Source organism: Artibeus jamaicensis, unplaced genomic scaffold (genome assembly GCF_021234435.1).
Source record: "Artibeus jamaicensis isolate MK-2021 breed Jamaican fruit bat unplaced genomic scaffold, CSHL_Jam_final contig_387, whole genome shotgun sequence".
Lineage (NCBI taxonomy): Eukaryota > Metazoa > Chordata > Mammalia > Chiroptera > Phyllostomidae > Artibeus > Artibeus jamaicensis.
In genome coordinates this window covers 12,111,265-12,255,443 of record NW_026521812.1, presented here as the reverse complement: position 1 = coordinate 12,255,443, position 144,179 = coordinate 12,111,265, and the positions used below count along the sequence as shown (strand labels likewise).

Sequence of the window (144,179 nt, the reverse complement as noted above, 5' to 3'; positions counted from 1 at the left end):
ACATTAAAACAATACTCTTCCAAGGATTTTTATCCAGTGCTCCATGTATTACAAGTGGTGGAAATATGAAGTATGCCCAACTCTGCAAGTCCTTCTTTATTAGAATTGTTTTGCTTTTGCTTTTGGAAGGTTCTTTCTTTAGTCTCAGGTAGTTTCTTTTCACCTGTGCTTGAACCACTCCTCAAACAAGAACTCAAGTCTCTCTGTGAGGCCCTCTTCTCTCTGGGATCTGCCTCACACATTCTAGCCACCTTGGACTCCCTGGACTCAGATCCCTGTCTCCCCAATTCAGCGAGATGCTGAGCTCTGTTTAGGTGCCTTCTCATGGCTCTATAGCCTGGAAACTCTCTTCAGGCAGCAGACTAGAGCCCATGGGGGACTCATCCTGTTCCTTTATCTTTCTTGAGGTTCACTGTCCACACCCTCTGCTGTGCAGTGTCCGAAAACTGTAGTTTCATTTGTTTTGTCTGGTTTGCTGGCTGTGTAACGTTGGGCTGCTGCTGGTGGTGGTTCCATCCAGCCTCTGTTATTTCTTCTGGACTGGAAGAATTCCCCAGGGTGTTTCAATTTTTGAGACGTGTCTGTTGAATATGCAAGTGAAGATATCAAATAGGCAATTAGATGTATGAGTTCGAAGTTTAGGAAAGAGATTCTGATAGAGGATAGATGTTTATAATATAAATTTATCACATATTGCCTTGCATAATTTCTCCCCACTGTTGGCTTTATTTTATCAGAACTAAATTGTTCCACATTCTATCCTATCAGATTTCTACTAAGGAAGAAACGAACTAAATAAAATGATAAGAGAGTCATTGGGCTATTCATTCCAGCTACATATTTATTATAGGTTAACAAGGCCCAGGGTCAATATCTTTACCAAGAAAGGTCAAGGAGATTTTTTACCCGAAGTGTCCCTTCCTGCTAAGAGTGGGCTCCTGGAGTGTTATGTACAAAAGGACCCCGAGGCCACACCCAGGCTTGGGGCTGGGGGTGCGGGGGAGAGTGTGCGGTTCGACTGCTGGGCTCTGTTGTGGAGTCAGGAAAAAGAACAAAGGCCTCTGCACTGTGTGTTCACTCCGCCCGTCTTAGCGTAATGGGTGGATACACTTGGGGCAAGTACGACCCAAATGACGCAATATATAGACTACTATTCTTCTTTCACTGAGGTAGATATCACTTTTTTATTTCTGATAAATAATGTATAAGCATATATCTCCAAACCCAAATCAGCCAAGCACGCAAACGCTTGCCCTATTTTCCCTAGCACCCTATAGTTGGAAATAGAACTTTGACTTATTCAAAGCTGTAGGTGGTTTCATCTGACATCATGGAGGGTGCTGTCAGGAGGTGAAGGAAATCTTTTCTCTCTCCTTTCTATCTTGTAGGGCTTCTTGCTGGGACCTCACTTCTTTCTTGCTTAAGGGGCAATGCATAAGAGCAATCTCACTCTCTAACCTAAAAGCTAAGAAAAGATTTATCTGTAACATCAGCGCTAAACCTTCTTTCAGTTGGGTTGTACCTACCTGCTGGGTTTGAACAGTGTTGGGAATGTAGTCTGCTGTCAGTGCGTATTTCATGAGTGCCTTCGTGTGACTTTTGAAGAATGTTTTTAAAACAAAAATTACATTGGGTTCTCACCTTGATTAGATACCTCCGATTATTTCTGAGTATTTTCTTTGGAGCAGTATGTTGACCCAGTGGGCTCATAAAGCATCTCAGGGAAGTTGGGAATCCTCAGCCACATACCAGTTACTCATGGGAGCAGATCGGACCTTTCTCCAAAGGTGAACTTACACAAGATATCAGAGCCCAACGTGGGATGGAGATTCCGTCATTCCACACAGATCACCTGTCAAAGGTCATAGTCAACCTCTTCAGTTGACTCAGCACTTAGTCACACTAGGGAATTGTATTTGCAGTTTAGGCCTAGTTCAATATGGCAAATATTTACTGAGAGCTTCATCTGTGGCAGGGTTTCTCAACCCTAGCATTATTGACATCTTGAGTTATCTAATTCTCTGTTGTGCAGGGCTGCCTGGTGCACTGTAGGATATTAAGCAATATTAAGCAACATCCCTGGCCTCTCCCTACCATATGCCAGTAGTATTTTCCAGCCTCCCTTCCCCCTGTCTTCATAATGTTTACAAACTTTGTCCAGTGTCGCCAGGAGTAAAATTGCTGCTATTTGAGAATCATAGTTCCAGGTCCTCACCTTTATAAACAAATCCTCCTTGAATTATCCTACTTGGAGTATGATGTCTGTGTCCTGTTGGAATTATGACTGATACACAGTGCATGCAAAGCTAACTGAGCTTGACGTTCATTTTGTAAGCTTCAAGGAGAGATAATGATTATTTGGACTTAGAGCATTTGGTGAACTTACAATGTAAAAAATCACTTTGGCAAGTAGAAAGTGTGTTTGAAGGGCTAAATCTCAAATTCAGTAGAATGCCTGAAAAATATTTTAAAATATTCAAGATATGTTTTTGAGGGTCTGAAATAAGGCTTCCCCACTGAATGAATGGGAAGAGCTGTGCTGGGAGATGAGGCCTTCATTCCCAGAGATGGTTGGAGAAGTCCCCAGGCCTACTGTCCTCGGCAACCTACAATTATACCCGCTTACTTCTGTAGCCTTGTGAATTTTGCTATTTTTTATATGTAAAATATGTAAAAAGTATGTGGACAATGGTGTAAACTAATTCATCGACAATGTGGATAGTAAAGAGGGCCTAGATTTTCAAAATATGGAGGGGCAAACTTGATTAGACTTGGCAGACAGTTCATGGGAGGGAGAGAGCTAAGGAGAAGTGAGAATGACCCATGGCTCTGCTTCGGAGCCTAGCTGTGTAAAGTGATAATTTTGCCAACTAAGATTGGAAACACAAAAGGAAGAGCCTGGTTTGGAGCAGTGGTTCTTAACCTGTGGTTCCTGTACCAGCGTCATCAGCATCACCTGGACACTTGTGAGAGCTGGGACTTCTCAGACAGCCCTCAGTCAGGGGCTCCGGGCTGGGACCTAGGAATCTGCTTTAAGAAGACCTCCAGGTATTCTGATGATTGATGCAATTAGGAGCCTTTGCTTTGGAGAGAAGAGAGTCATTTTCACCTGAGACTTATTGGATGGTCCAGTAAGACACACTTGCAGAGACTGTTATCAATCCCATTCTGGTCAGTCCTAGGCAGGTATTTTTTGAGTGAATGAGGATGTCAGCCTCCTTTTTCATTTTTTTTGTTTCCTAAGGATATCAAATCAGGTCATAGGGTGCATTTCTGTTAGAAAAGTGACACAAAACTTTGGATAAATGATGGTTATGGAGTTTATACTTTAGTCTTAAGGCTACCCTTTCTTTCTTAGCCCTGGAATTTGATTGACTAACTGGTGTCTTTGTGTTCATCCTTTCTAGTGCTTCCTTTCTGTGCCTTAACGGTAATAACTAAGCGGCTTGAGTACTTCCTGTGCACTGTTCTCAAGTGGAGGCACATTGACAGGAACTTTGGTGCCATCTGCACTTATCACTAGGTGCCAGGACCTAAAGGTGAGCAGGGAGAAGTAGTGAGCAAAACTGCTGCTCCCTCATCCCACCAGTTTTCTATACAGCACTCAGCAATGGCCCTTGGGCTAACTCCAGCCCACTACAAGTTTCTGCAAACGCAAGTTTTGGAAAAACCATCATGCCCATTAATTCACATATTGACTATTGCTGCATTTGGAGTAGTTATAATAGGGATAGTATGGACTCTCAGATCTAAAACACTTAATTTCTAGCTTTTTACAGAAATTGTTTGCTGACCTCTGCTTTAGACCAGTGGTTCTCAAAGTTTAGCTTGCATCAGAATGCTAGGTTGTACTTCCCGAATTTCTAATTTGGTAATTTTAGGGTACAAACTGAAAATTTGCATTTTTAACAAGTTTCCAGGTCATGCTGATGCTGCAGGTCTGGGGACCATGAGTTGAGAACTAATGCTTTCCGGTATTAAATACAAACCCTCAGGATACCATGTCTGGATCAAAGCAAAAACTGCCTTAGCTACATGTTCAAGGGATTGTTTCAGCTCGGACTATACCTCAGCTTGGACTATAACCACTCTTATGAAACTTCATTTTTATCCTATGGGCTTTCTCTTTGTGTTCTTCCTCTCTGCCAAGGACTCTCAGATAGAAAATTTGTTTTAAAAGTAAGCCTGCCAATTATTTTATTTTCCTGTTAAAATATTAAAATTTTGGCATCTCAATTTTTTTAATAATTAGCAACAACTCTAATCAATAATACCTTTTCCTTTTGCTTACAATTCTATTGACCCTATTTCTGTATCATATAAATAAGCAGTTTGAAGACACAACTTTTGTTGTCCTTACTTGAGTGAAAACTTTGAAGGAAGGGGAAACTATGCTTTTTATGAGTCAAAGAAGGGACCACTTAAATCAGCTTGAAGTAGGATTTAGGGAGAATTGAGATTGGAGCTGCTAGAAGTGGTGGTTACTTTCTCCATCTTGATGATTTAGTCTTTTTGAGATTGTTTTATTATTTTGTTAGAGGTGCTGTGATATAATTATTGTAACAACAGATTAAACCACATGTAAACATAAGAGAAAGAAAGTAGGTTAGATGATAAAAGCTTTGGTAATATGCACCATTCAGAACTATCAGTGTGGCTGTTCCCTTCCATTCTTTCACAAATGTTAATGTGACTGCCTATGAATTTCCCCTAGAAGAGAAGGTTGATAAAGTTTTAAACTTTAAGTTCATAGGAGGCAGGACTATATTTATTTTACTAAATGACAATATAAATAAAGTACCATATCCACCCAGTTGCTTAGTAAATATGTGCAATAATATTTACTTTAAAATTTATTTATTTATTTATTCTCAGAGAGAGGGGAAGAGAGGGAGAAAGGGAGGGAGGGAAACATCAGCGTGTGGTTGCCCCTCCCATGCCCCCAACCAAGGACTTGGCCTGCAACGCAGGCATGTGCCCAGACTGGGAATGGAACTGGCGACCCTTTGCTTTGCAGTCAGGCACTCAGTCCACCAAACCACACCAGCCAGGGCCAACGATATTTTTTTTCTCCTTTTCTCATACTATGCTTCTCATGGCCCATGATTCATAGAAGAAACTATCAAGGAATAATGATGGTTTATAATTCAGGGAATAGTAGATTTATAAATCAGTTTATTTCTCCCATTTACTGCTTTGGGAAAAAGAAAGAAAAATTGGTAATAGGGAAATATGATTGATTCATCATCCAAGTTTTAAAGAAAGTGAAACTCAACCTCTGATGAACTCATCATCCAATTTTTTAAAAACATAAAAAGTGATGGACTATTTAAATGAAGAGTAAGGAAAACATTCCCAAATCTATGCATTGCTCAGCCAGAATGAAGTATTACCAGGCACTCTTTAAATATAAAATACACTGCTTCTCCCCATTTATTATAGATTTTATGCCTCAAATGTATTTATAATATATTTCAATGCTAAGGTTTATTCCTCATCTGTTTGTAAACTTAATATTCCTCTCTCAGGATATTTGAACACGAATAAAGGCAAAGTTGTATTTCTTCTTGGTAGTAATAAAATGACAAAGTGTTACAAATAAATAGAGTGCACTCTGAATTTACGGTGAAGCCATGCTCTGCCTCATGTTGCAGGGACAGTGCAATGCTCTCGCCCACCTGGCAGAGTGCCTTCTTTCAGCATCACCACTTTTCCATCTTAGGACCTTGTGATGAAAGGTCATCTGTTAAAATCTGGTTCTTTCAGATCTTGATAATTCAAAATGAAGTACTTGCAGAAAAACAGATTCCCTGGAGCATACTTTATGGAAACCAAATATCTCTCATCATTGTGTATTTGATTTGATGCCAAATGGGTAATAACATGACTAATATAAAGTGGCAGAGTTCTTATTTAAAGGTGCATTAGCCAAGCTATTCTACAGTATTAAAAGACAGAATGGTGGCACCAATTATACCTGGAAGGTAGTTAGTCCCTTGAAAGGGCATGAGAAGTCTTTTGAGTTGCTAGGAGTAATGTTCCTTGATCTCAGTTTTTTTTTGTCAGGTTTTATTTATTTACATTTAGAGAAAGGAGAAGGGAGGGAATAAAGAGAGGGAGAGAAACATCGATGTGAGAAACACCCATCATCTGCCTTTCATACGTCCTTCAGTCAGAGCAGAACCAAACCTGCAGCCCAGGCACATGCCCTGACCTTTCGCTTTGAGGAGGACACCCAACCAACTGAGCCACACTAGTCAGGGTTTGATCTCAGCGTTTTTTTCCAGGAATGTGTTCATTTCATAAAAATTCACTGAACTATAGACTTATAACTGGGGTTTTTGTTGTACTTTAAACATTAATAAAATGTTTATTAAGTAAGAAAAAGTACAACAGGGTGACTTAGAAAATAAATTCTTCTTTTCTATAGTTGTAATTTTCATGTGTCCAAGTATTATGTACATTTTTTTAAATTCCAGAATTTAAGATAATTAAAAAGTAACCTAGGGGACTTCTGGTCAAGATGGCAGCATAGGTAAAATGGGTCACCTTCTCACACGACCTCATCAAAATTACAACTACAGAATGACCCTCTCAGAAATGTCAGAAATCTAGCTGCGTGGAAGTCCTGCAACTGTGCAATTAAAGAAGAAAGCACACTGAAACTGGTAGGAGGGGTTGCAGAAGAACATGATCCCACACCCATGTGCGGCAGATAAAAACCAGGAAGAGTATCTCAGGAATAAGGGGTCCTAGCCCCACACCAGGACCCCCAACCCAGGGTTCCAGTCCCAGAAAGACAAATCTCCATAAATTCTGGTTTAAAAACTAGCAGGGATTGAGGCTGTGGAAGATAGACACAGCTGGAGTCTCAGGCAGTTCCTCTTAAAGGGCCAGCACACACACTTACTCGGACTTGCTCCCTCTGAACTCCAGCATGGGAGCAGCAGATTGGAAGTCATCAGAGACATATGGGGAGAAATGGAAACATCTGGTATCAGGACAAGAACTGGGGGACAGCTTTCTCTCATGCAGAAGTACTGTCAGGGGCCATTGTTCCTTTTCTAAATGCTCCCTGCCCTCTGCCCCCCCCCCCAGAATCACAGAGCTGGCAGGCAGTTGCCAGGCTCACATGTTTGCCCCACTTTGGTGATTTCCTGAGGCCCTGAACCACCCAACTTTGGGGACCACCCAAGCTGTGTTCTGTATCTTTTCTATACATATGTTTTTTCTTGGCTTATGATTCAGATTTTCCTAAATTCTCTAAAACCAGTAGCTGTGGCTTCAGTAAATCCCATACATCTTGTTAATTAGTTGCATACCTGGCACTAGCAGCAGTCAGCCTTGGTTCATAGCTTGGCCTCACCTGGGCACCTCTAAACCTAGCACAAGTAATAGCTATCTGCTGATCACATTGTAGCTTATGCTAGTGGCCCTAGACAGAACACAGGTGATGGCTAACCTTAGATGTGTAGATTGCAATCAAGACTCAACTACAACAGGAGAGAGGTCATAGTCCACACAGAGAGCACATCTTCAATACCCAGCTTGGATAATAGGGAGGCTGTGCCTTTGGACCCTATATGACACCTACTACATTAGGCTACACTACCGAGCCTAAGAAATGTAGCAGCTCTATGTAACACATAGAAACAAACACAAAGAGGCTGCTAAAATGAGGAGAAAATGAAATATGGCCCAAAGGAAAGAACAGGACAAATCTCCAGAAAAAGACCTAAAGAAAATGAAGACAAGCAATTTTCTAGATACAGAGTTCAAAACACTGGTTATAAGGATGCTCAGTGGGCTTAGTGAGACCTCAACAGCATAAAAAAGATTCTGTCAGAAACGAAGGGTATACCAATTGAAATAAGGAATAATTTATAGGGAATCGACAATAGAGTAGATGAATCTGAGAATCAAGTAAGTGATTTGAATATATGAGGAAGCAAAAAACAACCAGTCAGAAAAGCAAGAAGAAAAAAGAATCCAAAAAGCTAGTGTAAGGAGCCACTGGGATAAATCCAGGTGTTCCAACATTAGATCATGGGGGTACTGGAAGGAGAAGAGAAAGCAAGGAATTGGAAACCTATTTGAAAAGAAATTAATGACAGAAAACTTATCTAACTTAGTGAAGGAAATAGCCATACAAGTTCAGGAATCATAGAGAAACCCAAACAAAATGAACCCAAAGAGGCCCACACAAAAACACATAATAATTAAAATGCCAAAGGTTAAAGACAAGAAAAGAATCTTAAAAAACAAGAAGAAAAAAGCTGTCAGTTACCTACAAGGTAGCTCGCATAAGACTATCTCCTAATTTCTTACAAGAAACTTTGCAGGCTAGGAGGAATTGACAAGAAATATTTAAAGTGATGAAAAGCAAAGGACCTACAACCAAGATTGCTCTACCTAGCAAAGCTGTCATTTAGAATCAAAGGGCAGCTAAAGAGCTTCCCAGAAAAGAAAAAGCTAAAAGGGTTCATCACCACCAAAGCCAGTATTATATAAAATGTTGAAGGGTCCTTTTTAAGAAGAAGAAAAAGAAGATAAAAACGTGAACAATAAAATGACAATAAATACCTATCTGTCAACAATGGAGTCTAAAAAAAACAAAATAAGCAAGCAGAAGAGAAACAGAATCATAGATACAGAGAATATTTTGATGGTTGCCAGGTGGGACGGGTATTGGGGGATGGGTAAAAAAGGTGAAGGGATTAAAAAATACAAATTGGTAGTTACAAAATAGTCATGGGAATGTAAAGTACAGCATAGGGATATAGAGTAGCCAAAGAACATATGAGCTCTGTCCAGAGAGTATCCAGCCATATACTATGAAAAATAGAGATATTTATTGAAAATACAAGCTACAAGACACATCCTACATAGAACAATGATGCCTCAGTCCCCTTCAAACTAGGTACTTTGGGACCTACTTTGGGTTTATCAGTAATAGTCTGAATCAAGTCATTAGCAACTGCAGCACAATGTTTTTTCTGCTCTAGTAGCAGGTGTCATGGATCAAATTTTGCCATGACGTGTTTCATGTCAAGATCCTGCACCAAAGTATTGGACACAGTAGCTTTTGGAACCCCCAAATCAGCTTCTATTTCTTGCATTGTCAGTTGCTGATCTTTGTTGATTGCAGCCCATACATTTTCAACATTCCTAGGTATTCTGTTTGTTGCAGGCCTTCCAGAACATGGATCATTTTCAAAAGTTGCTTGACCATCTTTGAAGCATTTGTATTACACTTTTTTGGTGCTGCACTCATTGCATTGTCCCCAAAAGCCTTCTGAATCATCCAAACTGTGTCTGTGGAGGAATGTTCAAGCTTAATGCAAAATTTGATGCAGATTCATTGTTCTATTTGCTCAGTCATTTTGAATGCAACAGCCACAAAGTACACATGCTCACTCAATGGCATCTACCACCCCCATTGACTGGAACAGTGAAGTCACCATGGTTCACACATGTGCATTCCAGTTCACTCTCCTTGGCTGCCAGATTGCATTGATGTTGCACAACATGTTCTTACTATATTAACAATGGCTGGACTTTTTCTGGATAGACCTTATATATGCAGGACACGTGGATGTGGACAACGGTGTGGGGATCACCTGAGGGAGTGAAGTGGGTTGGATTGAGGGGGTCATATGTGGAAAAACTGTGATAACTGTAACAGCATAAACAATAAAATATAATGAGAAGAAACACCAGGCGATCAATGCATCCTGCAGTCTGTTGCTGAATTGTGCGGAGGTTGTACCAGATATCTCTTTACAAAGAATGCTTCTTGTTTGTCAACCAGCAGTGTACTTTGCAAACAGAAAAAGAAGCTCAGAATATCCTAATTTAACCTATAGAAACAATAGCTCACCTGGGCCTCAGAGATAACATTGTGATGGTAAATCTGGACCAAATCTTTGGTGTTGTTTAAAATCTTGGTCCTTAATTTCATTTCAAATAAAGCAAAGACCAGGAGTTTTCGTACATAAAAAAATACCTTAATTATATCAGGAAAAAGGAAAAAGATTAGGGAGCAGATTGTTCGAGTCCAGACTCTGCCATGTACTAGTTCTATAACTAAGCTCATAACCAGTCTGAACATCAGCTTTTCCATCTTTAACATTAGCATAAAGCTGCTCTTCTGGTATAAGACATGTGAATGCAGTAAAAATGGTAATACCCTTAGAGGCTGCAATTGTGACTGCTACAGAAATACCGAGCACTGATATGCTTTGTGCCCTTGGACTGCCCCTAGAAGTGGCTGGGAGGACAGCGCGTGAGCAGTTGGCCAGATGACAGATCCTGCATTTGAGAGTGCATGGACTTGACAAACTGCTTTTAAGGAGACACACCCAGCAGGCTGGGCCCACGCTGTACGTTTCAACAAGGGTAGGGAAGGGAAGAATGAGGCATTTAGCCCTTCCATCTGGTTCTGCACTTTGCTTGCCAATTAGTCTCTATCAGACAGTAGTGGATGTCTGTTGCTCAGTGCCCCAAATGAGAAGGGAAAAGGATAACTAGATGTCATCTTATGTTGTTCATCTTGGATATAAATGAAAAAAAGTAATTAAATCTCTACAGGGAGGAGAAGCAGAGAAAAGTAACTTGATTTTGGTGGTGGTGGTGAGGGCCGGGCTTTCCCACTGGTGCTGAGCCTTCGAAAGGGGTCAGGGGAGAGGTTTCCCCAGCAGGGGTGGGGGAGCAAGTCTGGGGGATTCTGATCATCACCTAATGTCCCCTGGATTAAAAAATATATAAATGGATATTGTTGGAAAACTCTTCAGACTAGATCTGTCTCTTGGTGTTCTCAACCTTTTTTTGTTCCTTGTGTATAAGTGCATTAATTTGGGTCTTGGCAGGGACAAGATGATTTTTTTCCTGATCTTTCAAAAAATTCTCCTAAAATGCCATTTCCTGCATGTAACAAGGGACATTTTTGGTTTCTCAATCCCATCGCATCTCCCTCTTCCTTACCCTATTTCAAATAGGTTGCTAAATCCTGTGTTTTTTTTGTGCAGGAATTGCTACTTATCCACTATTTTCCTTTTTCTGCAATCATGGTCATGACTATGAACCAAATGCTGCAGAACCAGTTTGTTGTTTCTTCTCTCTTTCTTGTTCTCTCGTTCTCTCTTCCTCCTACCACATCTTATAAAACAGCTGCATTTTTCTAAAACATTTCTAAGAAACGTACCTGCAAACATACTCCTCAATCCCTCATTCACAACCCACCCCATTTTAATCCCAACCGACCTCAGTTTCAATTCACACTCTTCTCATGCATTTGTCAGACTACTTTCTGTCACGACACATGTCCCATGTTCCTTCATTCAGGCCTTGATCCACCAGGTAATGTCTCTTTGCCGGACGTGATCCTCACTTTCCCTTGACCATGGGCCGATCGGGTGTAAATTTCTGTTAGTACAGCATTTTTAGAGAAAGGAAGGAACCCAGGGATTGCTGCAAACCTGCTTCCAGGGTGAAGTGAGAAAGGGAGGAAGAAGTATTAACTGAGAGAAGAAAATGAGGCAGCCCTGGAACAATGAAAGCCAAAGAGGGTTTTGTCCTGAGAGTCTGAGCCTGACAGCAATGCTTCATCCCACCCCATGTTCCATTTGTCCCCGTGTCTGTCCTACTCTCCACCTAAATGGGACAACTCACAGTTCCCTCTCATCATTGCCATTATTATCTCATTTTATTCTGAAATTATTATGTAAAAATTGGCTTCTTTGGTAAACAGTTTCAGGGATTGTAACACAGAGATAGATGTATAAAATCACACCAGAATCAAAATGCAAAGAAGTTTTATCTCCCCCCAAAATGCCTTAATGGCATCCCCATGAAGTCACACCCTAACCTTATCTATGACCTCTGGCAACCTCTAATATATTCTTCTTCAGAATGGTTTTGTCATTTTGATAATATCACATAACTGGACTCATGTGCACATTACCTTTGAGTCTGGCCTTTGTTTTTTACACTCAGTGTAATGCCTTTGAGATTCACATGAGTTGCTATTTGATCGTTTATTTCTTATTATTGCAGAGTAATATTCAATGCTTGATGCACCACCATCTGTTTATTTATTCACCCAATGAAGGACATTTAGCTTATTTTTAGTTTTTGGTGATTATGAATAAAACCACTATAAACATTCACATGAAGGTTTTTAAGAGAATATACATGTTTATTTCTCTAAGATTTCTCTTTGTTCAGGCTGCTCTAATCAAACACCATAGAATGGGTGGCTTATAAACAGTAGACATTTACTCCTCTCAGTTCTGGCAGTCTGAGAGCAGAGTGTGCCAGCATGGCTGGGATCTGGTGAAGACCCTTCCACATGGCATGCAGACTGATGACTTCCACTGTATCCTTCTGCTGCAGAAGGAGAGGCATGGAGCTCTTTTTTGTGAGAGTATTAACCTCATGCATCAGAGCTCTGCTATCAAGACCTAGTTATTTCCTGAAGTCACCAACTCCTACTGTCATCGCATTGGTAGTGAGAATTTAACATGAATTTTGAGGGGACGCATTCAGTTCATAACAACCCATAAACTGGATCGCTGGGTATTTGGGTAAGTGAGTGGTTAACATTATGAGAGCTGACAAAGCTCTTTTCCAGGGTGGCTATATCATTCTGCGTTCCCATCAGCAATGTATTTCTTTACTCTGTGTTCCTTGTGATGTGTTTCTCTTGCTCCACATCCTCACTAGCACTTGGTATTGTCAGTATTTTTAATTTCAGCCACTTTGAAAGGTGTTTAGTAATGTCTCAATATGGCTTTAATTTGCATTTCCCTAATGGCTAATAATTTGTATATATACTCATATGCTTTTTTTTACCATCTATAGATCCTTTTGGGTGGACTATCCATTCAATTCTTGTTTCCACTTTCTAATTGAGTTGATTCTAGTCCATTACTGAGTTTAGAGAGTTTGTTATATTCTGAATACATGTCCTTTGTTGAATATCTGATTTGCACATATTTTTCTTAGTCTGAAGCTTGTGTCTTTCATTTTTTGACAGTGTCTTTAAAGACTAAACTTTTTTTATTCAGATGAACTCCAATTTATCAAGGTTTTTTTTTCTTTTATGGATCTTGTTTTTGGTGTCATGTCTTAAGAATTCTTTGCCCAATCCCAGGCTATAGAGATTTTTTTGTTTTGGTTTGAAAATGTTACATTTTACATTTATATACGATACATTTTGAGTTAATTTTTGTATAAGATTGAGTTTTAGTTCATTTTTTTAGTATAGATGTTCAATTGTTCCATCACTACAGAAAAGAATATCCTTCCTTTCATCAAATTGCTTCTGCACACTTGTCGCAAATGTATTGGCCATGTCTGTAGGGGTCAGTTTCTGTGTTCTGTGTCCTGTTCCACTGACCTGTGTGTCTTCCTCTCTATGAGTGCTACCGCACTATCCAGTTCCTGTAAGTGTGTAGAAAGTCTTAAATTCCAGTTGAGTAATTTCTGAAAATTTATTATTCTTTTAAAAAATTACGTTAGATATTCTAGTTCCTTAGCCTTTTCATATAAATTTTAGAATTATCTTGTCTCTACACAAAAAGTCCTAGTGGGATTTTTATTAGAGTGCATTAAATCTAGAGATTAATTTCAGGAAAATTGTCATCTTTACTATATTGACTCTTCAGATCCTTGAACATGTCATGTCTCTTCATTTAGTTAGCTCTTCTTTGATTTATTTTATTAGAATGTTGCAGTTTTCAGCATACAGACCTGGAAAATATTCTGTTAGGTTTATATCTATTTTGATTTTAGAGGAGCTATTGTGAATGGTATTGTTTTAAAACTTTTCTCAAACATTCACATATACATTGATGGTATATAGAAATGCCATTGATATTTGTGTGTTTATTTTGTGGCCATTCTAAAGTCACTTGTTTGTCCTAAGATTGTTTTTGCAGACCAGTTTCACATTTCTCCAGATGGGCTTGTTAAAAATTCCTTCTCCAAGTACTTTATTAAATATAGTCATTTTTTGAAGTCTTTCCAGTTCCTATTACCAGAGGAAATTTCTACCTCTCTTAAATACTCAAATCATTTTGTCATTTCATGTCACTCTATTGTGGTGACATGAGTTGTGGTGAATTGAGTACTTCTCCTATTCTTCCAGTTCAGTATAGTAGAAATTACTATGGTGTTAAATATTTTAAATCATATTTGAAATATTGAGCAAATTTTCTAATCTTTTTGACCTTCTGAGATTTCTTATTTTTAAAATGGGAGTGATAATATTTATTTTGTAGGTTTAGTGTGAGGATAATGTGTTAGGATCTCAATAAATATTAGTTTCTTGCCCATTCCCTGGAGTTACACATTCTTGAGAACCTACCGCTACGTACTTGCTTGAGTCCTCTGCAGTATCTGGGGTGGTGTAAGCCTTCTATAGATGTATGTTTAATCTTATTGACAGAACTTAGCGCAGAGCAAGGCACACGATCTCTGATAAGGTAACTCTTACAACTCTTCACTGTATGACAAATTTTAATATTAAATGATGGTGAGGATCTTTAGGGACTTAGCCAACCTGCAGCAGGAACATATGGAGAAAATAAATTATTCCAGATTCTCTGAGCAGCTATTCAATAAATAAAGGAAACTCACCATGAACTGGGTTGGGGGTTAAAAATAGGGGAGGCAGGAGAAACGAGAAAGAGGTATCAAAAGAGCAAATTTAATAGCAACCGAAGAGTGGTTGGAGTATGATAAAGACTATCATCTTCAGAGATTTCTCTGGGGTCTCAGGTGAAAGGGGCTAGCAGGGGGCACCACACTCATCTAACACCTCCTCTGGAGGAGTTACAGTAATATGTCACCCTCACCGGTCACTGCAGAGTTCATTAGTGGGGTTACAATTCCTGTTATTGCTATTACAGTGTCACAGGCATAATGTAGACACACCCGTTTGTGCACTACAAGATGAACAAGAATGACTTCGACATTCAGAAATTGCTCTCAATCCCTTGAGACCCATTTAAATAAACTAGTGTCTTAATTCAGGCTGCTATAGAAGAATTGCCATAGACTGGGTGGCTAAAACCACAAGCATTTATTTCTCATGGCTCTGGAGCTGGAAGTCCAGGGTTCAAGTGCCCGCAGATCTGCTCTCTGGTAAAGATCTGCGTCTTGATATGTAAATAGACAGCTTCTCTCTGTGTGCTCACAAGGCTAAGAGAGAGATAGACTTTTCCTCTCTTTTCTTATAGGTGTCCATTCACAACGACTCCATTCGACTTTTCAAAGGCTCCACTTGTAAACACAATCACACTAGGAATTAGCCTTCAAAATTTGAATTTGGCGGGTGGCACAAACATTCAGACTATTGCACTGAGAAAGAGAAAGCTTTCACAGAAAATGTTGATGTCTAAATTGGTATGAGCTGGATCAGGCTGTGAACCAAGGAAAAGGAGGAACATATTTTGGAGATCCTAGCAGTGGATGCTGTGTCTCCTCCGGAAGTGTATGCAAGAAGCTTGTCTGAGAGCAGGTCGCATTCCCGAGGGAGTCCAGCAGGGTGCACCAGGCAGCCAGGAAAAGGGCAGGCATGTGGAAGTGGGGCAACCTCACATGCACTGAATAAAAGGTATTCATAACAACTTTATTGTGACATTTAATGCAGAACAACATAAGCAAAAGCAGGGGAATATTGGGATGGAAAACGGTAAGAGTTGGCAGGTCAAGCACCAAACATTCAAGAATTTCTGGAAAATTAATAAATGATTCCATTTAAACTTTAATCTTTGCACCAAGATAGAAGGAAACCCTGCCAAAATTCACAGGCTTTGTCCCTAAAACAAGCGACAGTAATTTTATTCTTTATAATATTGGGCCAGGTGCATACAAGACGAGATATTTTCCAGATCTCTTGGAAATAGCTATGCTTTTGTTTTATTTTGTCATGTATTTGAATGGATAGGACTATTTCAAAAGTGATGTAATTAATCTTTCTTCCTCGGATCAGTTATGACCCAAAGGGACATCAATAGTGTGGTCTTTGGCAATGCATAGATGTAGTCATTTTCTAAATGCAATGCAGTAGCCTCGAGAGTTACTAATAAACGTACTAGTGTATTAACTGGACTTATCTCCTCCTCCCCCATCATACCCACAGCTGAGAAATGTATAGGCTCCTTTTGTCTTGGGGCAAATGCCCTCAGGGCACCACTAATCCTGCTTAAGTGAATGCCTGTGGCTCCAGAAACCGAGGGTGGGGGGCAGTTTCAACTGCTCAGTTAACAGCTTAATCTGCCCTCACCCTAGGAAAAGCCAGGCTGTGTAAGAAAGAGTGCTTATTGCTCACACTACTAGTACACGTCAACTTTAAACAGACTATAAACATTTACGCCAGGGATATATCACATAGAACTATATGACTTAATCTTACTTGTGTCTAAGGCACTTTTCCTATTCTAAGGATAGAGTTAAAGGTACAATACAAGACAATACAAGGGAAAGAGCTGAAGTCTTTAATCAAGTTGAAATTTGTAGTTTTGGGGCTTAGAAGTCACAATCCGTACATCGAGTTATACATTCCTATAAATTATTTAGCTAAATCAATGCTTGAGGAAAAGAAAAAGTGAGGTCAATGTCAGCTCAATGTCTTCTTTTCAGAACTTCAGTTAACCAAGGAATGGGAAGAAAAATCAGAAGGGAGATGCTGTGCTTGTTTATTTTTTATTTAATAAACATTTATGTAACAATGCCATGTCTCAAACATTATGTTTAGTCATCTGTAACTATTTAATCATTTCTTCTTCAAAAAACCAATGAAGTGGGTCCCATTATTGAATCCATTTTACAGACTAGAAACAGACTCACTAAGCGGAGTGACATAAATTCTAGGGATCCATCAAGCCATAGTCAGTGAAAATGAAAACGACCCCCTCAAAAATTTCCAGGAATGTATCTTCATGGTAGCTTTTTGGTTCAATTTTATGTTCCTTGAAAAAATCTTAATTTCAATAGCACTTCCATTCACAGAGCTATTTACTGCTTTCTGACTTGTGCTTACTAAAATGAGGAAAACCCCCATTAAAAAATGCCTTATTGTTTATACTGCTACAAATGTCCTCTTTTCCCCCTTAGCCCCCATTCCCCCGGCCCGCTCCCCACTTCCATAGTCAATTCCCAACTGGTCATCCATGCCCATGGGTCCTTCATCGATGTTCTTTGACCAAATCCCTTTACCTTCGTTCAAACAGTCCCTGCCTTCCCCCTGCCCTCTTACCACTGTCAGTCTGTTCCAGGACTCCATGCCTCTCAGTTTGCTCATTAATTTATTTTATTCATTAGATTCCTCTTATAAGTGAGATCATATGATATTTGTTTTTCACCGACTGGCGTATTTCACTTAGTGTAATAGTACCAGTTCCATCCATGTCGTTACAAAACACCATTGTGTAAATATACCACAGTCGTTGTTGTAGTTGTTTATTCAGTCACTTACTGACGGGCACGTAGGCTGCTTCCAGCACTTGGCTATTGAAAATAGCACTGCTATGAACACAGGGGTGCATAGGTTCTTTTGAACTGGTGTTTGGGATTCTTAGAGTATATTCCCAGCAGTGGAACGACTGGGTCAAAAAGCAGTTACTTTTAAGTTTTGAGGAAATTTCATGTTGTTTTCGACAGTGGCTGCCCCATTCTGCATTCCCTTCATTTTTCCTCAATTTCCATAAACCACTCCTCTTCCCACAAGACTTCGTTTCACCTGAGTGTATATTTATTGATTTTAGAGAGGGAGGAAGGGAGAGAAAGAGATAGAAAAAAAACATTGACATGAGAAACATTGATTGATTGCCTCCTGTGTGTGCCCTGACTGGGAATCAAACTTGCAGCTTTTCAATGTATGGGGCAATACTCCAAACACGTGAGCCCCTTGGTCAGGGCCCACATGGCTTTTTATGTGATAGTCAAATTTATAGAGGGTTTGAGAAAATGAACAGCTATTATTACACCTTAGCATTGTAATGTCCTTCAGTTCACTATCAGGGATATGTCATTGCCTATTTCTGTACTTGCCAGTCTCTCTGTCTATTTTTAAATACATACATACATTTCCTACCGTTCGTTCCCTTTCTTCTTCCCCTACCCCATCCCCACTACACTAATACATAGTTACCTTTTCTCCCATTTGTTATATCTTCTACCGTCCTCAAAGTCATATACACAGAAGATTAACATTTATTTCTGACATACCCTATTAAGATGGTTGCTAAAATAATAAAATGGCTGTATCCTCTGGACTGAAATGATGCCAGCTCACTTAAATACAGACAGCTGTAGTAAATTGTAGTCCTAACTGATCCCTTTCTTTTCAGCATCATTAGAATATTGCTTGTTAATTTATATTTCTGTTTACTAAACATAAATTCATAGACTGTGAGAACTAAAAGAAGCTTTTAAAGTCATATAACCTGAGTTCTCTTTTATAGATCAGTCATTCCCGACCTAGTTGCACACTGAAATCACTCGGACATTTTTAAATTTACTAATGCTTGTGCCCCCTGTATTCTGATTAAATATGTTTGGGTGTTGCTTGGCAATTGGAGCTTTTTTTTAAGTTTTCAGATGACTCTACTGTGTAGCCAAGTTGAAAATCACTGTTGTAGATCCAGAAAAATAAATCTATACAAGGCCAAATGATTATTTAGGAAGACAGTTGGATTTAAATTTAGTTTGGTAGTTAAGCCCAAGTTCTTTTGTTTCCTGAGTTACTCTGGGTAAGTTTTTAAAGATTCGGAATCATACGCACACGGCTTGTGTTCTCTCTGGGTCTGAAGTTGGGAAGTGGTGGGAGCCGGCCTGGTGGGACCGTGGAGGTGTGTGTCCATTTATGGAAGTCCTGTTGCCTTTTTAGGGTCACTCTTGGCATCTTGAAAATAAATTTACTAACAAAAAAAATTATGTACTTTCAATTAATATGACAAAAACAAGGCCTCTCTGAGCCTGTGCACAGAGAAAAGAGAAGGGATTTAAGAAAAGAACAGTAGAGAACAGAAGAGCACCTTGTATTAGTTTTCTATCACTGTGTAATGAATTCCCGAACTCAGCGGCTTAAAGCAGCACCCATATTAGCTCATGGACGGGTGGGGCAGAAGTCTGGCTTGGCATGGCTGACTCCCTACGCGGGGTAGCACAGGCTGAGACCAAGCTGTTGACTAGATGGACCTCTCATCTGCAGACCCTGGGGAAAAATCTTTTTCTAAACTTATTTTTAACCATTATCAAAATTTGGTCCCTTTTATCTCAACAGGATTGAGATCCATATTTCCACACTGCCTGTCAGCCCCAGGCTGCTCTGAGCTCCTGAATGTCACCCGCGTTCCTTGCTATGTGGTCCCCTCCGTCTTCAAGCTGGTGATGGTATGCTGGTTGATTCCTTCTGTGTTCAAATTTTGACTTCTTCCTCTGCCACTTGCCAAAGAAAATGTTCTGTTTTTTCAGGGCTCATGTGATTAGATCATCTTAATTACATCTATAAAATCCTTTCATAGCAGTACTTAGATTAATGTTCACTTGAATAACTGGGAGAAGTATACACCAGGGGCTTGGAATCTTAGGGCCAATTGCTTGAAATATTGTCTACCACATTCTACTCAAGATTCATATTTGGTTTGAAAGCTTTTTATTTCATATTCCACTCTTAATTCTGAGGGCAGCATTATAGTGTTTCATGATATGCTGAATAAAGAATAAATCTGTTTAATAAAATAAACTAACCAAACAGCCAATTGACTTAATTTTTCACATACAACAAGTAATCAATCTTGGTCCTTCACAAATTTTAAAGTAAGGAACAGTTTTCTCCCACTCGCCATATATCAACTGTATGCAGTTCCAGCTTAGTATTACCCTGTCTGGGAGGACAATCCCCTGGTGGCTCTGTGTGGCAGCCTGCTCTCATTTGGAGCAGTCAGTGAAAAAGGCTTCTGCCTTTTATCCCTCGAGTACCTTTATGTTCTGTCCTGCTATGCTAAGAACCTGTAACAATACCTAATATCATACAACAGTTTTCATCCTTGACTGCTCATAGGAAACCCAGGGGGCTTTACAAACTACTGATGTCTGAGTCCCATCTCAGAAATTCCAGTTTAATTGGCAGGAGGGCTGGGGAATTAAAAGTTTCCTGGATGATTCTTTCTATAACCAACGAAGACACTCTGCTGTTGATGTAAACACTGTGGGTGTGGAGAAGTACAGGACTGAGCAGATCTCTAGAAAGTCCACTATTTCCAAAACCACTCAGACCAAGTGTTCTCTCTTTGGCTCCACCATGTGCAAAAGCTAATAATTTAAAAAGTCTGAGCATAGAAACAATGAGAAAGTACTAAAAATCATTGAGTAACAGATTTGTGTTCAGAAGTCTTCTGCATCAATAATGATTATAGCTAATATTTCCTGCTTATTGTCATGTACTTTGGACTACATCTGATGTATAAGGACTACATCTATTTTATCTTGTTTTACCCTCAAAGCAAAGCCATGAAGGAGTTATTATTATTACCCTGATTTTACAAGTAAAAAAATGAGTCACAGCCATTAAAATACAAAGTCAGGATTCAAGACTTGAATATTGGTCAATCTGATTACAAAGCCAATGCTCTTAGTCTCTGAAAGGTACCTACTGATAACTTTGACACCTACAATACACCATTATCAAGATAAGAAGTCAGCTTGTTATTATCAGCTATTAAAGGACATAAGCTACACACTTGTGCACACTACACTGAAGCATGCACACACACAATAATCAGACCTAGTAATCATAAGGCCTTATTTACTAGATTTCTGAATTTTACAAGTTGTTATATCTTCTGAAAGCTCTGTTTAACATAGTTCACCTATAGTCTAAGAATTACACATGGATTTCGTGTAATAAGGTAGAAATGGACTAGAAATTTGGGGATCTGAGTCAGTGACCTCTTCCAATCTGCCTCCATAATTCAGACCAGATCCAGGGCTCTGGGGTCAGCGACTGCTCCTGCTGGATCTGGTTTCTGCAGCTCTCCAGCCAATGCACCATTCACACTGAATGGTCTCTAAGGCCCTTTCTAGTTGCGAAGGCAACAATTTTGTTTTTAATTATTTAAAGCAATTGCGTATCTATTTCTTTTCCTCTAGCATTTATTTAACTTTTTGCTATTCATTTTATTGTTGAAATCTGATTTTATACCAAACAGTTCGATAATAGTGAAATAATGATCATATAATAATAATAGCTAGCATTTATGAAACACTAAATTCTAGGTATTTATGAATATATATTAAATCACTTACTCATCATAAGTATCTAAAGAAATAGAATCTATTATTAGCCCTATTTTAGAGATGGGGAAACTGAGTCACAGCAGAGCTAGTAAGCAACCTGCCCAAGGTTGCACAACTAGTACGTGGCAGAAGATAGAGGAAAGCTGATCCCTGAATTTATTCTTTAAATTATCGCATTCCATTCTTTCAATATTTTTAGGTGCTATGCATGAAGGACTTACATGCTAATTAGTGTAGTTTATTTAATGGCACATTAAAGAATATAGAAAACTAAACAATAAAGCTAATTTCTACATTTCGATGGTATTTGATTTAATAAAATTCTAGCTTTTTACCATAGTCCCCCAACACAGGCGCACACCACCTCCTGAAGCCTATTCCTTATTTTATTTATAGCCCACGAGACAGATGATCTCTGGGATACTCCTTTATGAGAAAAACATAAATGTCATATTCAGGAAAAAGAAGAGCATCTGCTTTTATGTTCAGGACATTACATCTCCTCATTTTTCTCTGCCTTCTGGGAATTTAATTAAAATAATAAAATAGAGAGAGCTACCAAAATTTGTCACATAATGATGCTAGCAAAACGGAACAGCATAAAGTTAATCCCCTCTCTCCAAAATGTTTCCTTATGTGCACATTTATCTGGAAACTAATGATGCCAGTCATATCAACAAAGGGCCAGGAGCTCACTGCAGACTGTGTGGGATCGGCTGATTGTACAGCAGTGATTCAAGTCTCAGCTATAAAGACCGGGAAAATACACAGTGGCACAGGAAGTTGTCTCCAATGTGGTGGTTGGTTACCATGGTTTCTGAAACTGAAAGTAGAGCTCAGGTAGACTTAGAGGGTTCTGAGTCCAAACCCTTACTCCCAAGGTAAAACAATGAAATGGAGCAATAATTCAGATAATTCTTATAATGTGGAGCAAAGGTGGCTCCCTCGCTTCCCCAGGAAGTATCTGGCTGGGTAATATTTTTAATCATTTCCCATTGTTTGGATAATATGCTGTTTTTACCCCCATGGAATGTGTGGATTAGAAGGGGGTAGATAGTGCTATGCTTTTATGTTAAAATGCAGTCTTAAAGAAATTTTTGAGAATTTTGTCTTTCTAATAGTACTTACAGGATTGTACATGTTATTTAGTATACATAAATTATATGTGCTATATAATAGATGCATACATATATTAGTTATTAAGACAGCTAAGACATAAAAAGATGAAAGTGAAAAATTGTAGGTAGTCTCCAATCACTAATATAATACTTTCTACACGTTTATGTGTAAATTAATTGTTTAGGCACCTGTAAGCATTTTTCTATAGAAAATCACAGTCTGGATACTTTCTTTTTTCACTTTTGTGTTATGAAAACATTTAGCATTTAAGTATGTCATGATTATTTTATTTTCTTTCTTTTTTCCTTTTCTTTCTTTTTTTGGCTGTTCTAGTTAGTAGTTTATTTAATCTTTAATTTAAATTGTATTTTATTATTTATGCTATTACAGTTGTCCCAACTTTTCCCCCTTGTCCCCTGTACTCACTCCTCTCCCTCAGGCAGTCACCTCACCTCTGTCCATGCTTGTGGGTCATGCATATATTCTTTGAGACCATATTTCCTATGGTGTACCTTTTAAAATATATTTTTTTGATTATGCTCTTACAGTTGTCCCACTTTCCCCCCTTTATTCCCCTCCACCCTTCACACCCTCTCCCACCCACATTCCTCCCCGTTTGTTTATGTCCATGTGTCTCAAGTTCTTTAGATTCTACATTTCCCGTACTATTCTTGCCCTCCCCCTATCTATTTTCTACCTACTATCCATGCTACTTATTCTTTCCAACTTTGCTCCATCTCTCTTTCTCCCACTCCCCTGTTGCTAATCCTCCAAGTGATCTCCATTTCTGTGGTTCTGTTCCTGTTCTAGTTGTTTGCTTTTGTTTTTGTTTTAGGTGTGATTGCTAATAATTGTGAGTTTGCTGTCATTTTACTGTACATGTTTTTTATCTTCTTTTTCTTAGATAAGTCCCTTTAACATTTCATAAAATAAGGGCTTGGTGATGATGAACTCCTTGAATTTGACCTTATCTGAGAAGCACTTTATCTGTCCTTCCATTCTAAATGAAAGCTTTGCTGGATAGAGCAATCTTGGATGTAGGTCTTTGGATTTCATGACTTGGAATACTTCTTTCCAGCCCCTTCTTGACTGTAAGGTCTCTTTTGAGAAATCAGCTGACATTCTGATGGAAACTCCTTTGTAGGTGACTATCCCCTTATCTCTTGCTGCTTCTAGAATTCTCTCCTTCATTTTAATCTTGGGTAATTTAATTATGATGTGCCTTGGTGTGTTCCTCCTTGAGTCCACCTTCTTTGGGACTCTCTGAGCTTCCTGGATTTCCTGGAAGTCTATTGCCTTTGCCAGATTGGGAAAGTTCTCCTTTATTATTTGTTCAAATAAGTTTTCCACTTGTGGCTGTTCCTCTTCCCCTTCTGGTACCCCTATAATTCAGGTGTTGGCACATTTAAAGATGTCCTGGATGTTCCTAAGCCCCTCCTCATTTTTTCGAATTATTTTTTCTTCATTATTTTCTGTTTAGTTGTTTCTTTTTTCTTTCTGGTCCACTCCATTGATTTGAGTCCCAGTTTTCTTCCCATCATTATTGATTCCCCATGCATTTTCCTTCATTTCACTTAGTACAACCTTCATTTTTTTTTTTTTATGTCTAATTTGCTACCATAATCAACCAACTCTGTGAGCATCCTGATCACCAGTGCTTTGAACTGTGCATCTGATAGGTTGGCTATCTCTTGGTCACTTATTTCTGGAGCTTTGATCTGTTCTTCCATTTGGGCCATTTGTTTTTTGTCTTGACCTGCCTGTTATGTATGAGGGGCAGAGCCTTAAGTGTTCACCAGGGTGGGGCAACCCACATGGCTGGGTTGTGATGCTGTATGTGGGGGCAGGGTCAGAGAGGGAACAATGGCACTTACTCTGCTCTCTGCTTGATTTCAGTCACTTCTGCAGCTTCCATCAGGCAAACTGGGCCCTTCTGGTGCTGGATGGGCTTGTGTATGTTCTAGGACCCTGTGAGTCTCTCCAATGAACTCTCCGGTGAATCTGTGAGCCTCTCCCTACACCTCAGCCCCCACCGGTGTTTTCAATCATGTTTTGAGGCTTTATTTCCCGGGGCTGGGACCCTGGGTTTCAATGTCTGTCCTGCTCCCCAGTTTAACCTGGTTTATATGCACACGAATGTGGGACCACTGCCCGGTCAGCCAGCCACCTTGCATGCCATGACAGGCTACACCATTGCTGCCTTGCTGGGTCTGCCTGTTGCCACCCCATACCTGGGGTCTGCCAGTCACCATCTGGGAGCCTGGGGTTCACCTACTGCCACCTTGCACGCCCAGGGTTTGTCAGCCGCTGCCTATCGTGCCCTGGACCACTGCTTTTTGTGCCATGACCCCTCTCTGCCTGGCCTCCTGGCTCTGCCCCTCCTACTGGTCTGGATGAATGTGTCTATTTTAACTCCTTGGTTGTCGGACTTCCATACAGTTCAATTTTCTGTCATTTCTGGTTGTTATTTTGTTTCTAAATTGTTGTCCTTATTTTGGTTGTGTGACGAGGCACAGTGTGTCTACCTAATACCTCCATCTTGGCCGGAAGCTCCCTATGCTGTACTTTATATCCCCATGAATATTTTGTAACAACCAACTTGTACTTCTTAATCCCTGTACCTCTTTCCCCGATCCCTATGACCTCGCCTCCCATCTGGCACTCCTCAAAACATTTTCTGTTCCTATGATTGTTTCTGTTCTGGGTGTTTGTTTATTTTATCTTTTAGATTCAGTTACTGATAGATATGTATTTATTACTATTTTATTGTTCATAGTTTTAATCTTCTTCTTAAAGAAAACCCTTTAATATTTCATATAATAATGGTTTGGTGATGATGAACTCTGATTTTTTTCCATGTATTAGGTAGAGCTGCTATTACTCCCTGGCTTGGTAGAGTGGTCCAATGTAGTGTTTCATAGGGTCCAGTGGAACAGCCTCCCATGGGAGGGATTTGCCCAGGCTGATCAGCTGCAAGTCCTGGCAGACACCACTGACCATAACCTCTGACCCTGTGGAGGATCAGCTGTGCAGGGGCCACTCCACAGAGCAGAACTTACTTCACCAGGGCTCTAGTGCCTGCTCAGCCCACCTGTTGAGTTTGTTGCTTGTAGATCTGGTTGGGCAGTGGTGCTCTGATGTGGTCTGTGGCTCTCAGCTGAGTGCACAGACTCTGGGGCCTCCTGGGAGGTGCAGGCCAAGTTACCCACCCCATTGTTCTGTCTGGGACCAGCCAAATAAGCTACAATGCAATCTGCCTTTGGCTGTTACTTGTGCTGGGCTTGAAAGTGCCCAAACAAGTCCTGGCTGTGAACCTAGGTCACCTGCTTTGCTGCTAGTGCTGAGCCTGGGGCCACTTAGGAATAGGCAAGTGGCATGCCAAAGCGAGATCCTGTTTGAGAGAATTTAGAAAAATCTGAAGCATGAGCCATGACAAGACATGTGTATGGAAAAGGCACTGGAATCAGCCTGGGTGGACCCTAAAGTTGGATGAGATGGAGCCTTGGGCAATCACTAGGGTGGGGCAAACAGTGTGACACAGGTTGATTGGAGTCTCAGATATCTGGCGCCTGCCTGCTGGCTCTGTCAGGGGAAAACTCAGAAAAGGGAAATGTCCTCTGCCAGCACTTTAGTTTAAGAGAAAGCTGTCCCACAGTTCTTGCCCGGGAGCTGGACAGTTCAGTTCCTCCCCATATGTCTCTGATGCCTTTAAAGCTGCTGCCTCCGTGCTGGAGCTCAGAGGGGGTAAGACTGGGTATAGGCCCTTTAAGAGGAACTGCCTAATGCTTTAGCAGTTTCTGTTTTCCATGGTCTCAATCCCCACTGTTTTTTAATATATATATATATATATATTTTTTGATTATGCAGTTACAAGTTGTCCCAATTTTCCCCTTTTGTGCCCCTCCACCTGGTATTCCCCTTCCCTCTAGAAACTCCCCTTTAGTTCATGTCCATGGGTCATGCATACAATTTCTTTGGCTTCTCCATTTCCTATACTATTCTTAACATCCCCCTGTCTATTTTGTACCTACCAAGTATGCTTCTTAATCGTCACACCGTTTTCCCCACTCTCCCCCTTCTCCCTCCCAGCTGATAATCCTCCAAATAATCTCTATATCTATGATTCTGTCCCTGTACTGGTTGTTTGTTTAGTTTGTTGTTTTAGATTCCGTTTTTTATAGTTGTGAATTTGGTGCCATTTTAATGTTCATAGTTTGGTCTTCTTTTTCTTAAATAAGTCCCTTTAACATTTCATGCAGTAATGGCTTGGTGATGATGAACTCCTTCAGCTTTACATTGTCTGGGAAGCACTTTATCTGTTTTTCATTCTAAATGATGGCTTTGTTGCACAGTGTAATGTAGGTTTAGGTCCTGGGTTTTTGTTTTGTTTTGTTTTGTTTTTTGTCATTTTGAATACTTCTTGCCAGTCCCTTCTAGCCTGCAAAGTTTCTTTTGAGAAATCAGCTGACAGTCTTATGGAAACTCCTTTGTAGGTAACTGTCTTCTTTTCTCTTGTTGCTTTTAAGATTTTGTCTTTATCTTTAAATTTGACATTTTAATTATGATGTGTCTTGGTGTGGTCCTCTTTGGGTCCAACTTGTTTGGGATTCTCTGTACTTCCTGGACTTGTAAGTCTACTTCTTTTTCCAAATTAAAGAACTTATCTTTCATTAATTTTTCAAATAAGTTTTCAATTTCTTGCTCTTTCTCTTCTCTTTCTGGCATCCCTATGGTTCAGATGTTGGTACATTTGGAGATATACCAGAGGCTTCTTATATTATCTTGTTTTTTTTTAAAATTATTTTTTCTTCTTGCTGTTCTGGATGAATGCTTATTTGCTTCTTATGTTCCAAATTATTGACTTGAATCTCTGCTTCCTCCAACTCACTTTTGGTTCCCTGTAGAATTTTCCTTTATTTCACTTAGCGTACCCTTTATTTTTTCCTTTGTGTTGTTGCCATACTCAGTGTGTTCTTTGAGCATCCTGATCACTTGTGTTTTGAGCTCTGCATTTAATAGGTTGATTATCTCTGTTTTGTTTAGTTCTTTTTCTGGGATTTTGTTATATTCTTTCATTTGGGCCATGTTTCTTTGTTTTCTCAATTTGGCAGACTTCTTGTATGTGTTTCTGTGTATTAGAAAGAACTGTTTCGACTCCCTGTCTTAGTAGTGTGGCTTATCGTAGAAAAGGCACCTGTAAATTGTTTAGGGTAGAGCCTTAGGCCATTTCCAGGGTCAGAGAACATGCTTCACTGCTCTGTGGTTCTATGTGGGTGGAGGGAAGGCTCTGAGAGGGGACAATGCCACTGCCTGGCTTCTGGAGGTTTGCCTGGCACTTGTTCCATTTCCAGTCACTTCACCCACAGTTTGTATACAACTGGCATCCTTCCAGCTGTTGCCCTGGTATTGAACCCCAGAGTAGGTGGGTTTGCAGGCATCCTAAGACCCTATGGCCCCTTTCAGTGGAGACTCCTGAAAATTCTGCAATTTCATCCACCACCCCAAGCCCCACTGGTTTTAACAGCCAGAATTCATAGGGATATATCTTCCTGGTGCTGAAACCCTGGGCCATGAGGTCTGGCCTGGCACTGGGATCGCTCACTCCCAGGGTATTCCTCCTGACTTTTATCTACCACATCTGAATGTGGAACTGCCCATTCCACCACAACTGCCTCTCTGCCTGTCTTTGCATCTCTGCCTCTCCTGCCCATCTGGATGAATGTGGTCTCTTTAAATCCTTGATTGTTAGACTGCTATATAGTTCAATTTTTTGACAGTTCTGGATGTTATTTGTTTTGAGGTTTAGTTGTAATTCTCTCTGTAGTTGTGTAAGGAGGAAAAGTGTATCTACCTATGCCACCATCTTGACCAGAAGTCCCAACCTGGTTTTTACAGCCAGAAGTTATGGTGACTTCTCCTTCTGGTTCAGAGTCCTGGGCTCTGGGGCCTGGTGTGGGGCTTGGACTTTTTGTTCCTGAGATATCCCTCCCAATTTGTATCCTCTACATGTTAGTGTGGGACCAACCCATTCTGTGGCTCTACCACTCCTACGGGTCTGGATATAGTTTCTTCTTTAATTCTGTAGTTGTAAACTTCCATTCATATTGATTTCTGGTGGTTCTGAATGATGGCTGTACTCTACTTTAGTTGTAATTTTGATGTAGTTGTGTGAGGAGGCCAATCATTACCCACACTGCCATCTTGAACAGAAGCCTGCTATTATTTTTTCTGGTTCCTGGAGTCAGTAGTCTTTTGTTGTTATAAGAAGAGGAAATAGAAGAAACCAGAAAGATATGGGATAGGATCTATGGGTAATTCCATGTTTTCTTAAACTTTCTTCTCCCTCCTAATCATTTAACTGGGACCCTGGGCTCCTCTGCTTAGGGCTGTGAACTGGTCAGAATCTCTCTCCAGGGCAGCACGCTCAGATGAGCCTTAAGTTCTCATAAGTACTCTGTTCCCTAAAAATATTCTCTTGGTTTTCTTTAACTAGCAATCAAAATTGAGCTGATGTGTATAATTAATTACAACCACAAATCCAGATTTCTCATACATAAGAAATGCATACATTAAAAAAATAGATTTCCTCCATGTTTCCTTTATAATCTTTATCAAAATATTACTTAAAATATATAAACATATTACTAGGTATGCATTTCTTATACTTATTGATTTTAACACAACTATAAACTAAAATGTTTATAAATCAAATACAAAGCCAGAAAATTCAAATAACCTTAATATTGTATAGTAAATAATATTTGACCAAAACTAAATTATTGATGTTGGGTTTAATAGTAGAAAAGTACTATTGGTATATTTTACATTTCACTTCTTCTTAGCTTGGTTCTTAAGGTTTTTAAGTATGAGAGATCATTAATTGGTTATAAATTATTAAAAGTCATAACTAAGTCATAAGTTGAGTATTTGAATGACTATCATTAATTTAAAAATTTATGTAAGGTAGAGAAGTGTATAGAGGGGATAAATAGTGATGGAAGGAGAATTGACTTGGGTGGAACACAAAACAGATGATTTATGGAGGAATTGTGTACCTAAAACTTGTATAATTTTGTTAACCAGTGTCACCCAAATAAATTCAATAAAAATAACTAAATAAATAGTGAATGGAATAGGAAGCAAAAATTGGCAGTTACTGAATAATTATGGTAATAACTAGTAATAGTAAAATACTAGGAAATAGAGTATCCAGAGAACACATGATAATATTGTAATAACTTTGTACAGTGACAAAGAGTTACTAGACTTCTCATGGTGAGCACTTCATAAGGTATATAAGTGACAAATTGTTGTATACCTGAAACTAGCACAATATTGTATGCGATTATACTTTAATTAAAAAGATTTACATTCCAAATTTTTTTTAAAGAACAGAGAAAAGTTATTGTTAGGTCTCTGGAGAATGGGGTGGTTTACTCTGATCTAACTTGAGGAATGCAGAGAGCTCTCTCTGTTTTGGTGAGGCACCTAGATGATAGCCCTATTCTGCAGAAAATCTATCATTTTCAGGAACATTCTATTTTTGGAACTCTATACGTATTTAAAATGTGTTATTTTCTAATTTTTTTCTTATTTCCTAGGTAACTTTTTATGATTTCATTTTTAATTGTATTTTATTGATTATGCTATTAGAGTTGTCACCATTGTTACCGCTTTGCCCCTCTCCACCCAGATCACCCACTCCCTCAGGCAATCCCCATATCATTGTTCATGTCCATGGGTCACATGTAGGTTTTTTGGCTACTCCATTTCCTATATTGTACTTTACATCCCCATGGCTACTCTGTAACTACCTATTTGTACTTCTTAATCCCCTCACTTCTTCACCCATTCCCCTACACCGCCCTTCCATCTGGCAGTCATCAAAATGCTCTCCATATCCATGATTCTGTATCTGTTCTGTTTGTTTGCTTAGTTTGTTTTCTAGATTAAATTACTGATAGATATGTATTTATTGCCATTTCATTGTTCATAGTTTTGATCTTTTTCTTAAGTAAGTCCCTTTAACATTTCATATAATAGTGGTTTGGTGGTGATGTACTCCATTAGTTTTTTCTTGTCTGAGAAGCTCTTTATCTGCCCTTTGATTCTAAATTATATGTTTGCTGGGTAGATCAGTTTGGCTATGTGTCCTTGCTTTTCATGATTTTGAATATTTCTTGCCAATTTATTGTAGCCTGCAAAATTTCTTTTGAGAAATCAGCTGACAGTCTATGAAAATTTCCCTGTAGGTAACTACTTGCTTTTCTTTTGCTTCTTTTAATATTCTATCTTTGTCTTTGACCTTTGGCATTTTAATTATGATGTGTCTTGGAGTGGGCCTCTTTATATCCATCTTGTTTGGGACTTTCTATGTGTTCTGGATTTGCATGCCTATTTCCTTTACCAGATAGGGAAGTTTTCTTTCATCATTTTTGGAAATAGATTTCCAATTTCTTGCTCTTTCACTTCTTCTGGTACCATGTAATGTAAATGTTGTACCCACTGAATTTGTTCCAGAGGCTGCTTACACCACCTCATTTCTTTGGATTCTTTTTTTCTTCTTGTGGTTCTAATTGGTTGTTTTTTGCTTCCTTATGTACCAAATCACTGATTTGACTCTCAGTTTCATCAGCTCTACTACTGTTCCCTGTAAATTGTTCTTTATTTCAGTCAGTGTATCCTTTGTTTCTGACTGGATCTTTATTATGCTGTTGAGGTCCTCACTAAGTTTCCTGAGCATCCTTACAACCAGTATTTTCAATTCTGCACCTGATATAGTGTTTATTTCTATTTTGTTTAGTTCTTTTTATGAAATTTTGATCTCTTCTTTCATTTGGGCCATGTTTGTCTCCTCATTTTGGCAGCCTCCTTCTGTTTGTTTCTATATATTAGGTAGAGCTGCTATGACTCCCTGTCTTGTTAGACTTGCCCAATGTAGTAGGTTTCCTGTAGGGTCCAGTGGTACAGCCTTGCCTATCACTCAGGCTGGGTACTTGATGTATACACTTCATGGGGGCTGACTGCATCCTCCTCTTGTAGTTGAGACTTGAATGATATTTGCAGGCCAGTGGGAGGGATTTACCCAAGCCAGTCAACTTCAAAGACTGGCTATGACCACTGTCTATGAACCTTCACTCTTCATGGAGAATCAGCTATGTGGTAGCAAGATGGTAGTGCTTCAATATGGTCAGTAGCTGTCCACTGGGTGCACAGGCTCTGGGTTTCCCAGATGGCTCAGGCCAAGGTCAGCCCCCACTTGCAATTTGCCCGGGGCTGCCCTGCCTGATCTATGAAGCAATCTGAGATGGCTGCTACTTGTGTTGGGTTTGGAGATTCCTAGATGAAACCAAACTGTGAAACTAGGCTGGTTACTGTTATTGCCAGATCTGGGGCCACTTAACAAGTAGTACAGGGATTGGAGCTTCTGAGGCTGGCTATTGCTTGTTTGAAAGGATTTAAGAAGTTGTGAAGCATGTGTGGAGACCAGCAATTCATAGGGAAATGTAGCATGGGTGTGCCTATAAGTTGTGTTGGAGGAAGTCTCTGGGGATCTCCAGGGTGGGGCAAACAGTATTAGCCCAGTTGATGGAATCTCAGATATGGCAACAGCCTGCTAGCTTTTTGAGGGGGAATGGTTCAGAAAAGGGACAATAGCCTCAGCCTGATTTCTGTCTAGAAGAAAGGTTTCTCCACCTTTTGCATTGATGCCAGACACTTCAGTTTCTCCCTGTATGCCAATGTTATAGGAAAATGAAGGGACCAGACACCGAGGGATTCTGGAGTATGAGGTTTATTATTTAACGTGCACGGGCCCAGAGGAGTAAGTCTCCAAATTCTGAGCCCTGAACAAAGGATTCTTGGGGAATATATAGATTAGGGGTCTTCCTGTGTACGTGACAAACGTGGGGTACAGAAACAGAATGTGATAATCGTTGTATCAGCGGGGGTGCTAGTTCCAGTCCTCACTATCCGGCCACCCGCCCTCCATCATTCTCTCTAGGGCGCCTGGGGCCTGGGCAAACAAAGGTTAAACAGAGGTTTTTCAAAGCTTCCCATATCACCACCAGTGCCTTTCAAGGTGCTGTCCCTATGCTGAGACTCAGATTGAGTGAGTCTTAGAAAGTTGATGTGTGGGTTTTTTAAGAGGAACTACTTGGGACTCCAGAAGTTTTTTCCACCAACTCAACCCCCACTTGCACCCAGAAGTTATGGGGACTTATCTTCCTGGAACTGGAACCCTGGACTGGGGGCCTGTTGTGGGGCTAGGACTCCTTGCTCCCAAGATATCCCTCCTGAATATTTATCCACAACATGTAGATGGGGGATCAGCCCTTTCCATGTCTTCTTTCTTCCCATCGGTCTTGATGGATGTGCTTTCTTTAATTCCATAGTACTCAGACTCCCATTAACCTTGATTTCTGCCAGTTCTTAGTGATGGTGGTTCTATATTTTAGTTCTAATTTTCATGTGGTTGTGTGAGGAAGTGAGGCGTGTTTACCTATGACACTGTCTTGACCAGAAATCTCCTGGCTGATGAATATATCTTTTTAAATTACTATCTCATTTCCATTGGATAAGAATCTAGATGTGGTATTGCTGTGTCCTTTCTTTTGTTATAGCTTTTGTTTTAAAGTCCATTTAGTGTGTAAGTATCACTATCCTAGCTTTTTTCCCTCTGTTTTAATGAAATATCTTCTTACATCCCTTTAGTTTCAGTGTGTTTTTTGACCTGAAGTGAGTCTCATGTAGACAACATATGTAAAATCTCTCTTTTTTTGCCATTCAGCACCCTATGTGACCCATGCACTGACAAGCAGTGCCTGTGGTGTCATGGATGAGACATGAGACAAATTCACGTGGACTCCTGAGTCCTGTGGAGGAAAAGGGCCAGCAAGGCTATTCCCTCAAGGGGGAAGAGCCTCAGAATCACCTTGCCACCCTCCCAAGGGGAGAGTGGCCTGCAGCTGTTGGGCAACTCTTTCACTAGGGAAGAGAGAGCACCCCGACCCTTGCCTAGTCAGGCTTTTATTGGGATTTTTGCACAAGAGTTCAGGTACAGGTTATTAATCATTGTCAGGCAGTAAACGATAGATGGTATACAAAGAACCATTAGGGTTTCCTCTCAATCAGGGCCTGTCAGCTAAAAGGCTACAGAACTTTGGGAACATAAACTCTTTTTCTGCACAGGCCCTTATCATCTAACTAAAAGCATTTTTAGAAATATATTTTATTGATTATGCCATTACAGTTGTTCTATTCCCCCTCTTCATTCCCCTCCACTCTGCACACCCCCTCCCCCACCATCCCCCCTTTAGTTTATGACCACGTGTCTCAAGTTCTTTAGATTCTATATCTCCCCTACTACTCTTGCCCTCCCCCTATCTATTTTCTACCTACCATCTATGCTACTTATTTTCTGTACCATAGAAATGAATATCACATGGAGGGTTAGCAATAGGGGAGTGGAAGAAGGAGAAGGGGGGAGAAGGTACAGAAAATAACTAAAAGCATTTTTAAACAAAGCAGGTCTCACAGGGTTTCACATATTCCTTCTCAAGCCTAATTACCCAGGGACCCCCATTCCCAGCACAAGGCTTGCACCGCCTTCCCCATCAGAGGTTTTTAGGCTTAAGTGGATTAGAGCCAGGAAGCGCTTCTCCCAGAGGACATGGGGACTCAAGCTTCATCACAGCCAGGGAGAGAGGGCCATCACTCCCTCTCTGTTGCAGCCCCCCAAGTCCTTCCATGATGGATTCCCAAGTGATCCTGTCTGGCCTAGGTTGCCCCTCCTCTGAGGGGTCTCACCTGTCTCTGACCATCCAACCATACTTTGGGGGCAGGGGGATGAAGCAGGGGCAGCATCTGCTGCCAGAGACAAGCCTTGTCTCCTCAGTGGCTCACATTCCAGAGGTCGCTCACAGTCTTAGACACCGGAGATGGTTTACAATTCCTGAAACCAGGCAGGGCTGTCCCCAATACCTATGTCCCCATGTATTTTGGTATTTTATTTTTCATTACCATGTATCCCCCCTTATACCATTTTCACCCTCATCCATGCCCCTCCCTCCACAATTGATAGGTATGTACTTACTGCTGTTTTAATATTTTCATATTACCTTCATAATGGTTGGTTTCTACCTTTACTATGTTTGCCTTTATTAATGCAAGTTTTTCTTTCATATATTTTCTTACTTCCAGTTTTGGTCTTTTTCACTTAAAGAACTTCCTTTAACATTTCTTGTAACACTAATTTAGGGATGATGAATTCCTTTAGTTTTTGCTTGTCTGGAAAACTCTTGATTATTTATTCAATTCTGAATGATAATTTTGCCAGGTAGAATATTCTTGGCTGTGGGGTTTTCCCTTTCATCATGTTGAATACATCATGTCACTTACTTCTGGTCTGAAGAATTTTTGTTGTAAAATCAGCTGTTAGTCTTATGGGCATTGTCTTTTATGTAAGCAATTTTCTCTTGCTGTTTTTAAGATCCTCTCATTATATTTAACCTTTAATATTTTAATTATGATGTGTCTTAATGTGGTTCCCTTAGGGTTCACCTTGTTTGGAACTCTCTGTTCTTCCTGGACTTGGATGTGTGTTTTCTTCTCCAAGTTAAGCAACATTTTAGCCATTATTTCTTTAAATAGGTTTACTGCACCTTTCTCTTTCTTCTCATTCTGGTACTCCTATTATGCAAATATTAGTATACTTGATGTTGTTCCATAGGTTTCTTTTGCTATCTTCATTCTTTTTTATTCTTTTTTCTTTTTGGTCTTCCAATTAGGTAATTTTCAAAATGCTGTATTTCTGATTGCTGCTTCAATCTTCTGTGTTATTTAATCTGTTTTTGATACCCTCTAATACATATTTTTTATGTTAATTGCTATATTCTTCAGTTCTGATGGATACTTTTTATTTTTTATAATTTTTATCTCTTTGTTGAAGTTCTCACTGAGTGTAGTACCCACTTGACTGCAAAGATTTATGAGCATTTTTATGATTATTATTTTGAATACTTTATTTACTAGATAGTTTAACACCATTTCATTTAGATCTTTTTCTGAAGTGTGATTTTTTTTTTGTTTTTGAACATATTCTTTAGTCTTTTCCTTTTGCCTGTTTGTTTTTATGTATTAAGTAGATCAGCTACATCTCCTGGTCTTGAAAAATTGGCCTTAATTAGAAGGTACCCTGTGACTGGCCAGTGGTGGAATTCGCCCTTTTCACCAGAGCCAGGTGCTCCAAAGGTGTTCCCTGTGTGGCCTGGAGTGGCCTCCTATTGTGGTTGATCCACAACTGCCACAAACTCACTGCCAGGTGAGGCCGATCCCTGGCCCATATGACTGTGTGGCCTGGCTGCAACTATTGTGGGATGCTTGTGTGAAGGGCAGGCTAGGTGATCATCCAGCAAAAAGAGTGTTATAAATGGAGAAAATTCTATTACTAAATAACTGATTGGGTCAGATGATCCTCTAGGATTCTTTCATTTCTAAAATCTATGATTTCAAGCCATACAATATATATATTAAAGTATTTTTTTGCTTGTATTCAATACATACTTCAAATTTACCATACCTCTTTCTGGTTGGTAGTAGCCCTTAATCTGATGTAAAAGTAAATTTAAGTATGAAAATAAAAGTGTATGTTCAATGGAAGTAAAATGATAAGAAGAAGACAGAAAAGAAAGCATAGTCATTTATACTCAGTGTGAGGTTTTCCATGAGGATGCCTGCAAAAAGAGTTGTTTAGTGAAAGGATCTTGTGCATATAACTAATGTGTATTATGATTTTAAATGACCAATTATCTTGTGACAATACTGTACTGCCAGGAACCTGAATAGAATATGTGGTACTTGGGTATTATTAGCAAGTTGAAACCTTGGCACAAAGAGTCAGGGGCAGCTAGGGAATCGGAGAGTGAAGGATCCAAGAGAACAGACTGGAAGGAGAGGCAGTGAGGTTCAGGGCAATTTCTGTGCTGGTGAGGCTTTGGCAAGTGATGCCAGTTCTTAGTGTAGGCTTTCCAGTGGAGCTTAGCTTCTAGACACCCTGAATCCTTTTTAATGCCTACTACAAAGGACTATTTCTCCGCCTTATACAATGCCATATAGAACATATATGCACCCTGGGAAATTGAATAATTCAGTCAGTAAGACATTTCTTTGATTATTGTACATGGTTTAAAAAGTTTCCTAATCTTAACTTTCTTAAGTTAAAGTCAGGCATCTAGAATAGCATTCAAAGTAAAATGAAAGATGGTAAAGCTAGATTTTTTTAATGGTATTGTGATGTAACACCAAGAATTAACTTTAGTAAACATTAATAACCTGCCTTTTTGGGTGGCAAGCATTAATGGTGGCATCACTTGCAGAAGCCTCACTATCACAGAAATTGATGCGAACCTCATTGCCTCTCCTGCCCATCTGTTCTCTTGGCTCTTCCGTTCTCCAGCTCCCTCGCTGCAGTTGGCTCTTTGTGCCAAGGTTTCAGCTTGGTGTCCTCACATTTTCTTTGGGGCAGACTAGCTAGTACCCCAGTATCACATGTAGTTTACTCAGGCTCTTGGTAGTAGAGTACTATCAAAAGATAATTGATAATTTAACATCTTAACGTACGTTAGTTATATATGCATAATGCTTTCCACAGATGAAAATCTAACTTCATTGTTATCCTCATGGAAAATCTCACACTGAATTTAAATGACAGTGCTTTCTTTCCTTTCTTCTTATCCTTTTACTTCCATTGAACATATATACTTTTATTTTTCATACTTATATTTACTTTTACACATTAGAAGAGTGACTACCTACCTAAAAGAAGTATTTAAATTTGAAGTAAGAATCTAATACAAGCAAAAAATACATTTTATTACATATACCACATGACTTGGAATCATAGATTTTAGAGATATCCTAGGGGATAATTTGACCCAATCATTTATTTAGTGATAGAATTTCCTCTGTGTATAAGGTTATTCCTGATGGATGACCATCTGGCCTTTGCATAAATACTTCTAATAAATTATCCTCTTGTAAAGCAGCTTATTTCACTATAAAGAGCACTGTTTGAAAATCTTTCTTATCATAAACTTAGATCTATTTCACCACAATTTCTGATGATTAGTTCCTGCAATTCTTCCCCTAGAGCTACCTGAAGTAATTTGAGTTTCTTAATTACATGATCACCCTTTAAATATATTTTTTAACATTTTATTTTATGTTTGATTTTATAGAGAGGAGGATGTAAGGAAAAAGAGAGGAAAAAAAAACATTGATGTGAAAGACAAACATTAATTGGTTGCCTTTCATGCACACTCTGGCTGGTCACCGAACCCACAACCTACTCAGGTGCCCCTGCCATGAATCAAACTGGCAACCTCTCAGTTTGTAAGAAGATACCCAACCAGCTGATCCACACAAGCTGGGGCAATGCACAATTTCTAGATAAAGCAAAGGAAATATAATAACATAAAACAAGGAGGTACTGTATATTGATGGTTGGAAGAAAACAAAGGCATAAATTGACCAACTGAAAGAAAGAAAAGGAATCAAACTCAGAGCAAAAATAAAGGTAGATACACCCTGATGCATTGGAACCAAAGAATATATAGGAGTTTTTAAATTCACAGAATGACACTTGACCTTCAGGAAGAGAGAAGCTCTGTAGAGCTCTGCAGAGCTAATTTGGCATGTTGCAGAGAAAGCAAAAGCAATCAGGAGGTTAACAAGTAGAGCAGAGTGACCATGGGGAGGTCGGGCTGTTGCCTTGGCAATTCAAGGTAGTTTTGTTCAACAGGAAGAGATGTATTTTAGGTCAATGACAACTACATGATCACACAGTGTTACCATCAGGAAGTGTTCCTTCTTCCTCTTAAAGCATGTGTTATATCAGATGAGACTATATTCTCATATGTGAAATACAGGTAATGAATTTCTATGATGACTATGTTGTCGTATCGATATTCATGGTTGTCAAATATTGTATATCCTGGCTGACAGAATATTGATTAGAATCTTCCCCCTTGCTTGGGACATGAGGGCAAGCATACTTTGGTAATGTACATTCTTTGAATCATGACTGAGCTAGGCAGGCAATGGGGCAAGACTACACCACTCTACATGTCTATATGTATGACTTTTTTTTCTTCCTACGGTATTTTCTCAAGCATACCTTTTCTGTTTCCTTAAATTTGGCAGCCAGTAACTTTATACAGCTTGAGTCTTCTTAATAACTGGAAGCAGGCTGAGAGCTGGAAGAAACTAAGGATTTCTTCTAACATAAAAGAGATCAGAGGTCCTCACATGATCTACGATTACTTAAACTAGGGTGTGCTTAATAATAGGTGGTCTGGGTACTTACAGCAAAATGAATAATGGCCCTTGAGGGATGCCCACATCTTCATCCCTGAAACCCGTAAATGTTACCTTATATGGCAAAAGGGACTGGCAAATGTGATTATGAATGTTGAGATGGGAGATAATTCTGGGTTATCCTGGTGGGCCCAAACATAGTCAAAAGGGTCTTTACAAAAAGGAAGCAAAAGATCGGAGTCAGTAGTAGAAAATGTGAGGAAGGAAGCAAGAGATCCAAGTGAGTGGTGTAGCTATGAAACAAAGAAAGCAGATAGGTCCTGGGAATTGGAAGAGGCAAAGAACCGCTTCTTCCCTGGAGCCTCCAGAAGAAATAAACCCTCTGACACCTTGATTTTAGCCCTGTAAGTATCATTTTGGATTTTGGACCCCCAGACTGTAAGAGAAAAAAATTGTGTTTTAAATCACTAAGTTAATGGTAATTTGTTACAGCAGCAATAGGAAACCAACAGTCTTTTGAATGTTGCCTATTAGTTTAACTTCTTCCTGTACATATGGAATAAGAGCACATGCTTCTCTCTATTCACAAGGTGCTGTGAGAGGAAGGCAGATTGGGGGAGTGTATATTCAACCGGGCAACAGTACATGAAATTAAATTGTATTGGTCAAGGTTTGTTAGTTGGAGGGTTCGGAAAACAATTCTGACATATTTAAGCAGGAAATTCATTTCCTGAGAGGCTTTTGGAAACATTACTACTGACTGTAGGATTTGCAACATCAGAGCAAGGGAGCTAGGCATCAGCTAGGACAAGGCTAAGAGCATGCCCGAATGAGTCCTGCTGAGACACGGCTGCTACTGGGGCTGACACTGACTTGCAGTAGTTTATCAAGGCACCAGACCCCAGACACCAGCCTGCTTGGCTGTCCCTGTCGTCTCAGGAAACCCAACGGTTTTCCTGCTGTTGCCATTCCCTGCCACCAGAATGGAGTTTGCATGGCTCCCACATCTTTGAATCACTAACTCCAATTCAGAGTGTAAGTTTGGTAAACCCGATTGATCAATTCTGGGTCACACTGGCACACCCTTAGGCTGTGAAAGAAGCTGGGAAATAAGCTTTCATCTTCATGAGAGAGAGAGACATCGCTCTATTTCTCACTAGGACTGGTAAGATATGAATTCCAAAATTATAAGAGTTTCAAATGACAGGTGGCTTTAAAAAGTACAAATGTTCGTGACTAAATGTCAAAGGAGATTGGTTTAAAATACACTAATACATGAGTAGAAAATGAGCATAAGAATATAGTAAAATACATGCTATTTTTACATCATTTTATAATACAAAATAATATGATATTTTGAGACATGGAAAGATTGAGCTAAAACTAAAAGAACACAAATGAAGAGGTATCCCTATTCAAAGAAATAACAGTAATAGTTAACATTAATTAAGTGCTCATGTGGCAAGCACTCTTCAAAGTATGTAACATGCATTAACTCTATTAGTTCTGTAGGAAAGCATTTACCTCATTTGTAAACAAAGGCCTCATTTGTTTGAATAACATGCCCAAGGTCACACATCCAGAAGCAGCAGATTCAAACTACAAACCCAGGCAGTCTGATGCAGACCATCATTAGAATTTACTGACTCATAAAAAAAAGACACCTTCCTTCTTGCACAGTAACGAATAAACAACAATGAACCTGTACTGGCTTTTTAATTTAAGAGGTCAGACACACTCATTGTGGAAACTGCAAACAATACAGAAGTTTATTTGGGTTGAAAAGTAATCGTGATCTTTTCCCCATCAGTCCCACATCACTCAGACGGACATTCATTGGTGTGGTGCACGTTCTTACCGTCTCTAAGTTGAGTGTTAGGCTGTCATGGTCTTATATGAAATCCTAGAAACTGACGTTGTTAGCCTCAGGAGACTTTCTGAGTGAGGATGAGAAGGGAGAGAAACTTTAGTATCTCTGATGTAAAACAGTTCTGTTGGTCTTCATTTTATTTATTTTTTTCTGAGCCCTATCTTACATACTTGGATTTTGGATAATTTTTAATAGAATTTAAGCTTACATAATGTGCCAATGCCAATAATACAGTGAAAATAAATTACACTTTCTTTTTTTTTTTCTTTCTGCAAGGAGGAGGTTGTGCTGGGGCTTCAAGGTGGTCCGTGAATTAGGGATGCTAGCTTAACATATTAAATGATAACTGAGGACTATCTCAATTGTATCCGAGAATATTTATACTATGGTGGAGTACAAAAATCTAGATGTCTATTCTTAAAACTCTTTGATTCAATATTCCTTTTCCATTGATATTTTGTCATAAGCACTCTTTTTTGAGATTTTAGTTTGTAAATGTTAACCATTGAATTACAACACAGGATAAACTGTCTTTTGATTGTATCTCAAGATAAAATGTCTAATGATCTTTAGGAAATTATGGGAAATGCACATTTCATTAAGTCCTCAAACGTTCAACACTCTTACCACAACTTTATTCCAGCTAATGACCCCACATTCTCATTCCTATGTGAAAATATTGAAATGATCAGGAGAAAATTTCAACAAACTGCTATAGGCACACGCATCTTCCCACCTCCTAGCTTCTGGCCTCGTAGACTCTGCTCCCTGCCTCATTCCCATTGACTGTCTATGCTCTAAGGGAAACCTCCCATCTGTATGCTGGAGCCTATTTCCTCCTCCTACTCAAGGCCGTCACTCCAATAATTCTCCTTTTAGCTGGGTATCGGTGGAGAGTACACTAACTTGCTGACTGCTCACAATTTAATATTTTCCCTTGCTAAGTTATTTAATTATGTACTAAAGATGTTCTAATGGACAATTGTATGACCTGATACAGAGTAGAACGTCCAATTATTTCTCCCCAGATCTCATATAGTATGTCAGACGCCTCATTCTTTGCACTCTTTCCCTTCTTTTACATTCTCTAGCAAAAAATTCAGACTAAGCTGGTTCTCTTATTTCTTCAATTCCCCAGCCCCCAAATTCTCCACACCTTGGGGATTTGATTGTGTGTGTATGTGTGTGTGTACTGGGAGAGGGAACTGGAGTGGGAAGGGAAGATCCTTGACATTTCTTTTTTTGTTTTTTAAAAAATTTAGTTGGCTCTGACTGGTGTGGTGCAGTGAGATGGTCATTGTCCTGCAAACTGAAAGTTTGTGGTTCAATTCCCAGTAAGGGCACATGCCTAGGTTGTAGGCCAGGTGCCACAGGTTGGGGAAGTGAGAGGCAACAGATTGTTGTTTCTCTCTCACATCCATATTTTCCTCCCTCTTTTACAAAAGCTATACAATTTTGGAAGAATGTCGGTCTTCTGCCTCAGGGCCTGTCCCGTCTAAAACATCCAAAGAATAACCCTGCCACCTTCTGCCAGGCCAGCCTGATCCTAGGCTGAACCCAGAGTTTCTTCTCCCATCCAAAATTCTGTCCCTTGGGAAATGCGGGCAGCTACAACATGATAATCCTGGTATCCTCAAGGAAGAGCGCCAGAGAGCCAGTCTCTGCCCTCCTTTTATTTTAAATTTTTTGGCTCCTAATTCCATGTGCTCCCAAGGCGTTCAGATTCTCAGCCAGTCCTATCCTAGACTGTTTACCATTGCCTCAGGCAACCTCCTTCCATGGCCTCTTTCTTCTCCTCCCTAATGATCTGATTGGATCTCTCTGTATCAACACCACTAAAGGTTACTATAGTGAAAATATCTCTGCTGCCCCTGTTCAGCACCATCATTGCTGCTGGCACCATTCATGTCACTGGTGTCAGTGGATGCTCAAAGCTCCCAGACAGTTCTCTGCAAGAGCCAGTCATCTTTGTGGATATGCTTGCTCAGAGGTGAATCCCCCTTGCTCACTTCCTCACATTGCTCACTTCTTAAAATTGTTCTAAGAGGATGCATTTGATAGCTGTTCACGTGCCTATACTTTGGTAGGAAAGTTTTCCAGGAAGTTTCTTGGTGTCTACCTTGGGTAAGCAGGATTCACAGGATAGAAAATTCTCATACATTACACAGGTGTTCAAAAGGTTCCCTGAAGCCAGTAAATATGACAAATACCCACTATATTAATTCTTTTTTCATTGGTTCTGCCTTTTCAGGTATTCTAGCACAGACCCCTCAGTTGCTACTTTATTTATACATCTTTCATTTTTATGTCATCTCCAAGTTAGGTTAGATTTTGTGGTGGACAGTCTCAATCCTTTGAATGTATACCAAGGTTCTTGACCCATTATTTTGTCACACACAAGTGATTATTGTCACCATAAATTATTGGTCTTGGGACCACAGTAACCATGTCTTCAAGGTTGTCCAAGAATTCTGATATGCTTCCCTTGTAAGTTCTCTCTCTTTCTCCACAAGTGCCATTTTAAAGTTTTTTCTGTTCTCAGACCTCTCGTTCTACCCTTCCTTTGAAGTCCTTCATATTTTGGACAACTTATCTTGTTTACAAGGAAAAAAGAGCCATCAAATAGTACATTTTCAAACTGTTGCCCACAAACCTGTAAACCTAATCGTATTTCAACATCAAATTTTCTTCTTCACTTAATAAAATAAGAGAACTCTTTAGAGTCTTATCTCTTTCATAAAAGTTTGAATACTGATATAATTTCATATTAATTAATTTAGCACACTAAAAACCAATAAAAACTTGTTCAAACAACGACACTCATGTATTCCCAACTACTGTGCTTTATTTTAACCCTTCAAATGAAAACTTCTTGATTTCTGCTTTAACTTTCCACCAAAACAGCACTTTATAAGATTGCTCATTACCTATTTCTCTTTCCATCCTCCTACCTCCCTCTCCTTCCTCCTTCCCTCCTCTCTCCCTCTTTCTTTCTCTGTGTCTCTCTTTTGCTAAAGCCAATGCAGGGCTTTCTGACTTTACCTTTTGTGACATCTCCCGTTTTGGGGAATATGGGCTCTGCCTAACTCTCCAGCCTTATTACCTGGAGCCAAGGAAAATAGTATTATTATCTTGGGTTTGTTCACAGGAAAATTATATCTGGTAGATTCATAATTAAAACTCAACTATTATGAATCTGAAAATGTGTTACAAATTGTGATAAAGTTGAACTCTATGAGACTGGTATACTCTGGAGAGTCTGGTCACAAACAACAAAAATCCATTAAAATTAGTTTAACTAAAACTAGGAAAACATTGGAAGGATTCACAGTGCTTTGTGGAGCTGATCAGTTGGAAGTGCAGGTGGTCCTCAGGAGGGCCTGGACCAGGGCAGTGATAGCCTGATGTGTCTTTCTCTCTCTCTCAAGGCCATGATGTATCAAACAGGTCAGCTTCATTTTTGCTTTCTGCAGATTCTTTTCTTCTACTCCTGGGCATACCAGGTTTACATTACCCATACATAGTGTTCTCAGTACAACACTTGAGTCCTGAAATTAATGTTTTACCTGTGTTTTACTCTGGATATATGAATCTTTCTGATTAGATTTCTCTTTTTCTTCCTGTTCTAAAATCTTACACCATATCCTGCCTGATAAATGCATTCAAGTGTTCTTGTGACCTTGAAAAGCTACCTTCTCTATTTTTCAGTTTCTTCATGTGTTTTGCTCTCCATTTCTCTAGAACACTCTCTTCTTTACCCTGCACATATGTTTTCTCATTTTATTTTTAAAGCGATTCTGAAATTGTTTTTCCTAAACTTTTAAAATAGAATGTTCAAATTCTTATCCCAGTAATTATAACTTTTAAACAAAACCATCACTCACATAGGCAATAAACATGCATTAAAAACATACTATCTATTGTGCACTGTTTTAGGCTCTGGATAAACAGAATTCATCAAATTTACTTCTTTTCCTCCATCTTCTGCCATCATGATTTTTGGCTCAAACATTAGCAACATTATCACCATCATGTCCTAGATAAGAAAATTAGGCTTAGAGAGTTTAAATAATCTTTGCCCAAGGTTCCGGGGTTGTAAGTGTAGAGATAAGATCCAAACTAGATCTGGATCTTCAGAATCCACATCATGTTCTTTTTTTTAGTATTATCTTAATCAAGTTATTTATTTTTTAATGCTGTTCTATTATAGTTGTCCTGATTTTACAGTGTTGCTCTCCCCTGCCCTGCCCATACCCCACCCCCACACCACGTTCTTATGGAAATCTTCAGTGGTGGCAGATCACCATACTTTTTTTTTTGCCTTTGCTATATTCTGCTTTTTCTTTGTCTTCATTGCTATTTTTTTATTTAGTTATTTTTCAAGTACAGTTTTTTTGTCTATTTCTCCCATCCTAGCCTCCCCTTTTGTTTGATGGAGAAATAAGTTAAACAAAGCTTCTAAAAGTTATTTGGACCCAGAGTGATAAGTAAGATATTTTGTTAGATGGGCATGTATAATAATCACAATGTGAATGTAGAAATATATGTATGTGTGTATATGTATATATTTGTTCTGAGAACTTGTATAAAGGCAATAGAAAAAGAAGTTCCAAAAATATGTCGACTACTGACAGCCTTCATGGAATAAATAAATATTGTAGTTTTCCAAGGTGAAGAAGGTTCTGAAGAATAACTTCCAATTCTGTATACAAGTCTTTTGTTATCAAAACAGATATCTTATTGCTGTACCATTAGTCCTGGAAGGCTATTAAGGAGAAATAACACTCCATCGTCCATTATTACCACATTAGGCCAATTAGTTTATTATATTAGTTTCTGTTACTTAGATAACTCAGGGAGAATGAGAGGACAAAGAGTTCTCAAATATTAAGCAAAAGGCATTCTGAAACATAATAGGTACTTCCATAAGTTGGATAAAAATATGTGTTTGTGTAATGGGGCTAGTAAAGAGATTAAGATCTATGACATCTCAAAATATGTATTTCCTATATTTTGATTTGGGTTTTGAATTAACTTTTTTTTAGATTGTAGTGTTTTTGATAGAAAGACAATGTGATCTTTTCTTTTTTTCTGCAACACATACAATTTGCACATCCTTATTGTTTGCTCACCACATGATTCTTAAGATGTTTTTCTGTCCCTTCAGATCTTTCTGGATGATCATTTCAAATAAGATAAATGTGTCTCTTCATTCTTGTTTAAAAACACACACGAATACCATCTGTTCCTTGAGCTGTTCCAGGTGCAGTGGCCACCTATTGCTCTCCATCTGTCAGATGTACATTCGTCCACGTTATGTGAGCTGCCAGTTAATTCTATGCTTGAAGATAGTGGCAGTAGTTCCCTGCATCTCATTTTATGTTTGTTAGATGTGGAATTTTGATTTACAAATAAAATATAAAAATATAAGACATTAAACACGGTTTCCTAAATTCACTTGGAATGTTCACTTGGAAGAACGTTTTAAAGGAAGATTTCTAAAAATGGTTGCAGCATCACTGCCACGCGTTTAGCCTTTCAAGGTGACCTATTTGGATGATGGCACTTGTTTGGATGTTCAATGTCCACTAACTTGAGCTTTTAAGGGGTAAATCCTTTATTCTATTGTTATAACCAGCACCAATAAATAATGGTGACTATATTAGATAAACTTAAAGGTAAGCATTTAAGTAAAAAATATTAGTATTGAGTCCCCTCATTCTCAAATTAATGTAAGTTTTATTTTGAATCTAAAGGGGTTTTTCTTCATTCTCTTCTTGAATTTTTATTAATTGTATGTTTGATGGCATGAATTGGTCTTCTAAGGTTTTTTACCTCTTATCTATTTTCTCATATTTTTATCTCTTTTCAGTTGGTCTGATTTCTGGGAGATGATCTCCATTTTATCATCTAATTCTCAGTTGAATTTCTATTTCAATAATCATATTTTTAATTTTCATGTTCTTTTAAATTTGCTATTATTGTTCCTTTCTCATTGAAGAGCATTCTCTTTCAGTTACAGATGTGCTGTCTCCACCAGTCGAAACTGAATTTACAGTAAAGTCACTTTTTCTCATTATTTATTACTAATAGACAAGTCATGTGGTTCCTGTCATTCTGAATTGATTAAAGGATTGAGGGGAAACTTTAATGCCTCTATTTCCACACAGAGTCATTGACTCTGCAAAGCTTTAGTCCTCAGCTGACAAGACTAAAATAAATCAGGCAGCATGGAGAAGAATGTACACAAGGACCAACAAAGTATGACGGCTGGAAAGTTGATTTCAGCGGATTTAACACTGTCAAAATTGCAAGGATGCTGTACTTGTGCTGAGTGTTCTAGTTTTCTTTCCCTTTTCTATTCTGCATTGGTATTTTCCCAGTGTTCTCCATCCCCAAATTGGTCACTGTTCTCACACTGTGCCCACTCTGAGGTCCTACTGAGACCTCTATTTCCCCAGAGTTAATTTAATTTACTATTCTTCCATTAAATCTGCTAATCTGTTGCAAGAAATATCAAAATTAATGGGTTAACTTGTGTTTAGATGTGAATTATTGATGATCCAAAGAGAGATTCTAAAATCTCAATAAACTTTAATTGGCAAAACTGAGAAGGGAGATATTTTTGAGAGAAAAAGCCTGTCTCTATCATACTTTCAGAAAGTCTGTTCCAAACATATTAAAGTAGTAATCAGCAACTTAATGTCTTAATTCCGAAAGAGCTTTATAATACCAAAAGTGATTTGTAAATGTATTGTTTCTATAAATCTCCATATATACTATATACACAATTATAAAAATGCTCTGTTTTTAGGCAGATGAGTATATTTATCTTTCCATGTTTTTAAAGATCTAGTCTATACTGAGTAACATCTGCAGAGAAAAAGAGTTAACTGGGAGGCCTTATAAATATCTTATATCTTCTTTGCTTCTCATACACATCTAATGTCATTTTAATTACAACTTAAAGTTCTTTCAAATATTGACTAAAAAATGTACTTGCTAGAAGATAAATGAGGGTGCTGCCCATGTTACGCATTGATTACTGACCCAGGAATGCATTCTGATGCACACACCTGGTTGCTCAGTCTGCTCGTTGTAGACAGATTTGCAATATACCGACAAGTGCTGCGTGGAAGGAAGTTTGTTACGTAACCAGAACGGAACTCCATGGTTAGCGTGATGAACACCTGCACAGACTCCAAAACTAAAAGGCTTCCTTTCATCAAACTTGCTCTCAGATACTCATTATCATGGAACCACAGCATGTTCCAGTGTGGGAAATGGATTCAGGAACCTACCCGACAGTTTGAGGCCTCAGCTGCATTGACGTTGGGTACGTTGCTCCACTTGTCATGTCTTTCCGTAATTGTCCGCAAAGCCTGGTTCTGGATAAGATGTGCTTTTGGACTATCTGCCTGACATTCTCGGCCTCTGTGATTACAAAGTCTGTATAGGTACAAACATCTATTCAGTATCTTTAAAATAAATATGTATTCAGACAAATACCATTTCATACTGTATTTGAATATAAGTACAAAAGAGAGGAATTATTGCATAACTTAAAGAATAAGAACTTGGAAATTACACCTAGACTTGGCTCCCATTCTTGTAATTAACCACTGTGTACATTTCATCAAGTGACTTAACTCTCTTGAGTTTTAGATTCCTTGTGAACAAGATGAGGACACATTAGCAATTATCTTAATAGATAATGGTAATCAACATAATTCTTGATGGTACTTCAGTTTTATCAGATAGGAGATTCTTAAAATACCTACTTTTTTTCTTCTCTTTATTCCCCACAGGTCACACTTGTGTAACAGTCTTTTCTTGCACAGCTGTTGCACAGTTGCATGTATACATAAATAAACCTAATTATGTACATTCTGACATGAACATATGCACTTACTTTTACTGACAGGGTTTGGTGAGTACAAGTAATGGAAAGTGAATAGGGAGAAAGACAGTTAAAGGAAGCTTTCTTTACAATGTGAGAATCAACGATGAGCAGGAAATCAAGTGTCAAGGCTGAATACTAAATAAAGATGCAAGCTTTTCTGTTACAATACAGATGTCATCAGGCATGTACTTTGTAAAGACAGATCTGGTTTTTCATTTTGGAATTGTTTTTAACCATGCATTCTGTCCATTTTCATACATAACTTATTTGTAGTTTATATGCTAATCTTATGCCTCTGACCATCTCTGTATAACCTGGGACAGCCCAGTTTTAAGAATGGCATTTGAAGCGTCTGTTATACAACTATAGTGTGGAGCTTTTGAAATGAAGAAATGTGTTTGTTGGTTGCTAGTTACAAGAATGAGGAAATGTCAGTAAAATATGAAAACAGTATTTGTTATTGGCATTTTTTAAAGTATTGATGTTGATGTTTTTGAAAGGATTGTCTTGCTTCACTTCCAGAAATACATAAATTTAAAATCATAATTATATATATATATATATATGTGATATATATATTTGTGGTGTAAGATATTTATAATTTCATATGTGTGCACGTATTTAATACTTAATTATTCCCAATTATAATTGTAGCCACATTGTGTGCATTGAACTAGCATTTTGGTAACTTCTTTTGTTTAAAAACGCCCTGTTGCAGTAACTAAATGAGGCATTGATTCTGACAAATATAATCTTAAGAATTCCAGCTTAAACTCAACTTAAATTTATATTTGTGGAGGAGACATGCATGAACATTTTTGAAAAACTGGTGGGACAATCATACATAAGCCCATTTTTTTACGGATGATAATTCATCCTAAGTAGAAGGAATTGACTTAGTAAAAAAAAAACTTAAAGTGTGAATTTCTTCTCTGTGACATCAGATTACTGTGTAACTTGGGCCCTTTGAAGACTGCAGTGCGGTTCTTTTGGTGGGGACACAGTGGGCATGAGCTGCCTCAAGGCTTCAGGGAAGGCTTCAGAGCACATGTCAGTTTAGAAGCACTTGTGAAACAAAGGCCTGCACGGAGCGCTGTGCGCACGGCCGGGATTGGGCCGATGATGAATAATCCAGACGGTAGGAGTCAATTTAATTGGTTCTTTACATGACTGAACTCAGAAGGGTGCAACTAGGAAATAGGTTCCCCCCACCCCCCGGCCTCAATACCATACCACTCAAACATATCCTTCAGGATCAATCTTTTCCATCCTCTCTCAGAATTTTAGATATTAAGAAAAATCTAGTATAAATCAATATTGTAATGTTACCTACAATTTAATGCTTCTCTTTTCCCCTTAGTTCAAGCCTAACCCAAGGCATAAGAACAGGTATAGGAAAGAGAATTGAGAGAGTGGGGAGAGAGAGACAGAGAGGGAGAGAGGAGAAAAGAAAAAAGAGGAGAGGAGGGGGGACAGAGAGGGGGGAAGGGATGAGGCAGAGAACACGAGTTTAGGCAAACACCTGAGTTAAGGAGACTGAGAAAACACCACCCATGGTTGCAACAGAGTGGCCTTTAAAGCTTAGTTTGAAGAAATGGTTAGATGTCCCTGGTTGGAGCTTTCAACTATAACAGCTGATACCCATTTTATTCTTTCTCACCATTTCTCCTGTGGCATTGTGCAAAGCAATTTAAATGAGTTATGATGAGAGCAGGGGGTTTTCATAGCATCCCAAATCTTTAGAGTGTATATGTGAAAACATAAATAATATACCCTCATCCTTGCAAAAGTGAAGTGTGGAAACTGAGAGATTGGAGGTGGTGAGTAGTGCTATAGATTGAGGTTACCCTGGAGAGAAATGAGACATGCTAATTAATATTTATGTTCTCAATAAATATGTGAAGAATTTTTATTATGACTAAAATTGTTGTACTGAACTAAGGTTAGAGCAACAGGAAATAAAAACATCTGAATGTGGCTAACATCTATCGACAGTAACTGTTTTACAAGCACCCTAATAAGCAGTTCCTGCCAGAAAAAGACATTAATATTGATGTGATATATAGTTCAACTTCTGTGGTTCGCTGGTAAACCTTTGAATAAAAATATTTATTTTTCTAGTTTTAAAAATTATATGTAAGGGGACCAAATTTATGATAAAGAAAGGTGATTTGACTTTGAGTGGTGGGCACACAATGTAATATGTAGATGATGTATCATAGAAATGTACACTTGAAAACTATATGGTCTTATTAACCAATAGCACTCCAATAAATTCAATTTAAAATTATATGTAATAATGTCCATTATATAAAATTATAAAAACAGATTAAAAATGAGAAATTAATATCACTTGGAATTCTATCATCCAGAAATAACAACTACTGCAAAATTTTTGATGAATGCTTTCTAGTTTCTTTTTCTATGCAAATATAAACTTATTACATATTTTACATGCATGACATATAAACCATATTTTGAATTTAAATGTTCTTATCCCATGATTTTTAAATTAGTTAATATGCCATTTTTTGCTATTATAAATAGTGCTACAATATAAATCTTTGCACATAGGTCTTAGGTGCTGCTATAGTTTAAGTGTTTGTATCTCCCCCCAAATTCATATGCTGAAATCTTAATACCCGATGTGATGATATTAAGAGGTGGCACCTTTGGAATATGCTTAAATGATGAGACTAGAGACCTCATGAATGGGATTAGTGGCCCTGTGAAGGAGACCCTCCAGAGCTCCTTATCGCGGCCTGCAATGTGAAGATACAAGTCTGCAACCTAGAAGATGCCCTTCATCCAACCATGCTGGCATCCTGATCTCAGATGTTCGGCATCTAAAACTGTTACAAGTAAATGTTGTTTATAAGCAAGCCATCTACTCAATGGAATTTTGTTTTACAGCCCAAATGGACTAAGACAGGTATACACAAGATCAGGTAGTACTTTTATTCGTATGTACTTTTTATCTTTTTAAATTTGGGCTTTAATTTGTGCTTTGTCTAAAATTAACATGCTATCTTAGCTTTCTTTGAGTTAGTTTTTGCAAAATGTATCTTTTCCCATTATTTGATGTTCAATCTGTGTGTATATATGTATACGTATGTATGCATGTGAGTGTTCTGGATGTTGAGAGCTATATTTCTTTTAAAATTCTAGCCCAACAATGTTTTTCTAATAGGTGGATTTCATCTATTTATGTATATTGGAACTAATAATTATAATCGACAGTTAATAATATGGATTTATTTTTGAAACTTATTTTGTGATTTCTGCTTCTTATATTTTCTTTTAAAAATTTGCTGCTTATCCACCTTCTGTTGGATTATTTTTATCCCTCTATTATTTTAGACATTTAATTCAATTTAATACTAATTTGGCATTATATATATTAAACTAGATATATGTCAACTATTTCAAACATCCTCACGAGTTATATACTATCAGTGTGGGTAAGGGAAGATGAGTCATTGAGAGACTAAATAATTAGTCTAAACCCACACAGTCAGTAAATAGCAGAACCAGAATTCAGCTGAGACATTTTTGCTCCAGAGCCTATGCTCTTTCCAAATACTGGGCTAAATCAGTGCCACGAAGAAAAAGAAAAGATATTGGAGGTCTCAATATTACATACCATGGAAGTAAATAACATAGTAAGAGAAGCCTCATTCAGAAGGTGATATTTGAGCAAAGTCTTGAAGGAGGTGAGGAAACAAGTCATACGGCTATCTGGGGAAAGAACATTCTAGGTAGAAACAAATACTAAGCCCTGTGGTGGTGGCCACAAGTATGGAGTCCTTGTTCCTGTGAGTAAGCCAGGGTTCAGTGATGACAGGGGCCAAACCCTGTAGGTCACAGGAAAAACTGCTGCTTTGTTGGAACGCAGCCACATTCACTCACTGGTGATTTGGGGACCTGTGGGATAGAAGGGTTCCAAGGGAGGCTGCGTGGCCTTCAAAGCCTAACACATGTACTGTCTGAGTCCTTACAGAAAAAGTTTGCCAGTCTCTGTTCTACTTCAAAAATGTTTGCTGAATGCATGAATAAAATAATTACTGTATTGAACACAAACATGTATACATGCAATGTATATGTTTATACATACAAACCTATGTATGTAAATATAATATTCATTGCATGTATACTAGATGCATATTTAAAGCATGTTATAGAACATATAAATAATATGTAATGATATAACTATATATAATACTATGTAATTATGTATAACAATACCTCTATAACTTTATATAATACATACATATATGTATATATATAAAAATATATCTCTCCATAACTATTATTCCCTTTTATCAAATAAATTCTAAAATAGTAACTGAAAGTTATATTTCCTTTATTATTCCTTTTCCAATTTAGCCTTGTACTAAAGTATTTCATAAATACTTAGAATAAAATTGTTTAAGCTATGTTAATTCTTTACCTACTATTGGAGGCTTATATCAGAGATCTAGAAGACAAGAGTGACACAGAGTAAAATAAATGCTACAAATATAAAGCAATACTTTATTGTAGGAACAACTATTTGCATGCAGGAAACGTGAATGGTCCTTTGTGAACTATGACTAAACAGTCTCACAGAGTTAAACTTCTTAACGTGTCTTGTTAGCAAATGAACACTTATACGCAGAGAGAAGCCAGCTCCATATACTATTGAATCAGAGCTTTATGTATAAGATCTGTATGCTTCTTTTCCACAGTGGTTTGGTCTATTTTAAAAGGTATGGACACTGATGGACTAAAAAGAGCCTGGACAATATTGTTTGACATCACGTAGTCCAAAAACTACATGATTCACCGAGCTGCTTAAAGTAGCGTAACTCTTGTTTTGCTAGAAGAAGTGAAAACAATTTGGAGGAAGCTAAATCCACAAGTGAAGGGCAGTGGTGTGTGTTAAGTTAGGGAGAAAATGTCTTTGATTATATGTTCTGAGTGCAAAAATCTATAGTAGAGTTCTGTTAGAGCTAGCTGTCTCTTGAATAATAATTTGTCACTAGCTGCATGGAAATTTTAAACTATCATAAACACTTCTTGACAAACACACAAAAATTAAAGTCTTCTCTAGGTTACACAATGGACAGTATTTGTATTGGTGTCATTAATCCAATGTCACCAAAACCACATAAATGATATAGTTCATAAATTCATAAATCTTTCTCAAGGGGACATGAAAAACTAAACTTGTATCAGCCTAAGTCTGATCTAACTTATTACCTGGTATAGTGTCCATCTGATTGATACTCCAAGGTCTCTATAAAAAAAGATGGGAGTTTAAACCACAATTCGCAAGACCAAAGTTTCTGAACCAAATGAGTCCTGACCTACAAATAGTAATCTGCAGGACCTCAAATCTTCCATTACCTTTTCATGTGCCATTACAGAGTTTTGGCTGATTTAAACCCAGTGGTCTTTTCCAGTGCATACCATGTGAACACCTTTCTCCTTTACTTTTATGTAAAAACTGCTGCCTAAACACAGTCTGTAGAGTTTGCTCTACATTGTTTCGGCGTTAGACTTGGAACATAAACTGTCTGCTCTGGAGATTGTATTTCTATACCCCAATTTTTACAACACAATGAACAACAGTTCTTTTAAGCACATAAATTTAAAATTTTACAGAAAAATTGGAGCTGTGCTATGAGGGTGGGAATTAATAAGAGATTTGGACTAGTCTTCTTACTAGAAATAAAAGAAAAAATTTTTTTCTAGTGGAGAAATTGTACCCTTTCCTCCTGAGAACCATGTGACACTTATTTGTTTCTACCTTAAGAAATAGGAAACAGAAAACATTTTCCTTGGTAAGTGTAAGGGTATGTGGAGAAAGAGATGCTGAGTCCCAGAATACAAGGAAGCAGAGGGAACCAACACTCATTGACAACTAATGTGTATGATACTGTGGTAGAAGCTTTGCGAACACTGTAGCGGGGTGTCCAAACTTTTGGCATCTCTGGGCCACTCTGGAAGAAGAAGAGTTGTCTCGGGCCACACATTAAATACATTGTGACACATAAGCACAGAAAACAATCTCATAGTGTTTTAAGTAAATTTTACGATTTTATGTTGTGCCACTTAGCCATGCTGAGCTGCATGTGGCCTGTGGGCCATGATTTGGACACGCCTGCTAATGTTTAACCAGGACAAGAGCCCTATAGATTAGGGATATATTTGCTTTATGAGCTTTAGAGATATATTTGCGTGACATTCTCCAGTGTATCCTATATGCTTTGGTCTGGACTACTGGAATATGTGATTTAAACTTACACATAAAGACTAACATTGCATGAAGTTCAAAGCTAAGCATGGGCTTAGCACTGATTGATTCAATGACCCACATATTATGGAGGACTCAGGCTCCTCTGGTCTCTCTGTGCAAACATACACAGTTTGGCCTTCAACCTAAAGCAAGTTCCTCGTGTCTCTAGGATGCATGCCAGTGACAATGAGCTTTAAGCTTCCTCATTCATATGCAGGAGAATGAGAGAGAACACTGCCTTTGGAGATTTCCTAGAAGAGCAAGGTAGATTTTTTTGAGAACCCTTCAACAACAGCAGCCCTTTTCATGAATTTTATTGGTATAAACCCATCTAATCTCACAGGTAGCCCTTATACTATGGTGCATTTAGACAGAATCTGTAGTCATTTCCCCACATCACCCTTTTTCTGTATTGCCATACAACGGTCTCAGAGTGAAGTAGTCATCCAACATCATGATTTTCAAGCTCAAAATCATTTTACTTTCAATACTATATTAAACGTACATATTCTCTTTTTATCCTTGTAGTGTTTAAAACAGTATGCTCTAGGTCCTGTAAAAATCTGAAATTTAAATGTACTAAGTCATATTATGTAGAATTTGAAAATAATATTCAAAAGATATTTTCTTACCATTTCTCTTTCTCACATTGTTCTCACCCATTATTCTGAGAGAAAATTTTAATGTGAGCTTTTGTTTTCTTATGCATCATTTTCTTTCAGACTGTTTGTTTGGTTAGTCCATGGAAGAATTTGAACACTCAGTAAATGTTTTTGAAAAGTAAATGTTTTATTTTTTGAAGGGGATAAATTAAGTAGAATTTCCAGATCTAAAGCTGAGTTATAATCTTGGACTTGCTCCAGAATTAATCTCTTGTTAACATCAGAAGTAATCATTTTCTTAAATAATTTATCAACTATGCTCCCAAGTGACTGTTTTAAAATCTTCTTTATTTTCCTTAACTTTTCATTATCGGGACTTAGAGAAAATAGAGTAAAAATGTCCCAGCTTCAACAATTGTCAGCATTTTCCCAATTGACTTTAAAATTTCCACCATACACATTTCCTTCCTAGAATGTTTTAAAGCAAGTCCCAGACATTGTCATTTCACCTGTAAATAAGTTTGTTTGCATGGAGCTCTTGTTAAATGGTAAATATCATGCAAGAAAAATATTAAAATAAATGTGACAAACACAGTTATCCCTTTAGAAATGCTTGTGCTGTTCAGAGGGAAGAAGCCTCTGCAGCCTTCTAGTTCCCCAGAGTTACAAGTCCTGACATATTCACAGTGGGATTTCAGTCATGCACCTCAACTCCTAGGTCCTCAGTTTTTACTGCTGAAGTGGAAATTTTAAAATGTCTTTTATTTCAGAGAAAAATACTAGGCTGTTATAAGGATGCAGTATAGGAAGAATGCAAATTGACTTTTTAAACCTCAGATAGAAAGCATTAAACACCTTTTATAGAGCCTTTAGAATGGTAAGCACCAAATGGATTTGTGTTAAATGGAAGGACAAGTATGTAAAAAATTAATTAAAGACATCTGCACAAGGTTGTATAAAAATTATGAACTTGAATCATGTCACCAAATATTTTACTCAACTGATGTTGAATGGGTAGCTATTTCGAGATAACAACTGGGTATACAGACTGTCTGGAAAAGTATAGCCATTGTTAATGTAATAGAATGGTTTACGTGACATCCACGAACACAGGCAGCCAAGGAGAGTGGACTGGAATGTGTATGTGTGAACAGTGACAACTTCACTGTACTAGTCAGTGGGTATGATAGATGACGTTGAGTGAGCATGTGTACTGTGTGGCTGTCACATTCAAAATAACTGAGTGGAGCAATGAGTTTCCGCCAAATATTATTTTAAACTTGAACATTCCTCCACGGAAACTATTCAGATGATTCGGAAGGCTGCAGCTATAGACAACTCAAACAGACAATGTGCCCACTCACGTATCACATCTTGTGCATAGTGTTTTGGCAAAACATCAGATCACCCAGGTGACTCAGTCCTACAGCCCACACATTTGGCACATTGTGACTTCTAGCTTTTTCCAAAACTAAAATCACCTTTGAAAGGGAAGAGATTTCAGACCATCAGTGTGGTGCAGAAAAATATGACAGGACAGCTGATGGTGATTGGGAAATCTGTGTGAGGGCCCCAGGTGCCTACTTTGAAGGGGACTGAGGCATCGTTGTCCTTTATAATGTTTCTTATGCTTTCTATCTTCTTCAATAAATGTTTCTATTTTTCATATTACATGGTTGGGTATCTTCTGGACAGACATTGTATAGTTTATATAAAGCATACCTTTAGATTGCTTGACATTTTTATCTTTTGGCTGTAGAGCACCATATAATTGACAGACATTTTTACTTTTGATTTACATGCTTCATTATTATATAGTAACAATATGAAAAATGCGATGCTTTGCACACTACTGATTGGGCTACAGATCTGGTTTTTGCATTTAGTTTATGACCTGTAAACTAAACTCTGTGTTTTTAGGATATATTGCTGCCTGACATGGCGACTAAACAAGTCTTCTCACATGGACTGCTATTGATCACGGTAACCACAGTGATTGACTATTTGCAAGAAATTATATTTTTATTTAATTATTTTTAAAATTTCATTCTATTGATTATGTTACTACAGTGGCCCTAATTTTTCCCTCTTTGTCCCTCTCCATCCAGCACCCCCACTCCCTCAGGCAATCCCTACACCTTTGTTCATGTCCATGGATCATGCATATAAGTTCTTTGGCTACTCCATTTTCTATACTGTACTTTACATCCCCACGGCAATTCCATAACTGCCTGTTTGCACTTATTAATCCCCTCACCACTTTACCAACATTCCTATACTCCTCTCCCATCTGGCAACCATTAAAACACTCTCCATATTCATGATTCTGTCTCCGTTCTTGTTCGCTTAGTTTGGTTTTTAGATTCAATTTTTGATAGATGTGTATTTATTGCCATTTTATTGTTCATGGTTTTGATCTTCTTTTCTTAAGTAAGACCCTTAACATTTTATATAACAATGGTTTGATGATGATGGACACCATTTTTTTTTTTTTTTGTCTGGGAAGCTCTTTATCTGCCCTTTGATTCTAAATGATATCTTTGTTGGGTAGAGCAATCTTGGCTGTAGGCCACTGCTTTACATGACTTTGAATATTTCTTGCCAGTCCATTCTAGTCTGCGAAATTTCTTTATAGAAATCAGTGGTCAGTCTTATGGGAACTCCTCTGTATTTAATCTACTGCTTTTCTCTTGGTGCTTTTAAGGTTCTCTCTTCATCTTTAAACTTTGACATTTAATTATGATGTGTCTTGGAGTGGGCTTCTTTGCATCCATCTTGTTTGGGACTCTCTTTGCTTCCTGGGCTGGCATGTCTATTTCCTTTAGCAAATTAGGGAAGTTTTCTTTCATTGTTTGTTCAGATAGATTTCCAATTTCTTTCTCTGTCTCTTCTCCTTCTGATGTAAATATTGGACCTCTTGAAGTTGTCTAAGAGGCTGCTTATGCTATCCTATCCTATTGCTTGTTTTTTTGCTTCCTTTTTTACAAATTATTAATTTAATTTTTGGCTTCATCCATTCTACTGTTGTTTCTCCATAAATTGTTCTTTATTTCAGTTAGTGAATCCTTTGTTTCTGATGGGATCTTTTTATGTTCTGAGGTCCTCACTAAGTTCCTTGAGCATCCTTATAACCAGTGTTTTGAATTCTGCATCTGATAGGTTGTTTATCTCCATTTTTTTAGTTCTTTTTCTGGAGTTTTGATCTGTTCTTTCATTTGGGTCATGTTTCTTTGTCTCCTCATTTTTGGCAGCCTCCCTGTGTTTGTTTCCATGTATTAGGTAGAGCTGCTTTGACTCTGTGTCTTGGTGGTGTGGCCTAATTTAGTAGGTGTTCTACAGGGTCCAGTGGTACAACCTCCCCTAACACCCAAGCTGGGTACTTGAGATGTGCCCTTTCTGTGAGCTGAGTACACCCTCCTCTTGTTTTTGAGGCTTTATTATTTTTGGCAGGTCATAGGAGGGATTTATACAGGCTCATCAGCTCCAAGGACTGGCTGTGACCACTGGCCATTAACCTCTGCCCTCCATGGAGCATCAGTTGTACACTAGGTGGTGTTCCAACGTGGTCTGTAGCTGTCCACTGGGTGGGCAGGATCTGCATTTTCCCTGATGGTACCATCCAAGATCAGCCCTCACCTTTGTTCTGCCCAGGGCCAACCTGTATGTGGTATAAAGCAATCTGAGATGGCTGCTACTTGTGCTGGGTTTGTAGATTCCCAGGCAAAACCAAGCTGTGAAATCAGGTTGGCTCCTGTTGTGCTGGGCCTGGGGCTTACTGAGGCCAGCTGTTGCTTGTTTGATAGGAAGTAGGAAGTTGTGAAACTTAGCCAAGACCAGCCATTCATATGGAAAAGTCATGGTTAACACCTTGGGTCGGCCTGTACTTTGGGTGGGATGGTGTCTCAGGGAATCTCCAGGGCAGGACAACCAGTGTTAGTCAGGTTTGTGGAGTCTCAGATATAGCACCTGCCTGCTGGCTCTGTAGCTCTGTGTAGAGAGGGCTCAGAAATTGGACAATGGCTTCTGCTCACCTTTCAGTCTGGGAGAAAGCTATCTTCCAGCTCTCACCTTGATGCTGGATACTTTAGTATCTCCTTGTATGCTGCTGGTGCTTTTCAAGCTTCTACTCTGGTGCTAGTGCTCAGAGAGAGCACCAGTTTGGCATTCCAGAAGTTTCTTCCACCGACTCAATCTCCACTGGTGTTGCAGCCAGAAGTTATAGTTGTGGGGACTTATCTTCCCGGCACAGTAACCTTGGGCTGCGAGGCCTGTGTGGAGCTGCAGCTCCTCACTCTCAAGATATCCCTTTCAAATTTTTATCCACCACATGTGGATGGGGGGCCAGCCTATTCTGCATCTCGGCCTCTCCTACGAGTTTGGATGATGTGGTTACTTTAATTCCAGTCAACTTGATTTCTTATGGTTCTGAGTGATTGTTGTTCTCTATTTTAGTTGTAATTTTGATGTGGTTATACAAGGAGGTGAGCAGTGTTTACCTAGGCCACCATCTTGACTGGAAGTCTATCTTTATTTAAATGAAAATTTGGACTGGTTTGGTTAAACTCAGTTCAATTAGACACAAAATATTGAGTTTTATATCTTTGGAGAGTACCATTTTTTGTGGATGTGAGAAATATGAAGGTAAAAATGTCATAGGAACTACCCTTTAAAAGTTTATAATCCTGTCATAGGTAAAAATATGCAAAATGTACACTGTTACATAGAATAAAATAAGTTCTTTGAGGTATAAACAAGTGAAGACAAAGTAAGGTGCAGTTGAATTCAGAGAAAAAATTAAGTGGGGAAAAACAAAATATTGAACTTTGGGCTGTAATTTGTATCAAAAGCCTGAAAACCTTAAATATACGTAATATATTTTATTACCTTGAGAGACTACCAAAAAAAGAAAAAACAATTATGAAGTCTAAAACAATTAACAGATTTTTCTCTTTCTTCTGTCAATAAGCTCACAGGAACGTTAATAATATGTGTAATATTATAATTGGTAATAGAATAAATAAAATAAGAGAAATGAGGGTTAAAATCAGAAGTTTTATTCCAAATTTACTCTATTTAATACACTAAACAATTTCTGTGGGAAAAACTACATAGAACTGTAGTCAGTTTCATAGTCCAAGCAACTGCTACCATGACTGGTATAACGCTTGCTGAATTCAGATTTCCCAAAGAGCTTTCTCAGGCACCATGGTGGCTTCTCATTTTGTTACACTGCAGTACTCAATTGTCTGTGTAAACCATAAAAGGTTTACAGCATCTAATAAATGAAGCTGACAGGATTTAAGGCTTTTGTTCTCATCACTCTAGTGCTATATAATACACCATGTAGAACCTGATAATTTATCTTTCCCCATTTTAAAAATGCTAGTGGGGAATCCGTGAGTGTATCATAGCAGCGCTGGGAGAACCCTGCGGGGGTGACTGCCCACAAGTTCCCCCATCCACCACGAATGAAAGTTACACTACCAAGACATGATCTGCTTGGGGAGGAGAGGTGGCCAATTTCTCAGAGGAAAAAGGCCAGGAGCCCCTTCCTACAGGGGCTTTTATTAGGTTGTAATACACAGGAATACGGGCGGTAAGGATCAAACAGTAGATAACATTTCAAAGAAATCTGAGGGCTTAGTCTGAGTCAGAACATGTCAGGAAAGGGGGTTGCAGAAAATTTAAGAGACATACTTATTTCTTGCTCAGACCCTTAATATGTGAATAAAAACACTCTTAACAAAGCAGGCTTCACCGGACTTTTAGGAATTCTTTCTTATGCCTGATCATCCCAGACCCCACTCTAGCCAGGCAAGAGGCTGCACTGTCTCCCCCATCACAGGTTTTCAGGCTTGAGTGGATTAGTAGAGCCAGGAAACGCTTCTCCCAGAGGACATGGGGACTTGGGCTATGTCAGAATAGCCGGGGGCAAGGGTCTATCACTCCCTCTTTGCTGCAGCACCCGAGTCCTTCCATGATGGCCTCCCAAGTGATCGTGTCTGGCTTAGGTTACCCCCACTCTGAGGGGTCTTACCCATCATGAATGAACTGACCATGCTTTGGGGGCAGGGAATGAAGCAGAAGCAGCATTTGCTACCAGACACAAACTTTGTCTCCTTGTGGCTCACATTCCAGAGGTTGCTCACTCATTTTTAGCCATGGGGGTAGTTACAACTCCTGAAACCAGTCAGAGTGGTTCCCAACAAAACTAAGTGAAATTCCCGTTGTTGTGAAGGGATGACAAGGGATACGTGCTACCTAACACTTTCTTTAACAATATTTTATTTATTTATTTATTTTTAGAGAGAGGGGAAGAGAAGGAGAAAGAGAGGGAGAGAAACATCAATCTATGGTTGTCTCTCACGTGCCCCCACCTGGGGGCCTGGCCCACAACTCAGTCATGTGCCCTGGACTGGGAATTGAACTAGTGAGTGACCCTTTGGTTCACAGGTCTGTGCTCAGTCCACTGAGCTGCACCAGCCAGGGCCCACCCCACACTTTTAGTGTACATCATTTATGCTTTTGCCCTAAGGAATACACACCACCTAGGCCATAGTGGGAGAAGGGGCCTCCTCCGCCCCTCAACCAGATGCTCCCCTGAGTGCAGGCTGCTTCTTCCCTGGAAAAGCCCTGGAACTTCCTGGGCTGGAACACCACACAGTGTTTGCTCTTCAGTTTCCTCTGCTGGAAAGCTGTGAGCCAAATGGGGTGGGGCGAGCATGCAGGTTTGTGTCTGGTGTTTCCTTGGCCACACATTCTCTGGGACCACCCTCTGCTTTCTGGAGTTGTAACACAGTGCTGTCAGAAATATGGAGCACCTTGCTCTCCCCAGCCATCTTCATAGCTCCATTTCATGAGACAGTAAGGGGAGGATCATTCTTATTATACAGATAGAGTCAATTGATTTTCATTCAAGTGTGAGTCATGTTTGCTTTAAATGGTACATAATCAATGCCCATTCTACTAAGACAGTCTGTATGCTTTTGTGATGAATTGCTTTTAATTTTGCCCTGACAGTTTGTGGATAAATTCTCAAAGGTGACTTTACTTTGTTCATCTAAAACCGGGAGTTTTAGATATATAGCCAGATGACAATGGACTGATGTTAAATCATACTCATTTGAAGAAGTATAAAACTAACATTTGAAATTATCCATCCTAGCTTTCACCTTGTTCTAATCGAAGAAGGTAAAGCATGGAAAAGTACTAATAAGATGCATGGAGTCAGAGAAAAAGACCATGCAACGGATAAGCGAATTTCTATATAAGGTCAAATCATAGTGATTAGAATGGAATCACAAAGAGTAGATTTAGGAGTAAGTTTCAAAACACCATTTACAATCCAGAAAAATTGTCTTTCACTTCAATTTTATTTAAGAATTACATTTTCCATTTGGTACCAAAATCAGAAAAACAAACCAATTTATCAGAAAGATATGCAAGATGTTTAGTCAAGCCCCGACGGCTTATAAAGATATGTATTTTTTTCTTTACTCCATTTCAGACAACTGAATAGAAATAAATAAACCATATTGCTAGATAAATAGTGTAGGAAACTATTGAACTTTACATAGATTCTATTTATACTTAATATTGTTATCCAAATTTGGAAGAAATGTTAGAAATTATCTAACCAAATGCCATTATTTACAAGTAAAGAAAAAGTGGTTAAGAGATATTAAATGGCTTAACCTAATAGCACAGCAAGTAAGACAGACATAAGTATTATCTGATTTTTTGACTCTGACTAATGCAATTTCTATCATATAATTCATAAAGCTATTGTACTTCTTACATGTTTTATTTTTTGAAAATATTTTACTTATTCATTTTTAGAGAGAGGGGAAAGGAAGGAGAAAGAGAGGGAGAGAAACATCAATATGTGTTTGCCTCTCACACACCCCCTACTGGGGATCTAACGTGAAACCCAGGCATGTGCACTGACTGGGAATCAAACTAGCAGCCCTTTGGTTTGAAGCATGCCATTCAATCCACTGATCCACACCAGCCAGGGCATATTTCTTACATGTTTTAAATGGCTGCTACTATCATTATTATTTGATACATTTATTTGAGCTTTTGAATTCCTTGAGAAACCTGGTATACTTTCTAAACTGGAAACCCAAATGTTGTTACTCATTCATTCAAAATATATTTATTATATTCTTACAAGATAAAGCCCTAACTTTACACAACTATGCACACAAGAAGCAAGATAAAAAGAGTAAAATTTACAGTGGGACTGATGTGTAACACAATAAGATACACAGTGTTATCATCACAGAGCAGGGATCAATCTTGGACATAGAGGGATGGGTTGTATAATGAGGTGGATTTTAAGTTGAGTCCAGAATGATTAGTAGTGGTTACCATCACAGTGAAGAGGGTTACAACAACAATGCCCCAGGATTGGGAGCAAAGTGTGGAACAGAGGGTGCCAAGCCTTAGTAGAAAAACTGTGTGGTGTTTTTGCTTTCAAGGATGCATTAAGAGACTGAAGCTGAGTGAATGGAAGAGAAGTGAGTAGAGAAGTAAGCAGTGTCAGATAATACTTGGATGTTAAACTAAGGGAAATAGAAATCTACTGAAAGATCTTAAGGAGCAGATACAAAGTTCACTCCAGTTGAAAGGCTGGCACTGGCATCACTGGACAGAGCAATTGTCTTATTATGTGATTTTCTTGCTTTAAATCATGCAGTGGCTTCCAGTCTCCATAGTACAGGGTCTGATTACCTTACAAAGGTTATAGGAATCTGTATCTGTTTTTATAACCCTGACACCAAATTTCAGCCACACTAGAGCAGAATGTTTCATGCTAAGAAGACCTCTAGAACATTGAAAATGGTGCTTTTCAGCCCAAGTCCTTGCCTTGGGCACTTCTTTCCATCTCTGTCCAGTATGTACCTACTCACCTTTTAAGTTTTAGCTCAAATGCCATTTCCTCCAGAAAGCCTTCCCTGAAATCACCCAGTCCCACTCCAAGCTGGTTTTCATCTCTTTGTGTCTTCACTCCCTCCCCATAATATCACTATTATGGTATCACTATCACTATCATATCACTATTATATCATCGTCATCTTAGAATATAAATGCATTGAAGTGCTTATGTTCTTAAAAAATTGGATGTGAATAATATGTGTATGATATTACATGAAATAAGAATAATTAAGCCCATACTGATGGAAAACAATGTTGTGATCCCAAGTTTACTTATTTTTCTCACCACTGGCTGTGAACTCTGTTCAATAAATGCTTCTTGAATGATTAGAATGGCATACAGCTGGAACATGAGATCAATATGAGGTGGTTACAGATGTAATAAGGTCCCTGACTTAGGGAATGGCAATGGGTTTGAATGGAAGTGGATGGGCTCTAGATGGAAGTGGATGAAGTAGATAAAAGAGAAGAATTGACTGGACTAGAGATTAGTTGTGAAGGATAGTGGCATGATAGTGGTTGACCTTCAGGTTTTTGGATTGTGCAATGGCTTTGTAATAGTACCAATCACTGAAATAGGGAGTCCAAAGGCAAAGTACTTATGGAAGGTCAAGTTGATTGACCTGCACCCCTGCTTGTGGGGTCTGCCACATTGTGGATGAGGCACGAGAAAAATTCACACAGACTACTGAGTCCTATGGAGGAAAAGGGACCACATGGCTACTCTCTCAAGAGGACAAGCTTTTATTGGGCTTCAATTTGCACAGGAATACAGATAAAGCTCATTAATTATTGTTAGGCAGTAAGGATCAAACAATAGATAACATTCCAAGAACTTTGAGGGCTTATTCTGAGTCAGGGTCTGTTAGCTAAAGGGCTACAAAACTTTGGGAAACAAACTCACTTCTTGCTTGGACTCTTATCATTTAATTCAGTGCATTCTTAGCAAAGCAGGTTTCACAGGATTTTATATATTCTTTCCTATTTATATATATTTTTATATATTCTCACAGACAGAATGAGGACTCAGGCTATGTCAAAGCCTAGGGGCAATGGTCCATACCCCCCTTTGCTATAGCTCCCCAAGTCCTTCCCTGGGGAGTCCCAGTGATCATGCCTGTCTTAGGTCATCCTCCCTTGAAGAATCTTATCTGTCATTGGCTAACCAATCAAGCACTGGGGGGCAGACGGGGTAAAGAAAAAGGAGCAGAAGTGGCCCTCCTGCCAGGGAGATAAGCCTTGTCTCCCTAGTGGCTTATGGTCTGAAGGTCGCTCACTCAGCCTTAGCCAATGGGAGGGGGGCGGTTACAGCTTTTGAAACCAGGCAGGGTGGTTCCCAACAGTTGATGACTTCAGTTTTATTTTTGTTGCATTTTTAGGCCTGAAGGATCTGCAAGTAAAATTTTGCTTGGGACTGCGGTAGGGAGTCTGGAGCTCCTCAGGGTAATTTGGCTAAAGAAGTGTGAGTCACTGGTGTGGGAGTGGGAGGGAGGTGTATTAAGTGATAGAAAAAGACTGACATGCAACCTGAGAAACACAAACTTTTTAGGATTCAGAGAATAGTAATGAAACTACACAGGTGTAATGAGGTAATAATAGTTAACATCTGTAGTAGGCTTACATATACCAGAGACAACGTCAAATGTTATATTATTTAATCAACCTGACAACACAATGAAGTCTATTTTCCTATTTCTCACTTTCTCTTTCATATTTTATAGCTATCAAAGTAATATATACACTCATATAAAATTCACCATGATATAAATACATAATTTAGAAGGTAACTGTACTATACAATCCATTCCACAAAATAGCTCCTGGCAAAGTGTTGTGCATATTCCCCTAACTTTTCCTACTCTCTACACATTTATTGATATTGATGATTCTATTTTTTAAAGGACTGTGTTACTTTTTGTGTAATTTAATACTTCTAGATGATCGTAACTGACTTATTTTATATTTTAAAATAGCTCCTGGTGTTCCATTGTTTGTGTACAATAAGTGGTCCAAGTAATGCTGCAATGAGTAATCTTTACAGTGAAAGAAAACTGGGTTTGTAGGTAAAAAATACCCAAAATACAACCATCAAGGGAAAATGGTTTAAATGGTTGAAACAAGACTCATAAGAGAGAAGCCCGATAAACATCAGGTCATGGAAGCTTAAAGATGACTGGGTAGTATGACAAGAAAGATGTTGATATTAAGAGTATACATGCTACAGAGATTAATGCTTAGCAAGAATTTGTTAGTGGAAACTGCTAATGAGTGATGAGTACAACTTCATTGGAGCAAGTCAGAAGGCCTAGCAGAGGGTGATTGGAGGGTGACTAAGAGGATATAGTGATTCTACTTGTTTTTTAAATTTTTATTTATTTTCATTAAAAATTAATTTATTTTCAGTTATAGCTGATATACAATATTGTATTAGTAGTTTCAGTCATACAGCATATGATTATACATTTAGATATCTTACACAGTGATCATCTTAATAAGTCTAGTACCCATTTGACAGAGTTGGTGATTTTAAACAGCCCTTTCAAAAAACTTAAAGGGGAGGGAGGAGAGGAAAGAGAATGGTAGAGAGATTCATGAGGTTGAAGAACCCTATAAGCAATACTATTTTTGAAATTCAAGTCCATTTTGATAACTCATCAAAATATTTTCCTTTGACTTGCAATTGGATGAATATAGAAACATCAGAGAATTTGGGTGTTTGTACACCTAGGGACGAAAATCATACTAAATAAAGCATATCACATACCTTGACCTGCATATAAAGGTCATCAAAGTATGTGTATGATTGAAGCAATTCAATTTTTTTTCTGTCTTTAAAGACTATTATGGAACATTTGAAACAAAATGTTTCATAATAGAAGGTAGAATATTATGAGAAAACCCTTATACCCATTATACCTACTAAAAAATAAGATTATGCCAATTTTTCTAAAGCCCCATGATATCCCTCTTTGATCTTATCTGTCTTCACCTGAACTGTTGTCAATATTATAAATTTGGTTACTTCTCTGCAAAAGGAAACAGAAAATTGTTTTCTAAGAACACAATCCTATTTTGTATTTTTGTGGAAGATGACAGCTAATAGGGATTAGTATAATGCTGATCTATTATTTGACACTATGAGACATGCTCAATTTTGAAAAGGTTTAAAATATATTCTTATACAAGTACTAAAATGAACTTTAGAAGATGATTTAAACCACACCGGCTAAGTTAATTTTCATGTAAACCAGACAGTCTGGGCATTCTAGTTAAAAATAAAGCTTATGAGATAAGCTAAAGCTTTTGCTTTGACTGATGCACATAATTTCATGCCATTTCCTATTCTCCTGGTGTCTAATGTAATATTTTATGCTGAAAACGATTTTTTTCTGGGTTAAGCCTCTGAGGCTGAAGTGCCAGTCTTCCTTGTGAATTACGCCATTCATTTGGTTGAAAGGATGTGCTGTTTCTAAAGGTGAGTCTCATATCATCAGTCCAGGTCAAGGTGCTGCACTAGTGGTGTGAGATGAGGGAGGATAAGGTGGCACATGATTCTAGGGACACATGACCAGATGTTAGTCACACTCTGCTTCACATGGCATTCCTCATTCATGCAAAATTGTGGACACATTAAAATCTGTCACTGGGGCATAAGTAGCAGTGTTTTTTCAGACAGGAGTGTTTGGTCTTTCACAAAGATAGTGTCTAGTGTTCACAGTGAAATATTTCAATTTTATGTTAATTAAAAGATGCAATTTATTTTACCAGATTACTTTGCCACTTTTTAAAATAACTAAATTACATTTTGATTTATTGATCAATCTTTGAAACAAAAATATAGTTTTTGATGCTCTGGAAGGCCCTCTCTTTTTTTCTTTGGAAAAATTTTTTTTTAGTCTCTTAATCACAAAACATCAGTCAACATAAACAGCCACAGCAGGTCCTTTGAGATAGGGTTGTATCAGACGTTGAGATGTCAAAATAAGTAAAATTTAGTCCTTTTCTTCAAGAAGCCCAACGGTCTCTGTGTGGATGACATCGAACACGGTCATACCTGCAGCTTCCGGGTCCAGGTCCTGGAACCACAGCACATTTCAAAGGCTGGCATTGCACTCAAAGACACACCCCTCACACATCCACCGAATTTCTCTGAACTTTCAGCTCTCCAACACCTTTGTTCCCACTCATGAGACAAAGGAATGTCTGGAAACTTTGTTCCACCTGTGAGAGTCAAGGCCATCACAGATGTTAGAGCAGGTAAGTCAAATGTCAGGCTTTCCAGGCGGCAGACGCCCTTGGTGGGTTCCATGGGGAGTCCTTCCCAAACCCACTACCTGTGTTTCCTGTCACCCGCCCCCACCCCGCCCACAGTCCTGCACTGTCCTGCAGGCACTCCATTGCCTGACCTGACAGGTGCAGTGCTGTCACCAAGGAGCTGGTCTCACTCACCAGCTCCCTCCCCTGGTTCCTCTCACTGCTCCCACTTCTGGTATTGATAAAATAGGGTCTATTTTTTCACTGTGAATGTTTTTTATTTACCCCTACAGGCAACAGACGTTTCAACTAGGCCTGCCAGATAAAATTTAAGATGTTCAGTTAGATTTGAATTTAAACATGTTTAATGTATCTCTAGTATTTCATGGACAACAAAAACTTTATTTGTTGTTTATCTGGAATTCAAATTTATGGGAGCTATTTTCCCCTTTATATTCAGCAACCCTACTTGTAACTGGCCAAACCCCAGGTACTTTTGGGATCTTGGTGTTAAAGCTCTCTCAGGTTTGTGGCTCCTTCTGATGGGAAGCCTGACCACGTCTTGGACTTGAGCTCCATTCTGAGGCTGTGAGCAAGTTGTAATGGGTGCCACTGGAAGAACATGGATAATGACTGTAGGGGGTATTGAGTGCATCCTCCTGTAGAAAGCACAGGGCATTTTGAAGATTTTGGCTGGAAATTGTTTTCTTAGCTCAGTTGTTTTATATTTTAGGAATTCTTACAGCCTTATGAAGTCATTTATTGATTAAATTTGAAATCATAATACCAGTATTTTATTTCTTCTGCTCCACAGTGACCGCATATCAAACTCTTCTGACATGCTCTTGTAACTGGTTCCCAGAAAACTTGCAACTATTTTTAGTCCTGTTTTGTAGCTTTTAGAGGATCACAGGATCAGAAGAGAGATGCAAGATGTTATTTTCAGTGATTAGTGTTCTAGTGATAGACAATTTGAAAACTCTTGTTTGGGAGAATCACTACTAACAGTTTTTTTTTAATCATGATGTTGTCTTCTTATTATGTTTTGATTCACTGTGACAGCTGTTCTAGTGTTTTTCCATAGTAACTTGATAGGTGTATGCTGTAAAGTTGCTGAGGTATGAAAGTATTTATAGTAAATAAGTATCTTAACCTTTGTAATCAAGTGGTGAGAAAATGGGCAGCGAACAGTGCGACTGAGTCCATGCTTTTGCAGGAAGAGTACCCTTTTTGGTACTTTATGAGTGTCTTTCCGGCTGGTGGCCAACACCAGGCTCTCCATCATTTCTTAAAATGGAAAGAAAACTGTCATAATCCAGTGAGTGTCAAATTAAATGCCTAGTCTGGCTTCTTTAAGTTACATTCTCCCTTAAATTGGTGGACTTGGAAACAATACTGGTTGGATACAGTAAGAAAGATAGAGCTGGATCTCTGAGATGTTGTTGGGCTCCAGGTGCTAATATGAAAGAGTTTAGGGAAGCAGTGAGTAGGTATTGAGGGCTGGCTGCGTGTTCAGGTAGTCAGGGTGCAGCCTCTAGGTCTTATACTTGTAGGAGAACATTCAGAAGTCAAAGAGTTCATGGTCACCTCCTGGAGAAATTGTCTATTGAGGTCTGGCGTCTGGTTACAAATACGAGTCACAACCACAAGGAGAGCAACTAGAACAAGCAAAGCAGAATACTAGATGGCCAGTGAGTATGCAAGGGTTTGGAACAAGCTTCATAGCTCAGTCCTGTGGACTGGGTTCACCTCTGGGTCAGATAGAAGGGAGTTCTGAGATGTTGTGACTTAGGGAGGATACAGATGTTCTAGCACAGTATGTTTCAGGGAGTATGGTAGCCGAAGTGACTGAGGTGCGGGGAGGCCAGTAGGATAGCACAACTGGAGCATCCAGGGCTGCAGTGGTCCAAATATTCTCAGGTTTGCAACATGACAGAGGAATAGCTTAGGCAGAGCATGCCATGTTGGTCAATGTCAAAGGTTGTGCAATGGCAGCCCAACAGATGTTTTGATGTTCTGTACAATGTGCTAGAAAAAAAATCAAAATGCCTGGATGCTGAGTATGCTCTCAAGTTTGCCACAGTTACCAACACCCCCTGTGGCCTTACACGGTGTTGCTTTAAATTTTAAGATACCCTGCAGCTGGGCTCCTAATGACATTTGAATTTGGACACTTGGGTTGATAGCTTACTTTTGTTTTGATTGATGTGGGAAGCTGAGAAGAGCCAGAATCTTCAGAAGAAGCCAAGGCTGGATCTTGTGAGGAGCTGGGTCAATTAGAGGCAAAGAAAGGAAGGTAGTTGCTGATATTGCTAAAGAGAAAATTGTCATCAAACGAACTGTTATCAAAGACATTTAATTATTCAGACACAACAACTAGCTAAGCTTTGCTTCAACTGATGAAGCCCAGGCTGAGAGCTCTTAATTACAGAAAGCCAACAGACACCCTTTGCAATCATCAGGTGTGAGGTGTGTTACATCCATTGCTACCACTAAACCCTAAAGTACTGACATTTTGAAATTGTTTATCTTCACACATATAACTACGAGTAGGATTCCAGATTGCATTCTTATAACTCACTCTACCCTTCTGAGAGTATTTCTTTAATGGAAGAACATTGTACAAAGTAAGTGGTCCAGGGATTGCACAAAAGTCAAAGGCGCATCCTATCTATGGGTTCATGGTGCATTATCTAAAACAGTTTCCTGTTTGGGAGGTTGAGAAAAACTGAGCTGCCTTCAAAAGAATATTAAAAGAATACCTTTTTAATCCTTGAAAAGCCACAGTACAACCAGTGTTGGTTATTATCCCAAAGAACTTTTTAAAACTTATAGATCTGTTCTCATCATAAACTAGAAAACATGACCTTGACAACAAAACCCTAAGACTGAGTCATTTGCAAAATTAGTGTAAGAATTCAGATCATCTGAATATTTGGTAAATATTTGGTGAAAGAAAAATTGAATTAGTAAAGGGCTGAAAGTCCATTTGCATCTTTAAACAACATTGTCTTGAAACCTTATGTGAGGATTAATCTATAACGTATCAGACTGATTTTTTTAAAGCACTCTGTCTGCATCACTACAAATGCCGTTTTAGTGATTCACCAACACATACTCAGCTGGACAGTTTCACGGTGTTTTTTTTTTAAAGTCAGAGGAATACAGCTTGAGAAAGGCACATGCATGTCTGTAACTGTAGCCTGAGAAGAAGCAAACCAATTACAACTGAAGGGAAACACTTTCAAAGGGTGATTTAGCTGAACTGCAAAAGTTATCAGAGAAAACCAATTTATATAACACATTGAGCATAATGTCAAAGGCAACTGCTTTCAAGAACCTAAAATATTTCACATGTACGTTATGTAGACTGTTTCCACTTAAAATATTGGCCTGTAGATGGCACACATCAGGATTTTGTTATTGTTTAACATCACAAGTTATACTTTTCTTCCATTTTTACTGGTGGCCGGGAGCGCTTCATGAGTGCTGAGCATCGGGCCTGACAGTCAAGGCAAACTTGGCACACTTGGTTTTCATGGGTTTGCTGTAGAAAATTTACTTCTGCTGTAAAGTTTATCTAATTATGTTTCATTAAAACAGATGTGGGCCTTCTTAGATGATTATTAACGATACAATGCAATAACAGGATTGTCAGTATTTGTGAGAACAAAATCACTCTTGAGAAAATGAAAGATTCGACTTTGAGCAGTTGGTATGAAAATGTGTTACGACTGAAATTACATGCCTCACAACAAAAGCAATGAGGCAGAACCGAATCTGCTTTTTGCTACTGACGAGACAGCACCGGCAGGGCGACATTTAGTCACGGGCATGCTCACTGCTGTCGACAAGACTGGGTACAACTGCATTCATTTAAGAAATGACAACTCTGGGAAATTCAGGAAAATGGAAGTTTTCCACATGTCTACGTATTGAAGTGTCTTCAACCTGATAGACTCTTTATTATCAGAAACTGGAGGATGTATTTTAAGGGAATTAATGTTGCTTGTATGTACCAAACTGCTATCCAGGGAGTGAGCACACCGCTGCTGATTGTGTTGAAAATAGCCAAGGCTCATAACCATCCCTCCAGACCTTCAACACTTTTTAAATCTACACACACACACACACACACACACACACACACACACACACATATATACACATGCCCTGAAACTTTTTATGAAATGTTCTTCCTTATGGTGGCTGTTGATAATTACTTTCATCTAGTTTCACCTATATAACTCTATTAGAACTACTGACATATGAAATTAAGTGATCTAGGCAAATTATATCCCTTTCAGGAAATACTTTTAGCCTTCATTAAAAGTACAATGTAACTCTGAAAAATAAAGTAAAATAAAATAAATTAATATAGGTCTGTGATATGAAACAATATTAAAATAGTCATATACAATATATGTCATACTTTCAAATAAAATTTGTCAGACTAATCAGATGTAATAAAAACATTTCTAGGATTGCATTTACTTTTCAAAAAGAAAGGAAATCAATACAATCACCTCCAGTGCATCTGACGGAGTCTCTGGGAAGCATTTGTACCACCAGGGGAATAGCTGGATCAACTTTTTATTACTGGTTTCTGTGAAGGTATGAAATCACAACACTAAGATGAAACGAGAATTTGTCAGCCTCGTCTGAAACCCTGAGTCTACACAGTGTTCTTCAAGACAATGTCCCGATATTAATTTTTAACTTATCTGTAGTACTATTTAGATATAAAAATAAAAAAGAACAAAAAGACCCACAACATACACCTCTGGAAGAAAGAATGTTGCCTATTAACTAACACAATGGAGATTGTGAACTATTATTATGACAGTGAAGACTGCAAAGATACCACTTCAGTTTTCTCTTGGTGCTCTCCTGTGTTGAGGAGACAACTACTTATGAATCATGTAATTGCAGAAGGAAGGAAATGCTAAAGTCTTTGATGAATTGATACATTAGGAGCACTGGTCTTTTAGGTCCAAGGTTATACATAGCTTATAGAAGTGGGTGTGGCTAAAAAGGGCAACATAAGGGATTCTTGTGGTGTTTAAAATATTCTGTCTCTTGACTATATCAATGGCAATATCCTGATTATTATATGTTACCATTGGGAGAAACCAAGGTAAGTGTGCGTGAGGTCTCTCTGTTATTTTATAAAACTGCATCTAAATCTAAAACTATCTTAAATTTGAAAAATAAATTAAAAAAATTTAAATTAATTTTAAACTTATAAACATTCCCTATACTTTGGGTATTAGCTGTCATTTGTGAGTATAACTTGCAGATCATGGAATAAGCACTCAAGAAATAAATAGTAAAGAGAGATTTAGAATATGTTCTAATTCTTACAAAAATTTTTGCTTTTTCATGAACATATACTCCTAGTAGTGATTTAATAATGCAGACATATTTCCTGCTGGTAAAATAGTTTCATATAGCTCATACATATAGATATAGATATAAAATTATGATCTCCAACATTCAAAAACTGTTTGTCAGTAATGAGAAAATTTGGAAATTGGTTTGAGGTATTTTGGAGATTAATACTCTTCCTGAAAACTTCTAGAAGTGACAATCAACAAAAGCAAACAATGCCTAAAGATATCAGAGAGCCAACACCATAGGACCAGGGGGAAGTAAGAGAAGGGAAGTCCAGCATTTGGGTCCATTTTTTTCTTAGAAGCATTTTATAATTGAGGAGAGAAAAGCTTAGAGTTTGAAGGATTGACCAGCACTTGTGGCAGCTTTGAAAGTCTACAGGACAGATATCAGAGTCCAAGACCACTGAAGTATATTAGAAGTATACTTGTCCTCAAAGAGGCTGCAGTTCAGTTGCAAGTAGTTTTACTCCTTGTAATAGGATTAAGGGGATCTGAAGTTCTAGTACCCAATTGTCCATAGGTGCTAGTGGTCCCAGGTGACTGATAGAAGCCAATGTAACACCTGTTTGGAGAAAGACAATATTGCAGTTTAGAACTTGATTTATCCTATAAGTAATTTTGTAGGTGTAATGACCAGTATATAAAACAAGATACTCAAAAACATAATATAACATAAATAAAACTAGCATAAGTGGTGGGTAAAATAGTAGAGCAGCTCTAACAGGAACCCAGATATTAAAGTTATTAAAGACTTTTAAATCACTACATTTATGTTCAAGGAGATAAAAGTAAGGTTGCTAATCACAACATAACTGATGTGTGTGTGTGTGTTAAGTAGAAATCCTAGAATTAAAAAATATAGAATTAAGAATTCAGTGAAGAGACAGTCAAGAGGCAGAACAGTAGAATATCAATAATTGAAGATGATTTACTGAATTGAAAGCAGGTTAGAAAACATATTCAAAATGAAACATGGAGAGAAAAAATGATGAAAAATGCAGAAGAGACATTAAGAGATAGAGAGGGCACAGTGAGGAGATATAACATGTGTGCCATGGAATTCCAGAGTCAGAGGAGAAAGAACATGAAGCTGAAGCAATGTTTGAAGATGCTACATTGTGACTTAGATCCTTCCAAAAGAGATAAGAGCCATCAAAAACTAGTGAAGAGGCCCAAGCAGGATTTAAAAAAAAAATCTATGACATAAGAAAAGAATAAGAGTGGTAAAAGAGCAAAGTGATAAAAAAAAAGTAGAGCAAAATTTCTAAAAATGAAAAAAATGCAAAAAAATCAGCTAGAGAAAAATAGAGATTACTTTTCAAGAAATAATAGAAAGATTAATAGATAACTTTACAAGATAAATAATAAAAGCCAGAAAAATAAATTAAAATATTTAAAGTGTTGAAAGAAAATAGTTATTAATCTAAAATCTTATACCTAGCAAAAAATATTTATTAAGAGTTAAAGTACAGTAAAGTGAATTTGAGGCAAATAAAAAAAATGTTATTTATACCCTTAGCTCTGCACTAAAGGACATATTAAAATATTTAAGTAAGAGGAAAACTATTATATATAGAAATAGAGATGAAGGAATACAGAACAATAAAAAGGTAAATATGTACATAAGTCTAGAGTAATGATTCTAGGTTTTACACTAAATCTTGAATTTATACATAAGTTATTTAGTATATATTAGAGACACTTGAGAGTCTGGCCAGAAAACACTGTGATTTCCACAGTGTTTTTCCACACCAGGATTTCCGATTCAATATGTCAGGGGTGGGGATTTACATTTCTAGCAGGTTCCCAGATGATGTTAATGCTCCTGGCCTGGGGCCCACACTTTGAGAACCACTGAGGAATATTGGTTGTATACAACAATGATGTCCTCTGGGGTTTAAAATTCATATTGAGTTAAATCCATTAATATATGAACAATTATTTTGTGCCTAGTAGCTCTTTTGTACGGTACAAAAATACAGTCTTTTAAATAAATAGTCTCAATAAGAGGTGGCTGAGTCAACTGGATATTTATATGGGAAGAAAACAATACTTGGTGAATTGCAGGAATAAATATGAAAGGTGAAAACAATAAAACATCTTGAAGGTATTATCAGAGTGAGTCATTTAAACAGGATCCAAAAAGCATATTCAGAGGGAAAAATTTAAAGTACATTAAAATGTAAAATTGTATTAATCAAAAGACAGTTAAGGGAGTGAACAGGCAAGCCACAGATTGGCACACAGTGGCAACACATGAACTCTAAGCAACCAAGAAATAGCCAACCTATCAGATATACAGTTCAAAACACTGGTGATCAGGATGCTCACAGAACTGGTTGATTTTAGTCACAAATTAGAGGAACATATGAAGGCTAAACTAATTGAAATGAAGGGAAATGCACAGAAAACCAATAGTGATGGAAAGGAAACTGGGACTCAAATCAATGGAGTGGACGAGAAGGACCACCAGAAAAAAATTTCTGACCAAACAGAAAAAGATGAAGAAACAAGAATTCAAAAAAAATGAGGAGAGGCTTAGGAACCTTCAGGACATCTTTAAGTGCTCCAACATCTGAATTATAGGGGTACCAGAAGGGGACCAAGAGGAACAGCCACAAGTGGAAAACTTATTTGAACAAATAATAAAGGAGAACTTCCCCGTTCTGGCAAAGGAAATAGACTTCCAGGAAATCCAGGAAGCTCAGAGAGTCCCAAAGAAGTTGGACCCAAGAAGGAACACACCAAGGCACATCCTAATTACATTAGCCAAGATTAAAATGAAGGAGAGAATCCTAGAAGCAGCAAGAGATAAGGGGACAGTCACCTACAAAGAAGTTCCCATCAGACTGTCAGCTGATTTCTCAAAAGAGACCTTCTAGGCAAGAAGGGGCTGGAAAGAAGTATTCCAAGTCATGAAATCCAAAGACCTACATCCAAGATTGCTCTATCCAGCAAAGCTTTCATTTAGAATGGAAGAACAGATAAAGTGCTTCTCAGATAAGATCAAATTCAAGGAGTTCATCATCGCCAAGCCCTTATTATATGAAATGTTAAAGGGACTTATCTAAGAAAAAGAAGATAAAAAAGATGAACAGTGAAAGGACAGCAAACTCACAGTTATTAAGAACCATACCTAAAAACAAAAGCAAACTAAGAGGACAGCTAGATCAGGAGCGGAACTATAGAAATGATCACATGGAAGGTTAGCAACAGGGGAATGGGAGGAGGAGAAGGGGGGAGAAGGTACAGAGAATAAGTAGCATAGAAGGTACAGAGAATAAGTAGCATAGATGATAGAATAAGTAGTACAGAGAATAAGTAGAATAGAAAATAGACAGGGGGAGGGCAAGAATAGTAGGGGAAATGTAGAATCTAAAGAACTTGAGACATGTGGACATAAACTAAAGGGGGGAATGGTGGGGGAGGAGGTGTGCAGGGTGGAGGAGAATAAAGGGGGGAATAGGACAACTGTAATGGCACAATCGATAAAATATATTAAAAAAACATGACTCAGGGCTCATGTGCAAAATCCATTAAGATCTTCCAGAAGTCGTGGTTAACCAATAAACAATGCAATGCAAAAATGGGCAAAATTCTTGACATGTTATTTCACACACAAAAAGTTATACAAATGGCCAAAAAATAGAAAACCTTGTTCAACCTCATGAGTAATCTTGGGAATGCATACCCAAACCACCATGCAATACTCCTGTTCAAAATCAGAGCTGCTAGAAAATGATAGTGATGCACAATAATAAGAACCTGTGAGACTATGGCCCAGTGAGAAATCTCACACACTACTCAGAGGAGGGTGAAATGGCACAACAGTTTGGGAAATAGTTTGACATTATTTATTAAATTTGAAGTTACACACCTCTTACAAACCAGCAATTTTATTTCTAGGTATGCACATGTGTACCAAGAAATATACACCAGAATGTTCACATATCACAATTTATAATGGCTCCAATTAAAAAAAATAAATTTTCATCAGCAGTTGAATGGATAAGTATATTGTTCATAAAGTGAAATTCCATCATCATTGAATATGAACTAACCACACTCAACAATAGGAATGAATCTCACAAATGTAATATTGAATGAGACCAGACGACCACAAAATCACACGAAATGATTGCATTCATTTAAATTTTAAAAAGCAGGGAAAACTAAATTGTAGTGCATTGTGACTTAGTTTGTAAAATATTAAAGAAAAACATTCTCTCATTACTTTCAAAACAAAGGTAAAGTGGCTTCCTTTGTTGGGAAGGAGAGGCCAACAGTTAGGAGAGGAGGAGGAGGGCGGGGCTTTCTGGGTGCCTGCAAAGTTCTGTTCCTTAACTTGGAAGGGTGTTCACACCCGTGTTTGCTTTGCAATATACGTGGAGCTGTGCACAACTTTATTTTTGCCCCTTTCTTTCTCTCTCTCTCTCTGTATAATTTAATAAATGGAATAAAATATTTTAAGACAAATTACTTAGTCTATCCACTTTAAGTACAGCAGTAAATCAAACTGTCCTTTTGAGTTGCTTGAAAATACCTGAAGTCCTTGATTTAATTATTTTTCCAATTATGCTTTAATTCTTCATTTAATTTATGCTCATAGTCTAGTTCCTACATTACTTTGCATTAATTTGGTGAAGTAAATTAATATTGAATGAGAATCGAAGGCTCTGGTGTCATTTGGATTAACACTTTGTTTAATTATTAGAAGGCTTTGTATATTTAGTTTGGCTTCAGAAATGACTTCAAATGTGTAAGTATAGAAAGAGTAATAGTATGATCTTTGGAGGAAGGACTTAATCATTTGTAAAAATAATGAGAAATACTCTTAGATGTATCTAACTGATCTACTGCATGACAAAAGCTATTTATATCATATATTGGTATATTAAAATGAACCTGGTTTGAAGCAATTCTATTATTAATATAAAAAATCATCACTAAATGTAGGTAATGCCATACCATGAACCAACAAATTAAATTTAATTGTATATTTCATTCTAAAAATATAATCTAATATTGCCATTTCAGAGGGTAAAACTGAGCAGTTGGTTCTTAATCACCTTGAAAAATTAGAGATTTAGCCTACCCGCAAGCTAGCCAATTAGCTGGCCACAGTTGCATCAATGTTGGTAGATGAAAACTCCTGGGTAAGAGAGATGAAGACTATCACTCAGGGGCAGCAAGTGGTAGGAACATCAGCATATTGTGTGCCGTTTTCCTAGCTCCAGTTCTCACAAGCCTAAGAGCATCACGTAATACTTGCTCACACAGTGGGTGTTGTTACAGGGGATCAGGTCTGAGTTGTGAGAACTCAAGCCAGTCTGCCTTTTGTTCAGGAGAGAGACAAGATCTCTGTCTTCCTAAACTCTAAGCAAACTTACCCTTTGTTCAAATGGAAATGCTATCTTTAGCTTCCAAGGCTCTTTCAAGATTGTTTACCACAGAGCCTTGACAATATAGTCTGGAAAAAAGAGAAGTTAGTGCCTTGCTCATAGACAAGTAGAAACACAAGAGATCCATGAAGAGTTGTCGTCCAATACTGGTGATAGTTTTTCAACCATCACACAGTCGATAGGAGACAACTTTTCTTCAATTTTTTGGCTTGGCCCAAAATAAATTAATTTTCTCTGAAATGGAACCACATTATTTAACACTTGCATTCAGAATGCTTTGGGGAGTCCAAACACATAGAAGGACTGTTACATGGTGTGCATGTATGCACAAACCTACCTAGGTAGCTTTATTATTTGCTCCCCAATTAAAATGTAAATTTCCTGAGAATAATGACTTTGTCTCTGTGAGTGTGTGTGTAACTTATTCTCTTATTCTGGTTTCTACATTATATGCATTAATTTAATTAATAAAACGATATAGGTCTGCCATCCATCTTCTTAAAACAATTTTAAAGAAAATCTTTCTTCTCATGGCCATGAGAAGAAAAAGTGTAATCCGAGGGTTCTAATGGCCATAAAAAATGACGGTATTTTCTTATTTTCAAGATCATTTATCCATATTATCTGGGACAATGGCCCGCACATAGTAGAAGTCGGTAAGTATTTTTGCATTGCTGGACTTGAACTCAGTAGCCCCTTCTACACTTTGTAAGCTCCAGGTTGCTCTTGTTCAGTAACACATGTTGTGCTTTGAAAACGGGAAGCATTTCTTTTTCTTTTTTTCTTGCAGCTGCAGATAGTCATGTTAAGCTTAACGATTCCTGTTCCTTACAGTGATTCTAGTGTATAGGTGCATAACACCGGCTGAAGAATCATATGTCTCCAGAAATAGTAGTTTTATTATAAGTCAAGGAGCGCCTATTTTTCCCCTTCCTCTTCCATACAAATTTCGCAGCCACAGTTTAGGGTTGAAATACTGTGCACAAAATTTACCCCCGAGGCTTCATTATCAACACAATGGTTTGGAAACACTCTGGTCTTCTCTTCTAAATTAAAGATTTCAACGACAAATACAAAAAGTATAAAATGTTTCCATACTCCTTGTTCATTAAATTACCTCGTACAGGAACTGGCAAACGGGCGTCAACGGGAATTGCCATCCACAGGGGCCACGGACGCTCCAGGGTCTCGCACACAAAGGGTGGGAGAGGGGCGTGGGGAGGACGCGGGGCGTCGCCGTCCCGCCCGGCCGGGCGGTGCCCGCGGGAGTAACCTGCTGGAGGCGGGGACCAGGAGCAGGCTAAACTTGGGGCTCTGGATACTTGAATGCCACCTCCATCGCCGCCCTTCCGAACGAGCCCGGCAGAGAGGCGAGGAGTGCGCGTGTGAGCCGAGTGCTTACGTCGCAGCGAGCTCGGTGCTGGGATAATTAGAGAGGAGTTCGCTGCACCGAGTCCGCCTTTCAGCAGCGGGAGCGGGAGCCTCAGCGGCAGCTGCAGCCGCAGCAGCAGTAGCAGCAGGAGGGGAGACCTGGCTCCCATCCTCCGCGCGAGCACGGGGAGAGGTGGCCCGTGCACCCCGGCAGCCGCCCCGCCGCGCCCACCGCCCCTGCGGTTCCCGGTGCACAAAGGCGGAGGCCGCCCGCGTGGCCTTCGCCACCAGGCGCTCAGTTCCCTCTCCTTCCCTTCTCTCCTGAGAGCGAGAATGGCAGGGCTGAGCGAGGGCCCGGGACAGACGTGGCCCTAGCTTTGCGCTCCCCTCCGCCCCTCCTGCTGGGAGGGGCAGCGGGTTGCTCGCGGAGGATGTGGCCGCGGCCGCTCCCCAGTGTGTCCTCAGCCCGGGAACCCGCCGCCGTCCCTCTTCTCTGCCGGATCCGTCCCACGGAGCGGAGCCGATGCTGCCGCCGCCGTTGCTGAAACCGCGGCTGATGGATGCCAGGAAGTGCCGCATTGCCTCGCGTCCCCGCCTCCGGGTTTGCTGGTAGGAGCCTTCTGCTCTTTCTTCCTTCCCTCTTGCTCTGGGGTTTTATAAGAAGGTGGAGGCGTTAGTCTCCACTCCTCTTTTGCACCTTCTCACCCCACCTAGCATTTGTAATGTTCGTTCCCAGAGAGGATGCCCCAGTCCTCCCCGGCAAGTCCGTTGAAATAAAGGGCTGGGGAAAGGCAGAAGTTGGGGGTGGGGTGGGGGTGGGGGGAGCCAACGCTGGGGCCAACGCGACCAAAAACCCTTCTGGTGCCTTATTGAGATCGCGGGTGTATCTAAGAGGGGCGGAGGGAAGGTGCGCTATAGAGTCTCCGCCTGATCGGATCATAATAATTTTAAATAAAATCCCACAAATATCTTTTGCAAATAGGTTCTTTGGATACGCAGAAGGAGAAATAAGCTCCTTTCCCCTCTCTTTCTCTTTCTGTCTTTTTCTTTCTGGCAAAGACGCTCTTCCCCTCCTTGGAGCTCAGCGCTGAACGGCCACCTTATTATTAATCACAATCCCCATCGTTGTCCCTGGCTGGAGCATCCTTCGGTAGGGACTGCAGAAGCGTCCAAGTGCTGCGGTGAGATGTGCGTGGGGGTTGTTTTTGTTACGTCTTGGGAGAGAAGAGGACAGCTCCAAGATCAGCACCGCCCGCGCGGGGTGCGATTAGGCGCGTTTTGTTAGGGGAGAGAGGGGACGAGAAGAGGAGCGCTGGGACGGCCAAAGGTGCGCATCTCTTTAGAGGAAAGGAAAGAGGGAACCAAAGTGGGGGCGGTTTTTCAAGGGAGTGTGAAAAGAAGTTTCTATCCATAAAAAAAGCTGTGGGAAAGCGGGAGCAACAGGATACTTGATTGGACACAAAGACAAATCATTTCCTGTAAAGAAGAGGAAGCAGGCATCTTCCAGGTCTGGAGGCCAGAGTGTGGTAGTGGCAAGGGCCAGGTTTGTTGTGGGACAGTCAGCAGGAGGAAGGGAAGGCTCGGGAACAAACAGAAGGATGACTCACTTACAAGCTGGTCTGTCTCCTGAGACCCTGGAGAAAGCTCGCCTGGAACTCAACGAGAACCCAGACACATTGCACCAGGACATCCAGGAGGTGAGGGACATGGTCATCACCAGGCCGGACATTGGCTTCCTGCGCACGGATGATGCCTTCATCTTACGCTTCTTGAGGGCCAGGAAGTTTCATCACTTTGAGGCCTTCCGTCTCCTGGCCCAATACTTTGAGTACCGGCAACAAAACCTGGACATGTTTAAAAGCTTCAAGGCCACTGACCCTGGCATCAAACAGGCACTGAAGGATGGCTTCCCTGGGGGCCTGGCCAATCTGGACCACTATGGCAGGAAGATACTAGTCCTTTTTGCTGCCAACTGGGATCAGAGCAGGTAAATCTTAAGTGCCAACTTAACTAGGGATTCTTTTATTCTCCTGTTTTACAGGATTTACCCTCAGTAGTGTCATAGCTTTACAGCTTTGAGGCTATGACTTGGCTGGGAACAAAAGGGAAACTGGAACTAAAACATAAGTTATTGGGAGGCACCTGGGGTAGTGAGAGGAGGGAATTTTTTTAAACCTTTGAGACTCTCACTTCACAAGCACCCAGTTTCTGCTGCAGATTTAAGTGCTTCCTGAGCCCTTTAAATTTCTGCTGCAATCTAAATCATTTAACTTCCAAATACATCTGCTGAGTTTCCCACCTCCTGAGTAAGTTTACTGTGCTGCAGAGAAATTAGTATAAGAATGGAGATAACTTTTTTCCTTCCTTCTAAAGAAATTATTAAACTAGATTCATCATCATCATCATTATCATCATCACCGTCATCTTCATTACCGCCACCATCATCCATCATCATCATCATCATCTCTGTCTTTGGTACTGAGGTTTTATTTTTTAAGGATAGCCTGGGGTTCAAGCAAGATCAAGCAGTTTTGTTGCTGGGGAACTTTTCTGCTTGGTGACACGCAGATGGAGGAATGATATGATGTGTGTCACTTCAGTGAAAAGGCAGAGCTGTATTCTCAGGTTCTGAGCATGCCTGCCCACACTGAAATGAAGGCCGACTGGTGTGCTTGCTCTTCCCTTCACTAATCCAAAGAAGGTGTTTCCTGACTGGTGTGATTTTTCATCTCTTGGAAGGAAGTTAAAAATACTCAGGTAGACTTTTTGAGCTCTCTTGCTTTTAAATGGAGGGGAAACCATATTTTTATTTTATTTACATTACCATAGGAAAATGTGAAGAGTGACTCTCCTACTTCCTCAATCAGAATTCTTTTCTCAGATTGACAGATATAAGAAATTATAAATGCTTGTGTATAAGGGAGTTTCAATTAAGTTCAAAGGTAATGCACTTCATGGAACTTAAACAATATTCAAAACTGTGAATCATAAGGAACTGGTTGCTAAAATATTGGTGTATTTTTAGGTCTGTGAATGGTGACTTTAGATGCACCAGGTTAATTTAAACCATCCCTGAAGCAATTATAAAAGACTTTTCAGTGACTGGGAAACCTTATAGATAGGCCTCTCAGAATCTTGAGATCCTAGAAGGTAAATTAATATTTTAACAGGATTTGTACACTTTAATTGGTTATCTTTTCTCTCTAATTTTAGGTTGAGAATTACTACAATTATTTTTTAGGTAAATATAAAGACAAACCACTATGTGAAGAATCCTAAAATCATAAAGCTAAGAAACTCACAGAGAGTTAGCCATTCAGGGGGAATGAAGTCCTGTTATTTCCATTGATTGGTTACAGAAACCATTTCTCTTTTTAAAAGATTTTATTTATTTATTTATTTATTTATTTATTTATTCTCAGAGGAAGGGGAAGGGAGGGAGAAGGAGAGGCAGGAAGAGAAACAGAGATGTGTGAGGGAAACATTGATCAGTGGCCTCTCCCACACCCCCATACCTGCACTGCAACCCAGGCATGTGCCCTGAACGGGAATAGAACTGGCAACCCTTTGGCTTGCTGGAGAATGCCCAGCCCACTGAGCCACACCAGTCAGTGCAGAAATCATATTCTACTTTTTACCAGATAGAAAAGTTTAAAGGACCATGAAATGCCAATTTTGACCAATGTGTTTCTTTAACTTTTTTTTTCCATCTAGGCAGTACATGTTGGAGTCATGCAAACCAATGATTGTGTATATCAAATTTGAAAACTTCTATACAAAATAGAACCTGATATTCTATTTGTCAGTTAGATTGGGACTTTGTTTATTAAGCTACAGTTAAAATGGGAGCTATGGAAATAGCTCTTGTGTTTAAATATGTCTCAAAGTCTGAAAGTTGTAATTAGTGAGGCAGATTGCATTCAGGGAGGCACGCATTTACATTAGACCTATTTTAATTTATTTTTATAAGCGAACTCATATTGCCACTGATTTATAAACCTAGTTAAGATGAAAATCACTTAACAGTTCTCATGTATGTGGGAATTTGATTATTCCAGATTACTAAAGAAACTGTTTTTGTTGTCTATTTCATGCTTTTTTTAAAACAATGCCATTAATTCAAGTAAATATTTTTAGAGATTTTTATTTACTTATTTGTAGAGAGAGGAAGGGAGGGAGAAAGAGAGAGAGAAACATCAGTGTGTGGTTGCCTCTTGTGTGGCCCCCACTGGGGACCTGGCTCACAACCCAGGCATGTGCCCTGACTGGGAATCGAACCTGAGACCCTTTGGTTTGCAGCCTGTACTCAATTCACTGAGCTACGCCATCCAGGACTATTTCATACTTTTATATAAAGGATAAGTTATTAGTAATCAAAATTTGTCTCCCTAAAAATCTGCAGTGGGAGAAGATTTATTAATTGGTATAATAAACTGCTTTCTATTAAATCTACTTAAATTTTTAAATATTAAAATTTGTACATGTGAAATTAAAAATGAGAAGCTGTGTCTTGTGAAAACACTGTAATGGGTTGTGTAGACTAATAACTGTGAATGCTATTTATGGATGAAAATGAGAAGAATAATCATGAAGTTATAGTATATCAAGGTCAAAAGAAAGCGCAGGGGAAAGTAATGGGGGAAACGTGGGACAACTGTAATTGAACAATAATAGGAGGGGTGGGGGGTGGGAAAGAAAAAAAAAATAATATATTTTAATATTAAAAAAAAGAAATTAAAAAAAATATTAAAGCAAAGAAATAAACGTGGGAAACCAGGAAAAAAGTTATACAAGTTATTTAGAACTTGACTAAAATTTAGTTGAGTTTTCTCTTTCCATGTATTTTTTAAAAAGTTATTTCTTCCTTCTCCTCTCCTGCCCATCCCAAACCTACATATCCCTAATTCCAAGGACTAGTGGATGAACAGGTCTACCCTCTTGGCTTCCTCTGTAAACCGTTATCATTGGGGCGTATGCATAAGAAAGGCCCTGAGACTTGCAGCACCCCTGCCTTTCTGGCAGTACCAGGGTATGGACAGCCCGTCCCCTACTTTCCCTTCCGCCTAAATCCCCTTTCTTCTTCTTCCACTTCTCAGCCTCAAGTCTTATCTGACTAGAATCCTGTGGAAATTGCTACCACCTTCCCTAGATGATTACCTTACTATTGCTTTGTTAGGGGCACAGCCCTGTGCTAAATTCTCTCATTCCCCTCCTGTCCCATGAGTTGGGTGTTCTCGCCTTCCCGCTCTGATCCTGCAGTCCCAAACAACCTGGGTCTCATGAGAAGGCTGCACATCTGCATGTAGTTCTGGCCACCTTCCTTGACTTGTTCAATGAATTACCTGGCTTTCAACAACTTTTTACAAAGTAGCATTGTTTTAAAGCAACAATAGGTGGGTGGGAATGTCCACAATTACAGAGGCAAATTCCAGACATGGGCTAGAAAGAAAAAGCCCCCCCCCCACCGATTTGGAAAACAGGTTATTTCCAAAATGTATTTTTCCCAATTATGTATGTCTGCTTCCATTATGTATTTTTTTAAAAAAATGCTAAGTAGGAAGTGATCTAATGCATACTTTCTCCTATATTAAATTTGTAGGACAGTTTTCTGTGCTCCTCAGGAGGCTGGAAATAGTAAGTGTGTGTGAGATGGTGACTATAAATAAAATAGTGTTTCTTTCTACTGCGATGTAATGCAGGTCAGTTTCAGGTTATTTAATTGGACCATTCCCAAAGCCTTTACAAGAAAGAGGCATGGAATCTTCAGGAAGACTAAGTTAAAATAATATTTACAGTATACCCACTTTCTAATAATAAATGAAAAACTGGAATGTCAAAATGACTTTCCGGTTAGTTTGTGGTTCTTTTTAAAAAGACTTGAACAGGCTCAGATGACATTACATTTCTTGAGCAGGCTATCTTTGGAAAATATTCATACAATTTTATCTTCCTTCAGATTATCTAACATAATTTCTGGGCACAAAAGTAAATTCTACAAAATGAAAAACAATTTGGTGGTTTCACTGCATCACCAGGATGCAGGTGGCCTCCTCGCATTCCACGCTGTATTCCTGTCATGAGTGACAGTGCCCTGCTTCGGATTTGCTCTGCAGACACCTTCACATGCTCACCTGATGTTAACAACAGAATGTGGGGAAGATGTGTCGTGAAGCTAGAAGTGATTGCACCACCTTTAATTCCAAGTTTGGAATCAAAGTAGATTATGATCTACACCCTAGGACATGAGAGTGGGCATCTGAGTAGTTGACATTTACTGACATATATACTTACTGGGAATATTCATGAGCAAATTGTGTCACCTGAAATATAATGGTGACACGTATTCTGACAATTGGCCTGTAAATTTTCAGTTAGCCTGAAAGTCATATTTTACCTCATTAGATTTATAGTTTTCTATGTTTTAGTATAGCAAACAATCTCTTATCTGGAATCTGGTTAATAACCATTAGAAAACAAGTAAATGCAGCTAAACTAAAATGATTCTTGATACAGTGGCAATTCAGAAAACACTGACCATCTTGTAGCTCTGTTTGACTTGTCATAATGAACATTGATTATCACTTAGAGTATTTATTGAAGCTCTGGAAGGGGTAGAAGGCTGACTGCTCAGACACAGCTCTGATCCCAAAACCTATCCTGGAATCAGCCTGAAAAAACGTGTTTTTGTCAGTTTGTTTATTTTGCGTGGCTTTTTCATAGAAAGAATTTATAGAAATGGTTAGCTACTTGCAGCTTTAGATTGGACTGTGGTTATATTTCCATTTATTAAAGTAGTGTAACCAATCTCTAAACTGAAAGGAGGTTTATGATGATGCTAGACTAAGATTTAAAAAGTAACCATGGACTATACAGATCATTTTTGCCCTGATTTTTCAAGACCTCCTGGCTTAATTTATTAAAATATTTAAATATTTCTCAACTATTTGCTGCATGGTATTGTATGGTCAGGAATGTTTCCCTTCAGAATCCTGGAGACATTGCTGTGCTGTGTTATGGATGGACTTTGAGATTCAGTCAAAACCAGTAAAGGCAGATGCGGCTTCCATGGGGCTTCTGTCCCAGCAGAGCTTCCTATTGCTTCCTAACAGGGATGGCCTTTTAACAAATACTCTGAAAACTGCAGATTGTTCAACACTATGTCTTTGGTTCACACCTTGGAAACTGGGAAAGAAAAAAATTGTCCTGAAAAACATTACTGGGATATTGGAATAAATCTTTGAAAAAATAAGACAGTCTCTAAAAACTAGGACAGTTCTGTAGAAATTAGTAAAAAAGTTTTGAAATAACAGTGCAGACCAAGAGAACCAACCTGCAGTAACAGTCGACAGGCTCTAGACCAAACCAGGCTTGGTTCGGATATGCAACTTTAAACAAAGTTGAAGAGAAGGATTTGAGGTTACTACAGTGCACTGAAAATAGGCCTCAAAATAAATGCTTAAAGATATTTTAAAACATGAGCCAAGTTAAAGAGGTAATAAATTATCCTTAGTAAATTAAAACATTTCCTCCATTCTGGGAAAGAGTCTGAGCATGTTTACATCACTGAGCCCAGGTACGTGTCCTTCATTAATGTAGTAAGTGACACTGTTGACATCAGGGAAAGGATGTCCCTGTACACTGGGGCCTCATCACATCAGGGAGCGAATAGTACTCAATTCAAGTCAGTTTTTTTAAAAAAAGCACACTTCAGTCAAACACTTGCTACATATATAGAAATTTAATAGTTGCTGGAAGCAAATAAACACACATACCCCATTCTTTGTACTAGCAAGGGATATACAACCTCTCCGGGAAGAAAAAACGGGAAAATGGGCATTCCTTTCAGAGAGGTTGTAATGAGGGTAACTCTGCCTGTGGAGAAGTTCGGGGCAGTGGGGTAGCTGTGAGCCAGTCGGTGTCTCATTGAGAGAACATTGCCTAGTTGGTTAAATTCAACCTTTTATTGCTTCATTTTAGTTATTAATTAACTAATTAATTCACTTTAAACACTTATTGCATGTGTCAGGCACTCCTCTAAGCATTTAACAAACATTAACTCATTACATCTGCATGATAATCATACAAGGTGGGTCCATTTAATATTTATGTTTTGAAAATGAGAAAACCAAGGCACAAAGCAGTTAAGTCTTTCACTCATAACCAGTGAATCTGTCAAACTTTGTGCTTTTTTTTTGTGTGTAGACAGTTACCAACATAAATCTAGGGAAAAAATAATTAAATGCGCCCTGGCTGGTGTAGCTCAATGGATTGAGCGTGGGCCTGGGAACCAAGCAACCACAGTTCGATTCCCAGTCAGGGCACATGCCTGGGTTGCAGGCCAGTTCCCAGCAGGGCATGCACAAGAGGCAACCACACATTGATATTTCTCTCCCTCTCTCCTTCCCTCCCCCTCTAAAGATAAATAAATTTTATTAAAAAAACAATTAAATGTAACTATATCAAAAAACAAGCTCTGATTATTTAAAAAATCTTCTGTGGTTTGGAAAGACTTAATTCAGTATCAGAATATAGATGAGTAGGCACAGAAAGCGGAGTTCTTGGAATAAATGTTCTGAAGGGAATGGCTTTACCAAACAGACACTTGCCTAGAACGTTCTTCCCTGAAAAGAGGAGTTGCCTTTCTGGTGTGTTTGTATATTTCAGCACAATTCTGTTTTATTTTAATCTGGTGGAAATAGTGCACACTTTTAAAACTTTTTTTCAAGGAAAGACATTTTCTTCTCTAGATGTTTTATTTCCAACAAAACATCTTTCTCTTGTTCTCACTCACCTACATTCCCATAGCAGTAAAATTAAAGCCAGGCCCGGACAGATAATCTTCTGTGCTTAATGATGCAAACCAGACACATGAATATTTCGGACTTCGCACTTTCCCCAGGGTTTGTAGACTTAGCCTTTTCCCATCCTAGTTCTTCTGAATGTCTTGTTGCTTTTCCTCCACCAAATTCCCCTGTGGGGCCAGGCAGGTACCTGACCCAGCACCCATGTGGTATTGACTTTCTTATCTGTCTCCTGACACACATATGCCACTGAGACATGAAAAAGCAGAACATTTATTCATCAAACTCTGTTCTAGGTGTGAGACGCCATAGGGAGCGGAGAGAATTGTGTCAGAAAGAGGTGGCTTCTCGTCTAGGCTCTCATTTCCTCCCATGGTGACTCTGGGCATATTATTTAAATTCTCTGAGACCTTATGTCATCATCTCTGGCACGTTCATGGTGGTACGACTGTAGACCTCCTTCATCTCCAAGTCACTGAGACCCCATCTGTGTCCTCATCTCCAAAATAATAGGATCAAAGCCAGCACTGAGACTTTGGCTTGTTTTGAGATTAAGATAATGCATTTGAAATTCCTTTGAAAATCTTAAACTATTCTATTAGCCAGAGAGAGGTATTATTATTATTCCCCTCAGTAATATGAAGCATGTAATGGGTTCAACTGTGGCACCGATGATACCTCAAGGTATTAATTATGGTGATTCTTCTCCTTTGTTTCTCCCCTAGCACCTTCCTTACAGGACCTGTCTTAATGAAAACTGATGGGCGGGGGCAGCCTTAATGAAGAATTTAATGATGGCTGATTGATTTAGTGACAAAGGGAAATTGCTTGCTGTGTGCTGCTCAATATGATGCCAAGATGTCTTTTTTTCCCTATCAGACCAAAAGAAAGGTTTGGAAAACAGGAAGGACATGACCTGTTTGTGATTTATGTTGCTCTAAGTACTGATTGTAAGCTGTGGTGGAGGGTGAGATACTTTGAACCTCAGGATTGAAGCACAGGGCAGGTAGCCACCCAGAACCTCTCAAAAAGCTTCCCTGCTCTTGACTGTACAAGTAGTAAACAGGAGAAGTGGGTGTCAAACTTTTTTGTACCCAATTTTTATGCATAGTATACTCCACTCTTTCTTTCAAGAACAATGTTCTACATAGGCTGGTGTCCCACTTTTAAAATCCCTTAATTAGTGTTTTTATTTCTTTTTTCTACATGCTACTTCTCATCCTCTCCAAGCTGATTTCAGATTCAGGCTCTACTTAATGCTATTTTGGGAAGCACAGTCAGGAGTTAAGAGCTGCATACATGTGCTAGTTTGTCGTCTATGACTTTGTTCCAGCGTACAAGAGAAGAGTAGCATTGGTGGAACGCCTGTGAATTGGGGTGTAAACCCAAAGCAGAAACATGTGGATCACTTATTGTACTGACACTTCACAAATTGTAAAAATAAAAATAATTTCAAAGAGTAGAACTATGGTAGGGTTTCTGAAGAGATGAAATTCATAAAATGCTCCATTTCTTTGGAAGATATTTTATGGAATTTAGCAAGATCTCTTTTAATAACGTTCTGCATAGGAAGAGCTTGCTGAGCTGCTGATGGGAGTAATGTGACACGTTTGACAGCAAAGGACTTGAGGGTTTTGACCTGCCCTTTGAGTACTGTAAGCTAGGATGTTTTTATGTTTTGTTCCTTAAATTTGTACATTCATATGATTTATACAAATGTCATTTAACTCTTTTTGAGTAAGATAATTAAATTTTAAAACTTAGCCAGATTTATGCTTGAAAACATTGCAAACCTACTTTCTTTTCATGGATGATCCTGGAATTTACCTTATTTTAGATACTTCAGAATAATTATATATATATATATATATATATATATATATATATATATAATTTTCTCTCGACTTGGACAGTTTTATAGAACCGTATGTAAAGTGTGTTAGCTAAAACAAATTGCTTCTTGTTTTGAGGCCTTACTAGTCTCATGCTTTATTTTTTCTATGTATAATGCATCATCCTTCCAAAATTTGTTTCAGATTCAAGTTTTACTTAATGCTACTTTGATATTAATGATATTTGGTATTTTTGTAAGAAGCACAAGAATGATCACAATGAGGGAACAGTTTTAAGTTGGACTGTTCTAATTTTTAACTTTCTTGATCATGATGTTATTATAGACTTCAGGAATTAGAATAAATATTTTTTTAGAGGTGGGTCTACATTTAACCAGAAATGTAGCTTTCTTGCTCCAACTTCCCAGTTTGTGTAGGTTAGTAGGCTTTTGCTTGCGACACTGTAATTGGCTATTAAATTTAAAAAGGAGATAGGCAGGGCCCAGTGTGACTCTGTTGATTGGGTGTCATCCCACAATGTGAAGGGTCACCAGTTTCATTCCTGGGTTGTGGGCCAGATCCCCAGGTGGGGCGTGTATGAGAGGCAACCAATTGATGTTTCTCTCACACATCCATGTTTCTCTCCCTCACTTTCTCCTTCTCTGAAACTAAATACAATTCTTAAAAGAATAGAAGAAAATGGAGATAAGTTAGCCACAAAGTGAAAAATAAAGGTACTTAGCCATACATACTTCACAGGCTTAAAGACAAATAATGTGATAGAGTTCTACAGTAAGTTTTATTATCTTATATATTTAGAAAGTATTTTAGGATACCATATCCTTATTACTATAGATAGTCTGTGTAGCATCCAAAGTTTTAAAAAGAGCCTGTTGAACTTTTCCTTTTACAATAGTAATAAATTATCTAAAGATCATCAAGTTTTAAAGTAGAATGTAAAAACAGATATTCTTCAGTTCTGAGCATACTTTACCAAGTATATCCAGGTTCGTACAACTAATGAGGGATGGGGAAGAAATTTATCTTGAAATTTTCTGACATCATGCTCTACATTTGGTGAATGCTTGGATCCAAGAAATATCTTACTCTGTATTACTGTATTAATTTTGCAGATAAGGAAATGAAGTCCAGAGAAAGTGAAAAGTCACCTGAACTTTTATTGTTAATTATTTACTTCTTACCACACTACTATGTTTTCTATGTTTGCCTCCAAATGTTTTTAGAAGTAAAAATAGAATGACTCCCACATATGCACTCACTGTCTCTTACTATGAGTGAGCTTTTAGTAGTGGAAGTCAACCTTCACTTCCACTAAATACCAGTGGTTTCCACTTCTCGTCTCCCACCTTCCCCATCCCACCTCTTCCTGAGGTCAAGATTTTTTTTCTGTAGCTTTCATCATTTTTAATTATATTTTATTGATTATGCTATTACAGTTGTCCCAATTTCCATCCCCCAGGCCCCTGTCCACCTGGCTACCCACACTCCCTCAGGCAATCCCCACACCATTATTCATGCTCATGGGTCATGTATATAACTTCTTTGGCTACTCTATTTCCTATACTGTACTTTACATCACCATGACTATTCTGTAACTACCTAGTTGTACTTCTTAATCCATTCACCTCTTCACCCATTACCCTATACCCATTATCCCATTGGCAACCATCAAAATGATTCTGTCTCTATTCTTGTTTGTTTTTTTAGATTTGACTATTGATGGATTTGTATTTATTGACATTTTATTATTTATAGTTTTGATCTTCATTATTTAAATAAGTCCCTTTAACATTTCATATAATCTAGGCTGGCTGCTATTAGTGCTAGGCCTGTGACCCACTGAGGCCAGCTATTGCTAGTTCGATAGGATTTAGGAAGTTGTGAACCGTGAGCCAAGACCAGCCATTCACGTGGAAAAGCAGCTTGGGTGGGCCTGTAAGTTGGTTGGGGCAGAGTCTCTGGGGATCTCCAAAGCAGCTGAATAGAGTTAGCTAGGTTGATGGAGTCTCAGATGTAGCACCAGCTTGCCACCTCAGTCTGGATGGCTGTGGTTTTCTTAATTCCACAGTCGTCAGACTTCCATTCAACTCAATTTCTGATGATTCCAAGTGAAAGTTGTTCTATATTTTAGTTGTGATTTTGATGTGGTTGTGCAAAGAGGTCAGACAAGTCTACCTATGCTGCCATCTTGACCGAAAGTCTCTTCTGTAGATTTTATTGAACATTTCCACTTGCAATGTTGAGAAGAAAAAAAACTTGAGAAGCAACTAAAAAACTGAAATGGTTAAAATATTCCACAATTGTGCCAATTCATCTTTTAAAGAGGAATGCTGACATTCTTGTCTTAAAATAATTATCACATTTTTTTCTCTCAGCTCTGGCTGCATTACCTCCTTTACTTTCTTGAATTTGAAATCTGTATGCTTTTGATTCTGAAATTTTCAGTCTTGAGCTCTCTCTTGAGTTTAGTATATACTTTTTCAGATACCTAATTGCTATACCTAACCAGGTGAACTACATGTTTTCAAATACAACAGGTTCTATTCCAAAGTCTTTATTTTCAGTCATCTCAACTGTGTCTTCTTTTTAAATTGTATTATTTATTCAGGCTTTGAAGCTAGAGTCTGTGTGTCATCCTTTACTCTTCCCTCAATTTTAGTCCCCACATCTAATTAAGTGTCAAGTTTTCCCAAGTCTACTTTTGAAATACTTGTCAGATTTTACTTACTGTCTTCATCCTTATCTCCATGCCTTTGTCAAGGTAGTGCTATAATCTACTAGTGTCTTTATATTCTAGTCTAGTCCATTTTACTGGAGCAACATAAAGAACATTTATTGAATTTTTATAATGTGCTAGGCACAGTGTTAAGGTGTTAGTCAGAAAAAGATAGAGCCTCAACCCTTGTTCAGAAGGCCTGCATTGTGATAGACAGGTACACTTCCCCTTTTGTACTCATTGATCTTCCTTTCTTTCTGTGTATATACCTTTTCTTCCTTCTTTTCTTTTGTCTTCATGATACAAACTCAATACAAGTAACTAAAATCTATTGGCACTTTTACTCATTTATTGATTAGTGTCCCCAAATCTCATTCTGAAAATTTTCAAATATGTTGATATGAAATGTCCATTACTTAGAGTGTTTCTGAGCTATTTAAAAGTACATGCCTAATTTTGAGATAAGTTACAGTGAGATCAGAAAATGATTTTAAGAAAAGCCTAGAGGTAGAGTACACGGTTGTGAAATATGAAGAAAACTAGTGTTTTCCAAAGCATTTTAGCTTGTTTCGGTAGAATACAAGTTAAATTCTATTATGTCCCAAGTGCTGCAAATCAAGTTCCTTTTAAAAGAATATTTTAAAATAAAATTATCTCCTTAAAATTCTTTAGCTATTTTCAGAGGAGTTTTTAGTGTGCGAAATTTTTTCTATAGTTTATAAAGTAGTGGTTGTCAGATTTAATGAGATCTTTTCTCTTGTTGATAGGTACACACTGGTGGATATTTTGCGTGCCATCTTGCTGTCTTTAGAAGCCATGATTGAAGATCCCGAGCTTCAAGTGAATGGATTCGTTTTGATCATAGACTGGAGTAACTTCACCTTCAAGCAAGCCTCTAAACTGACACCCAGCATGCTGAGATTGGCTATCGAAGGCCTTCAGGTAAAGATTTGCAAAGTACCCACTTTCTTGGTCTCCCACTTTTGACTCATCTAATATGTTAGAATAACAAAATGTCTTACTTGAGGAATAAAAATAATTTTTTATACAGTTTTTAAGCACAAACATTAAAACACTAACTGGCAAAGGGTTTTAGAAGAAAAACTGAGGACGTGGGCCTGTTAATGAATGAGAATTTGTACTAATCACTATGCCTACGCATAAATGTGGGTGATGATGACCTGAGATTTTTATCGTGAGAATCAGAATAAGCAACATCTTTTGGATTTTAATGGTTAACTATTTAAGCTTGCTTTTGTTTCTTTCTCCTTTTCTGTGTATATTAGTTAAGTGTTAAGGGTTTGCTTCATTGTTTCATTTAATCTGGTGAATTTAGGATGTGACGGGCAATATCTTCATGTTGCCTAAAAAACTGTTGGAAAGTCAATCAGAATCATTTTGATCTCTGAGCTACAGAATCACTGTTTTCGATTACTTTTCTAGACTTCATTGGGGTTTTTGTTCTTTTTTATTTTGGTAGAAGGGCTATCACATAGAATTTATACAGGAATGGTCCATCTTCCAGTGAATGACATTTAACTGATTGGGAATTATAAAATGGAAAATCAACCATTATTTAGTGGCATGGCATATTTAGTTAATGGCTGATTACTCCCTAAAAATGAGCTACTTCTTCAGGTGGCAGGACAGCATAACTAAACTGAACTCACAGTTCGAGTTTTGCTTCTGTAGTGAGTAAGATACTGTGATCCCTTTTCTCTGCATAGGCTTTTTCTGATGCATGTTTCCTGACTTGCGTTTGGTGAGTCACCTTTGCTCCTGTCTTATCTTGAACGGGACTTTTTTTTAACTCCATAGATAGAATTAATAAGGTTGGGAGAGGGACAGAATAATGCATATTTTAGAATGCACCCTATCACCAGAAGTCTATAAAGTGTTTGTTCTTTTCTAAAGAAAATCAGTTGCCACCAACCATGTTATTTTTAAGCAGGGTATAACCTAGCTTTTTAGAATTGCTATTACTATTTAACTTGTGACTTCTCTTTGTGCTAGAGGTAGACTAGACCTTTAGCTGCATGAAGGACTGGAGAACTCATTTTGAAGAAACTCAAAAGCCACCTCAAGGATAGACTCAATGCCTTCCTATATGCCAACTTATACACTGTATGGAGATAGTTAGTAGTAAGGTCTGAGTAAGCTGGATCCATGCCTCCTGGTTGCCTGGTTGCCTCCAGGAAGCCACTTAAAATAAGTGAACTCTTCCAACCAATAAATTTGACATGTTATTAACCTTTAAACTCAATGTTATCTTCAGGTCAAACTAGTTTTTTTAAATGCTGTATATCTATGTCTCTATTTGTCTGTGTCTCTATACTATATTTAGAAACAATGGTAATTCTGAATAGGATTATAAAATGTGCTAAAAATGTTCCATTGTAACATGCATCATTTCATATTTAGCCTTATATAGAAGTTACACTTTCTGACTTTTAAAATCAAGTCTCTGTTAATTATTCACCTACCAGGTGACAAATATTATTGTGCATTGATATATGTTTCATGCAGAGCATGAGTAAACTTATTTTTGAGATTGGCATCAGACCATAAAACATTTTTATTAAATATACATATTCAATTTTTTGTCACTAAACACAACTAATATCATCATCAAAATGACCAACACTATCACAACAATAGATAACTTCCAATTAGTCTAGTTAGGGAAATTAAGATGTGATATTATTTACTTTCACATTTTTACATGAGAATATTTTAAATAACAGAGTGACAGTTTATATCATGTCGTAATTCTGCTATAATATGTTATTTTTAATGAGGTAAGTGTAAGAAATATTCCAGTAAGTTGAACCCAAAATAAGAAAGGCTACAAATGGGTCTAGTGCCAGAAAGGAAACTTACTTTAATGATATGTATTACTAATGGGATATAACCATGTTTTGAGGAAACCCCATCTCTATTTCTTTTGAATTTGCTGCATAACCTCTCTATCTTTACATACTAACCCACTTTTTCCTCAAGCAAAAGGGTATTTTGAGTGATCGGCAAGGGATAGCATCTAGTACCGTGGTTAAAGACATGTAGACCATTGCTAGAAGATCCACCTGTGATCACTGCACAAGCTCCATAGAGAGACAATGTGGAAGGGTGCAAATAAAAATTGGTTGTAGAGACAGACCCAGATTTGGAAGACAATTCTTCCATGTAGCAAATACTAGGTCAAATTCCTGAAAGTTTTTGAATCTCAGTCTGTTCATCTATATCAAATTTAAGGTATTTTATTAGAAGTGATACATCTTATTATATTTTGCTTGGCTTATATTAGAGAACAAACTGACAGTGTCCAGAGGAGAGGAGAGAGGGGGATAATGAAGGAAAATAGGGGAAGGTCTGTCAGGGAACATGTATAAAGATTACATGGACAAAGTCAAAAGGTGTAGGTTCCAGGGTGGGATACAGGGATGGGTGTGGGGGGTCATGTGGAGTGAAAATGGAGACATCTGTATTTGAACAACAATTAAAATAAATAAAGAAAGAGAGGAAGAAGAAAGAAGAGAAAAATGATACATCTTGCACCTAGCAGGTGATGTCAATGATGGAAGTCGTTGATCTGCATGACCTGTTTTTTTCAGGTGCCCAATTTTCTGCACATGTGATAGTTTTCTCACAATTCCAGTGACCACTTAAACAGTGAAGACTTAACGTTGATTGACATTGGGAATCTGAATGATCTCATATTTTGCATTTAGTGCTTAGATTGTAGATGCACAGATTGACTTTTTACAAATCACTTCACTGTGTGGTTAAATAGTGTCTAGATATGTTCATGTTAGGTGCCAAATAAAATATTTTTCCGTGATGGAAGCCAAGCAAAAATGAGATCGTTTCATCTAGTGAAAAATAATCTTTGTTTCTTTTAGGAGAATCTCCAGGCAGGCACAGTTGGGAAGGTGGTAATGTGGAGATATCCTTGACCTTGAGTGTTGAGCAAGAGTTTGCTAAGTTGACAAGGACAGAAAAAGTCCTTCAGGCAGGGAAACTTTGGGGAAATGCTTTTGAAGAAACCTACAGCCACAAGGGGGTGGAAGGACATGATAAATCTGTTTTCATATGGTTAAAGTGAGAAATGAGTTGAAGGTAATGACCAGCAATGATATGGGAAGTGCAGGCTGAACCTTGTCTCCATGGAAGGGATGTCCAAGCCACAGGCCATGGGTTGCATGTACCCCAGGATGTCTATGAATGTGGCCCAACACAAAACCATAAGTTTACTTAAAACCTTTTTTTTGCTCATTAGTTTTCAATAGTATTTTTTTGTTTAATGTGAGCCAAGATAACTTCTTTTTCCAATGTGGCTCAGGGATGCTGAGACCCCTGGATCAAATGGCACACTCTGCATTTAGGCCTGTGTTTTCAGACATGGGGGTGATTTTGAACAAGAAAGTGACCTGGTCACTACTTTACCTCAGGAAGAACTCTTGGGTAGAAGAATGGACTTGCATCAAAGGAGGGAGGGTTTAGATCTAGTGAATCCCAAACTATCCCATAGATGATTTTGTTGACTCCATTTTGTAAGACAGGAAATGAAACTTCAGGGAATTTGACACTCAAATTTTCTCAAAAAACTTCAAGGTTTGAGTCCAGGTTGGCCAAATCCACAGACCAGTGGCTCCCCTCAATCGTGTTTTTTTTCTATTGTTTTCAGGCCTGTGCTTACAAAAAAGTGGCCAAGGTCAGTTTAGACTAATGTGCCTCCCCCATGCCAAATTCTCACATGTTAATACAGGTGAAATTTGTTTATTGGGATAAAAAAGGCAATGCTAACTTGCCATGGCACTTTTTTTTTGACAGCAAGTGGTAGAACCATTTCTTTCCCCTTGAGTGATTGCCACCTTCCCAGTTCCCTATGAGTGAGGCCAAGGGAAAAGCATTTCATCTGATAGCCAAAAAGAACTTAAAACAACATAACCCAAAATTTGTAAGCCACTCATAATATTGGTTTAAGGAGATTCTGTATGCTTTCTCTGTGCAGAATATTCAAACATTTTTTAAAACAAAAAGCATCACACATTTTTACCAACAAAATGTGGTTCTTTGATAGATAAGAGGCAACATCAGATATTTTGTGAAAATAAAGTACTCAAGCTTCATTGGAAAGAAAAGAGAAAGAGAAAATTGTCTTGCTACTTACAAGAAGTTAATTGATTAGGGTAGTTATAGTAACAGGAAGCCTCTTAGAAAATCAATACAAGATTAAGTGGAAGTGACTTGTAGACTCTAATATATCTGCCTGGGAAACCAATTAAAGAATGAAATGTTTGGAAATACCTGGAAAAACTTAAACTTTTTGAATTTACAGAGAAGTGAGTGATATGCTTTTAACATTTTTTGGTCACAATTGCTCTATTTTTATTTTTTCTTATAAAATATTATCACTCTTAAAATTTTTTGATAATGAAAAACAAAACTCTCTTATGAATCCAGAAACTTTTATTTGCCAATTTTTTCTTTCTATTTATTTATTTATTTATTTATTATTTTTTTTTTATTAAATTTTATTTAGTTACTTTTCAGGTACATTTTTTTTTATCTATTTCTCCCATCCCACCCCACCCCCCTGCCCGGTCTCCCCCGTCCCTCCCATTCCCCCCCCCCCCCAGTCCTCATCCCTGTGTCTTTCATACTTGTTCCTCAAAATCCCTCCCCCTTTTTCCCCCTTAAGTTCCCTTCCCTCTCCCCTCTGGTCGCTGCCCACTTGTTCTCTATTTCAGTGTCTTTGTTTTTATTCTGTTTGCTTGTTTGTTTTATTCTTTAGCTTCCTGTCAAAGGTGAGATCATATGGTATTTGTCCTTCAATGCCTGGCCTATTTCACTCAGCATAATGCTTTCCAGTTCCATCCATGTTGTGGCAAAAGGTGGTAGCTCCTTCTTTCTCTCTGCTGCATAGAATTCCATTGTGTATATGTACCACAATTTTTTGATCCATTCGTTTACTGATGGGCACCTAGGTTGCTTCCAACTCTTGGCTATTGTAAATTGTGCTGCTATGAACATTGTGGTGCATAGGTTCTTTGAAATTGATGTTTTAGGATTCTTGGGGTATAATCCTAGCAGTGGAATTGCTGGGTCAAAAGGCAGGTCCATTTTTATTTTTCTGAGAAAATTCCATACTGTTTTCCATAATGGTTGTACCAGTCTGCAATCCCACCAACAGTGAACTAAGGTCCCCTTTTCCCCACACCCTCTCCAACATTTGTTGTTTGTTGCTTTGTCTATTATAGCCATCCTGACTGGTGTAAAGTGGTATCTCATTGTGGTTTTAATTTGCATCTCTCTGATAGCTAACGATATTGAGCATCTCTTCATGTGTCTCTGGATATTCTGTATGTCCTCTTTAGAGAAGTGTCTGTTCAAGTCCTTTTCCCATTTTTTAATTGGGTTCGATGTCTTCCTAGAGTGGAGTCGTGTAAGTTCTTTGTATATTTTGGAGATTAAACCTTTGTCTGAGGTATCATTGGCATTTATTTGCCAATTTTTAAAAACACTATCCAAGCCCTGCGTGTATGGTTTGTCATCCTTCGGATATATTTATCTGTTATTTTCCCCTTAGCTCTGTCCTGCCTTGTCTGTGCTTTGTTTCCACAATTTCACAGGAATCCCCAAACTCTATCTGCTGAAAAGGACATAATGTAGTGAAGATGTGGGTCTGTTGGCAAGGGGTTCAGCTGTAATAGAGAATTGAATAGCTCTTTGAATTGCTACAGTAAGACTCAGATGTGGAGGGTGGGGCATCACACAGTGCCAGACTCGGTGCCAGATTTGTAAGAGCCCTTCGTAAAACTAGGGCTTGTGAGAGAATAAAGAATATGTAATTGATTCTCAGGACTTAATAGGGCCCTTTCTTTTGACTCAAGGGTTCCGTGTTATAAGCAGCCACCAATCTGCTAGATCTGGTAGTGCTGGTCATTCATGTGGAAGGCAGAAAGTGCTGCTGCTACAAATTCTGGCTCTGACTGTTTGGAAGCTCAGTCCTATCTAGGGGATCCTGCCAAACCCAGAGAACATGCTAATGACTTGGAACATCGCTGTCCAGGACTAGTGGGCGAAGAGCTCCATTAACTTCTATTCAGTCCTCCAAGTCCTACCCACAATTTCTGAATCTCTGGCAGCTTTGAAACTGAACTGTGTGTGTGTGGGATGGTCAAGGGAGAATATTAAAGAGCAACTCCCTCAAATATTGAGTAAATTAGGGATTCATAATAAAACAAAAGGATCCTGTGCTTTGCAACAGTGTCCTTTGCAATGGTTTTAACCTGTCAATAGTTTTCCGACTAATAATGCTCTGGAAAATACATAGTAGGAACTTTTGCATATAAGCTACCTTGTAAACTTAAGGCAGAATTATGGTGCATTGATGGGAGGAGGGGTGAAACAATGCTTGTCTTTTTTGAAATAAACATAGGGACTCATGAACTTGTGTTCATTCAGACAGCCTGGAGGTGGGATCATTTATTTGCACATTTTATATGCACAGGCAGGACCATATTGAGAAACAGTGATAAGGGCAGTGTGTAAAAAAAGTGACATTTTGTTCATCACATGCATGACTGTCTGAGCTAAGTGTGCTTCCTTTCAGTTGTTACTTAACCTAAAACAAAATGAGTGAAAACTCGAGCTTTGCTGTATTTCATAGTGCGAGACTGTGGTAGTTTCACTGAGAGATTTAGTGCCCAGAAATAGGACATTGGAAGTCTTTTGAAAAGCTGACAATGGGCATAGAAAAACTATATATATTATTCAGTTCAATGAGCAGGCTAAACATTTTATATGACCTTTGATAACAGGCTATACATAGATATACACACAACATAGATACATGAACTTATACACATATATACATATACTATTTTTCTTGCATTAAAATCACTATTTATTTTCTTTGATTAACAGCTAAATTTGTTTAAAATGATTAGTTATAGAAAGTAGGTGTCGACTTGGAAAAAAATGAAGAGTTGAGTGCTTTAGAGGTATTTAATTATTTAACAGATACTTACTCAATTAGAGAGTATCAGAAATTAATGATAAAATTTAATATTGCTACACTTTCATCCACCGAAAAAGAGACTAGTTAGCATTTTGCTTCAAGTAACCAAAAAATTGAAGCAACAAAATGGAAATAAGTGAATATGAATAACAATCTTTTTGGTTTGAGTCATTGAGATAATGATAAATAGATAAAAAGTAATTATCTATAATGAAAAAGTAAATGAATAACATGAGCTAATGTGCAATTTATTTTATTGGCTATGTTTAGACATGCCCTTAACTGGAGAACAAAAAAGATGAATAACTACAATTTTTCTCTTATTCTTCTTAGTAACAATGCAAATATGTCTTGATATATCATTCTCCCCTAGCAGAACATCATTTTTCAGTGTCTTCAATTTAAAACTGATAAATATCAACATCCATTATACTTTAAAAATTAGTTTAAATAAAATGGAATACAATTTAATCTTAAAAAAGGAAATCCTGCCATCTGCAACAACATAGAGGAACCTGGAAGACATTATGCTAAGTAAAGTAAGCCAGGCACAGAAAGACAAACATTGTATTGCCTCACATATGTGGAATCAAAGAAGTCAAACTAATAGCAACAGGGAGTACAACGGTGAGGGGATGAGATGCTGGTCAAAAGTAAAACTTTCAGTTATCAGATGAATAAGATGAGTGTAGTTACTAATTGTATACTTGATATTTGCTAAGAGAGATTGCAAATGTTTGTACAGATACATGGGAAAAGTAATGGTAAGAGGTGATAAATATGTTATTCTTAATAGTGGTGGTCATGTTACAATATGCATGTACACTAAAACATTATGCTATACTTTAAATATATATAATTTTCACTTGCCAATGGTACTCAATAAAGCTAGAAAAAAATTATTTTGAATCCCAGTATGATCAGATTTTCTTACAGATGTTGATAAATTTGGCACACTTATCTTTCACAATGTTTGGTCATTTCAGCTTCATAAATGTGATCTCATGAACATCTAAATGAAAATTTCTTGAAATCTCAAATTAAGCTATTATTTTTGTGTTCTTAAAATTTAAAATTGCAGTACCATATTGCTAGAATCTTGGAGGTCAGTGAATGTTCTCTTCCATTCATGGAAAGGACTCTTATTGCTCTTGTTGTATTGTCTCAAATTTTATCTAAAGCTAGAATACTCTTTATTCTTTATTATAACTATTCTAAAGATATGTTTCAAATGGGTTTATTTCTTTATATCTGCAATTGGAGAAGCCACAATAAACTTGTAAGAGCAATGCCTCCTTGTATTTATCCTGGTGTGCTATGTAATGCATAATCAAGAATAGTGTGTTTCTATGGTTTAAGTCAGTTTTGAAAGGCCTCAATCAACTGGACTTTTAAGGTAGTTGTTATATAAGGTAATGATAACTGCTGTAACAAACCAAAATGTGCACTACTGATGAAAATGCAGATTGGTGCACCTACTATGAAAAACAGTCTGAAGTTTCCTCAAAATATTAAAAATAGAACTGCCTTATGACCCAGTGATTCCACTTCTGGATATATATCCAAAGGAATCCAAAACACTAATGTAAAAGAACATTCATTGCAGTATTTTTTGTCAGTATTATGTTTTTTAATCTAAATCCCCAGAGACATTATTTTTGGAGTAAAATATACAAATAATTTCCTTCCAGAAATCAAAATTCTGAGGGATATACTCATAACTCTTTATTTTAATCAGAGTTCAGCATGAATACTTTTATTACAACTGGTGGAGAATAAGCCATAAATTTTAAAGGTGAACCCACTGAAAAGATAATAATAATTTTTAAAACAGAGATTTCTGTAATCATGTGACTATTCCATTCATGTTAAAAACTAATACTTGAAGTTTCTATTTGTAAAATTCTAACATTGTTTCTATGGTAATGTAGATGCTTTGAATGACCCACTCAAGGGAGTTCACTTAGTCTAGCCTAATGAAGTCTGCATCCTTTGTACTGACAGCAACACCGGTGCTACATATTGAGGCCATATTTCCTGATCAGACCACGTCCATTCGAACAGTTGTGGCAAGAATGAGAATCCTGGCAGAATTTTCTTGGATGGCTCCAGTATATCTGCTGGTGATTCATTTTGCTCTTTTGTATGCAATGAGACCACAAGGGGCCATAATTAGTTGCAAATCAGTATGAGAAGACCTAACCTAAGTCTACAAATCTTAGAAACTAGGTGTAGTTGTCACCTGGTTTCAAAAGAAGACTTCAAAGAGATGCTTATGGTCAGCCCATTATCTTTCCTAATGTGGCTAAAGAAAGCACATTCTACTGCACTTGGGACAATAATGTGTTTCTACAACTGGTAGACAAACTACATTTAGTGGTGACTGAAGCCTGCTGTCTCAGCATGAGGTAGATGATCAGTGGTGTAGTGGGTTACTGCTATATGCTGATCTTAGAGCTATAATTTAGTCAGGGAAAGGAGAGTGAAAGCACTCTTATGTAAGTAATAAGAAGATGTTTTCTGGTTTTATAACTATTTACATCTGGAAAAGACCTTAACTCAAAGAGGAGCTAATGTAACTTCAGGGCTGCATAGAAACCTTGAAGGAGACTTAGGCTGACTTGAGCAGCACCATGGAAAGCTCCTAGGAATTCCATTGCTGTGGTTCTTTCCTCCTTTGCAGTTCCTGTTTTCTCTAGCCATTACTGTAGCCTCTAAAGTGAGCCCCTCTGCTTTTAAAAAAATTTTTTTATTTGATTTGATTTTATTGATTATGCCATTACGGTTGTTTTATTTCTCCCCCTTCATTCCCCTCCACCCTGCACCCCCCACCCCCACCATTCCCCCCCTTTAGTTTATGACCATGTGTCTCGAGTTCTTTAGATTCTGTATTTCCCCTACTATTCTTACCCTCCCCCCTATCTATTTTCTATCTACTGTCTATGCTACTTATTTTCTGTACCTTCTCCCCCCTTCTTCTTCTCCCACTCCCCTGTTGCTAACCCTCCATGAGATCTTCATTTCTATGGTTCACTCCTGATCTAGCCGTCCTCTTAATTTGCTTTTGTTTTAGGTGTGGTTGTTAATAACTGTGAGTTTGCTGTCCTTTCACTGTTCATCTTTTTTATCTTCTTTTTCTTAGGTAAGTCCCTTTAAGATTTCATATAATGAGGGCTTGGTGATGATGAACTCCTTGAATTTGATTTTATCTGAGAACTTTATCTGTCCTTCCATTCTAAATGAAAGTTTTGCTGGATAGAGTAATCTCGGTTGTAGGTCTTTGGATTTCATGACTTGGAATACCTCTTTCCAGCCCCTTCTTGCCTGTAAGGTCTCTTTTGAGAAATCAGCTGACAGTCTGATGGCAACTTCTTTGTAGGTGACTGTCCCCTTATCTCTCGCTGCTTCTAGGATTCTCTCTTTCATTTTAATCTTGGCTAATGTAATTATGATGTGCCTTGGTGTGTTCCTCCTTGGGTCCAACTTTTTTGGGACTCTCTGAGCTTCCTGGATTTCCTGGAAGTCTGTTTCCTTAGCCAGATTGGGGAAGTTCTCCATTATTATTTGTTCAAATAAGTTTTCCACTGGTGGCTGTTCCTTTCCCCCTTCTGATACCCCTATAATTCAGATGTTGGAGTGTTTAAAGATGTCCTTGAGGTTCCTAAGTCTCTCCTCATTTTTTTTGAATTCTTGTTTCTTCATATTTTCCTGTTTGGTCATTTTTTTCTTCCTTCTGGTTCAGTCCCTTGATCTGAGTCCCAGTTTCCTTTTCATCACTATTGGTTTCCTGTGCAATTCCCTTCATTTCAATTAGTTTAGCCTTCATATGTTCCTCTAATTTGTGACTAAAATCAACCAGTTCTGTGAGCATCCTGATCACCAGTGTTTTGAACTGTGCATCTGAAAGTTTTGCTTTTTCTTCGTCTCTTAGAGTTCTGGGCTCTGGGGCTTTGAGATCTTCTTGAGTCATTTTTGGTCAGTTAGCGCCTGTTAAGTATGAGGAGCGGAGCCTCAGGTGTTCACCAGGGTGGGGCCACCCAGGCCGCTGGGTTGTGACACTGTAAGTAGGGGTGGGTCCAGAGCAGGTAAATGGCAGCCCCCTCTCCTGCTTCCCACCGCTGGGGCCTGCTAGGTCCAGTCTCACTGCTTACTCCTTCGCCGGTCTATCTGCGCACGAATGTGTGACCAGTCAACCTGCTGCCTTGTGCCCTTGCTGGGTCCACCCGTCACTCACTGGGTTACTCACTGGGTCCGCCCATTGCAACCCCACACCTGGGATCTGTGCACCTGAATCCGTCAAACTGAGTTTTCGTGTGCAACCCTGCTCCTCCAGCTGCTGGCTTTGCCCCTCTTACCGGTCAGGCTGAAGAATTCATTGTTATTAGACTTCTGAAAAGTTCAATTTTCTGTGTTTTGGCTGTTTTCGTTGCTAATATTTTGTTGTCTCTAAACTTGGTTGTGTGAGAAGGCAAAATGTCTCCACCTATACCTCCATCTTGGTGGAAGTAGCCCCTCTGCTTTTCACAGTAGGTCTCAGTCCTCACAGAAGTCAAAGTTTCCTTCATATCTCTGAGTTTCATAGCTTGTGTGTTTAAATAAATGCTACATTTTTCATGTGGCCCAAGGTTCTCCTTTTAAGACTTTTCCCACCCCTCTATTATTAGCTCCTGTTTTGGAATTGTTTACTGGAAACTCATGTGTCAGCACCGGAATTAAAATTATTCTCTCCTTGCTGTTGGAAATGGTAGGAGCTCCTTTATGCTACGTGAGATAAGCCAGGCTGTGAAAGACAAATACCATGTGATCTCACCTAAACGTGAAACCTAATCAACAAAACAAACAAGCAAGCAAAGTATACTCATAGATACTGAAATTAAAAACAAAGTAACACTAACCAGAGGGGAGATGGGGGGGGCATAATGAGGGGAAAGGCAAGGGTCCTCAAGGAACATGTATAAAGGACACATGGACAAAGCCAAAGGTGGGTAGGATCAAGAGTGGGAGGTGGGGATAGCTAGGGTGGGGAGGAGTGGTGGGGGAAAAATGGAGACAATTGTACTCGAACAATAATAAAAAAGACAGAAAGAAGAAAATAATACAATAATTAATAAGTAATACAAGAATAAAAAATAAAACTATCATCTCTTTTTCCTTTCCTTCCATCTTAGAGACTTCTCAAAATGTTACTTAAAATCGAATTTTAAAAACATAAAACATTCTTAAGTTGGATATAAGGTAAACAAAATAAAATTGGTTTGTATTTTATCTTAAGACCACATAAAGAAGAATGAGATTATCTTATTTTGCCTGAGCAAACTGATGGGAAAGAAATGTTTTGATTACATATGTTCTTCCTAAAGAGTTGTTCAGAGAACAATTATAAAGGATATGGCTGAAAGCAAAATTGTCTTTCTTCTTGACAATGGCCAGGGCAACCCTTAGAATCAAGCATGCCTGGGCTTAAATCTTGCCTCTGCCACATCCAGATTTTAATTTTAGATAAACTACTTAATTAATCCCAGTCTTTGTTATTTCTAAAATATGGGATTGGCACTTTCACTTGGCATTATTATGAAGACTAAACAAGATAACATACATGAAAGAGATGGCCATGATACCGAGTCAGAGAAGCCACTTGGTTCAAGTCTGTCCTGCCGGTGTACCATGCCCTATGCTCAGGAAGAGAATCTAAGTAAACTTATAAAACAAGATTATTTCTTAGACCAAAACATTATTATTACACAATGTAATCCATCAGGCAAACTTGGCAGATCATACAAAACTGACCAACTGAAGTTATGTGAGCTGAAAGCCTTCTCCCACATTTTCTGTGAATTTTGAGAAACCACAGGCAATCATTACTTCAAAGTTTATAGTCCCTGCTTTTGTCCTTTCAGATTGTAAGCTAATGATTAAATGTGATTATAAAAAGTATTGGTGCTGTGGAATTCATTGGTTTATTCTTAGGATGTAAGACTCTCAGGGTTTTCACTCTTTGGAATATCACAAATGTTTTCCGTTGAAACCAGACTTGCACAGACATGATTCATACACATATCTCTCGTCACTGTTCTCAACTAGATAAAAAGCTCCACAATGGCAAGAACAATATTCACTGCAGCTAAGTAAGTCACCAGCTGGCTATCAAGGAGGATCATATCACTGGCTGTAGGTGGAAAATAGGCATATTGGAGAACTGCAGTTCTTAAAACTCTAACCTGTGGTGAAATAGGATGGGGTACTCTTGGGAGAGGATGCACTGGAGGGTGCAGTGTCTCAGGTACTTGAGAGAATCAGGGGAAGCAGGTCAAAAGAAAGTGGGAAAGAGAGGATGCATTAGAGAAAGTCAGTGAAAGGACTTCCTGTGCAATGGGGATGATAGGATTCAGAAACAATGGCTGGGTGATGGCACTTATTGTAGGAAGTATGTGGAGTATAATTATTATAATGATGTGGTGTTCTTGTGGGAAAGATGGATGGGGAAAATAAGTATTGTTTCAAACACTGAGGCAAAAGAAATGAAAAGGAATGAAGGCAGCTATCCCAGTGCTGTTAAACCACCATGCTTGCTTTTCTGACTTGAGCCAGTCTCAACCTCAGACTCCACAAACTGCAGGAGAAAAGAGATCCCCCAAAGAAGGACGTGCAACACCAAGTTGTTTCTGTGATGGATGATCTTTTCACTGTTAGGAGTAATGTTTGCAAATAATATGGGTAATGGTTATGTATAATGTTAACTGGAATATGTGTGATATAAAGAGTGTAAAATATCATATTTATGGTAGTAATGTTTAAAAAAAGAAGAAAAAGGCATTGGAACACAAACTTGTTTATATGAGAGAAGTTGGACTATGGTGAAATTTTCTTTTTTCAACTTTCTGCATTCTACGTATTTACCATTAGAAGCAGTACTTTTATCATTAAAATCTTGTATTTGAAACATTCACCTGGCTGGTGTGGCTCAGTGGATTGAGCGCTGGCCTGCGAATTATGGGGTTTGATTCTTGGTTGGGGGCACATGCCTGGGTTGTGGGTGGGGTCCCCAGTGGGGGTGCACAGGAGGCAGCCACACATTGATGTTTCTCTCTTTCTCCCTCCCTTCCCCTTTTCTAAGAGTAAATATATTAAATCTTAAAAAACATTCATGGTATACTGCAGAAAGTAAAGGCAATTATTTAACAAGTAAATATAAATATGCTATTGTTAAAAAGGTTAGTGTGTATTTTAAAATAATATTAGCGTAGTTTGATGAGTAAATTAATAGAATCTGGCAGCTGCTGCTGCTCATCTTAAAATTACGCAGCGCTAATACATATAGCTCTGATGGGTCGTATTTGGAGACCACAAAGAAAATCTACAGCAAAACCTGGGAGAGCAGAGTCAGTTGAAATGTAAATATGCTTTGGAGTGAAAAAGCGTATAATCTAAAATATTTTTCTGGTATACATGGCATGTGCTAAACAGTTTTTCGTAGGAGGAAGGAAGTTAAAGTTAGCCATCAATATGCCCTATTAAAAATATTCTGAATAAGCCCTGGCTGGTGTAGCTCAGTGGATTGAGCGCAGGCCTGTGAACCAGAGTATCACGGTTCGATTCCCAGTCAGGGCACATGCCTGGGTTGCAGGCCAGTTCCCGGCAGGGGACACACGAGAGGCAAGCATACATTTATATTTCTCTCTTTCTCCTTCCCTTCCCCACTAAAGATGAATAAATAAAATCTTAAAAAAATATATTCTGAATAAAATAGGATGAATTAAAAAAAACAAAATTATACCTTATAAAGACAATCATGCTTTTAAACAATACATGTTAGTTCTTCATGTCAGTTTTAGCCTTATATTTTTAACTCAATTATTGAATATAATTTACACACAGAATTTACAGACAGAAATTCAGAAGTTCATAGGAGGGATTTATAGTATCTGGACTAAAGTGATATAAAGTGAAAACCTTTTAAGAAAGGGTTGAAAATTGAGCTAGATTTTCAAGGATGACATGATATGGCTATGTAAAGAGACATAGGGAGGGGAATAGCAGAGCTAAGGTATAGAGGTGAAAATTAATAGGTCGCATTTGGATATGTAATAAGTTTAGGTAGTCTGATGTGAAGGATTGATACAAGATAGGCAAGAAAATAAGCTGAAGAAAACTGACAGGTTGGGGTAAAAATTCAATGCATTTTGAATTTTAACTATGCATTGTGAATTATGGAGAATCAATGAGTATTTTGAGTAGGAGAACAAATCATGAAAAATTAATGTGACATTATTCATTTGTTCATGATTTTATTCTACAAATATGTGTTGAGTGGGATAATTTTAAAGAAAGAATTTGGAAAATGGAAAGTTAGGAGAGGCTTAAATGGCAATCCAGCCCAGAAAGCTGAAAGTCCACATCAACGGCAGGCTAAGTGATAATAAAAAAGAAGACTTTTGTCTATGTCTTTTTCCAAGCACATTTTTTCTATCGTCATGGTAAATTTTTTAAAATTTATCTTTAGAAGGGAAGGGAAAGAGAAAGAGAGAGGGAGAGAAATATCAATGTATGGTTGCTTCTCATGTGTCCCCTGCTGGGAACTGGCTTGCAACCCAGGCATGTGCCCTGACTGGGAATCGAAGTGAGATCCTTTGGTTCACAGGCCCACGCTTAATCCACTGAGCTACACCAGCCAGGGCTCATCATGTACATTTTTGTTGCCTTTTATTTTGGTTACCTTGAAAGACAAATCTGTGGCCTTAGTTCTAGCTAGTGCCCTAGACATGGTGATCATTAGTTGTCTTTCTAAACATGATCTTGTCACCAACCTGTGTCTGTTTTCTCCCAACCATATCTTTACTCACATTGCTTTGCATAGATAAGAAATAAGGGCTCTGTCACGCCCTGCAGACCGGAGCTCCTCAGGCTCATTGGAAGTAAAACAGAGAAGAGTTTTAGCAAGGCAACACTTTGGAACTGAAATTAGAATGCCATTTAAAGATAATCTTGAAAAATTTAAATTAGTTGTTACACATGGTAAAATCTCTTCTGGAAAGGGGTTTTTTGAAAGGGTTTGTATATTTTTATTTGCTCAAGATCTAATGATAGACTATGATATTAATACACTGTGCATTTACAGAGACATATATTCTGTTTTATATGCATTTAGTAAAATTATTTTTTCCAAAATCTGACCAAATGTTGGTAAATTACAAATGCTTATTTGTATACTATAAGTATTAAGGATTACAAATTCATGATTTTTTTCCTGAAGATTTTCTAGACTAATAACCAAGTCTGAGTGAATGGAAAACTATCTGTTAAAACATCAGGCCATGTCTGAATATGATTTTTCTAATTTAACGGGGAGGTTACTTCTTGGTATTTTAGGTGGGTTTTGTGTTGGGCTGTTGGCACCAGGCAGATCTGAGTGAGTTTTAGCAGATGCGAAACACAGGAGCACATGTCATGTCATGTGCTGTAATGAAAAGCTGAGCGTAGACATGTCTGGATTCAGAATCTTAGCATTTGAAGGAAACTTAGAAGTCACACAAGCCCTCTTACATAAGACCGGCTCTATGGTAGTCTTTAGAGATGATTATGCAGCTTTGCTTGCATTCATTTGAGCCTGCTAGCGCAGTGCCTCATGAGGCAGTCCAATTAATCTCTAACTTTGGCCACAAAAGCTTTTAAATTCAGCTAAAACATGACTTTGAATCTTGCACCCATTGGCCCTTATACATATACTTAAACACAGGACTAATGCCACTCTACTTAACACATAGTCTTTTACATAACAGTATTTCAAAAACAGAATATCTGTTCCTTCGAACATTTAAAACTTGCAGATATTTTTCCATTTTATAGTTTGCTAAATACCTACAGACTGTCCCTTTATCCCTTTCTCTCAGGATGTAGTTGCAGTGTAGTGGATCATTTTGGATGTCTTCTTCTAAGTTCAAAAACATTTTGTTGGCTTATTCCCAAGTAAGAAGAATAGTTCTTCCACATGCGTTTCATTATTGTTGCAAGTATATCTTACTATTAGAAAAGAATATTGTCAAATAGCCAGAGGTAATGTTAATTTAAAATTGCAAATGCTCTGTAACAGAGTAAATAACATACCATAGGGGAAGAAAGGAAAGGACAATTATTTTTCACTTAGAGAAAGGATTCAAAAGAAAATATCTATAGAAGGCCCTAGAAGGATTTTGAAAGAAGGAAAATGCATTGTTAAAAGCAGCATAGGTTGAGGAACAGTTGGGAGGAATACAGAGATGAATATGTATATGATGCATTTGGGTATTGGCAAGTAGGTTCATTTAGTTATACTTAACATTCATGAAGTAAAGTAGGAAATGAGGTTGCAAAAGTTACTTGATACCTAATAGTAGAAGCTCATTAATGTCTCTCTGTGGTTGGGCTTTTTCTGTAGGTAACCTGTCAAGTTTTCTACTTAACAGGATATGTGTATTTTAATAGATAAACCTGCTGGTCCTATGACAAAGAATGGATTCAACAAGAGGAAACATGGTAACACTTGCAACATGCCGTTGGTTCACTTTAAGTATATCGTGAACCATAATTCAAACAAATACTGCCTGATGATGGAATTCAAAGGTAGCAAGGAAGCTGTATATTGAAACACAAATTGATGAGGCGGTTTTTGTCAAAAGCTTTCTGAGAATAGTTGTCATAAGTCATCTTACGTGGAGAATGTTGTTAGGCTTGGAGATATATTACTTAGGGAAATGCTCATAACCTCTGCACACTGGACATTTAGCAAGCCATTACAGAGAGAGCAGAGTCAAAGCTTTCTGTCAAAGCTCTGCAAATGCCAACTGTGATAAAAAGGCAGGAAGTTAACAGTTTATCACCATCACAGTGTTGTATTATAATATCCTTGTGTCTCCTTTTATGTCATTTCCGTCTTATTTCTTTGACATGGGTTTTTAAGTGGGCTGTTAGTAAAAGTGTGTAAATTTAGTTCTTTTCTAGTTCAGTTCTATCTGTGCCTGATCTTTGATCTTATCTCTTATCCTATGGTGCTATTATAAGAGACAGATAAGAGAATGGATTCTTGAATTCACTGTGTAACGTTTAATCTTCTGCAGAGTCTCAGTCAGCCAAGAACCTTACCTCATATTCTGTTTTAATGTTTTCAGTGCTCTAGCCATGAGAAGCAGGAATAAGTCATTTGAAGTCAAGCTTTTTTTGCATCTAAAACTATATGTTGTTCAGGCTCATTTATGAATGCTTGGAGAATTACTCACTTCCTGCTGGCTAAGCATAAAGGTCAGCCTTATCTTCCGTAACATTTTCTCCAGCTTTGCTTCCCTTTGTCTCTTTTCTTAGCTCCAAACTGGACTTTGCTGCCCAGGTAATAATGCTGGACTGGAGCCAAGCCATGCAGAACAAATAATAGTATGTGCTTTCATTGCTGATATCTGAGACTAAAACTTGCTTCGCCGAACCACCTGGAGTAAATCCTAGGGACTTAAATCTTATTTTATATGCTATGCATTAGGATAGGGTTGAAGTAATTTTGTAAGGAGCATCTTAATCTTGCTGGAAGTTCATAGAGCAGAGGAAGGATGCATTTCTGTTGTGTTAGGTGTCTCTATTAGACCTCCTTTATTTTCACAAGCGAATGCCAGTTCTAACTCCAGCTCACATATCTGCTAAAGAATCTGCTGAGCTTTTTACATGACTATTTCCAGTAGAGTGTCAAAGGGTACGGTTTCAAAGTTTGCTGCTAAAATGCCCAAGGACATATTTTCTGTCCACTGGTAGTACATGTTTTCATTGCATTAATCTCATTTGGTCTCTTGGTCTTATTTTTTCCTTATTTTATACTTAACTCCATTTGGAAATACTATATCAAATAAGATATTTACCTCTTCATAAAAATATGAGAGCTTATAATTAAAAGACCTTTTCCCACTATTTACTGGCAATACCTTATAGTTATCTGCCTATAAATTTATCATAAAAATTGTTTTCTGTGAAAAAAATTCTTTTTTTAGGCCAGATACTTTCCCTTCTAATTTGTCTAACTGTTTTCTAGTCTTGTAGCATGGCTATTATCCTGGATTGTTTTTCAGTGAAATCCTGGTTTGAATCTATAGTTTCTTGTTTAATGTCCCTCCTTCATTCCTGTTTTTCACACTGCGTTGTCTCTGTTTGATCCATTAGACTTTTATCTTCTCTTACTCTAAAAATGCTTTGAAATTACTTATGTGATGGTGTTTTTTCTCCACTTCTTTCATTATTTAGGTTTCATTTCCTTCGAAAATATTCATTTCTCATTACTTTTAATAAAACCTCAGGGGTAAGAGAGACAAATACATGTGCTCGGTCTGTCATTTTAAATCAGAAAATATTCATCTGTTTATAAATAATTTTATATATCATTGTAAGGCACCCAAATGCTCACTGGTAAAACACAGAGTATAAAAATTTTATTTCAACTAACTAGCAACATCCAGGGTTGGCAGATATGGTGTTTCATTCACCATCACTGAGAGACTGGCAAAAAATGGAGCTTAAGTGTTTCTTAAGTACATGTATCAGCAGTAAAATGTGATGTTTTTCTCTAAGCTAAGAAGAGGATAGAGGTGGCTATTGTAGTGATTGAAACAGCATCACTGCTATAGGGTTGATCCAGTATTTTCTTAGTATGATACTTAGCTCTTGTCTAATATTCAAAATTTGATCTCTTTCTCATTTAGTTATGAATAAAAAAGTTGCAGTAAAATATTTCTCATTTAGTCATGAATAAAAAAGACTAAGAAGTAGATTTGAAACTATAGTAGAATCCATACTCACTGTAACTAACAACAGTTTGAATTGAACTTTAATATTTTAAATCTATTCTGTGCTTCAGTTTTCTTAGTTTAAAATTAATATCATGCAATAAAAGGCTCATCTAAGAGGTTATGGGCATTTTGTAAATTATAAACATCAAAGATGTATTTGTTGTATATTGTTTCTTCACCTATGTCAGAGTGTTTTAAAAATTATATTTTAGTTGTATTTTTTCCTTACTAATTTTTGTCAATTTTTAGATATGTATCTTTGACTCATGGTTGCGGTTTATCTTTTTCATATTGATATATTAATCATTTATTTTGTTTTGTTTTGAAGAAAACACTTCAATGTTATTTGGCTCATGAAATTGAAAGATTAAAAATGACAGTTCATTTTTTAGCTTTTTTTCCTCAGAAAGTATTTGTTTTCTTAAAAATCAACTTTTATTTATCTTTCAAAAACAACACAGGGTTATATCTGGAAAAAGTCTTAAATTTGCATTCTTAAATGAAGTGAATTTTGTTCTTTTTTGTGTCAAATATGTTTAGGATCAATAATATTAGACAGATAAATATTAGAATGTTAAATTGATAGACAGGTAGACACATGTAGATCAATGGAACAGAACAGAAAACCCAGAAATAGACTTACACAAATATTCCCAAATGATTTTTGTGTTGATTTTATGTTCTTTTTTCATTTAAATGTTTTATTACTCATGATATTACATTTGTCCCAATTTTCCCCTTTATCCCTCTCCATCCAGCCTGCCCTCCACTGCAAAGCAAGTCAATGGAGAAAGTACAGTTTGTTTTCAACAAGCAGGCAAGACCGTGAACCCTGACTTACAGCTTAAACTTTATGCATGTTAACTCAATATGAATTATAGAATTAAATGTATAAAACAGAGCTATAAAACTTTTAGAAAAAAATAAAAGAAGACCTTTAGGATCTAGGGCTGGGCTAAGATTTCTCAGATGCAATGCCAAAAGAGCAATGCAAAAAAAACACATAAATAAATGGAACCTTATCAAAATTAAAAAAAAAACACCTTTGCTCTGTGAAATAATTCCTTTAATGAATGAAAAGACAAGCTACAAAGAGCTTTATCTAGAAAACATAAAAACTTCAAAACTCAACAGTGAAAAGAAATTCAATAATAAAAAGAGTAAAATACATGAACAGATATTTCACTGAGGAGTATCTACAGATGACACATAAGCACAGGAAAAGACACTCAACATCATTGCCTTTGGAGACATGCAAATAGATATAATAAGATGTTATTACATACTTACCAGGATGGCTCAAATTTTTAAAAAATGATGAAAATACTAAAGGATGCAAAGATGAGGAGAAACTGGATCTGTCTTGCCAGTGAAAGTGTAAACTGGTGTAGTCATGCCAGTACTTTTCTATAAAACTAAACGTGCAACCATGTAATGCAGAAATTGCACTCTGGCACATTTAGCACAGAGAAATGAGAACTTCTGTTCACACAAAAACTTCTAGAAGAATATTCTTAGCATGAGAACCCCAAACTGGAAACAACCCAGATGTCCTAAAACAGGTGAATGGTTAAAACTGGTACTTTCATACCATGACATATTACTGAGCAATTAAAAGGGGGCAATATACTCTTGATACCTACAATAATGTTGGTGTGTATCAAGGGCATTGTGCTAAAAGAAGAAAGCTTATCTCTGAAGGTTATATACTATATAAATCTACTTATATTAATTTCTCAAAATAAAATGATAGAGATGAAGAGATTAATGGTTAGCAGAGGTTAGGGGTGGGGGTATGATGGGTTGGTGTGACTATTCCGAAGAGGCAGTGTGGGGGAACCCTGTGGTGATAGAACACTTCTGTATCTTGAATCTGATGATGGTTACACAAAGGTACCAAGATGATAAAATTGCAGAGAGTACATACATAGACACTTACAGGTGAGTACTTGGAAAACTACTGCCATTTGAATCTTTTCTGTGGGCTGCACCAAAATCAATTTTTTGTCTTTAATGATTTTATTCTAGTAAAGTATTCCATTTGGGGGAGACTGGAGGAAGGACACATATCTTTGTGTTCAGTTCTGCAGCTTTTTGTGTCTATAATTATTTCAAAATTTCAAAATCAAGAATCAACAGACACAGGTACCTTCTCACCAGTGAAAGAAAATAAAAATACCAGAGTCCAGAGCCCACCACTGGCCTTGCGCCCATGTGTGAAAGAGACAACAAACACTCATTGAATGAGAAAAAACACTTCCATGCTCTCTTTGGAAGAACACTAAAAGATACTGTTTTAAAAAGTATCTTTTATTTTGTATTATTAAAATGAGTAGAATTTCTTTGCTGTTTGGTTTAGGTTTGATCATATCTGTAAAACAAAAAGAGTATTCTAGAGACAAAAGAAAAATTAGTCAATGCTGATTTTACCATTTTGTTAATATTTACATGTAAAGGGATTTTTTCACGGCTTTACCCACACGTGGGCATTAGTTTTTAGCGTTAATGTATAAACCATCAAAGGGAGCTTTCCATCAGTTTTATATATAAAATATATATTATATATTATACAATATTAAAATATATTAACAATACAATATAATATATAATTAATATATAATATATTAATATTTATGATAAATATATATCATATAAATGCATATACACATATATATACATATATCTACATATGGAAAGGAAAGTGGGAAGTAAGAAAGGAGTATCATAAAGACCCTATGATACAATGTCAAACTACAAGGATGGGTGGGAAAATGTTGAAAATAAATATGTTGAGAAAAGACGTATCTCTCCATGTTTTAGCTTCAAAATCTCTTGAATCCATCAAAATTGTACTCACAGCTGAACTACAATCTAAAGAATAGAAAGTGAATATTAAAAATCATGTAAATATAAATATTTTATGTACTTCAATGTTTAAAATGACATGCATTACCCTAGTCAGACTCACATGTTATATAAAACACATCTGCCAGTTTGTCAGTTGTTCAGAATTGCTTTCCCTTAGATGTCAAGGGCAGGTGAAGCACAAAGGATACAATCTCCAGTTGAAAGGAAGGGATTGAAGCTATGGAGCTCTCTTAGCTATGCAATCACACATCCATACATAGAACAGTAGTTGAAACAATTTTTTTATCCAGGAAATCTGTACTTCTTTAAGGATTTTATGCAACTTTATGTATCTCTGCTAGAAATTTTTTATTGATTATGGAAAGAAAGACTGCAGGTGTGTGTGGTTGTTCTAATTTGAATGCTTGGACAAATGGAGATGCTTGCGTATGTTGCTCATGAACATTGGCAGACCACAGTCGTATATGAACTCTCCAAATCCACCCCTAGATTTGAGAGTGAATAGAGACCTTGAGTGCATAGTCATGTGGAGAGAGAGAGTAAGTACTGTCATCGACATCTCCACTCCAGTGAAGTGCATCATGGTCCAAAAATTTGTTGACTATTACTTCCTATGTAGCTTTATTGATAGGAGGACTTTGTGGTCATGTGCAGGGAAACTTCTACAGAAGAGCTTTGGATGATTAATTCCTGCCAATAATGTCACAGGAGATAAAGCAAAAGGAAGAAAAATCCTGCACAGGCCACATGAATTCCTGGTGATTTAATTAGAATCCCTTCAGATTAATGAAAATTAATAAATATCTTTAAGATTTTATACTAAAAATAAGAAAAGTATCATCAAATCTTTGAAGCATTGAATTAAAAGTCCTGTTTTGTATTCAGAGGTGCATTCATTAAGTGTTTTTGGATTTTGGAGAGGGGTGATGATCTCAACCCTTGCTTCCTTCTGTTGTACTGATACAACTAACAGGCAAGAGAAAGTAAATAAATACTCTCAGATTAGCAAAACGGAGTAATAATCCACATTACCCCCAGTCTTGCAGAGACAGAGACTGAATGGGAGTCCCTCATTAGCAGTGGCAGGTGGGGGGGGCTGCCTGTACTCGGGGCCTCAGTTATGTTGTTCTTAATGTGTGCTTTTTTGAAGGACACGTGGCTGAACATCTTTAGATCTTCTCAAGCTATCTTTGTAATCCACTGCCTTACAATCCATATGGACAGCACAGTCTTGGAAGGAGTTGGTAGAGCTAAAAGTGTTCTGGCAAAAGATCGGAAAACATCACTCTGGCTTCAGTGATCTCTTCTTTCTCCAACTTCGTACTGAAGTCAGCTTCTTACTGGTCAAGAACTTAAATTAGAGAGAAGCCTGTGTATTATTATTCTTTTAAAATGGACAGATTATTGTAGCATTTACAAATGCCTTTCAACATTCATGAATCTTAATTTTTTTGCTCTGTTGCTGTTTTCTATGTATCTACCATAATCTGAGCTATCCAAACTTGGGGACACATTGTCACACAGCCTACTGACACTGGAAATTTAAGATGTTACACTCCTCTTCGGTTTCTATTCTAATTTCTAGTACAATTAGTGGTCTCTCAACTAACCAAGATTAATGAAATGACCTGGTTTTTGTCATTTTTATCATAAACCTCCTCTGCATCCAATCATTTGTTAAGTTGTGTAGCTTCTCTCTTCTTCACAGCTCCAACATGTGTACTTGTTTTCCTTTTACAGTTAATACCTCAATATGACAAATTCAGTCTCTAGTTACTTGTATAGTGCTACAATTTCAACATCATGTCTCTATCTTTGCTTTCTCCCTATTTGAAATCAAGTAAATTTAGACATTTTTCAAGGCTTTATCAATTGACCTGGACAGGTCAAAATATAAAATCACTTTTTTTTTATTCCAAGAACTGTGTACCAGAGACACCCATGGCTCTTATTCTGTTCTTATCTCCATCCACTCCCATGTGTGATTCCGGTCCTGTCTCTCCCTTAACCTCACCACCACATCCCTGCTGGCCAGTGGTGGGAGGTCATGACCGTAAGGCCTGGTGGATGCATGTTCGTGGCACACATCACTTGATTATTTTAAAAGAATAAGATCAAACTCTAGTTGTTTTGTATTTTTAACCTGAGACAGAATGTCTCACCATAAAGGTATTGCACTAAAGCTTAAATACTAAAATGTCAAATTTCCATAATAAATGACATACCCCTGCTAGATTAACTGCAATATGTCACTCTCTTCTCAAGAATGCCCAGTGCTAGGAACACACAGACTCTTATATGGGACAATTTGGATGGTCCAGGTAGACCCCAAATCACCTCAGCTATATTGCTAACATTTCCTTACCCTTACCTTCAACTGCAAATGGTTTTAACAGTTGTACTCTAAATGTGGCCCAGTTTTCCTATCTCTGGTCTTTTGCTCTTTCTCTCTGAGGCACTGTCTGAGTGAGGCACTCTCTCCTACTCGTCCCATTGCCTCATCCGTAACTACCAGATTCTCGCTGACACCCAGGATCTCTTCTAAATGCTACAGCTTTGAGGAGTTCTTTCCTCTCTCTTCACTCTTTTTTATTTATTTTTAATAAATTTATTTATTTTTTATTGATTATGCCATTACAGTTGTTCTATTCCCCCCTTCATTCCCCTCCACCCTACCCCCCGTCCCCACCATTCCCCCCCTTTAGTTTATGACCATGTGTCTCAAGTTCTTTAGACTCTATATTTCCCATGCTATTCTTGCCCCCCCCATCTATTTTCTATCTACTGTCTATGCTACTTATTTTCTGTACCTTCTCCCCCCTTCTCCTCCTCCCACTCCCCTGTTGCTAACCCTCCTTGAGATCTTCATTTCTATGTTTCCACTCCTGATCTAGCTGTCCTTTTAGTTTGCTTTTGTTTTAGGTGTGGTTGTTAATAACTGTGAGTTTGTTGTCCTTTCACTGTTCATGTTTCTTTAACTTCTTTTTCTTAGATAAGTCCCTTTAACATTTCATATAATAAGGGCTTGGTGATGATGAACTCCTTGAATTTGTTCTTGAACTTCTTTAAATCTCATAACACATTTGGAAATAATGTTTTCTTATTTCATGTTACTTATTCTCTTTGCCAGATTATAAGTTCCTTCAAGGTAAGAACCCTTTATCATTCATATGCCCCTTATATTATCCCAGGCTCGAGTAGTTTTCAGTAAATATTTGCTAAACTTAATCAGTGCTTGGAGTGCTATATTGTTATCTCGTTTACTTCAGCAGGGCTCTGATGCACACTGAGTCTGCCCCTTGAGTATGTCACTTGTGGAGGTGGTTGGGTGGCCATGCTTCAATATGGTCTGTAGCTGTTCACTGGGAGCACTAGCTCTGGGGTCTCCTGGGAGGTGCAAGTTGAGGTTAGCCACCACTTGGGTTCTGTCCAGAGCCTTTGGCATGAACTACAAAATGATTTGCAGATGGTTGCTACTTATCCTGGGCTAGAAGAACCCAGGAGAGGCCAAGCTGTGAACTAAGAATGGCTGCTTGCTGGTTCCAGGTCTGGGTCCACTTAGTGAGAGGTATGGGGCATGCTGAGGCCTGAAGCTGCTTGTTTGAGAAATTTTAGGAAGTTCTGAAGCATGAACCAAGACCAACAATTTGTATAGAAAAGCCATTGGAAAAATCTTCGGTGGGCCCAAAAGCTGGGTGGAGGGAATCACCAGGGAGTCTCAGGAAGTCACCAGATTGGGCAAACAGTGTGAGCCCGGTTGATGGAGTCTCAGATATGGCATTTGCCTGCCAGCTCTTCTGTGGGAGGGCTCAGCAAAGGAGCAATAGCCTCAGCCATCAGTTCTTTCTGTGAGAAAGCACCCTGAAGCTCTTGACCTGATGCTGGACAGTTCCATTTTCTCCATATGTCTCTGGTGCCTTTCAAGTTTCTGCCCCAGTGGAGAAGTTCAGAGGGAGTGAATCAGAGTAAGGTCATACATGAGCTCTTTAACAGAACTGCCTGGGACTCTAGAAGCCTCCCTCAGCCTCAATCTTCACTGGTTTTTGTAGCCAGAAGTTATGGGGACCTTTCTTTCTGGCACTGAAACCCTGGACTGCGGGGCCTGGTGTGGGATTAAGATCCCTTGCCCCTTAGCTGGGAACCCTGTAGCTGAGACACCCATCCCAATTTTTTCCACCATGTGTGAGTGTGGGACCGGTCCATATTACACCTTGACCCTTCTACCAGTCTTGATGTGGCTTCTTCTTTAATTCCTGAGATGTATGACTTCCATTCAGCTTGATTTCAGGAAGTCTTGAATGATAGTTGTTCTGTATTTTAGGCACAATATTTTGATGTGGTTTTGGGAGGAAGTGAGTACCCTGTTTACTTATTCTGCCATCCCTTCATGTTGACTTTTTATAAGCGTATTTGTAAGTGTGTGTGTAGGTGTGCATGCCACATTGTCATTTCAAAATACTTGAAAAATAAAAAATACACAAAGAATAAAATAAGTCATCTATTATTCTACTACATAGAGTTAACCAGGCTAATATTTTGGCATATTTTTCCAAGTCTTTCTTTTATATTCCTTTTAATTAAATTAAAAATTTCCTGATCTATTAATCTAATATTACATTTTGATTATTTTCTGTTAATAATTCTTTAAAGTGCCATATTAAGGCTCTTTAATACTATATATTATAAATACACTATACATTAACTTTTGTTGAAGTAAATTTAAATGGATTCCAATATTTCCCTCATTACAAAATATGTACAAAATATTCTTGCACATTAAAATTTTCCCCAATTACAATTTCTTTATCATTAATTTCTAGAACTAGTATTAAGGGACCCAAGGAGTGTTTTTTGAAGGTTTCTTTCAGGAATATCGTACCAGTTTATATTCTTTCAATAGAATAGCATGGGTCCTGCTTTGTCAATGCCTAGAAACATTGAATTTCTTCATTAAATACAGTTTTGCTTGTGCTTAAATATCCACTTCTCAACTTCCACCTAATTCTTTTCATAATTGGCTTTTCTCAGTTTTCTAGCAGCAGTTCTGCTGCTTAACTCCCCTTTGGCTATTTTGAATATAAGAACATCAGCACTTTTGAGTGTGTGCTACTAAAGTCCTTTAAAAGTCAAGTGAGAGATCTAATCCATTATTGATACAACAGCTGGTGTAAGAGTCAGGACTTCCTGCTGGAGCTGACAAATAGGTTGGAGCTACCAGCCTCAAGATTCAAGTCATAGAAAAGTGCTACACATTCTGTTTTGATTTGAAATGACACCATTATTTGTTACCCTTGCTATGCATTCAGTTTTAATAAAAGAGCCTAACTTAGACACATTAGTAACATTTTTATAAGATAGCAGTTTCTACTTTGAGTTTTCTCCTGCGGATATACTTGATTGAAATTGGTACTTCACGGACTGTGAAGAGGTGTGAGAGCAGCTTCATGTCATGTTCTCCCCGTGATTGGCTTGTCTTCTCAACTCCCCCACAGGCACCGGTGCACACCAGCAGCGACTCACTCAAATAAGGCTTGTGTCTTTATGTTAAGGCTCTGTGGCTGTGATTTGTTTCAATCTGTTTTCAACCTTCTCCGACAGAAAAGTAGCTGGGGAGAAAAACCACCCTTATTCTGCTCAGGAAAGAGAGATCTTCTTGCCATTCAGTTATAATGTGGCTTAAACATATTATTACAGGGTGAGCAAAAGTAGGTTTACAGTTGCTCATATGGAAAATAATACAATAATTAATAAATAATAATACAAGGGTAAACTGTATTTTATGTACTCACAACTGTGTTTGTTTTACTTCAAGAAATATTTTTTGCTAGGCAGAGCTTTTTCAAGGGGGGATATTTTACATAATATGACAGTTTAAGTTGTCTGTATTTTACTGTTATGAAGATTCAGACATCCTTCTCTATATGTAAAGTAGATGCAATGGAGTCACTAGTGAAATTTGAGAGGATTATCCAGGCATAGGGATGTATTCACATCAATATACCAGCATCGTGTTTCTGGGTCCTTCACAGGGTGGGAGGGTTTTATTTGAAGTGATGTTAGCCAGCCCAGGTGATTGATTAACTGTAGGCACACATGCACAATGACAAAATAATAATTTGTCTAAAATTAGAGTGTATCTGAGATTTTTAGATCGACTGGTCAGTTTTCACCCACAAATTTCAGAGGCCCTTATCATATAGTCATCATTACTCCTGTAGGATTGTTCCCCATAATAACCCCTCCTGTCTATTTTGTAATTCTGTATATGTGGCTGGGAGGGAGGGACAGAGATGCTTTTGCTGACACAGGCAGATTTATCAATAGTGAAGAAAATTTATCCCTGGGAACTAGCCATGAGTGTTATGGATTACTTAAATACCTAGTTCAAAAGGTACTAGGAAAAGAAAGAAAAAAAGGAATAACGATGCTCTTTTTCTCTGTGAAATCAGTAAATAACTTATTTACAAGTGATAATATACTGGTGGAAGAAGGAATGAGATTTTGTTTTTGTAGATTTAAGCAAACCAACCATACTGTTATTTAGGATTTTAAAACAAAATAAAAAAACTGGAAACGATCATTTACATTAAGATTACAATAATGATAGGAGCATCACAAATCGCTCATTTTCATGTGAGCAGGTGATACTCCTGCACCATCGTGGGTGAGGAAAGGTAACTCCTCGCCTTTCTCTGGGTCTGCGGCTTCACCCACTGGAATAGCCCTTGACCACCACTGTGTTGTGAGTGACAGAAGAAGATTCCCTCTTGTCCTTGTGAGCAGAATAAATGCTGCAGGTAGAGTCCCTGAAGCAATGAAGGCAAACCTTCAAAATTCTGGTACGAGACTCTCTCCCTATAGCACATGTCCATCCACCATTTAAAGGACATGATTATTTTCCTTCTAATTTGCTGTGAGATGATCCAGCCCTCTAGTAAACCCCTCTAAGCTTTCTTTTTTGTACCCTGCAAAAGAGCTGGTCAGGCAACATCATTCTACTTGGACATCATTTGTAATTAACTTTTAAAAAATAAAACCAGAGGACACTCTCTGACAGGGCTGAAAAAGAGCAGAGTTAGCATGTCTCTATAATGGGAACTGAATGTCACCAACGGAGAGTGACAGGGAAACGAAGGGTGATTAGCAGTCACAATGTCATGAAGTTTTCTTTAGTCAAATACTGATGTATACAGGATGGGGAAACTGGCTGTTTTTTAATAGAAATGTCAGAGTGATACATAGTTGCCTTTGGGTGGAGTGTATTCTGTTGACCACGCTTAAGAGAAATACATGTTGACACACTTCTATTCGTGATAAACGATTTAAACAAAAACTGACATTTTGCTACGGATCTTAAAATAAATCAGATACTGTAAAGCATGCAAATATATCTAAACAAATCAATTTTCAAATTTAAAAATTCAACATAAAAGTTGTATACATTTTTAGTGCATATTTGTATTTATGACTTTAACTTTGGGCAGGGCAATTGAAATATATTCATATCTCAAAAAATTTTAATTCTACAAGGAATTTTTTGTACAGTGCCACATATTAATGGGAAATTAGTGTATCCTACTAATCACTATTCTAAATGATCCATTGTACTGAATCAATCCAAGTTTATTAAAATACTTATTAGAATTAATACACTGTTTTCTGAGGAATCATTATTCTGAGGAATAATGATAATTTAGGTCTGTAATTTACATGCATTTTGTTTCAGAGACTGGTCATCAAGAGAAAGGTTTGGTAAGTTGATGTTTTGAAATACAAGGCGAAAGGTCTTTGCAGGCTGACTTGTTTCCCATGACAGGACTTGACTATTATTTTAACCATTAAGTTAAGGTTTTCTTTTTTATATTGGATGAAAAAATTCCTAAGTGTTATAAAAACTGGTTGTAGAAAATGTTAATCATTATTCTTTCCCAACATATCAGAGCAATTTTTGATGAAATGTTGCTTGTACATAATTCTTGCATCCAACCAAGTGTCTTTATTGTTTGCATATCTGGGCAACATGACCTTTTCATGGCAGGTAGAAATTAAGGGGATAGAGGTGAATCTTCTCCCTGCCTGTGTACAATCCCAATTTAAACTCTTATCTCTGTGGCAGGGATAAGATTCTTTGTTTTCAATTTGTTATTTGCATTTATTACATATGGCTCATTACCAATTATGAGGTGGGGACAGGAAAGACATTCTAACTAGCTGGTAATTAAATAGTTTATAGCTGTCTACTTTCAATTTGGCAGAAGACACTGGTTAGAATGTGTTGGTAAAATCTCTGTTTCTTTTGTGAAAATAATTGAATGACTTTCCTGGATCTGTCTGTCCACTACTGATAAGTCTAAATATATGTGGTCACAACTATGGTTTTATTTATTTTTTCAGTACTAGACACTGCACAGGGTGCTAGTGGTAGGGAATGGGAACAGGGCTTTGGAACTAGGATAAACATGAATTTTTTTAGGAATCTTAGCCTTGTAGGAAATGAGTAGGATGTGTATACAAATAGCTAATGCAACATTCTAAAAGGTGGAGATGAGGTATATAAATAATATTATCCCATTTAGAAAGGATACCTGCAAAAGACATATTTAGGAAAACATGATGTGTTTTGCATATCAAGGTAGACCAGTCTTAGGAAGTGTAAATATCTGAAGGAGACTAATATTGATGCTACTTAAAGAACCAGTAGTACCAGCTGTTACAATAATCACCTTCTGCTTTCTATACATAGGCACACTTTTAGAATGAGAAATATCCTATACGTTATATATGTCTGAACCATTATAAAAACACCATTATAGTAATTCCAGGCTGTTAGAGTTTCGTGTCATGTATTTAAAATTTAACTGGAAATATTTGGAAGCATACCCAAGATGCTTAGAGTCGTACTTTTGTCTCTGGTTGGTAAGGTTTTTAGTGATTTTTTAAAAATTATATTTATTATGGTTCAAAGTTTCTACAATAAGCCTGCTTAATATTTATACTAAAAACATCATAAAAGAATGGTGTAATATTTTTGATCCTAGTATAGCTTTAGAGATAGAGTTATGGAGTTAAAGGAGTAATTTCTGTAATTGTAATTTTATTTCTGTATGTATCTTTCATAGTGCATATAGCAGTTAAAATTGGGTACTTCAAAGTGTAAGAGAAGGAAAAGAGAAAAACAAACATTTAAAAAACCTAACAGATGTAAATTTGAATGGGTGGATTATACACAGTTTTTGCTGATGTCCACACTGTGGTCACTTCTTACCACAGTGAATAGATTTAAGGTCCCTAGACAGTCTTGTGGAATAAGACCAAAGTTGTGGATTTATTTCTCATACAAAAGTTGCTTTTGCTCACATTTATAACTGCAGGTTGTACCCTGATTGCTCCAGAAATTACAATAATTCTCAAATGTGACAGCTGGCTTGTAATAATATCTTAAAACACATTTTTTATATTTCATTAAAGTAAATTAAAGAATTTAAATAAGATTTGAATTATAATTCTTTAACTTTTCTTTTTGAATAGCTGTACTTTGAGGCAAACATATTTTCACTAGAAATACCTGAATAATTTACTTATGTATATTTGACACATGTAAATATATTTATCCACATTGTATGTTTACCTCTGTGGCCACTTCCATGGGTGTAATGTGGGGTTGATATCCCAGTACCTAGGAGGTGTGCTCAATGAGTAACAACTATGGGTAGCTGTCAGCAGTTCTATTAAATGTTGTACCCCTTTATCAGATAAGGAGATTGTGCCTCAGAAAAGTAGTTTATTTAAAGAGTAAATATCAGAAGCTATTCCATTCAATAAAAACTTATCACACACACACACACACACACACACACACTTTTGAAATGCTTTAGATGTAAAGATGAATCGGGCATAGCCTGGTTCAGAATCTGGTGCACAGAACAGAAATCTCTATGGATAGATCAAGAAAAATTAGATTTGAAACAGTTAGTGCTTCAGACCTTATTGGAAGAGTGGGAGAATGAAAGCTCAGAGAGGACTGTGACTGCTGTCTTGGCTTTGAGGTCACACCCTGCAGATGTGAGGCAGAGGTCAGAAACTTGCCGTTGTCCCCACACTCCTATTGCTGCTGTGCTGGAGGCCTCTAACCTTCCCAAGTGGCATCTAGAGTGTGAAAGGTGTGGTTCAGACTCTGGTGCAAACCCCTCCAAAGCTTGCAAGCAGGAAGGTGACTGCTGCCTCTCTCGAAACCCTTCAAACCTTACTCAAGTGCTTCTTATTGAGAGGACTCTCCTATGCAGAATCCCTGCTGTGACATTCATATGTTTTAGTCCTGTGCCCCTTACCTTGTAGGGTAGAGGTTCAGCACCAATAGACCAAATAGTGGAGGCATAAGAATAAGGAGACAATTTCAGAGTAATATGGCAAGGACAACATTGGACTTAGGCACTGTGCTGGTGTTGGAGGGCTTTAAGTGAGTTCAAAAGTAGAGAAGGGAACAAAAAACAGCTTCCTGGAAATGATGTTGCCTGAATAGTAAGGAATTGGCAAGAGCAGATTGTGCAAAAATGGAAGGGAGGACACAGCAAGCACACGGGAGAGAACAAAGTGTGAATAAGTTGTAAAACCGCACTTGGACATGAGTAGAAATGAAGGGGATGGAGGGAAGTGACATGCTGCTAAGCAGGGGAGTGGTGGTAGTGGGTTTCAGATTTTACTGTGATCACATTGGCATCATGGAGGGCAAATGGGTGACTGGATGTGAGACCAACCCTGTGTTCCTCCGGATACTATACCCTTAGGGATAGCTTGTGCTAGGAAAACTCCACTGGCCAGGAAACCTTTAAGGAAACTTCTCTGCCTCACTCATATCGCCATTAATAATGGAGATGATAATAATAGTCTCTGATATAATCTGCAGCCATAAATTTTTACATGGTTCTTAGATTTGAATATGCTCTACACAAATAAACCCCAAGATGGAAAATTAAATTAAAGGGAAATCAGGTCAATAGACAGATGATCTCAAACAAGCGCATTTGGAATTTCCAGGGATTAATATTATGAATATGATAAATATGAACTCACCATATACAAGTTACCACAAATAAGAGCAGCAGAGACAGCAAACAAATTCAAGTACTCGAGGACTCAAAAACAAAGTACCTATGTATTAAATAGTTATGTCATCAAACAGTGTTACTAATCACAGAATGTAAAAAAATGAGCAAAAGCCAAGCAAGTACACAATTCGAGTCTCGTGAGAATCTATTTTACACCCACCAGATTGGCAAAAACTAGAAAAATTCACACTACCAAGTGCAGGATGTGGAACAGCTGCAACTTTACTGCACTATTGGGGGAAAGAGGAATATAAACTGGTACAACTGCTCTTACCAGTTTTGTAAAGTTAAAGTATATACACTCTGTGACTTGACATTGACACTGTTAGATAAATGCCCTATATAGAGAGTACACTTGAATATGCAAAACCGGCATGTTTAAGAAGGCGCCTGCAGGGCACCATTGCTGTCAATGGCAGAAAAGCCAGAAATTTGGGAAACGCTGAGCATGGACAGAAGAAAAATAGCTTGTGTTGTGCCACATAATGGTATACTATTCAACAGTAACAATGAACAAAAGATATACGCAACATGGGTAAACCTCAATACAATGAGCCTCAAAATCAACGTTATGTGACAACAGAACAATGCATGTACTATGATAACATTTTTTATAAAGTTTAAGTACTTAAAAATGTAACAGTATATTTTAGATTTATGTATAGAGCAAAAATACAGTATTACAATACATAAAATGGAAATATAATATTTACACATTTGTAATGTTTATAAAATACATATAAGCCAAGGAAATGTTTTTATATAAAGCATAATATACAATTTTAAGATGTGGGGGAGGGTGAAAGAATATGAATTCAGTGAACTTCAAGGTTACCAGCAATTTGCTATTTCTTCAGTTGAGTGAAAGGCTCATGAGTGTTGATCTTAGCATTCTTTTTATTTTTACATACATTATTGATCTTCTTTTCATGTGTAAAGTGTGATTAGTTCAAAAACTATTTGTCTGGATTTCCATTTGATTTATTTCTATTATTGTAATAACCTCTTGATGAGGTTTATAGAATGACGTGTTTATAAAAGAAGTAATGACTGTCATAAAAGAAATCACATTTTACCTTTAGCTATTCTAACTTATTTATTTTTGAGGTACTGTTTGGTTTTTTAATAGTGTGTTATTCTCAGCGGTAGACATTACTTTGTAAAAATGCTCATCAGTCCTGAAAAACAGTGTACATAACCAATAATTAATTACTAAGGCTTATGTGTGTCTCCCAAAACAAAATAGATTAATGGTGTTATATTTTGCATGTTTTTTAATTTTTTTGAATCTTGTTCAAGAGAACATTCAAATTAAAAAAATACATGTACACTTATATTTATTTTTTTACTTTTGTTTCTGTTAATGCTTAGTAGAATCCAGAAGAAGGTCAATTGTGATCCCCCTTGAAGCACATTTCTAGTGGTGTAGTTTTCCTTAAAGAAGACATACATCAGTAGTCAATTCAGTGTGGAAATTTGAAATAGTAGCAAGATTCAGGTCCATTTATGTGGAATCCATAGCACTTAAAATGTTGAGATCGATTTTGCTTAAGAATTTCCCTCCTGCTGTGGAGTGGGTTTGGGATGTACCTCTCTCTACATCACTTCAGGTGCAAACGCTACACAGGTAGGTTCTGGCCATTACGAGAGCCCCATTTCCACATGTGTGGTGAGCTCGGCAGGTTTTGACTTTTATTTAACCTGGCAAAATCCATCTCCAAATTTCTTACACTGCAATTCTAGGTTTTTCTTTTGCTTAAGCACAGTTTCTTTTGTTAATGGTTGAAATAAGGACAGAAGAATGTTTAAAATGAAGTTGATAATAAGAGAAAAAGAATAAAGTGAGTTCTGATACCTGACATTGCTCACATTATAGATGACTACAGTGAAATTTAATAAAATATTTTAATTTAAGTATACTTCAATATAAATATAAACCATTTAAATAAACACTTATTTATCATAGGTTCATTATTTGGCAAATTTCTAATGTCTTTTAATTATGTTTCTTAACCTATAATGACCATTATGGTCATTAAAATATGGCAATCCTAAACATGCTGAAATCCTTACCAACTATCGATATTATTAAGAAATATTTGCTTTATTATATATTGGTTCTGCTTTTGTGTGAAAGTTGCAATGTTTAAAGTGATGAATTCCTTCTTCTACTAACTATATGGATGATCTCATTTAATTGTGTTGAATAAAGAATTTGTCTGCTATATGACTTTCTGTGACCATTCACCATGTATTAAGCCACGTTGGATTTTATTTCCCTCTGTTCTCCTCTAGGACAGTTTCCCAGCACGGTTTGGAGGGATTCATTTTGTCAATCAACCATGGTATATCCACGCCCTGTATACTGTGATCCGGCCTTTCCTGAAGGAGAAGACTCGGAAAAGGGTATTTGTTTATTTCTGTTTTTATTTCCTTTCACCTTCCCCATTCAATGAATTATGATACATACTATGTATATAATACTGGCTATGGTAAACATGCTTCCATATTGCATGTCAATATTCAACATACAAGATATTTAAACATTCTTAAAGACATGTGATTAATTCTGAATATTATCTGTGAAAGGAATATTTAAAACCTGGTGCTCCTAGTTTTCCACAAATTAGAAGAATGTTTTAGCACTTTATTATATATTAATGTTTCAGTTTAAAAGTAAAAAAATTGTCACCTTTCTATATTTATTGGTACACTTTATATCAAGTAAGTCTAAACAGAAGTTATAATATTATAAGTTGATAAATGGAATTGCTTCACAATATGTATTGCATTGAATATAATGCATTGTATAATAGCTAATGTGATTGTGTCATGATTATCCTGATCATCTCACATTGCAGAAAGAATGCTTATGTGTAGAAATATTAACATTCATTTAAATTACAAGTAACTTGAGTTTCTAGATTCAGTTTCACCTCAAAATGAGCACATTCAAAATACACTCAATAAAATCATTATTCTGAGAATAAGATTATCTATATGTTGGCCAGCACTCAATCTGATGAGCCAGGGCAAAATAAGATAATTTATATAAAGCACTTACCACAGTGCATGACATGTGGTAAATGCTGAACACATTTATTGTTGTTAATAACATTGATTTAAAAGTATAGTTTAATGCATATTATCTTACTGAATTCTTCAAACAGCTCTGAAAGTAAGCTTGGTAAACATTATGTCCTATTTCAGAGCAGAGGAGAAAGTAAGTCTTAGGATGGATAAGTAACTTGCTTACTCATTTATACAGCTGTAAAGTGGTACAGCAACATTCAAATCAAGATAGCTCTACATTTTGAGCTATTTTTACCATTGTGCTGTAACCAATTTTCAAATGATTAGTTCCATATTAAAATATACCTCTAAATCTAGGTGGAAGATAATTTTCCATGTCTCTCAGTGAATGAAAAATCACTTTAGGTATTTCTGTGTTATAGAAGCCTCATTGTGCATGGGTATTTGTGAAATAGTTATTAAGTATGTGTTTGTATCAAACATTAGTGATGGAGACTTTTCTGCTTATGAATTTGTTGAAAATGTCCCAGTAGTTTAAGAGGAGGACTTTCATACATAATTATAATTAATATTAGAAATTGTTTTTACGAGAGTCTCAAATTAATTTACATTTTAGAATTCAGAAAAATGGATTGATGTGCCTTGCAAATAACACTTGCAAATTTTGTTTTATGAAAGGATGATCAGGTGAGCAAAACACCCACTGGGGCTTTTAGTACAAATTATACTAGTGAACACTTTTGTAGTAGTCACTCCGTACATGCTGTTCTAAGTAATTTATATATGTTAACTCATGTAATCCTTAAAACAAGGCTTATTTTTTCTCTTTTTATAGATGGGAAAACTAGGCAAGATGGTTAAGCAATTTGCTCTAAAATCACAGCTAAAGGTAGTAGAACTGGATGTATGGAATGCTGCTCCCGGCAGAGGGAGTGGCAAACACAGAGGTCCTTGGGCAGAAAAGTCCTGGTGTATGTGACCAACAGCACAGAGGCCACAGAGACTGGAGTAGGATGAGCACTGGGGGGGAGGTAACAGAGGACTAGGTAGGAGGGAAAACGGTGCACCCGGCCCCGTAGGGCCTTGGACACCACTGCAAGAACCTGGGCTTTCAGAGTAAAATGAGAAGCATGTGAAAGACTTTGAGAACAGGGATGATTGTTTTGACATGATTTTAACACAATTCTGTTCTGTTGAAAAAGACTGAAGAGGATAGAATTTAGAAAATCAGAAAAGCTCCAGGTTTGGGGGTTATTAGATTGCATTTGACCGTTTGATGGTTCCTAAATGAATGCATTTCTCCCATTATTCTAGATGGAAGGGAGGTATCTGAACTTTAACATTTTAATTAAAACTATATGACTTTGAATTTTTCATATGAGAAAATAATTATAGGTGAAAACTCCTTTACTTTCTTTTTATGCAATCAATGCACAACACAAAGCTATAATTTTTCCTTACTGTTGGTCTAAGTAATTCAGAAAAATGTAAGTAATTCACAATTCATAAATTGTGAATCTTCCTTTACAAAAAAAAAGCACCTGGTTCTTCATTTGCTTAACTTCAGTATGACTTTGCATCCTCAACATATCTGGCTTATGAGAAGAAATATCAACGTTAGGTGTTATAGGGGTGCCTTCTTCTCAAAATGTCACCAATAGCTGGAATTTGTCATGCAGAGTCAGACTTCTCAACTATCATGGCCACTTCTGACATCATTATTCAAGCCAGTATTAGTTCCTTGGATTAAGTTCTCTTTCCGCTCTCAAGATGTCTGTGAAAAAAGAGCATTTTTCCTGTAGCTAGGACCCCCTGGCTAGGCTTTAACCCACTGCTCTGGTGCACTCTTCAGCTAGTCCATGGCTGTGACCTTGCCACTCCCCAAGAGCTGACAGGAAGCAGGTTTTACTTCTGGTTTGTACAAATTTCTACCTCTTCCTCAAATGGTGGACTCATGCCATGTTAATTTTCAAAAGTATTCCACTCTAGTCACCTAGCGTATTCTCTTTAGTGTCACAGTTTAGGAAAATGAAATAAAAGTTGGAAGTATTATTCAAGATAATTGTTTTTGCCTTTGAAGGTACTCTGGGACAAAGGAGCCCACAAAGACAAGACTTCTGGCATGGAATGCAGGAAGAGAAAAATAAGGAGAAACAATAGTAAAACTTTAATAAATGATGCTATTATGCAGAACTAGTTAAAACAAAGAAAAATCTTAGAGCAAAAATTAAATAGTTGAGCAATTACAATACATCCTATTATCTAGCTCAGAGGGACATGAAGCCTGGAGCTCTCTGACATTGAGATGTTGGGGGAATGAGGAATAAACAGCTAAAGAGAAGGCAGAAGCATGAATCAAGGTAGGAGAAAACCAAGAGATCATGGGAGAAAATGTTTTCATGAGGAGAACCATCCACTTACAGGGCTGTCCAACCCGTGGCCTGTGGCCCACATGTGGTCCAAGATGACCCACTGTGAACGTGGCCCAGCACAAAATCATAAATTTACTTTAACATGAGATTTATTGTGTGTAATTACATGTCAAAAGGCATTTAATGTGTGGCCTAGGACAGCTCTTCTTCTTCCAATCCGGCCCAGAGATGCCAAAAGGTTGGACACTCCCAATACTGTATCTAGGGCTTCTGAGAGTTAAAGAATAATAAGGACTGAGAATTGGACAATGAACTTAGCAAAGAGAAGACTCTCGACAAGAGCAGTTTTCAGACTGGTGGGAAGTAATGCCTATTAGCATTGAATTCGGGAAAAATGGGACAATAGTGTTTGGACAATGAATACAGACAAATCTTTTGATGAATTTTGCAATGAAGGGTAGGAGAGAAATTGGAATAACAGGAGATTTTATGTATTTGTATGGGGGAAGGGCAGAGTAGAGTTGGTATGTTTGTTTTCTGGTGGGAAAGATCCAGTGGAGCAAGGTGATTTGATGATGTTAGAGAGGTAGAGAGAATTGCTTAGGAAATGTAACTGATACAGGCTCAGACGGTGGTGGGGTGGTCTCATCTGGTTGCCCTATTTTTTCAGTGAAAGAGGAAAAAAGGCCAAAGCAGAAAGTGATCCTGAGAGAGAGAGTGTTAGTGAAGAAAGAGGAAGTAGTGTGTTGGGTCACATATATTTTTTAAGGATTTATTACCATACGTCTTGCATGACTTGAAAGAGAAAGTTTCTTACATGAAGTAATGCACCTGATAAAATAAAGGTTATGTACCTAATAAAATATGGGTTTCAGATGCTAGAGCTTAACTTTGCCAGGAAAAAATATTTTTATTTCTTATGAGAAGAACCTAGCTCTCTCTGTGTGTGTGTGTTTTCCTGAGCTGTTGTGCCCTGCAAAAAGGTGTGGTAAGGTATAAACTTTGCAATGAACTTGACGTAATTTGGGAAAGATGGCCTCTTCCACTTTTGTATATTCTGCATCACATATTCCAGGCAGATGGTTTTTTTTCCTGACTATTTTGGCCAGTGACTTGCTCTCAGCTGCTTTTACTCTTCCATAATTTGTTAAAATACTTGTCGATTAGTGACTCCCATCCCTTTCATTTTATTTGATATTGTAGACTAGTCTTTCTTTGTTTTCCTAAATATTTACATCACTAGTTCTAAAAGTTTATAAAACAAAAATGAATGTGGTAGCCTGCTCATTGTGAACCCAAAGCATAAACTGTAATCCTCAAATAAATGTTATATAACTTTATATGAGATGACAACAATGCTTTATCAGTGAAGACTGATTTGTATAGTTTTGATACTGAAATGAAAGAAAAGAGGTAGCAATTTATGGGCAAACAGATCTAGAGTATGTAGCTTGACTAATTTTTCAGTTTAACAAAATGCTTTGTGTAAACAGTTACACCTAAATATATGCATTTTGCTTTACATTTTTAATCATTTCATTTTGAACTTGAACAATGAACATGGAACTCTCTAGCAGAGAAGTTGTTGAAACATTGCAGAACATAAGTCCTTTGGGACATGAACTTTCACTCAACCTTTCATTATGATGATGCTAATCTACTTTTATTCACATCATACACTTTGCATTATGAAGTGGTAATTTAGCAGTCACAGTATTCTTGTTTTTATGGATGATAAAGAGAAAGCCATACCAGTGACAGCTTTTGGGCTGAATGACTTGGACAGACTTTGTAGCCAATGAGTCCCACATGAGAAGAAGCTGCTTTAGCAGGGTTCATTATGCAGATCATCGGCTTTGCACAGCTAACATCAGAACGATATACAGAATGATATACAGATCGACATTCGTGTTAGATTCTGCTATGTCCCTGGGTATGAAGCAGGAAACCAAATTCTGGTTCCAGCTCTTTAAGTCAATAATTATTGGACCTTCTAGAAGCTACTTAAAATCCCTGAGCCTTGGAATTTTCATATGAAATAATAGGATAATAGTACCAGCCTGCCTGTTTCACAGAGTGGATGAGGGGTCAGTATTTTAATAGATGTGGAAAACTCTTGCTTTTTCTCTTTCTATCCTTACTCCCCCGTACAGCATTTGGATAATATTTATTCTCTTCTTTGTGTTTTCTCTCACCTCTGTTCTTGTGTTCGTAGATATTTTTGCATGGTAACAACCTGAATAGTCTACACCAACTAATTCATCCTGAGATCCTGCCCTCTGAGTTCGGAGGAATGCTGCCCCCCTATGACATGGGGACATGGGCAAGAACACTGCTAGACCACGAGTACGACGATGACAGTGAATACAATGTGGACTCCTTCAGCATGCCTGTGACCGAGGTAGAAAAGGAACTCTCCCCCAAGTCCATGAAGAGGTATGCCTGAGGTAGCTGGGAAAAGGGCTGGGGTCAGGGTAGTGGCCCCTAACTCTAATCCCAGGTTTTATATTTTTTGAAGGAGATGTTTGGTGATATTTTAAAGCATTTCATGCTCCCATAATTGGATGTCTAGGAATTTTGAGTCAAATAAAGAAAGTCATTTGAGGTAATCTGAAGTTGGTGTTATTGCAAATTCACAGATAATCTAAAAGCTCTAGAAGTCACTAAATTCAGTGATATTTCAAATTGCACTTTAGGGTTCTGGTAGGGTTCCTCAGTCCAGGCGGGTGGGGTGGGGACAATGCCCATCTCCACAATGAAAATGGCCCTCCTGTCCAAGCAAATTTGTTAGACTTCTATTTAAGATTTTATTTGAAGAAAGGGACCTGTAGCTAACACTCATGCACACAAACTCTTTAAACACCAATATTCGAAGCTTGTGTTATCTTTACAGTATTTCTGCCAAGTTTTTGTTTAAAGGTCTAGTCATTCTCAGGGGAAAAACACTCTATTTCCCTACAGCTTTAATCTTTATAAAGTTCACTGTTGAGTCAGACTCTCTGCTTTGACTCTCACAGTATTTTTCTGACTGTTTTCCTTCAGTTAGTGCATACTTTATTGAACATGTTTGTAATAGGTTCTTTCCTAGGTATTTTGGGTCTAATATGGATAAAATGTACATCCAGCCACTGTCTAGTGACAATGGAGAGTGGGAGAGTTGCCAGACATGCACAAACACATAATTGCCGCTGAGCTGTATTCTGTAGCAAACTATAAGACATCTAATTCCCAGGCTTCCTTAGGCCACACTGACCCAGGGTTCATGTGGATAATGTAACTAATATTATTGGTTCATTTTTCACCACAGAAATAAAGGAATCACAGCTCCTGCGAGTCTCTTCTCACCTAGAGGTTTGGAGGGACCAAGCACATCTTACATGTCATCCCAAATGCTGTCATGCCTCCTTCTCTGATGAAATCCTTATGGTCCTTTGTCATTGCTGTGACCTATGTGTGGTGCTCCAGATCTTTGAGTTGGCTTTTTTTTTTGCTACTGTTGGTATGTGTATGATATCTTCCTTTCCCCAGACTGTTCCACCAGTCCTTGGAGAGAATGAAAAGGCTGATGACATCTCCAGCTTTAATTTCTCCACTGGCCACCAAGCTCATGTTTAAACCAAGTTCAGCTTTCTCAACTCCTTTCTCAGCTACTTTCTTAAAATAGGACTTTATAATTTGAGTTCTGCTCTCTAACCAAAGGGATTCATGGATGGACCCTTGAAGAGGTCTATTAAGTGCTAAACACTGTCTTCAAAGCTGTGTATGGAGAGGTGTGGAAAAAAAGAGTACATTTTTTCTAGAGAAAAGGCATATATCTCATTAAATTCTCAAAAATGTTTTCTAAAATAAAAATATTTAAAATACATGGACTCAGAATGATTTTCTTCTTATAAAAACAATAATCCTAGTATTAGTGTTGCAATCTATCATTTGCTTTCCACAAATTAGGCCTCACTAGTCCTTTTTTTGTTTACATTAATTTGTTTAATCCTCAGAGCAGAGCAAACTTGTCAAACAGATATGGTCTTATTCTGTTCTATTTCCTCCTCATTCTAGTCATTCCTTATCAATCACTTCCTTTATTTTTTTCATAGCACTTACCAGCCTGTGAAATGATTTATGTTATTTAATTGTATATGCACCCCCAATGTAAGCTTCATGGAGACTTCAGCGGCATTGTCTGTCCTGTTCTCTTCTGAATCCCCAGTACCTGGAGTAAGCCCTGACATGCAGAGGGTGCTCACTAGGTACTAGTTGAAAAATCACAGAGGCATCTGCTGTCTGTCACTGGCCCCTTTTAAGTATTGTATTTAGAATTGAATAGGTAACATCTGACACTGTTACTACTTGCACTGAGATTCTAGAATTATGGCTCTGCAGGGTAGACTTCATTGGCTTCCTATCGTTTCAGTCATTTTTGCCCTGTGGCTATCATTCAGGAAGCCAAAGAACATTGCTAACTCATAGTGCACTGTCTAAAACTTGTAAGTCTCTTTACTTTTAGATCCATATTCTCCTAAATCTCTGTTACTAGGTTTCTCTTTTTCCTCCAAGCACATTATTTTTAATTGATTAACATCATGTTGTTAGATTTGGCTTGGTCTATCCACCTTTTGAAGTCTTTATGGATCCAGAATTTTTCTCCAATTAATTAGGCCATTTTGTTTCCTGCAGACTGGGCCCACAGCACATCAACCTCCCCAACTCTGAGTTTCTTGCTTCTGACATGGGTTGATTATTATTTCTGACATCCTTTGCTTGGTGCTGGCTTTGTATCATATAAGATTTTGTTGTTCTATTTGAAAGCATGTGAAACAATGAGATTAAGAAATGTGTTTTACTTGACTCTTATCTTCTCCACATCAGGGAATGACAGTTCCCCCATGAAGGACAAGAGAAAATTGTTCCTAGGTTCCCCTTGCTCTCTTCACCTCTGTCTTCTTTTTGAGTTTTATCATATTTAAGTTGAGAGGGAAAAATCATTCCTTTACCAGTTGTAGATAAATCCTTGGGGCAAATTTAGCTAGATGTGTAAGAAGAAGACTTGACCCTCCTGTGTAAATTTGTGGGGGGTAGCATGGTCATGTGAAGAGATATAAAGTTCACTGGTTGTGGCTGCCTTAAACTGGACAAGTGTCTTTCTCCTTATATCTCTAGTACCTAGGATAGTTCCTGGCACATAACAGTTGCCTGAGTAATGATACTAATATGGTTATGCTGATATGACCTTCAGTTTTATTGAATAATATTTAACATCTATTGTTACTGCATGCAAAACTTATCTAATGTTTATATGTATTGAATCATTTGCTTTTCTAAACAACTAGTAAGGTAATAGTGTTCCCATCTTATTAATGAGGAGACCCAGTACAGAGAACGTAAGTAACTTCCACATGTCACATGGCTACAAAGTGGTGATGCTAATATTGGAACATGGGCTATCCTATTCCATAAGTCATTTCCTTAACTGCTACCATTTACTAGCTGCCAGAATTTGTGCTGGGGTTTATGCATGCATTATTGCATTCAATCCTCAATACATCTGTATGATGTAGCTGTTATGTTCTTCATTTTACAGATAAGGGAACAAAATCTTAGCAACTTTAAGTAGCCTTCCCTCAGTCACAGAGATTGTAAATGGCAGAACTGGAATTGGGATCCCCTTCTGTCCAAAATCTAGCCTCTTAAACACTAAGGTTGGCACAGTATTGGAGAGGCATAGAAAATGAATAAATACTTGGATAACTAAATTTAAATGATGTGTTTTAACCTCGAAAGTTATTTATCCCAGAGACAGTAGAGGCAAATACATACACATTCACCTTTAGTCAATCTCCTTTCTGATAGAGGCATCTAATACCTGTCATTGAGATCTAATACCTATCAAATGGTAAAAATGAATTAGGAAATAAAGTCACCATTTTAGTATTCCCATCTTCCTTTCACTCTCTCTTCAGAAAGGAATTTAAGTTTATTTAAAAGAAGGACGGGATTTGTCGGTTCATTTCGTAATTATTTTTACTTTGACAATTAGTTCCATAGCCTTTCTTTTTCATTAGCCTGTGCAGTTGTAGTTTAGCTTATAGTCTTTCTGTTTGAAAGTTAATGAGGTCTGCTAAGAGGCAGAGCATTAGCCAATTGGCTGGAATGTAGCAGCAGGGGAAAAATTCATTACCATGGAGAATTTTAAAAGGGCAGCTGCTTTCTTAATGCTATAGCTATTATGATGGCAGCTTCCTGCCACAACAGTAGCATGTCTCATTAATTTCATCCTTTCCTGTTTTATGTTGTTTCCTAACATATAATTTCCACCTGCTATCAAAGGCATGTGTAAGGGGTTTTCAAATTATTTGCTTTCCTAATCGTAAAGGGCAACTGCCTAACCAAGAGAGGATTTCACCTCAATTTTCTTTTTAAAATTTTAAAATTACAGTTGACAAAACAATATTACATGAGTTTCAGGTATATGCAAAGTGATTAGACATTTACAAAGTGATCCTCCAATACGTCTTGCCTCTATTTGACATTGTAAAAATATATACACACATATATGTATACACATAGTTATTAAAATCTTATTAACTATACTCTCAATGCCATATTTATATCCATATTACTATTTTGTACCAACCATTTTGTATTTCCCAATCCCCTTTTTATCTTTTTCACTCAGCACCCCCAGGGTTTTAACTTTTTAAAAATCTTAAAACATTTCATAAAATTTCAAGAGTAAGATTGATTTTATTCTAATGTTTCAGTGGGAAATTGAACAAAACTCACATTCAAATTTTAACTATTTTCCCAACATAATCATTAAAAAATGATGTTTAAACAAATGCACATTTATGTTAAATTTGTGCCACAGAGCCCTTTAAGACAGGAATAAAAGCTCCTACCATTTCTATTTCATGTCTCATAATAATAATTTCACTGCAATAATTTCCCATTTGGAATACAACCGTCCTATACTACCAATTATCATTTTCAAAGAAAAGACCCTTGCTCCTTTGTGAATAGGAAAACTTAAGCCCATTATTGTATATTTAGAATCTTTTGCTGTTGAGTATTCCATTTAGAGGCCAGAGGGTATCATTTCCTCTAATGAAAATTGATGCTCAGTGTCCTCAGTTCATAAATCCCTTGATGTAAAGGAAGATAATGTGCATCAGTGAGAGAAGTAATAATAGAGAAAAGGCAGAGAAGAGAATGTGATTATTTGGTAGTAACTCACTGACAGCGCCCCTGTCTTTTCCAGATCCCAATCAGTAGTGGATCCTACAGTCCTAAAACGTATGGATAAAAATGAGGAAGAAAACATGCAACCTTTGCTCTCTCTGGACTGATAACTTCTCTACACTCGCCGTGGATTGGAAAAGAAAGGTACATGTTTTCAGCAACAAAGACAGCACTGTGGAGGAATTACCAGCCGGGAATTTATTTATTTTTATTAATGTAGCATAATGTACAATAAGGCATCAGGCTTTTCCATTTGCCTGAACCATGGGGGCCCTGGTCTAGATTAAAATGTCAATAATTTATTCTGTAAGTGCCAAGTTCTTTGTAAATATAATGTAATCTTTATGTCAAGTTTGTAAATTTTGGTAATAACTAAAAATGGAAAGATTTGACTCATGAGTCCATGCCAGTGATGTGAACTGTAACAACAAGAAAAAAGACACATGAATAATCAAAGCTAATTAAATGTAGCCCTGTTTCCTCTGAAGCCATATTTCAACTCTCATAGTGATTGTTCCATTGTTTTCCTCTGAAACTCTGTCATATTCAAATGTACTTTTAATGGGCACAGGGAACTAGATGATTATAGGGAATTATTATGATAACCGTATTTCCTATCTAGTGAATTGCATTTCACAGAAAATGTATTCTAGTGACTCTCACTGGCCTTGTATTTTGGAGACAAATAATTGGCAGTTGATCTGGTACAGTGAACACTTGAACTCTTCAGTGTTATTTAATTCCTGGATTCTTGTAAAAAGATATGTTTTCCCAATTAAGGTGTGGAATTTTGAAAGAGAATGGATTCTTTTTAAACTGCTGTCTTCACAACATATCCTTTATTTAAGATCCCACTGAACCCCTGTCTGGTGTACTTTAAGAATATTTCTCCCTCAAAACTCTTTGACCAAGAGAAAGAGAACTCATACATAATAGTGTTTTAACAGCTAATTTTCAACATAAAAGTTGCTACATACAGATAAGGGGCTAATTTCTAATTTATTGTACACTGGTTTATAAACACCTGTATTCACACAAACATATATTTTTACTGAGCAAAAATCCTTGATGTGATAGGCTTATAAGATAAAACATACGTATTCATTGGTCTTAGAGATGATATAGATTATTATGCGAGAAAACTAACTTTGGAAAACCACTTTTTTAAAGTTAATGAAAATGAGGTATAGTGAAACACATTTTTAGTGAACCTCTTGAAGGGAATTCCAATTCGTAATGCAATCTTGAATCCATGCCATTTTAGCGAAATGTATTTTTCAAAACAACAGGTGTCTACATAGTGGAGGCAGTATCAGGTGATTGAGGGTAATAAAGTTATACTCACATTTAAGTAAATTATCCCAGTGATCCTATAAGTGCAGATTTTCTTTTCAGAAAAGATTGAAAGAATATATTGCATCCAGGAGAGACAATGAAAGCATCTGAGGGCATCTGAGATAGCACAATATAAGTTTAAATATACACTGGAATCCTTATGTCATCAAAAGTTTCTATTTCATAAAAAATCTGCCATCTTAGCACATTTTAAATAGCTTACTTTAAATTTCAAATTCTAGTGTGAAAAAAATGAAGAATTTCATCACCTTTTCAGATTGGTAATTTTTGATATTGAGAATTTACCATTAAAATATTCTTTTGAAAGAAAAGTATCTGAAGAAATTCTGGGAAACCAACGAAAATAGAGATATGTAGCAACCATACTTTTTAGCTAAAAGGTTACACACTTTTCAGTGGTAATTCTATAGTGAAAAATCTTAAATTCAAGATCAGTACAGTCTACAGTATCACCAATGAACTATTTAATATTTGTAAAAATACATAAATAACGTGTATGAAAGATCCCTTAAAATGCCAATGCCCAGTCAAATATGGAAGATTAATGACTCTCAGGTACTCTGTTCTACCCATAAATATCAGAGGCGGGAATGTATTTATTATAAAAAGCGCAGCTACTCTTGTCTGTGTAAGAACTCTGACCATTGCAGGTTTTGCCGGCCTGACATACATTCCCCAGGGGTGGGCTTTATATGCTATATAAGCAAGTGTTAGGCAAATGGGGCACTGGAATGAAGCACAAACAAAGTGCAGAAGGCAGTGAACTTTTCATTCTTATCGATTTCTCTTCTCATTTATTGCCAATTCTCAGAATTCTGCCCGTTTCAAAAATGTCGACTAACACAGCCAGCTTCTTTCCCCTGTCATTAGACTGGTGTTCTATAAAAATAATTAGGAAGACATATTTCTTATATCTCTACCTATCTAATTACAAAGTATCATAACACTGTCTCCCTGCCCCACATTTGGAATCTGCATAGGAATGGTTCCTCATCTGCTCTTCTTCAAATGAGCAGTCCAAAATTGGCAGGATTGTGTAAAATATTTTAAAATGAATGTACAAAATTAAAACAATGATGCCTGTTGAAATAGCTGTATCTAGTTCAGCCTATGAGAAAACTCATTTCCTAGGAATGCGTTTGAAGCTGCATAGTCAAGAGATACTTGGTCAAGTTTATAAAATTCCCCCTCCGCTTCAGCTGTCTCGTACCATTTAGGAGCTACTTTTCCCCTTATGATTTTTTTGTCCTGTAGTTGTGTGTATT

The 144,179-nt window shown here is 37.8% G+C and overlaps 2 protein-coding genes across 2 annotated transcripts; one reads left to right on the top strand and one right to left on the bottom strand.

Annotated features, from left to right (window-relative positions):
- Positions 1-82,334: 82,334 nt before the first annotated feature.
- CLVS2 (clavesin 2) lies at positions 82,335-141,745 on the top strand. Its single transcript, XM_037139573.2, has 5 exons — positions 82,335-82,744; positions 94,895-95,069; positions 131,213-131,323; positions 136,538-136,758; positions 141,578-141,745. The coding sequence occupies exons 1-5, from the start codon at positions 82,356-82,358 to the stop codon at positions 141,663-141,665; spliced, it is 984 nt and encodes a 327-aa protein (XP_036995468.1). The 5' UTR covers positions 82,335-82,355; the 3' UTR covers positions 141,666-141,745.
- On the bottom strand, positions 104,114-104,288 carry LOC119044980 (40S ribosomal protein S29-like). The gene is given in 2 exon segments (XM_053664889.1): positions 104,114-104,144; positions 104,146-104,288. Coding segments are annotated over 2 exon segments (168 nt in total). The 5' UTR covers positions 104,283-104,288.
- Positions 141,746-144,179: the final 2,434 nt, after the last annotated feature.

What these genes read in the sequence shown, in the direction of transcription:
- CLVS2 (XM_037139573.2), top strand. Translation starts at nt 82,356, where the DNA reads ATGACTCACTTACAAGCTGGTCTGTCTCCTGAGACCCTGGAGAAAGCT. An exon ending in GCCAACTGGGATCAGAGCAG is followed by an intron (nt 82,745 to 94,894) that starts GTAAATCTTAAG and finishes TCTTGTTGATAG; the next exon opens with GTACACACTGGTGGATATTT. An exon ending in AGGAGAAGACTCGGAAAAGG is followed by an intron (nt 131,324 to 136,537) that starts GTATTTGTTTAT and finishes TTGTGTTCGTAG; the next exon opens with ATATTTTTGCATGGTAACAA.